At 41.1% G+C, this 125,830-nt stretch overlaps 1 protein-coding gene and 1 pseudogene across 3 annotated transcripts; both read left to right on the forward strand.

The window, feature by feature from the left end:
* The first annotated feature begins 984 nt into the window (after positions 1-984).
* RTTN (rotatin) lies at positions 985-121,373 on the forward strand. 3 transcript variants are annotated; one of them, XM_065932312.1, is made up of 49 exons: positions 985-1,056; positions 1,381-1,568; positions 2,409-2,586; positions 4,790-4,879; positions 6,894-6,987; positions 8,356-8,470; positions 9,406-9,556; positions 13,315-13,480; positions 15,421-15,584; positions 18,076-18,191; positions 23,700-23,870; positions 28,931-29,143; positions 30,365-30,477; positions 32,304-32,430; positions 34,104-34,229; positions 34,793-34,909; positions 35,745-35,884; positions 38,863-39,034; positions 40,576-40,675; positions 42,662-42,750; positions 43,341-43,458; positions 45,034-45,130; positions 45,766-45,834; positions 47,980-48,168; positions 48,819-49,058; positions 50,278-50,422; positions 55,400-55,554; positions 56,917-57,136; positions 64,590-64,718; positions 65,181-65,291; positions 67,194-67,352; positions 68,523-68,594; positions 80,297-80,486; positions 81,940-82,031; positions 91,708-91,801; positions 94,151-94,343; positions 95,868-95,958; positions 99,062-99,215; positions 100,237-100,374; positions 100,688-100,905; positions 101,422-101,527; positions 102,485-102,582; positions 104,293-104,370; positions 107,723-107,849; positions 108,871-109,073; positions 112,224-112,491; positions 118,628-118,731; positions 119,739-119,808; positions 120,890-121,373. In XM_065932312.1, exons 1-49 carry the CDS (start codon positions 1,026-1,028, stop codon positions 120,973-120,975), a joined length of 6,675 nt encoding a protein of 2,224 aa, XP_065788384.1. In that variant the 5' UTR covers positions 985-1,025; the 3' UTR covers positions 120,976-121,373. The 3 variants fall into 3 exon arrangements, with proteins under 3 accessions (XP_065788384.1, XP_065788386.1, XP_065788385.1); XM_065932314.1 differs by having other exon boundaries at positions 68,541-68,594; XM_065932313.1 differs by having other exon boundaries at positions 6,897-6,987.
* On the forward strand, positions 114,545-117,133 carry LOC136167641 (glycine cleavage system H protein, mitochondrial pseudogene; annotated as a pseudogene).
* Positions 121,374-125,830: the final 4,457 nt, after the last annotated feature.

Genomic DNA, 125,830 nt, shown 5'->3' on the forward strand with positions numbered 1-125,830 from the left:
CCAGGAACTTCTCAGATTTTAAGTGCTTCTCCCCTCTTTTGTTTTCCCTTCAAAATAAGAATGGGAATTGGTGCCTCGACATCCCTTTTCCCAGGAGGAACAGGTCCGCGAGGTGAATTGTTCTCTAAAATGCAAATCACTTTACAGATTTCCTTTTGATATCATCGCTTTTGCCATTGCTTAGATTTTTTTTTTTCCTATTGAGATCGAAGTGTAGCAGTCAACTTCAGTGGCATTCAAAAAAGAATCCAAACCCCTCCTCAACCCTTTTCGTTGCACAGCCCCCTTCTCTCCTGTGCAGTCCCTCTCCGCCGCACTCAAGTCTTTTTCCACTTGTTTACTCTGAACCGTGACTTCATGGGTTACATCAACCTGGATGTGTTACATCCCACCGTTAAAGACGTTGGGTTGTTTAGTCACGGGAGGGAGGCAGGTAGGGGTGGGGCGGGGTGGGTAATCCCAACACAAGCCTGCATTCTAAGTGGTAAAGGAGATGGACTTCTCTGGGAGGTGAGAATTCAGACTGGCGGGGTGCTGAGCCAGCCCCTCGCGGAGGCAGGAGGCAGGGAGGGGTTGAGTTTCTGCAGAACCCGCGGCGCCGCAGCCCGCGCGGGCAAGCCGGAACCGCGGGCTGGCTGGAACCCCTGGCAGGCGGGCGCGGGGGTGGGCCCGGAATTCCGGGAAGGGCGCACTGCAGGGTGAAGACTACAACTCCCGAGATGCACGGCGGCACAGCCCGTTCTCTCTCCGCTTGCCCCCTCTTTCTGTCCAGTGCTTATGATGGAGATCGCCGTCTAAGAAGCGCATACTGGTAACCGTGGAGACCGTATACGCTCTCCTGGCAGCGCGGGGGCCGGGGACAGCTCACGGAGTATGCCTCTCACTAGCTGGGTCCTTCGCGCACACGGTGCGGAACCCGCCTTCGGAGTGGCCGGTTTCCTCGGGGGGACGGAAATTGTGGCCGGACGCAGTGGCGCGGCGGTTTAATTCTCCGGCGGCGGCCGAGCGAGTGGAGAAGAGACGAGATGGTCCTGACCGGCCTTATCCGGAAGCTCGGTAACCGTTCGCGTCCCCCCGCGCCCGGACCGCCCAGCTGCGTCGGCCGCCTGCCGAGGATGGCCGGGGCACGTTCGCGGAGGCCTGGCCATCCCGGCGACGGCTTCCCGTGGCGGCCGGCAGCCCCCTGGGGACCCACGTCGGACCCCCGGCGTTCGCGTCGCGGGTGCTCCCGCGGCCTGCGCGTGTAGACGGAACCGGCTAGTTCCTTTGCCTCTTCGGCCCGCTCCAGCCCCCGGCGAGAATCGGGAAAGCGTTGGGGTGCGTCCTCGGCGGGCGGCTCTCGGGGTCGGGAAACAGACGTGTGCTGTGCTGCTTTGACAGGTCACCCGCTGGCCGAGATCCGGGAGCGCGCGCTCAGGAGTATTCTCTGCAAGCTGGAGCACAGCTTGGTCTGCGGCGCGGACCTGGCTCTGCACAGGCTGCTGTTTCTCCACTTGCTGGAATGGTTCAATTTCCCGTCCGTCCCGATGAAGGACGAGGTCCTGGGTCTGCTGAGCAGACTGGTTAAGGTTAGCATCCCTCCGAAGTAAGGACGTGTTCCATAGTCGCTTAGTTGGAGCTTCTGTTGAAAATTATTAATTAAAAAAAAATCACAACTGGAGATGTTGAATTTTAATTCATCAGGATATATGATGTTCCTCCTTTTGTCTTCTGTGTGATGTTGAACCTCACAGTGTCTCATGAGCTCTGAGTTAACACGGTTTCTGAGTTCAGGGATGTTCCCCCCTTTTTCGGGCATCATCTTGGAAGGTTAATATTTGTCATGCCATTTCCCCTTATGGTCTCTTGTTTATTACATATTAAAAATTAGAGGTACTTTTGTATAAAAGAGAACACGTGAAAGATGATGTTACAGATCACCATGATGGACAGCACAAGTGTTGTTTTGTTTTTTTTTCTCCCCATACCTGGTTTTCAGGTTATTTTTCTGTCTTGAGAGTAGTTCATTGTCAGGGTCAAATAGCTGAGTGCTAGTTTAGGGTTTCTAAACTTTAAATCACATGCAGTTGTAGGGGGTGCTTATTACTTTGGCATCCTGTGAGTGGTCGGAGGTAGGAAATGATAGGGCCAGTGTCAGTGGAGAGAAGTAATCCGTGTAATAAATAAATAAAAGTAGGAATTGATAATATGCATTTCTAGTGTTCATTGTCTGGGCTTTTCTCTCGTCAGTGTTACCAAATATTTGATATATGTCTGTATAAATCCATGTCTCATGTACATCATTGCAAGTTTTAAGAAAGGAACATCTGATATACTAAAAATAGTTTCATGTTTTAATTGCTGTAACATAAAGCCTAGAGATTTTGATATTCACAGTTTTTCTGAAGACTCTTCTTTTCTGGTTGCAGTATCCCCCAGCAGTGCAGCATTTGGTTGATCTTGGTGCCGTCGAATTCTTATCTAAACTTCGCCCTAATGTGGAGCCGAATCTGCAGGCAGAAATTGATGGCATTCTGGATGGACTTTTTAGTCTTCCTTCAGAAGTTCCTGAAATGTATTCTTCATCTTACCAGACCAGTCAAACTGGTAACTCTCTGAAATCAATCTGATGAAGTCAATCAGTCAATCATTGTCTTAATATATTGGTTCTAATGGTTAATTCTAAGGAAAGGGACCTTGGTGGTGGTGGTGGTGGGTGCTCAGTCATGTCAGACTCTTTGTGACCCCATGGACTATAGGACACCAGACTCCTCTGTCTATGGGATTCTAAACCTTTCCCCACTCCCCTGTCCCACAGCTTACTTTTCTTATGTTAACTTATATGAATTTGACCATAATTCTCCTCTAACATTATACAAGGAGTTGCCTGTAGGTCATATGGTAAAGAAATTTGCCTGCAGTGCAGAAGACCCAGGTTTAATCCCTGGGTCAGAAGATCCTCTGGAGAAGGAAATGGCAACCCACTCCAGTATTCTTGCCTGGAGAATCTCATGGACAGAGGAGCCTGGTGGGCTACAGTCCATGGGGTCGCCAAGAGTCGGACACAGCTGAGCAACTAACACCACCAACATTATAGAGAGGAGGACAGTTGTGTAATTTTGCTTTTTTGGTTGAAGGGCATAAAAAGATGCCAGTGACTTTCTTTTTGTGAGACTACTTTGACCATTTGTTTTTTAAACAATAACAAGAAATATTCATTGAGCACTCATTACTATGTGCCAGTCATTGTTTTAAATGTTTTATACTTTCATTTTGGGACTGTGTTCTTCATATAGTGGTAATACCTGCCCGGCTCATGATTTTGTTATGGGATACAATGAAAATGAGCTACACATTTAGTGTACCTGCTAAAATCAGAGTCAAGGAAACATGGATTTGTGTCCCAGGTCTGCCACTAGTTGTGTGGTCTTGGCTAAGGGCCTCAGTCCCCCCAGGATTTGTTTTCTCCTCCAGAAATCGGTACAATAAACGAGAACATTCTTACAAGATTTCTGTGAGGCTTAAGTGAGACAGTACTTAGCATAGAGCCCAGCATATATTAAGCCCAGAACCCCTATTTGATGTCCACTAGTTCCTTGCTCATGGAAAGCATTTAAATTGATCTGAAGAAAAGCAAATGCTCTTGAAATTTATGAAAAGTATAAGATTTTCATACTCATGAGTATAAAATTTAAGTAGAAGTATAAAAAAAACGCGTTTTTGCTCATTTAATCTGTTAGACTCGACTTTTCTCTATACCAATGCTCTGCTGTCCCTGCTGTGACCCTCGGTCCCACTTTCAGCAGGAGATAACAATAGCAGCTGCCATTTACTGAATTCTTGTGTGATTGTGATTTTTAACAGTGTATTTTAGGATTTCTTTGTAAGGGATAACAAAGAAAGTGTAATCTTATATCATGAATTTTCAACCTAGTTCGTGCAGGTGGGATTACAGGAATGGTCATGGGCTAATTTGTAGCTCTCCGTATCAGTCTGAGGACCACTGGCATGAGAACTGCAAATGGAAAATTGCATAACTGAGTTTTAGCGTTTTCTTCATTCTCAGTCTCACTACAGCTGAGGTGCTGAATATAATCATGTACGGTAGGGGATCATCAGAGTTACCAAAAGGTAGTGCCTGATTCTTGCTTTGGCAACTTTTATCTTAAAAAGCATGAATGAAAATTGAAGTGATGGGGACTATGTAGATTGAAAGGAGCGAGATGGGCTGAGAAGCAGAGGTGAGCAGCCCTTGAATTAATACCTTGTAGCAAATTCTTTAGAAGGCAATGGCACCCCCACTCCAGTACTCTTACCTGGAAAATCCCATGGATGGAGGAGCCTGGTGGGCTGCAGCCCATGAGGTCACTAAGAGTTGGACACGACTAAACGACTTTACTTTCACTTTTCACTTTCATGCATTGGAGAAGGAAATGGCAACTCACTCCAGTGTTCTTGCCTGGAGAATGCCAGGGGCGGAGGAGCCTGGTGGGCTGCCGTCTATTGGGTCGCTTAGAGTTGGGCACGACTGAAGTAACTTAGCAGCAGCAGCAAATTCTTTATGTACATTGTGTATGTTTTCATTCTAAGGAATAATTGCAATTAATTAACAGTAAAAGTAGAAAATCCCTCAGTTTGAAATTGACTCAGCAGTCACATTTTTTTCCTATTTAGGAGGACAGATTATTCAGAGAAACATAACTGCATTATTTTTCTAATTTTTAAAATGATCCAGAAACTTAAACCATTAATATTTGAAAAGAGCAAGTTTCAATTTCAGTAATGCACCAGTAACACATTTTCTTTTCAGAATTGCTGCAACAACCTGAAATCTTAACAGGATATTTTCCGCAAGACAAAAGTACTTTGCCGCAGATGGAAATACCTTCACGACCTGTAGGTGAGTGTCTGTGGTGAAGTAGATACTGTTGACCTGGGAAATTGAAACGTAAGGTACTTTTCCTCATTGTCCTGAAGACATATCGTGGTCAGACTTAAATGTTTCGGCACCAAACTGTTTATTCCTGTAATTAGATTAGGATAGTCTAAAGGGTCCAACTTTATTGTTCTCGCTGCCTTTGAGGCGCCGTGTGGGTGTGGTAATGGTGGCCGAGGTCCTTGGCGCTTGTTGAGCGGGGGGTCTCTGTCAGGGGCTGGGCTGTGCCCTGTCCTGTCACCTCGTGAATTCTCCAGCTCCCCCAGCAGGACTGGCCATCCGGTGACGTTTGTTTCTCCCTCTGTCTTTATCCCCATGCCCAGTTGACCGGTGAGTTCTGGTTTAGAGCCTCCCGGGAATCTCATCCAGGGCTTCCTGTGTCTGGCCTCTGCTCACTTGCCACCTCCTCAAAGAGACCTTCCTGAGGACTCCAGCCAGGATCACTTTTTCTCTGTCTTTGGTTTTCTCCTTACAAGTATTTGTTTAATTATGTGTTTATTTATGTCTTGTTTGTCTCACTCATTGTAAGCTTAATGTCAGCCACCAGAACTGCTTCCTCCCGTGTGGGTGTGGGCAGCAGTGCCAGAAATGTACCGGGTGTTCAGTCTGTATTTTTGTAACGAATGAGTGGGTCTTCCTGGAGTCCCAGATTGATACTCTTAATGACGCCATTTTCCCAGTGAGGACCTTGAGACTTAGAAAAGGATAAAATCTTTGTGGTAGATGACACAGCTCGGGCACGGTTAAGTGAGCATGAACTTTATGTTTTCTTGCCTGTGGAGTTGAAATGAAAAGTCTGTTTCCAGCAATATTTCTGTGGATGTCAGGTATTCAGTCCCATTCAGTTTGGAAGCCCTCTCTTACAGAAAGATTTTGTAGAAATTCTCAAATTTGAGTCCAGCATAAGCAGGAACAGAAAACTTGCTCAGCTGTTAAAATACTTGACATTTCCTGTCTGTAAAAGTTTTGTTAGGTTTCTTGGGAGCTTAGGTTTGATACGGTAGTTCTTTGTGTTTGTGGCTGAGAGGCTTAACGCAGTGCCATCCGGAGACATCTGAACGGAGTGTCTCCAGGGCTGGGAAGGGTGGGTATTTGAGTGAAGCTGTTGAAAGCATCTGGAAAGATTGAGATGGTGACGCATTTTTGTGTGAGTTGTAGTTTGTGGATTTGCTGGTGTGGTTTCTTTAGACACATCTTTACATCCTTCCCAACTCTTGCTTTTCCCTTAGACGGTAAACCCTGCTTTTATGTTAACACTTTTGAAGGAAGCAACTGTGCTGTGTTTGGGAATTTAATAATACCGTTACCTGAATTTAGCAATCCCATGCTCTTTTCAAAGCATGTGGCAGAAAGACTGTTTGTCGTTTGGAAGGGCTTGTGTGTTGCCACCTTAACTTGTACACTAGGAGATCTGTTTAAAAATAATTTGAAGGAGGGTGGTGTAAAATTGGATTCGGTTTCTCAGATTTCTTTTAATCTTGTTTGAACACTGATATTTGATCTTTAACCTTATGGTTTTCAAGTCATCCTCAAAGAGTAACCGTTAAAATATCAAACACTATTTATGATATCTGAGCTTGACTTACTACATACAGTGTATGATTACATTTATATCGTTTTTAATTTCTACAGTTAGAGATCTCCAAATACCAGTTTCTTTTTTGTTTAAGGTCTCTGTTCTGGTTACCCACGTCGTAGAATAAAAAATTTAATTGATGCTATAAATATCGTTCAATATTGGTTTGTGTTTAATGCCCTTCTTCTAAAAATAATAGGAGTTCTGTTTTAATTGTGAAAAGAGATCTGTTATTTATTCTTTGAGGACACAAATTTGCAGCTGGTCTTTTTGACATACTTCAGGGAACTGTGTGCTGTAATTTTACTTGGGGACTTGTTTTGAAGGCAAAGTGTTCCTCGGGACGTTGTGAATCTGTCCACCTTGCCTCCTTCGCTGCCTTATGTTTTGGTTTTCCATTAGCAGCAAATCCGACTGCGAAGTGTTTGAAGTTTTCTACTTTCCCCTGGCTCCCCCTGACCGCAGCTGACAGACACGTTCTCTCGTCCAACGAAAGGTACTGTGCCCGATGTATGGCAGGTGTTTTGGCTTCTGGTATTTGTAGCCGTGAAGTCTGAGAGTTATTACTATACATTTTCATCAGAAAAATAAAGATTCTAAAAGTGGCTGTGGTTGGTAGTAAAGGGAATATATGAATCATTTTCAGTATTTAAAAAAGCAAGCCAGAAAATTCCCCTTCGCCTTTAATCAGGCTTCACATCAAGTTTCTCTTTTGTGCTTGGAATCCTGTGCACTCTTTGGTGACAAGAGTCATCGCTTATCAACCAGATTAGCTGGCCATTGCTTAGGCCCTTGGAGCAATTAAACATAAAATGCAGTCTTTTTAGTAGACAATATATTTCAAAACATGGACTCTGTTAGGAGAAGGTTGGGGACTTCTGATCTGATTTTATGTAATGGATTTTATTTGGTCATTACTTCTCAAAATAGAGAGATGATATCTAGAAGTTTGGAGAGTGTTTTAAAGTCTAGTTTCACTTTTTGCTAAAATTTCATTTCAGTGAATGCCATACCAAATGCATTGTCTGCCTTGTTTTGGTGAGAGTCTGAAAAATAAAGACCAACTTCTAGAGTTCGGGCCAAATAGGGGGATGCTATTAAGTGATTTCGATGATGGCCCTTCTAGACCGGCAGTGAATTCTCTTGGAACAACATGCTGAAGAGGTTGCATGCAGCTGGGGTTGAGGTGGGGATGGCATTGATCTGTCAGTTCTGAGTTGGTTGCTGAGGAGGAGATGAGGTCTCTAGGGAGCGCGTGTGGGTGGTGAATGGTGGACTAGCTGAACTGAGAGCGGGTTTGGTTTCTTGGGGTGAGAGGTGAACAACCACCATCGTGCTAGGGAGGCAAGTGCTCTTAGAGAAGTTGAGGGGTTCATGAAGTTAAGGGGTCCCATGTGTCCATAGGACAAGAGAGGAGTACCAGCTTGATTCCCCCCAAGTAGGGAAGAGGAGTTAAGGAATCTAATACCTAGAATTTATTTCTCTATCTATTATGATTTCCTCTGTCTTACAAATGAGTGTCTTACATTCATTTAGCAGATTTCATTGATCTCATTTCATGGCGCTGTGATGGTCTCTGGGCATACAGGGGTGGGCACTGTGACGTCCCTTCTCTAGAGGAGGGTCCAGGGGTCTGTGGAGTCGACAGGCAGTAGCCGCAGCACAGATTCTGGGCACGTGAAAGAACACCTGCCCCAGGCTAGCTCATTGGTTAGGGAGGAGAGCTGGGAACGTTTCCCAGGGGACGACGTGTCAGCCGAGACCTGAAGAGTTCTGATAGGGTCATTATGCTGCCTGGTTCCTTAGAATCTGGTGTGGGTATACGCTTTTTAAAAATAAATACTATATTTTGTGTATTTTGCAGCTCTTTAAGAAGTAGTAACCACACTGTAATCTGGAACACCTGTGAACTGTTGAAAGATGTTATCATGCAAGATTTTCCTGCTGAGATATTCCTTCAAAGGCCAAAAATTGTTCAGGTGCGTTTCCTCTGTAATTGTTTTGGATTTCGAAGTAGGGGACTTTTTGCAGTGAAACACAGTGTGCAAAGTAGGCGTCCTTGGAAGGGAAACTTACACTCTCACGTTTAGATGATGAGCCGTCTGGCTTTTCAGACCCGTTATTCAGCTTACCTGGACAGAGGTTGTTCTGATAGGAGGCGGTCTCATTTGACATGCTCAGTCCAGTTTGACCCCCTTGACCTTACCACTGATGAACCACTTGAAGGGGAGAACGGACGTGGGGCACTGAGGCTGGGCGGCCCTGACCAGCCTGATCAGTAGGACTCGCATCGCTCTGAGCGTGTGGGTTCTGATGCGCGGTGCCAGCTGCCGTGGGAACGCAGAGGTGTGCGGTGTGGCTGTCTCGGCGCTGCAGCCTGCCGCATGCGTGTGCAGCAGAGGCGTTGGAGCCTGCGCTGGGCTGCAGCCTGTCCACAGCGTCCGTCAGGCCCGGCATGCTTGCTCCGCCGTCACCAGGCTGAGATGGGTGCTGGTGAGCGGCCGCTGTGATACATGCTGTCCCAGCTCCGAGTGGTAGCAGAGGAATGGCTGTCAGTCCTCAGAATGTGCCAAGTGATTTAGCTGTTTGACATGAAAAAGGCTTGCTGTACTTTAAAAAAATACTCTGTAACAATGTCTTGAGTGGGGACTGTTTCCTTTGTTCTTTGGGATAGGTACTCAACTAACAGCTCAGATATGAGAAACACTGACTGTTCCCCTTAAATTTGATCTTCGACCCATCTTCCACATTACGCTAAGTCATTTTTACCCGTTTCTGCTGCTTCTCTCTTATACATACTTGGCACCTTATCGTGATTCCTTGGATTGTTCATTTAACCTTGCGTGAGCGCCACATCCTTCTTTGAAGTCAAGCACTTTGTTCGGTTGATCGTTTTCACCACTCTTCATTTCAGAGCCTTTTGTCTCTGTTGACACTGGCCTTTGGAGGAGATGGGAAGCATCGTCTGGCCCTACAGTCAGTCTCCTGCTTGCAGCAGCTGTGCGCCTATTTGAGAAACAGACTCAATTTCCACAGAGATCCAAGTTTTTTCTCTAATAAACAAGGTATTTCTGTTTGTTTATTCCTTGCGCACTGGCGGTATTTGTAGATTCTTCCAAGGACTCCCCGTTGTATTTACTGTCAGGCTTACTGTGTGTGTACATTTTCACAGCAGAAACGCCCCATTCCTGAGCGTTTATCAAGTCAGAATCTTTGAAAGCAGCGTGTTAATGACAGAAGCACTCATGAGTCCGTCCTCTTTTTTTTCTTTAAACAGAATGAACTCCTTAACTTTTTTTTTGATTTGTTTGTTTGACTGTGTCTGGTTGTAGTTGTAGCACGCGGGGTCTTCCTGCCTCATGTGGGAACTTGGGACCTTTTGTCGCAGCGCATGGCCTCTGTCGTGGCTCGCGGGCTTAGTACTTGCGACGTACTAGCTCGGTTTTGCCCCGGCATGTAGGATCTTAGTTACCCGACCAGGGAGGGAACCCACGTCGCCTGCATCGCCAGGTGATTCCCGGACCGCCAGGGAAGTCCCCGCATCCTTTTTTTTTGGTACGGGATGGCTGCACGGTGTTTTTCTCCATGCGTGCAGTGGTGACAGGAACTAAGGACTGGGATTGTAAGTCCAGCTGATCATGCTGGGCTTTAGGCATTTTAGCAGGTTATGCATTGTGTTAAGAAATTGTTGGGTTTGAAAAATGCTTGTCTGTATTTTATGGAAACTATTTTAATGCAACTTGTGTAGGCCATGTTTTCTATTGATTTGATAGCAGTGCCAGACTTCTTGGGGAAAGAGTGCCACCTGATGGCCAGCAGGAATTCTGGGCTGGCCTTGCCACAGCCGCGCTTCAGTTCAGGGTTTCTGTGTCCTCACCAGTGTGCGCTGAAAGTCGAATGTTTGATCACAGTGACTTGTCATGCTTCAGAGTTGCGCTCTATTTTGTTGAGAGCATCACTGATCCTGTGCTACTTGAATACATACGCTTTAGTTAGCTTTATTATGGACCTCAGGGGACATGGAGTTTCCTCAGTAACTTTCTTGAGAACTTGCGAGTACCCCATATTTCATCAGAGAAAGAGTTAAATTCAATTTGGTTGGTTAAAGTAGTGGATAAATCGGAGGACTTATTCATCTATTAAATAAATGTTTATCACCTATTCTGTGCCAACCAGTGCTTGCGGGCAGGGGTCCTCAACCTCCGGGTGGTGGACTGGTACCTCTTGTCGGATAAGTGGCAGCAGTACATTAGAAGTAAAGCACACAGTACATGTAGTGTGCTTGAATCATCCCGAAGCCATCCATCCACCTGTGGCCTCCCGTCCCTGGAAAAACTGTCTCCCACAAAACCGGCTCCTGGTGCCACAAAGGTTGGGGACCACAGCTCCAGGGGGCGAAGCACTGAACAGGGCAGGGGAGGCCCCCGCCTGTCTGAGCTCATGCTGTGGAAGGCTGGCACACGCCGCACACACAGGCGCGTTGAGGTAGCAAGTGCCCGAGGGGGATAGGAAGGGCGCTGCAACAGAAGGCGACCCAGGAGACGGGTCACCTGGACGGGATGTCAGGGAGGGCCTCCCAGAGGAGGTGGCCTGGCGGTGGGCAGGAACCTCCACTTGAAGGGCTGCAGGAGAATTCAGGGAGGCCAGAGGCCTCAGGCACGAGGGCGAGCTGCCTGAGGAGCAGAAGTCAGGCTGGAGTGAGTGAGTGCGGTTAATGGGTGCGGGTGCAGGAGGGGAAGGCGGACGGTCTGGGAGGTGGCCTGGGGCAGCGGGTACTGGGACTTGCAGCTCTTGGTACGACTTTGTATTTTCTTTGAAGTGCAGTGAGAAGCTCTTGGAGAGTTGTTTTTGTTCCTCTCTCTGTAAATGTCTTTATTTTACCTAATTCTTTTTAAAAATTACGGTAAAATACACATAGCATAAAATACGCCATTATAAACTTGCAGTTCGGTGCATTAATTTTATTTATGCTGTTGTGCCCTCATCACCATCATATGTTTCCAGGCCTTTTTCATCACCCTAAACGGAGACTCTGTAAGCATAGCAGAATCTCCCTTTCCCCTTCTCTGCAGTCCCAGCAGTCTCTAATCTATTTTCTGTCTAGGTTCTGCATCTAAGTGGGATCCTACAATATTTTTCTGACTTATTTCATTCAGTTTAGTGTTTTCAAGGTTCATCCGTATTGCAGCCTATGTCAGAACTTTACTCACTTTATCGCCTAATCATATTTCATTGTATGTACACACCACATTCTGTTTATTCATTCATTCATCTGTGGATGGATGTAGGGGTTGTTCCCAGCTTCTGACTATTGAGTAATGCTCTGGTGAACATTGGCATATCTGTTAAAGTCCTTGTTTTCAGTTCTTTGGGGTATATACCCAAGAATAGACGTAGTGGGTCTTGTGCTAATTCTGTTTATCTTTTTGTGTGTATGCATGCTCAGTCATGTCCGAGTCTTTGCTACCCTATGGACTGTAGCCAGCTGTGCTCCTCTGTTCGTGGGATTTTCTAGGCAAGCATCCTGGAGTGGGTAGCCATTTCCTTCTCCAGGGGATCTTCAGCCCAGGGATCAAACCTGTCTCCTGCATTAGCAGGCAAATTCTTTACTGATGAGCCCCCTGGGAAGCCCCTTAGCTTTCTGAAGAACCATCAAAATATATTCCACAGTGGCTGTACAATTTTAATTCCCACCAGCAGTATATGAGGTTTCTAGTTTCTCCACAGCCTCTCCAACACTTTTTTCTATTTAATTATAGTTATCCTAGTAGGAGTGAGGTGGTATCTCATTGTGGTTTTTGACTTGTATTTCCCTAAGGCAATGGCACCCCACTCCAGTACTCTTGCCTGGAAAATCCCATGGGCAGAGGAGCCTGGTAGGCTGCAGTCCATGGGGTCATGAAGAGTTGGACATGACTGAGCGACTTCACTTTCACTTTTCACTTTCATGCATGGGAGAAGGAAATGGCAGCCCACTCCAGTGTTCTTGCCTGGAGAATCCCAGGGGTGGGGGAGCCTGGTGGGCTGCCGTCTATGGGGTTGCACAGAGTCAGACACAACTGAAGCAGCTTAGCAGCAGTAGCAGCAGCAGCAGCAGCAATGACAATTAATTAATGACTAGTGATTCTCTAGTGAGTTTTCATGTGCTTATTGGCCATTGATAGATTTTTAGAGAAATGTCCATCAAAGTTTTTTGCTCATTTTTAAGTTGGGATATTTGGCTTTTTTTTTTTATGATGAGTTTTGGGAGTTATTTATATATCCTGGATATTAAATCCTTAGCAGGTGTTTGATTTGCAAATATTTTCTCCCGTTCTGTAGGTTGTTACTTTGTTGATAATGTCCTTTGATGCATGAAAGTTTTAAGTTTTGATGAAGTCCAGTTTATCTCTGTTTTCTTTGGTGGTTTGTGTTTTTGCTGTCTTGTCTAAAAATTCGTTACAAACCCAAGGTCATGAGGATTCACTCCTATGTTTTCTGCTAAAGAGCTTTATGGTTTTAACTCATATTTAGGCTGTTGTTTAATTTTGAGTTAATTTTTGCACATGGTTTGAGGTATGGTCTTTGAGAGGGCTTTAGGCAGGAGAGTAGATGATTTGTCTCTGCTGTTGTAGGTGAATGGTGTTGGCTAGAAGGTTCTGTGTAATCAGGTCAGTTTTATATGAACCTCATGTGCTAAGGGAGTTCTGCAGAAAAGGTTGGCCTTCACTTTTACCTCAGAGAAGCATTTCTACTATTTTCATTTTTTTTTTTTTAATGAGAAAGAGCTCATGGTCAGTCGTTTGTCTCTACCAGGGAGTAATTTTATTCTTTTCTCCCCCAGATGCCGTGTCCCAGAACTCTTCTCTGTCTTACTGTCCTGACGTCAGGGCGGCTCCGCATTCCCAGAACGCGTCTCCCGGAAGCAGCAGCCCCCGGCCCTCCGTGGTGGGGCGCACGGGCCAGCGGCCCCGGGGGGATGGCCAGGACTGGGACGCCGTGTCCTCCAGGTGACCGGGCCGAGGGAGCTTGAGCGCGTGTTTCAGTTTAGAGGGAGGTCGTCTTTCTCTTCTGTCTTATCTTTTGAAGCGTTACCTCAGGTGTCGGCCTTGTGTTAACCAGTGGCTTTCACACTTTTTTGACCATGACCTCCAGTAAGAAATAAGTGTTATACTGCAACCTAGGACTCAGAGCACAGACATATACCCTGTGTATGTGTGTGTGTGTGCCCCTGTGTCCATACTCCAAAACAAAATGTTCACAAAGCTGTTCTCCGATTTTGCCTGTCACACAATGAATTGCATTATTTGTTCATTTCTGTTTCATCAAGAAAATGGTGATTCTGACCCACTGAATTGTTTATGGCAGCCACAGATGGAGTGTGATCTAGTTGAAAAGCATAGTTTTAAAATGTTGGATACATCTTGATAACATTTTAAACCCACTTTTGGATTTCATTTAATTATAATTTAAATGTATTGGTGTTTACTGTTAAATGGAATGATTGGAGAATCAAAATGAAGTCCCCTTCAGGGTGCAGAGTTGATGGTACTCATGGTGTTTTCTTGTTTGTTTGTATAAAGAAACATTTTTACACATTGTTTCCTTAAAGGAGCTGGCAGGGTGTCTATGTGTTATCTCATCCTTAGGCTACAGCATCTTGAAAACTTCTTAGTCTTTTCCTTAGGTTCGTTCTGCTAAATGCTCCCTGAGACCAGCACTTGTGTGTCGGCCTGATTCTTTTCTCCTGACACAACTAGTGTGGCCGCTCCAGGCTAACACTGACTCACGCTTGCCATGTTCCTGGTGTTACCTCAAGGGCTTCACGTGCTTTGTCTCATGTGGTGTCCTCACAAGAGTCCTGTGATACGATTGGGATGATTATTGTCATCATTGTATAGAAAAGCCTGAGGCAGGGAGGGCCGGGAGCCAGGCCCTGGGCCCCAGTTTGCAGGGTTGGGGGCGTGCATGCAGGGTCCAGCAGCGCGACCCGAGCTGTGCGCCTCTGTTTGCAGAGCGGCTGCTGTGGATCAGCGTGGTTTTCCTCCTCAGCTCGTTCTCTGAGCTGTAACTAGTGTGCTGCGTGCTTGTAAGTTTCTACTCCTGAGTGAACTTCCTTCCAGGCCCTTTCAGAGTTAGAGAGAAGCCCAGCTCATTTCCATATTTTGGGATGCTGGGTATGTTTGAATTGAAGGGATGACAATGTGTATTAAATTGTACATGTTCAGTAGCGTCAGCGTGTCTGTGATTCAATTCAGCTGTGGGTAACATCAAAAGTCAACATTTTGGGGTGCTTTGTAAACATGACGTTCAAGCCTTTCTATGGCACTTTGATCCCCACCCCACCCTTTATACCCAAGCTAAAGAATTTTTTTTTTTAATAAAGAAAGCTAAGAAAGATGGGATGTTCCATTTTGGGTACATTTTCAAAATCATACGATGTTGACTGTACTAAATAAAGTAATCCATTTCTCATCATATTTTTTTGGCATTTTCTTGCATTCTTCAGTTGCTAACATTGGCTTACTTAGAACATTTGGTGGAAATCACAGAAAGTCTAGAGAGCCATATGAACTATTTAGTTTTTGCCTTTAGAAGTCATGGAAGAACTTTGGTATGAATCTGTTTGCGTTCCTTGAGAGATGGATGGGTTTTCAGTGCTTATGTCTATTACTGCTACAGGATTATTGACATATTTGGAGAATATCAATTTGAAGAACAAAATATAAATGCATTCTTGGTTTTGCTTACAATTTTGAGCCATCTTTATGGAATTTAATTTCATAAACTTGTCAAGGTTTCTACCAATCTGACCACAGTTGTTCCGTGGAACAATATATTCAAGCCAAGTATGCAGCTTCTTAACATGCCAAGACAGCAGCCATGCAGTAGTCTGTCTGCGGGCGGTTTCCCCAGCCCAGGGTTGTGATTGTCCTTGCTTACTTCACAGTGGAAGCAGCAGCCACGCGCACGTCAGCTCGAGGGTCTCTGCCCCCTCGCCCGTGGACCTGCCGGAGCTGGCCGAGGACGCGCTGGAGCTGCAGCTGCAGCAGCTGAGCCTGCCCCAGCTCTGCCTCTCCCTCCTGGAGGCCACCACGCCTCTCCTGAGAACAGGTCGGTGCTCCTTGGAGCCAGAGCTCGTTCTGTACACTTTGTGTGTGTTCCTATCTGTTTCCTAGGACTCTCATTTTTCTCTCTTTCACCTTCTGTCTTACCATCTTTAAAAATCTGTATTTACTTAGTAAATTCACATTACTTAGTAAGGTCTTTATTGTCTCTCAGTTAAACGTGGATGTCATGGAGCACTGTTCAGATAGAGTATCCCCTTTGACTTCTGGCCTTTTATGGCACAGATGTCCACTTTGTGTGGCTATTTAAAGGTAAGCAATGAAAAAAAACACTGGAGTGAGTTAGAGAAGGTGGACTGGCATGAATAGACCAGAAGAAAAAGCTCCTTGGCTTTTGCTTTTTAGAGATTTTTTGAGTTGCTTCCAGTTGTTCAGTCTTCCCACTCAGTTTTGACTTGAGTGATAAGTGAAAGTGAAAGTCACTTGGTTGCTTCTGACTCTTTGTGACCCCACAGGCTATATAGTCCATGGGATTCTCCAGGCAGGAATACTGAAGTGGGTTGCCATGCTCTCCTCCAAGGGATCTTCCCAACCCAGGGATCGAACCCAGGTCTCCTGCATTGCAGGTGAATTCTTTACCATCTGAGCCACCAGGGAAGCCCAAGAATACTGGAGTGGGTAGCCAGTCCCTTCTTCAGCAGATCTTCCCGACTCAGGAATCAAACTGGGGTCTCCTGCATTGCAGGCGAATTCTTTACTAACTGAGCTATGAGGGAAGTTTGAATGATGGGGACATGTTAAAAACCAAAACAACCCCAACACTGGACCGTACTTTCGCAGTAATACCGTCCTCTTAAGAAACAAAGCAGAATTCATAAAACCCAAACCTTCTGACACTATGCTGGGTAAGTTTGCGCAGATATCTTGCAGTGAACTCTGGGAGGTGGCTGTGATCTTCCTGGAGAAAGAGCGGCGTGGCCAATGTCCAGGGCAGTCCCGCAGTCAGCGAGGTTACCGCGCGTCGAGGCCCTGCTGTGCTCAGCTGCTGGACAGGGTCTGGTGCACATTCGCCCACGTGCTCCCCACACCAGCCTGTTCGGTCCACCCCTCAGTGGTAGTTACTGCTCTTCTCCCTGTTTTACAAGCAGCTGAGGTTTAGAGTGCTCTAGAAACTCACCCAAAGTCAGCGAAGAACAGAGACTTGAACTTCAGTTCTGAGGCCAAAATCCATGCACTTAGCACATTGCAAGGTAAAGGAAGATTTGCAATCTCCTTTGTATTTGTATTCTCTAAGTATATACATTTTAAGTAATTGATAAACTTGTCAAAATATAAACACAAGACACATTTTGCTTTGTTTGGTTTATACTGGCCGAGTGATAAGGGTATCCCATGCTAATGGTTCTGTAAGTTCTGTGGCTATTTTTTGCTTGCCTGGAAGTGATGCGGAAGAGGCAGGAGGTAAGTGTATATTTGGGAACATTAACAGTTTTTATTTTGAGAACAGTATACCTTAACTTCTTACTGATTGGAGAGCTCTGCTTCCGGGAGTGAGGAGAACAGATTAATTCATGTACTAATAAAGTGACATGAAGGAAGATCTGAACTTCTTCAGCATCAAGTGTATATGTTTGTCTGCATGGTGTACTGAGGAGAACAGTTTTAGATTTAGTGGTTTTGCATTTAACCTTTTCTTAATTTGCTGTAGAAAGTCAGATTGATAATTATAAAGCTGTATCATGGTACATAAAATTTTCTAAATGTTCTCTTGGCCTTTGGTAAAGGCACATTATTGCTTAATTTGTAATTGTTCAATGTCATGAGAGATTTCTAAGAGAATTTGCCCCAGCTGTTCTAATGAAGCAATTAATCTGGACCCTCATGATCCAGTAGTTTGTTTTACTCTCATTCATTAGAAATTGACCTTTGTAATGTGGGGCAGGAAAGTCTTGATTGAATACTCACCTCATCCAGAGTTACGGGTGGTGGAATTCCTTTGTTATTCTGTCTGGAGAAGAAGGCTGCTCAGGTGGGTTGACAGCACCCTTTCTTCTGGAATGTTTTTAGACTTTAAGGTGAGTGTAAGTTTCCCAAACTCCTGTGTGGGAAACTAATTCATGACAAAGCTTAAACCTAGTCCTAAGTGGGCAATTTATTAGACCATATCTTCTCAGCTGACCTGTGCCTTGTCACATATTACATGTAAGGTGGATGGTCTCTGAATTTGAAAACTTACTGTACTCTGTCTCACGGTGCTTGTGGTTATATTGTTATTCTCTTCCTGGCTGTCTTTCCTACTTATGAGCACATTTGATTTTTTTGTAGATAAATAGTGTTATGATTGAAACAGAAGGCTAATAGTGACTGTATACTGTGGCTTCCCTAGTCATCTCTCTTTTAACAGTTCTAAAGATATCAAAAAATAAGAAGAGAAATAGGAATTGGGAGCATTAGCTAACCAGAGGATTGAGCAGTATGCTATTCAGCTTTACCTGGAAGTTAACTTTTTTCGTTCTGTCTCCTGTTTGTATTTCCAGGTAGTAGACAGATGATAATACGAGTTCTGGAGTTGCTCGCAGAAGTTGTGGTGCTTATTGGTGAAGCAATTTCAGCACATCTGTGGGATGACAGCAGTCTTTTTGCTATAGATATGGTGAGACTCAAGGTTTTCCTTGCGGCGTGTAATAATATCAGTCTTTTGTTTTACTTTGGTCCTTTCAAACTGGCTTCATTGTCTCATTAGCCTTTGAAATCTTTGTTTTAGGTACAGTAGATCCCAGGCTTATTATGTATAGTGTCTAGAATTGACTATTTCTCCAGAGATTCTAGTTATTTTAATGCGGCTTTTACCATATCATTTTTTACATTTCCCATATATCATAAATCATTTGCTTTTTTATATCTTTTATTTTCAAATTATCATCTGATGAGCTTGCTTTTCTGGGCAGAACTGGTGTTCTGTTTTTCTATTAATGTAAATTTGTAACTTATGCCTCACTTTTCCTTTTTTTTTTCCTTTGTCAGAGAATTGGAAGTAAAATTTATTAGTTGTAAAAATGTATATCGCCTCCTAGAGTTACCATTTTTTCCTCTTTATGTTATTTTGATCTACTTTGATCTATCTACATTTTATTAAACTTTGCTATAGGCTGCCTGAAATCCTTGTGTATAGGCGTTAAAACAGAAAAACTAAATAAAATCCTGATGTTTACTTAATACCAGTATCTATGTGTGAAGAACTCCCCCAGTTTTCTTATATACACAAATCTCTTGAGAAGAAACAGGACTTAAATCTTTTACAATAGGTTTAATAAATTATTTCATGTCCTTCAATTTCCTTGTTTATAAAATAGGGATTATAGTTCTTAATCTTAGTTTTCTGATAGTTCTTAAGGTTCTCCCACTATTTTGTAGTACTTTTAGAAGATTTTCACATATTGAAGATTTTCAACAAGTGAGTTTTTCCTGAGAAGTGTGAAGAATGTTTTATCAGTTGCTTCTTAAAATAGCTTAAATTTCTTGGCCAGAACATTTATCTGTAAAAGTTAGTCATTCACTTTTAACTTTTGGCTGCTGATCTTTTATGATTCAATGAATTATTTTTACTTTAAAGGTTAAATCTGTTGTACAAGAGCCAATTGGTATGTTAGAAATGTTAAATAAAACAGTACTGCTTGAAATTATATTTGATTTACTTATTTAAAGGGAAAAAAATGCTCCCTAGGAAAAAATCTCATTCCTTTGGGTTGCATATTAATAGAATCAGACAATTAAATAGAATTTCTTAATGTCCTTACTTTTGCAAAGTTTAAAAAGAAAACAGAGGTATATTTTTGTTGTGTCATTAAAGGAACAAAATAGTAAAAGTTGAGTAGTTCAGTAATTGAATACCTGAAGATGTGTAATAAGCTCTCTAGAACTTTCCAAATATTGCTAATAACACTCATGAAATTCCATAACTCAGTGTGTATAAGCATAGTCAAAGACATTTTTTTCTCTATAAACTGAATATTTTTATTTCACTTGAAGCAAATAAAATATTTTCACTGAAATTGTTACATTTTGTTAAAATTAAAAGTTTATTGATAAGTGCTTGTAAACGTTAGGAAGACCCGAAGGATGTCACCCCTCCTTTGCCTGTCTAGGAAGTTGTGTTTATTTTTCCTTGTTTGCCTGGTAAGTTAGCCTCACAGAGTGCGGCTCTCCTCCCCGTGCCAGCTGGCTCCAGACTCCTGGGGCTGCTTTTGTTCAACTTTTGCCCTTTTCCTCTCTGTCACTGCCGTCACGCAGTGTCAGGGAAAACAGTCTTTGCGCCTTCTTTATTACTCATTCTTTCTAAATTCCCACCTGACCTGCTGTGAGTTGGTGACTTAGATTTCCCGGTTTGTTAGAATTGCTGGTTGAAGTTCAAGTGAAATTGTAAGGATTGAGAAAGAGTCTAGAGAGAGGGACTTGGTATCCAGTAAGGGCTCAAGAAGGGTAGTTGAACCAGATTGTGAATTTATTAGTTGGCTGACCGGGATCTTTCATTAACATATGCCTTCCCTGCCACCACAGAGACAGGTATTTTAGTCCACTAAACATTCTTCATACTGTTTGCAAAGAGTCGGACACGACTGAGCTACTGAACTGAACTGAAACATTCTTCGATGGCTTCATATATGCTTGAGTGCTGGGGGTGCAAGAAGAATGAGCAGCAATTCTTTTCACTCTTGTGGGAGGGAGAAAAAAACTGACTGTTCCCCATGCTGTACATTTCATCCCCATGACTCGTTTACTTTGAAAGCTGAAGTCTGTACTCACCCGTTTCACTCATTCCCCACTTCCCTGCCCTCTGGCCGCCCCCTGTTAGTTCTCTGTATCTGTGAGTCTGTTTCTGTTTTGTTTGTTCATTTGTGCTTTCTTTTTTTTTTTAGATTCCAAATATAACTGAAATCATACTGTATTTGTTTCTATCTGCCTTATTTCTCGTAGCATGATACCTTCTAGGTCTATCTATGTTGTCACAGCTGGCAAGATGTCATTCTTTTATGGCTGAGTATTTTTCCATCGTGTGTCTGTGTAAGTGTGTGTCTGTCTGTTTGCCCCAGCTTCCTCATCAGTTCCTCTGTCAGGAGTCACTTAGCTTTTTCCCCGTCTTGACTGTTGTAAATGATGCTGTTATGGACATTGGGGTGTGTGAATCTTCCTGATTTGGTGTTTTCATTTTTTTGGACATAAACCCGGCAGTGGGATTGTTGGATCCTGTGGCTGTCCTCTTTTTAGTTTTTTTGAGGAACCTCTTTACTTTCTTCTACATGGCTGCATCAGTTTGCATCCTCACCGGCAGTGTACAAGGGGTCCCTGTGCTCCACACCCTTGTCAACATTTGTGTTTGTGGCCTTTTCTTGGTAGCCGTTCTGATAGGTGTGAGGTGATACCTGACTGTTGTTGTGACTTGCATCTCTGACTAGGAATGTTGAACATCTTCTCAGGTGCCTTTGAAAACACTCCCAAGCCGGCACTCTCAGGGAGGGATTTTGTAAATCATGGGATGAGCTGAGTTGAAATTATGAATGTGATTAGGTGAAGAAAGTAAAGGTTGGTTTTTTTAACCTGGTGACGGGGAGGAGTGAGGCGTGCTGGTTGGCGGCCAAGGGTAGGGCTCTTGAGGAATGCAGATAACCAGAACACAAACGGTGGGGTGGGTGTGCTGGGTGAGAGGCTGGGGGGTCCGCCGGGGTCTGCTTGCAGAAGGCCGTGGTGCTGAGGAGTGCGGCTGTCACACTGAAGGCTGGTGAGCTTGCTTTTAGACACAAGTGCCTGGTGGGACTTGCAGGTGGGACAGTCATTGGCTGCCTGGTGAGAGGGAGAGGGGGAGTGTGAGGCTGGAAGCATTTGGGGGAGTCACTGTGTCAGATGCTTTATAGCATCCAAAACCTGTTAATATTGTGCAGATAGCAGAGAAGTTGTGTTTGCACCATAAATTTTGTTTCATTGGGAATATTTAGAATATTTTACTCATCTGATATTTTAATGCTATAATTTTGTTAAAACTTTAAATATCCTCTGAAAACTGTCTCCCCAGCCCACATCTGCTACCATATAGCTGTTTAAACATCTTTAACGCAGCAAGTTAAAACTACAGGCCAGATAGTATTGTTTTAAAATCCTTTCTTTTCTTAAATGTTAAAAACAAAAACACTTTCTCTTTCTTGGCTTGGAAGAAGTGCTGGAAATAGTGAAAGGTGCAAGATTGATTCTGATAGTACTTCCTTTTTTGCTGTTTTGAAAAGTTGATTTATCATTAGAATTATTAAGGTTATTTGAAACAATTTCACAAAATAAATAGATTTTTACAGAAAGCCCTGCAATACCGAGCACTTAAACATGTTCACTGATTTAAATTGTACATTGTCAAAGTTAGTCTTGAATAACAGAGATATGTTGTTTGTAGGTATTTAAAAGTATTATTTTAATGGAAAAGTAGTGTGTGGAAGAGCTGCCTCTTTATGTAATAAGGCTGTCTCTGTGTTTCTTGTTTTCTCTAGACCAGTGGTTTTTAATATAAGGGCTATTAAGTTTCTTTATTTTAATTTTGTAAGGGTGGTCCTAGTTTTGGTTTAAATTTTTTTATTTTTAGTTTTATTTCTTTGGGCTCAGAGAACATAGTCTTAAATATACATTGACTTTGTTTTTGTGATTAAAAGAGTTAGTTTTAGTCATTGTTCCTTGGAAACTTGAGGAGGTATAGTCTTTGAAATGTTCAAAGTTTATATCTGTTTAATTTATTAAGTTGAAAAAAGATTGAGTTAAAACCTAAAATCCAACTTCAGATTTTGCTTGGTATTTATATTATTCAGACCACAAAGACTCATTCCTGTTGAGTCTTTATTACTCATTTTTTATTACTTTATTACTCTATTACTCATTTCATCAATAGACAATTATCACTTCTATCTAATTCTTTTGTTCTGAATTATTCATTATTTATACTTTATAGATTTTATTCATATTTCAGTACACTAATGTTTTTAATTGAAGTGTAGTTGATTTACATTATTGTTCCGACCTGTGCTACAAGCAGAGTAACTCGGTTATGCACATATATTCTTCCTTTTTTTCCAAGTCTTTTCCATCATGGCTTATCACAGGACAGTCAGTGTGGTCCCCTGTGCTGTGCATCAGGGCCTTGCTGTTTACACATTCTCAATGTCATAGTCTGCACCTCCCAGACCCTCATTTCATCCCCTTCCTTCCTCGCGACCCCGTGACGACCGCAGGTCTGCTCTGTGTGTCTGTGAGTCTGTTTCTGTTTTGTAGGTAGGTTTTATTGGTGCCATATTTTAGATTTATCGAATGATCCATATAACAGGTTTACTTTATATTTAAATAATTTTTCATTTGTTTTCATAGCTTTCCCATGGAAAGTTAAGATGAGAACTGCAGTGTTTTTTTCCTTCCACTGTCTACTGATGCTGTCCTTTTAGCTGCATGTTTATAGATACATGGTGTTATGATTTGCCAGTCTTGTCTAATGTATTTTACCTTTCTCTTCATACTTTATGCATACCTTTCAGTTTAAAAGATACAACTACTATTTGAGTTGTAAGCTATCTAGAAATTTATGATGGTGGAACATTTGCTCTGAATCGGCCTTGTTACCTGAAGAGAGATTATATAGTTTAATATTTCATTGTGTTTTTAATTATTTGGCTCTGCCTGTTTCATGTCTTAAGTAAATTTGGGATCCCTTTGAGGGCAGAGATCATGTCTCTTGAACTAGTGCCTTTTCCCCCACATACTTACCGCTGTGATCAGGAGACAGTAAGTCCAGTAAGCTACTGGATGAAAGTTGCATGTTGTGTTCAAAATTGGAACAGTTAAGCACTAGAAACTAGGAGGAATTTGTGGTTCCTTAAGTTTTTGTATTTTGTTTACTTTTATTTATTATTAGAGTTCATCATGTTAAATTCTTAAAACTTGTAGCTTAAAAAAAAATTTAGGTGTGCTTATTTTTCTGTCCTACCATTAAAAGAATTTCATCATGTATTGTTTATTCTTACCGAGAGGAATACATTTGTGTTATTTGATGATAAAATTTTACGTCCTTCTCCATGACACTTGCATGTTGGCCCCTACAGTTGAGTGTGGTCCCTGACTGGTGTTTAAACGTTTGCAGAAGGAGAAGCTGCTGACGGTGCTGGCGTCCCTCGGAGACACCGTGTGCTACCATAAGAGCAGCGTGAGTCTGGAGCAGCCGGAGGCGCTGGTCGTGCACCACAGGATGGCCTTTGTCAGCGTCTCGCTGTTTGCGGTCCGGCTCCTGCAGACGCTCCTCCCTGTGGAGAAGGTGAGGCGCGCGGTGTGGCTTGCTTGTGGTTTGCCGGGTGTGACGGCCCCTGTTGTAGCTCCTTCTGATCATTTCACGGTGTGCAGAGATTACACTGGAAATGTAGAAGTTGAGAAATGGCTAGTTTTAACATATCTGACTAGTTTTGACAAATCAGTTGATAGAAAAAAGCACTCATTTTGTAAAGTTCTTTTTTTTTTTAAGATGATTTTAAAAAATTCTTGTGACACATGTTTAGAAAAGTGCATTCTTACTAAGCGACTAAGTCGTGTCTGACTCTGCAGCCTCATGGACGGCAGCACGCCAGGCTCCCCATCCTTCACTGTCTCCCAGAGTTTACGCAGATTCATGTCCACTGAGTCGGTGATGCTGTCTGTCATCTCACCCTCTGCTGCCCCCTGCTCCTTCTGCCTTCATTCTAAGTAACTATCTCTGTTTAAAAAGTGACCCCTCCCAAAAACATGAGGTAGAACATGGCCAGCATTCCACCGCCCCCTCCTGTTTATCTCTCCTGCCCCCCGCCATGTTAAAGGTGATTTTAATCAGTGTGACTATTTCTTTTAAATCCCCTTGTTGACTGTACTTTTAATTGGAGGATATATCTCTGCATTTGAATGTTAGTAGTAAAAATATCTCAAATGACTCATATGCAAATGTTGTACAGTGGACTTACTGCAAAAAGAAGGGTGTGGCATCATGCTTAACTGAAGGTATGGGAGAAATTATTGTAGCTAAAGAACTGTTTCTTATATCTTTTATTGTCCTTTGTTATAGGTACTTTCCCTTTTGTTTCCTGGAATCTGCAGAGCACGTTATCTAAACTCCATTTAATAACACATATACAATATATGTAATATATTACCAGGTCATCTGGGAAAATCAAAATAAAACATTAAAATTTAAATATAGTATTTTGCTTTAGAGAAAAGTTAACATCATTTCTGTTGATTTTAATTTTTAACTTTTATTCATTAGTCATTATATTTCTGAAAAGCCTAACACTCTGTTAAAGTGAGAATTTTTCAAGGCATTTGTTGTTGTTTAGTCACTCAGTCATATCTGACTCTTTGTGATCCCATGGACTCCAGCACGCCAGCCTTCCCTGTCCTTCACTATTTTCTGGAGTTTGCTCAAACTCATGTCCATTGAGTCAGTGATGCCTTTCAGCCATCTCATCCTCTTGTTACCCACTTCTCCTCCTGTCCTCAATCTTTCCCAGGATCAGAGTCTTTTCTAGTGAGTCAGGTTCTTTGCATCAGGTGGCCAAAGTATTGGAGCTTCAGCATCAGTCCTTCCAATGAATACTCAGGACTGATCTCCTTTAGGATGGGCTGGTTTGATCTCCTTGACGTCCAAGGGACTCTCAAGAGTCTTTTCCAACACCACAGTTCGAAAGCATCAATTCTTCAGCACTCAGCCTTCTTTATGGTCAACATTCGCATCTGTACATTACTACTGGAAAAGTCATAGCTTTGACTGTATGTACCTTTGTCGGCGAAGTGATGTCTCTGCTTTTTAATACACTGTCTAGGTTTGTCATAACTTTTCTTTCAAGGAGCAAGCATCTTTTAATTTAATAAATTCCAAGGCATAAGCATAATTTGAAGGATTTTAGTCATAAAAAATATAGGTGTCTCACTTTAAATAATATCATCATATAACTGAAAACTTAGTAGTGCTACAATAACTTGTTAAGTATTACCAGACTCAGCATTCTATATGTTGAATATTGTTGGAAAAGTTACTTGTTGTACCATAGAGCTTAATTTTTGCTTTTTTGATTATAAATGTTTTTCATCTGTATGCTTATTTGGGCAGGAATCAATTAAAATAGAAATCAGTAATTTATTTTGTTTGAATAGAATAATGTAAAGCCAACTCTCCATGACTTTTTTTTCTTAAGATACTTACTTTTCTTGTTTCTGAGGGCAAATCAATATTTGCAGTTTTTGGCAGCTCTTTTAAATATATAACTTGGAGCTTCATTAGAGCAGTAAACGGGTCAATGAAGAGATTGTAGTAAAAGTATCGACTGATAGATGGTTGCAATTGCTTTGATTGAGAACTTTAAAGTGAAATGTAAACAAAAATGCTCTTCTTCCATTGCTATTAAATTTGTCCTTTAGTTGATATTAATACAAGGTTTTGCTGCGCTCTGCCTGTTGCTAGCCCACCAGAAATTGAACTTGAATCTGAACTCTGAAACTTTCTACACTGAAAGTAGCTTTTAAATATTTGAGTTGCCACTTACCAAATATGTAATTGGAAGTTGGAAAACGATAGTATGACTCTATGTAAGCATTTCTGAATTTGAAAATTTTGACGGAATGCCCTGGAAGACCTTTTTTGAAGTTGGTAATTGCTGATTTTTAGATGAATTTGGAGAATATCCGCATATAGGTTAAAAGGAGGCATTGGTAATCTTACGAAAAATGCTCTGCTTGGGTAAATCAAATTGCTGGAACAAATGATGTTGACTCTTTTTTACCTAATGGTGGTAATAGCATTCCACTGAAATATCTTCATTTTTAGTCCCACCTCACTGACATGTGACTAATGCCTGGAGGACTACCATCTTCAGTCTGGGGTGTAAACTATGACGGGTCCTCTGGCCCTCGTGAGGATTAAATGTATGCCCTTACCTTGGTGCTCTGAGTTCCTGAGATGAATTTCAGATGTAGGTATGCAGAATGAAAATGTCAGAATTCTTGAGTCATGGGTGAGAAGAGGAAAGAGAGGAAATTAATACTTATTGAGTGGGATATACCACATACTCTACTTGTTTAATCCTCACGTCAGCTATTTTTTTCTGCCTAAAGTCAGAGAAAGCTCTTTTAAACTAGAACATAGCATCTTTGGAGTTGATCCACTAGGATTTACTATCTCAGCGCAGTGCCCAACTCACTCAGTCTTTTTTGCTAATTCCTCTCTGTCTTCCTAACCTCTTAAAGGGGGAGAACCCCAACACTGGCCATGCCCCTCATGAAATGTCATCCCATTTTAAGTTTTTAAATACCATTTATTTGGGGACACCTCCCAAACTTATATTTCCAGACCACATGTGTCGTGTGAACCCCAAACTTCTATGTATATCCTATATCTTTTTGCCTGCTTCACTTGACAGTTTGTATCTCCAGCTTAACAGGTCCCAAGCCTAGTTCTTCGCTTCCCTCCCAAGCGTGTTCTTCCTCTGGTCTTCCCATCTCAGTAAATGACACTTTCATTCTAGTTGGTAGTTGATCATGAGAAAACCTTACAGGCATCCTTGATTCCTGTCTCTGATACACTTAGGTCCAATCCCTGGACAAAGTGTCTTTCTTCTTTTAACATGGGTCCAGAACCTGAGTACTTCTCATCACTCCCACTGCTATTGCCTGAGTTGAAGCTGCCATCCCCTCTTGCCTGGGTTGTTACAGTGACCTCCTCCTTGGTCTCTCAGCTTCCACCATTGCCCTTTTCCACCTGTTCTGTTTCGACTGATCCTAATATTGGCCCGAAACCTTCCAGTACCCGCTCAGAGGACAAGTCCTTTTGATGACCTGCAGCCTTCCCTGATCTGGCTCTACTGCCCCCGGAGGCCATCACCCCACGCTAGCTCCGCTGGCCTCCTTGCTGCCAAAGATGCTCCACATCTGAGCCTTTGTGCTTGCTGCTCCCTCGGCTGTGACTGCTTTTCCCTCAGACATCCACGTGACTCCTGACTCCCAGGTCTCCACTTCGATGTTGCCTTGTCAGAGGCCTTCCTCTGCGCCCCCGCCTGTCACTTCTCAGCCCCTGTCCATCCTTCCTGTTTCCTGTTCTTAGAGTTTTCTCAGCACTCCTAGCCGCACCTGACAAGTGTGGCTTACTCTTTGCTTTCTCCCCTGGACTGTTAACTTCATGAGGGCAGAGGTTCTGTGTCTCTTCCCACTGTGTCCCTAGGAACTGAAATGGTACCCGCACACAGTGGGGGCTCAGTGAGCGTTAGCCAAGGGATCGAATAATTAGTCATGAGGTCATTTAGTTTCTCTCTCTTTTCCATTAGGAGTGTTCTTCATAGAACAAGAGAAATTTCTCTTCACTTTATAATAGCTGCTGTCTTAATAGTTTTTGGGTTTTTTTTTCCCATGCTTAGTAACATAAAATTTTGATTCCTTTACTTTTTGACTTTCATTTGGCAACTTTATTTCATGTAAAAGCATTGTTTAGCTGATTTAGCTCTTAGGCCTTCTGGCAGTTAATGCTTATCCTTAAAATAGGTTATCCATGAAAATATTATGACCAAACCTACAAAAATAAAGGCAGCATAGTACTGAGCTCTTCTCAAATGATTTTCTCTTAATGTTGAATTTTCAGTTCTTTCATTTTCTCAGTTGATGCATAGAATCCTATCACAAAGCTAAAATCACTTAAAAGAAAAAAATCTAAGAGGGTTTTCTTAGTTTTAAATCAATTAAGTTATAAAATGGGCCCCTTGATTTTATACTAATTAAATGTCAATTTTTGTGAGTGTTCTAGAATTGTTTTAAATATTATGTTAAATAAATAAATAAATATTATGTTGAATTTTTCCTTTCCCTTCTAAAACACAAAACCAAATGGAAATTAATTTCTGTTCAAATCAGTGTATAGTTCTCCTTGATTTAGTGTTATTCGATTCAGTGTGTAGTTAATGAGGCCTGGGCTGTGTCCTTGGGCTTACTGCATTTTTTCCTGACCATCTGTGTGCGCCTGCACGGGATGCTTAGAGAGGCCTGGTGTGTCCTCTCCAGCTGCAGTGGCATGGACTAGGTGTGGGCTCTGTGGAGAGCGATGCCAAGGGCTGCTGTGGGGAAGGGGAGGTATCCCGGACCTCAGGTTTTGGAAAGGAGTTGAAATTTGGACTTGGGATATTTTGGGCTTAGAAAAAATTGCATTGAATAAAAGTGTAGAAGTAAATCAAGTCTTGGGGGATAGAATTTTCTTTGGAAAAACACGGACTTTGTGATATAATATTACTAAAAAGAGTTGAACTGCGTTAAGATTATAGTTTACTATATTTATCTAACAATGGTTAAATTTTTTTTTCTTAATTTATCAAGGCAAGCCACTTTTTACCGGAGCCTATGTCAGCAGCATTATTTTTTATTTCTTTGGACATGCCTGTTTCTTTGGAATATCCAAATATTCACGAAGCTGTTGTGGCCTATTTGGAACAGCTGAATTCTGAAAACTACAGTATTTATAAACGAACTGCAGAGGCCGCTTATTCAATTGAGTGTACCTGTAACTTCCTGTCTGATGTTGGGAAGGAGGTAAAAGGTTTTGTTAACGTCTCTTTAAAATTCCTTTGATAAAATGTTTAGAAAATTTAACCTATAGTTTTCAAACTGATGGACATTTAACAACTGAATTCTTTGGGGTAGGATTCATTATTACTCAGTGGCCCAAATATAAGATTAAGGATATGATTTATATAAAATAAAATGAAGATTTGGATTAATGAATGGTGTATTTTCATGAGACCAGTGGTATTTTTTTAAAACAATTATTATCAATATCTTTATTAGATTGAGTTCCTCTTTGAAGTGGTTTACTGTGTCTGAACAGTGTGACAGGTGACATAAACAGAATTATAAGGGCAAATTTAGTGCTTATTTGTAGACATATTTTCCCCTTAATATTTTATAGACCTTTATTTATTTACATAAAGATTAAATAAAATCATGAACAGCATTGTAAGGTAGAAGGTCTACTTTCAGTACCCTTTTATAGTAGTAATTATGTATTTGTTATTTATCCCTTTTAGGATATTATTTAGTATGTTATCTAAATAACATAAATAGCACTTTCTAAATGAAAGTATTAATGAGCCTTAAAATAGACATTGCTTACAATAGTTGTTTACTGTCTGAAATACCAAAATGGGTCCTGAAGATTTTGAAATATTAGGAGCAAAATTCTTACTCCTTTTGGCCCCACAGTGGACTTTTTGCGAACCTCATATTTTAAATTTTCCTTATTTACCAATTATTGTTTATTTTTGTTTTCTTTGCCTTTCATCTTTATGTCACTGTATCTTGTTTCCTCCATGACAGAATTTTGAATTGCTGTTTAGTTGAATTATTCCTGTGGCATTTTGCATGGCCAGTCAATCATACATGTATTGATCGTCCCCTGTTTTCCTCGAACCTGTCAGGATGTTAGAAGGGGGAGGTGGATCTTAAAATACATGGGTCCTGCCTTGAGCTGCAGTTAATAGGGAGACAAGGACACAGTCAAAGAGCCGTCAAAGAACATGCCACTCAGAGGTAAATAGTATGAAGTCTCAGGTGGTGTTGAGTTGGGCATTTTCCCCTCATTTTTCCTCTGAGGCTGACCTTTTCGGTCTGCTTGTGGAGATGGTTGACTTAAGCAAATGTGAACGGTGTCAGGGCCTCTGGATGATCTAATTTCTTGAAGCTGCTTTCATAGCTGTTGAGAATCTTACTATATATGACCTTGACATTTACTGTTGCATTCTGCTTCTTTTTTAGGGAGAGAAGAATCTCTTAGAATTAGTGGAGCTGGCAGATCAAGCCTTACGTAGCTTTTCCTACCATCAGCATTTCCCCCTAATAAAGGAAATCATCTACATTTGTTCAAAAATGTAATTTTTTTCTTAATATGGTTATATTATTATAGGTTTTATGTGTGTGTGTGTAAGTTTAGGGACAATGAAAATGAAACTGGCTTTCAGTCTTGTTATTTTTTAGTTTAAATTGCTTTTATATGTTCTGATTTTTAAACTGGGTGTATAGCTGCATTAGGACAGTTAAATGTTTTCTTCAGGAGTAAACTAGAAATGTCGTGCTTATAATCAACATGAATTATCCTTAGATTTTTATACTTTTTGATGTCTTTCCAAATAAGTGTTTAAATTTGTTAATTTATCTTTTAACATTGTAATTAATAACTCAAATTGAGGGTTTTTTAAATGTAAATTTCATTATTCCTATCTTTTATATAGATTTTTGGAAAGCATAATGCATTGATTAACTTATTTTGGGGTCATTGTAGCAGAGTTTGCTTTATTTGTTTATTTTTTCCATTTATTTTTATTAGTTGGAGGCTAATTACACAGAGTTTGCTTTAAAACCTGGTATTTTCATTGCTTTTGGATAGAGTAAATTCCATGGTGATAAATATCCATTAAATATGGAATCTATTTTTCTATCTCTCTCCTGCTTTGTCAAGTTAATCACCTCACCTAATTACCTGGTGAGAACTACACTGAAGATTGACTCTTAATACATATCAAGTGTACAAGACAGCTTTATTACGGTCCCCAGAACTTACCTGCCCTGTGTAACTGAAACCTTGTGTCCTTTGACCCACATCTCTGCATTTCCCCCAGTCCCTGGCAACCGCTAGTTCTACATTCTGCTCCTATGAATTGACTTTTGTAGATTCCACAGGTCAGATCGTGCAGTATTTGTTTTTCTGTATCTTGGCCCATGCCACTTAGCGTGTCCTTCAGCTTCATCTGTATTGTCACAAATGATAGGATTTCCTTCCTTTTTCAGGCTGAATGGTATTCCATTATGGGGCTTCCCTGGTGGCTCAGTGGTAAAGAATCCACTCGCCAGTGCAGGAGACACAGTTTCAATCCCTGGGTCAGGAAGGCCCCTTGGAGAAGGAAATGTCAACCCACTCCATTATCCTTGCCTAGAGACCCCATTGACAGAGGAGCCTGGCGGGCTACAGTCCATGGGGTTGCAAAGAGCTGGACGTGACTTAGAGACTAAACAACAACAATATTCCATTGTATATATTTAAACATTGATTGTTTTCATGTATTGGCTGTTGTGAATAATTCTAGAGTGAGCATGGGACTGCAGATAGCTGTTTGAGAAACCAATTTCATTTCCTTTGGTTACATACTTAACAGTGGGACTGTCGGCTCATACAGTAGTTCTTATTTTTAGCTTTTTGAGGAACTTCCGTACTGTTTTCCATAATGGCTGTACCATTTTACATTCTAAATATAGTTTTCTAAAGACATTTTTTTTTGTACTCTTTAAGAGAATATTCTCTTTCTTAAAGCTAGTCATGTGCTAAGTTGCTTTAGGTATGTCTGACTCTTTGCTACCCGCACGCACTGTAGCCCACCAGGCTCCTCTGTGCATAGGATTTCCCAGGCAAGAATACTGGAGTGGGTTGCCATTTCCTTCTCCAGGGGATCTTCCCAACCCAGGGATTGAACTCTCACCTCCCATGTCTCCTGCATTGGCAGGTGGATTCTTCTACCACTGAACCACCTGGGAAGCCCGACTTGTTTTAAGGCTACTTGGCTCAATATTAATTCTAGGTTGGTTGAATAAGACTCCAGGTGGAGGAATTGGAATGGGAAGAAATCCCATTCACTGTGCTCTTCAGTGTCATGTTTGGTAACTGACTTGCCTTAGACGTCTTGGATGTTTACCTTCCTACCAGCTGGAAGTCCGCGCAGGCCAGTCCTTTACTACAAGGAGAAAGTCAGAGGGTGTTTCTGCGGATGTTGTCTCACCCTTTGCTACAAGTGAAAGTTGAAACCTACCACTGCTGTCTGGAAATTGTTAAGGTAGGTTGTTTTGGTTTTGTCTTTTTTTGTTGGGGGGGAAGCATTAACAGTGGATTCTCTTATTATAACACTAAAACTAAGAATTATTACCATACAATTAGATGGTAATTATTCACCTCTAAAAAATTTATATTATTATATAAATATAAAAAATTTATATTACGCTATGTGTGTGTGTGCGTGTGCTAAGTTACTTCAGTCGTGTCTGACTCTCTGCGACCCTATGGACCGTAGCCTGCCAGGCTCCTCTGTCCTTGGGGTTCTCCAGGCAAGAATACTGGAGTGGATTACTGTGCCCTTCTTTAGGGGATCTTCCTGACCCAAGGATTGAACCCATGTCTCTTAAGTCTCCTGCATTGGCAGGCGGGTTCTTTACCACTAGCGCCTCCTGGGAAGCCCCCAAAATTATTAGTCAACTCTAAAAAATTTATACTATTAAATTCTGTAACTGCTAACTTCTTAAGTCTAGCATCCGAATTGCTTTATTAGAAGTTTTATTAAGAATTACATTTATGTTGTTATTTAATGATGGAAAAATTGTGAGGGAAAGTTGACTTCTATCAGGTATTCAAAGTGATTTCTATGTGCAGGAAAAGTTTTAGGTTATAACAGCTTAAGTTTTATAGTTTCAGATCTGTTTTCTTAGTAATATTTTTTCTTTTTTTTCTTTCAAAACAAATATTTCCTATGTTTTTAAATTATAAAATATTTTAGGATAGAGTAGTATATAAATGTTAACTATTTTGATATTGAAAAGAACACTATTTAGGACAATATAAAAAAAATATATGTTCCCATGTATTCTTGAAAATGTCTTCTTGTATTCAATACTTGTATAAGTACTATCTAGGTATAATGTTTACATTTTGCCATTTTTACTTATGATCATTTTTTATTCAGAGAAATAAAAATATTAGTTACAACTGAGGCTTCTTTCCTTTCTCCTGCCACCAATATAACCATTTTTAAAAATTGGTGTTTATCCTTCCCATCCATGTGCTTTACGTACATATTTTACATATATGATTTATAAATCATATATATTATTGTTTCTGCCTTTTTAAAGTATATAATTTCATGCTATACACATGTTTTTATGGCCTGTTCTTTTCATTTAATCTACCTAGTTCATTCATCTTAACTGCTCTTTACTTTGAATGTATTTTCTTCTATTTATTGTTAAGTATTTAGGTTTGGTCTACTTTTTACTGGAATTAAGTTTTTCAGCATTTTCAATGACAGTCTGTAACTGATAGTGCATGTTTGGAAATGTCTTGCTTTCACCTTACTCCTGAATGATTGATTAGCTGATTATAGAATTGTAGATTGACTGCTGTTTTTTCTTAGTGCTTTTCCAATGCTGCTTTGCTCTTATTAGGCTCTCTCATTGTTGAGAAGTGTGCTGTCAGTTAAATTACAGTTTTTTTGTACTTGCTTTTAAGATCTTTTCCTTATCTCTGGTGTTCTTCAGTTTTGTTGCAGTATAACTTTGTAATAGGTATGTCATGCAGACTCAAAACTTGTCAAGAGAATCTTTATCTCCTACCAGTTAAAAGAAAAGTTTTAACGACTTAAGTTCTAAAATTGGATTTGAATTATAAAGAGAAGAAAGAGGAATCCTTTGGAAAAATCAGTGTCACTGATTTTTAAAAACTTTTTGTATTATTTTGCAGGAATGTTTAGGCATCCACAATATCAGTAAACCTGTGTCTTCCCTTTGTAATGGAATTCATTTTCTACTTCACCCAAAAGTTCTGTATGAAATCTCTGCATTTGGCATTCAAGAGCCCAAAAATGAGGTATGGCAACCTTCCTCTTAACCTCTTCCTTTTAACCTTCCTCTTAACAAAGAGGAAGTGTCAGTACAAAAGACTAATTCTGTAGCTATTCAGCTAAATCAAGGTAATTTTATAATGTAACATTATAGTACAGTATAAGACAGTAGGATGAGAAAGTAAAAAGAAACTTGTCTTTGATGTGTGGGTTCAGTTAAATTGTTGTTTAAAAATGTTAATAAAGAAAATGAGACTCAAAATACAGGATATCCTTGTTCTCAGAGAACTCAGATCAAACTGTAAGTTTTTCATGTAAGGTATAGGGATGATGTAGTAGTTATAGTAAGAGTATTTCCATAAGGAACATTTTTATTCAATGGAAAAGTGCACTTTAAAGATGAAGAGGGAAACCATTAAAGGGGGAAAGACTGGTTGAGAACAGAATGTAAGACGATGCTGTGGAAATAGGACCTCTGAAGGAAGAGGTGCTGGCTGTAGCAGCTTCCCAGACCTCGCGTGGAGTGTCACAGGTACGTGAGATGACGTGGCGGCCACCTCCCTGGACTGCTATCCGTGTTGTTGGGCAGGTGAGCGCCGCGGCCAAGGCCATCCTGCTGCACCTGCTGCAGGGCCGACTGCGGGTGACGGCGCCGACCTGGAGCAAGTTCATCGAGGCCCTGTGCCCCGTCATCGCCGTGCTGCAGGTACTCTGCGCTCACCCGCCCGGGCGCCATTCCCGGGCAGCGAGCGGGATTGAAACACACGCTGGGGGGAGACGGAGAGACGCTGGGCCGCTGTGCGGTCTGCCCGCGGGCGCTGTGTGTCTGGGTGGGAGGTTAGGAAGTGAGACACCGGCATTCAGCACCGACTGTGGAAAATAGAGCTCAGCCTCATGCAAAGGCTTATAGGCAAAGCGAGCCGTGCTTTTCAAGCAGACTTCATAGAGTGACCCTGGCTTCGTGGATTCTACCTGTTCATATATGGATTAGCAAGATAGGTTGATTGCTGAGCTCTCAGAGACCCAGCTTTGCTAGCAGCCCTTCTGGGCTCAGTTAAAGGAGTGAGCGGCGTGCAGGACCCCCTCCCTTGGATGAGAAGGTGGGGAAGATGGGAAAGGCCCACCCGCACAGGAGCAGTGCTTCAGAAGACAGAGCTGGGCCCTGGCCACTGCAAGACCGCTCGCCCCTGCCGGCGCTCCCGCTGTGTGCGTGGGGTGGGGGGTGCAGGGGGCAGCTCTGAAGATCTGTAGGGGCCCCATCCAGGGCAGCCTCACAGCTAGACTCCTGGAGAAAAATGAGCGCGTGTCAGGAGGGTTGGCACATTTTGCTGAAGTTATCCAGTATTATTTTTTAAATACAGTTGGATGTAGGCTTCTTACCTCATGTTGGTTATTTTGAAAAGTCCTTATTCAGCTGAGTTGAAGGAAATTTGTGAGTTGCCTGACAGGTCAACACAGTTTCTTATTTTCAAGGTAAAGAATGAAGCGGCATGTTATGCATACAGTCAAATCGTAACTTGCCTCTTGATGAAATCCGTTAGGGCTATGCCGACACTGAAGACCCTCTGGGGAGCTGCATCCTTCACCTCAGCAGAGAGAGTGCGGAGACCGATGAAGGGGTGCTCCCCTGTGCCGCCCGGCTGAAGTCCATACTGCGGCTCTTGCTGGTGAAGAAGCCCTCGTAAGTAGAGCAGGTCCTCTGAGTGTGCGGGGCCTCGGGAGCGTTCTGGGAAGTGAGTGAGTCCGTGTGGGACCAGACACGGTCAGGGAGAGTGCTTCTCCTATCAGAGGGCCCTGTGGGCGGTCTTGTGGACGCTTTCCTCGGTGCCCCCTCCTCCTCCAGCCTCGCCGCCAGGCCCGCCTGTGTTGTGGCCGCTGCCCTCACTGCGGGTCACAGCACTGCTGCAGGCGGGGTGGAGCCGGGCAGAGAAGCGGATGGCAGGAACCATAGAGCATTCGCACTGTCTTCTCTCTCTAGAGATTGTTAGTCTCCTGGAGTGAAACTTCTCCAATGAAATATTTTTCATTAAAAATTAAAAATTTTCATTAAAAATTTAAGTTTTTCATGAAAGTGTCGTGGACCAGTTGCCTCACATACCAGGGTCTGTTGTTGCTACTTAGCCGCTCAGACATGTCTGACTGCAACCCCACGGACTGTGTCTTGCCAGGCTTCCCTGTCCATCACCAGCTCCTGGATTTCCGCGTGTGGGTGTATTTTCATCTTGTTTAGCTTGTCCTCTTACCAGGGAAACTGAAGCAGTGTCCTATCCTCCACCATTCGTGTGTCATTTTAACTAAAAGGAGAGGAGGATTGTCTTTCTCCCTTCTGTCAGTGCAGCATGAATCTGTTACTCTCTTGGTGTAGCAGGGGTTAGATTTTCCCTCACCGAGAAGAGAAAAAACACAAGTCCAGATGGATAAGCAGTGACGGAGAAAGGACCGGCGGGAAAGGCCGGGGGACACAGACGGACGTTCTCTTGACGATGGGTAATTTTGTTTCCCCCTTACCTAGTCAGGATGATACAGTGGCTTCTTGGTAAACAGGCAGTCAGACGAAAAACTAAGGAAGTAGGTGAAATAAAGTAGAAAGATAAGAGAATGGAAGGAGGAAAATCAGGAGACTAAGAGCACATGCCTTGTGCAGAGAGGAAGCTGTGGGTGATGCCGGAGCGGCTGGGGCAGACGCGGTTAGTGTGCATGTGTGCCTCGGGATCGGGCTTCTGTAAATGCTCCCGAGACCCTGGGCAGTGTCTTTATTACTCCTGTGCTCATTTAGTACTCCCTTCCTCAAATTTGGTGATTTAGCAAAACATGTTTATTTCCGGATCGCCTTTCCCGGCCCAGCGTCTCCAGGTAAACAGAAACGCTGTTCTCAGGCAGGACAACCTAGGGACTTAGAGATCCCCTCCCAGGAGCCAAGGGCACGGGTGAGGTAACTCTCAGTTACACAGAGCTGAAAGCAGTGTAAATCAGTGCGTAATTGTTTTCATTATTTGACTAATCCTCTCTCATCTCACCAGACCATAAACTCCATTAGGCAGGAACGCTGTCCACTGACTAATCTTTACATCCTCAGACCTTCACTGACCACCTTGGGCATAAACATGCTCAAAATATATTCATTGAAAGAAACAAGTCTAGGGAAATAGTCAGATTCTGGTGCTCTTGCTAAACCTAAGAAAATGCGGTTTATCTCCCAGAGGAAGAGATGCATAAATCCATGTTTGACATGTTCCCCTCTAGCCTTTTCCCTGGGGGTGGTGGCTGCCCCTGCACCGGTGACCCCAGACTCTAATGCAGAGCATGGGCACAAAGGAAGAGCGTCATGTGGCTGACACAGCAGAGGGGAGAGGGAGCTTTGCCTGACTTCCCACACCATCTTGGAGCAAATGTTTGCCCTTCAAAGATGGTACCTACTAGTAATACACTAAATTCCTGCTTTCTGTCAATTTGGGAAGCACTTGGGGACCGTGGTCGGCTGTAACCTGGCGGCATTCAACACAGACACAACACGGGCCTTCTAGAACTGGGTGTGTAGCTTAGAAGGGAGATCGTGTCAGTCATACTTGGTTACTAATTGTTACAAAGCAAGACCAGTGACGGGGGCTTCAGGGGGACGGGAAATGGGGTTGCTGTGGTAGGGAGGCCTGCGCGGGTGTGCAGGTTTTCACTGCAGTCTCACACGTGGAACCTGAAACCTGGAGCTCGATCACCACTTACAAGGCCCCAATGTTCCTGTAGTTCAAGGACCTGTCTCAGGATCTCCCAGCTCATTGCTGCTCGTCCACTTCCTGGTTTTTCTAGTTTTCCATTTCATTGTCTAATAGTGTGCAGCGGTCAGTCTTTTCTTGAAATGTCCCACCTTCCCACTCAACTGGCTTTAAAGCTAATCAAGTCCAGATAAAATAGAGTTTTGATGGGAGCTCGAAGTATTTGCATTTTCATATTTGAGGGGATCTATTTCACTTCGAGTATCTTACTTTAGCTATTAACATGATTACTCTCCTGGAGGTTTGACCTGTTGTCTGGACTCTGTTCCTACGTTTGTGATAGTTTTCATGATTGATTGAGGTAGATCACTCGACATGGAGGCAGGAGTCAGGAATTTTAATTTGGAGATGAGGCAATATTGATTGTGAAGTTTGCAGTCATGTAAGTCTGCATCTTCACTTGTAATTAGCAATTATTCTTTATTTCTGCTGCCTATTTATAAATTTAAAATGCAAGAATAATTGTAGATATACAGTAACTATTTTAATAGAAAAAGTAAAATGTCATCCATAATGTCAGTATAGTAGAAAATGAAAAAGTCAAAGTGTTAGTCAGTCAGTTGTGTCTGCTCTTTGCGACCCCATGGACTGTAGCCTGCCAGGCTCCTCTATCCACGGAATTCTCCAGGCAAGAATCCTGGAGTGAGTATCCATTTCCTTCTCCAGGGGATCTTCCCAACCCAGGGATCAAACCCAGGTCTCCAGCATTGCAGGCGGACTCTTTACCGTCTGAGCCACAGGGGAGCATAAGCATGGCAGATGATTGTGTGATTTGTAATAATTCTTTGTGATTATGGGCCTTTATAATTTCTATACTTTGTTTCTTTTTTTAGCTGTTTATATTCAGTTTATGTTACAAAATGCTGACTTACAGACTTTGTTTCTGCAGGGTCCGGGTGCTGGCCTTAAAGCTCTTAGCATCTCACCTTTCAAGGGAAGAGGGTGCTGATACCAAGCGCCCTTCAATAGATGCCAGAGTTCTCTCCAGAGTTACTAATTTATTTATTGTGAAAAAACCTATTGAACTCAAATTGGATGACCGAAGAGAACTGATGATTAAGGTGACTCTAGCTTTCAAGTTTACTCATTTGTTTATAACTGTGTGATCTATTTTGTGTTACATTCTTTATTCCATTATACACCAGATAGGGAGAGAAATGGTAGCTTCACATGTGAAGTTGAAGTTGTGTCCTGGCTTTTTCTGGCTTCTGGATACATTTGTTTATTGAACAGATATTTCTTTACTGCCCACTGTATGCCAAACATCATGTCCCTTTTCATTGAGAATATGGACTGGAAAGGCAAGTTCATAAGTATCTTAAACACAACATAAGGCTAATCTTGAGGAAAGACATTCTGTGATGACTTAAAAACAAATGTCACTGACATAAAAACTATTCTTTTTCTTCTCTTGGAAATGTTCAAAAAAGATAATATTCCTGTGATAAAATTTTTCAGCCTTTTCATCACAGGAAAAGTATATAGAAGGCCAAGACAGTTTCTCTTAAATGTTACAGTGGTTCTGAGATAGTTTTGTTCATCTCTTTTTCTGAATCTTTGGCTTTTCCCCTCTCTTCAGAGGTTTAGCCTTCATCTGTCTGCCCAGGGCTGCACTCGAATCATGGTGGACTCGCGGGATCAGTAACAGCTCGCTGTCCGTTATCTTCATTGGTTCATTCCCGGGTTTCATGGCTTCTCCTGTGACTCCAAGTGTGCAGTCTGGTGGTTTTTATTTAAGTTTAGACCAGCCCTCGCGGCCCCGGCAGTGCTGTAGAGCCACACGTAATACAGTGGATTTTTAAAATGGGGAAACACGGTCCGCGTTCTCCTAACCTGAGTGTTCGGGGCCATGTGATGACCCTGACAGGTGGTTGGAGCACCTTCCATGGGCCTTAGACCAGGTCCTCTTGGCACCATCCTGCATACTGAACCCCTGGTGTCGTTCCTGGCCCTGTGTGTGGTGTGGAGGAGGGAGTGGGTCCTGGAACTGTCTTTCCCGAGTCCACGTCAGGGCTGCAGATGGCAGTGGGTGGGAGGAAGGAAGAGTGGTCTGTTTTCTTTTCTATCCCCGATTCCTGTTGTGTTTTGCGTCCTCAGACTGTGTCCTGGCAGGAAGTGACGTTCGGGGACTGGTATGGGGCAGGGGCTGGTTGGAGAGCTGGGCAGCCCGCCCCAGAGAGCTCTCTGCTCCAGGGTGCTTGAGAGGGGAAGGGGAGCGGGCGGGGGAGAGAAACCACACAACAGAGCAGAGCATCTGGGGTCACTGTTCTCAGCTAGTCGGCTTCCACCTGGAGTGATGTTGTGTAACTTCAATATTTTCTGTGAAATTGTTAAAAGTGGCTGCTAATGGGTTGTGAACGACTTCCTGGCAAAAATGTACATTAAGAGGAGAGGCTTATTTGACATGATGACTCTCTGTTTTAGATCCTAACTCCCTCCCTGACTTAGCACATCTTTCTTCCAAATATAAATACGTCGATTACTTAAATAAGTTGGCTTTTGAGCTTTTGTTTTTATGGTATGAACTTTTAGAATGCTGTAGAATTTTACTGGAGAACTGGAAATAGATGAAAAAATAATTTTTTTTCTTTTTGGTTTTCAGTTGGAGACTGTTGAGAAGGTGTATGAAATCTTTATCTCAGATGATATTGATCTTGTTTTGAGAAAGTCAGCTGCAGAGCAGTTAGTGGTGATTATGCAAGGTAATGTCTTTTAAGGAACATGCTGCTGAGAATGGAACTTCAGATTGCTGCATACAGTGGTGCCAGGGGTTGGCAAACTGTGGTTGGTAGGCCATCTGGCCTGTGCCCTGTTTTTCTTTTGCAGTCTTCAAGTTAAGGCTGATGTTTACGTTTTTAACAAATATGCAACAAAGGCCATATGTGGCCCACAAAGCCTGATATATTTACTATCTATTCTTTATAGAAAAAGTTTGCTGACCTCTGGTCTAGATTATCATTATGTGACCTGTGGTATGTCATTTGATAAGATTATCTTCCTTTTAAAATGTTGTTTTAATTCGAACAGTAAATTGCATCTTCCTTTTTCTCAGTTTACCTAGTACATGGTGTTCTATTTGTTCCCTCTTGCTTAAAGAAATAAGTCAAATTGTACTTTGTGGGTAGGTAAGATAAAAATAATGCACTGTAACTATGTACTTTCTTTAAAGGTTTATTTTTTAAAAGAAGTAGCAGAATGTACTCTTAGCTTTGTTTGTAGTGTTGTTATTCTTAGTTTTTAGTTTTTTCCTATGTGTGATGTGTGTAATTTATCATTAATGTTTGAGAGAAGTACCTTTGCATTTACATAAAAGTATTTTTTTTCAACTTGAAAGGTGGGATATGATGAATGTTACCATCCTGATTGGGATGAGAGAGTAACATGGAAAGGCATATTCAACATATTTGTGGTTTTAATAACAGTAGTAGAAACTATAGAAAATCAAGCTCAAACAAATGTGGAGCGCCTCAGCCAAGAAGATTAAAAGAAGCTTTTAGAGAGTATTCTTTTAGTATTGTCTAATATTTCAAAAAGAAAGCTCATAATTTGGTATGCACTGTATTGGAGGGTAGTGGAAACTGCCTTTTTAAAGTGGCAGTTGAAGATAGTTACAGTGATAGCTACTAATTCAATATCAACTTTATGTTTGCATGTTTTTCTTAATGAGAATATAGGAGGACAAATTAAGAAAATTTGTCTGCAAGTTATGAAATACTCATATGTAACTTAGAAGCAACGAGAGTTTTTGGTCCTAATGATGTCTCTAGTACCTGTGTGTGTATGTCTTAGTCTTTTAGGGCTTCTGTAATAGAATACCACAGACTGGGTGACTTAGAAACAGCAGACATTTATTCTCACAGTTATGGAGGCTGAAAGTCCAAGGTTATGGTGCCGTACATTCAGTGTCTGGGGAGGGCCCATTTCTTGGTTCATAGTTGGCTGTCTTCCTCCTGTGTCCTTAAATGGAGAAAGGGCAACAAAGCTCTCCTCTTTCTATCAGGACACTGATCTCATTCACAAAGCCTCCACCCTCATGATTGATGACCTCCCAGAAGCCCCACCTCCTTGAACCACCACTTTGGAGACTGGGTTTCACTCACAGATGCGCTCTGTGGGGACACAGACACCCAGAGCGTGCCAGTGTGTGCACACACATATCTGCACGAATATGTTTATTGAAACAGAGTTCATGTTCTTTAGAAATACGTAGAGTATGTTACAGACCCTTTCTTTTATATTTGCTATTAACAGTTTGAGATTAAAGAACTTGTGTTAATAGAAAAATTATGTTGCAAGCGATATTTACACATTAGCTTGTGGAGAATCTAAATGATTTGAAATGATGGATTTGGAAAAGAGAAGAAATGCCAATGAAAGAACCTAAAATAATTTTCCATGTACAAATTAAAGGATTCATTTGTATACTTAAAATTCTGGTACTTTTCAGAATCTGAACTAGTTCATTTAATGATTCTTTTTAAATAGTTTCTTTACATTATAGAAGATGTGCTTGTTACTTAAAAGTTTTCAAATTGTTGAGATGTGTATAAAGTAAAAAGTTTAAGCTGTCATCCTCTAATTTTCAACTATTTCTAACAGTTTGAAAGTTGTGTAGATGTCTGTTCTGTATTTTTAAGACTATAGAAAATGTTCTTTAATTTTTAGTAACTCTTTTTTTTTATCTACAGATATTAAAATGCATGCTGTGGTGAAAAAATTGTGCTTAGTTGACAAGATAATTGAGTATTTAAGTGAATGTGTGGGTCAGGATGGTGAGGTAAGACATATTTTTACAGACTGCTGTTTTTATTAATTAAATTTGAAATGAATTCACCTGGATTTGGATGAGTTCCTGGAGTGTCAGTTTTGAGTAACACCCACGACCTGTTCATTTTTCTTTTTTAATTTCTTAGAAGTGAGGTCTCTAAAGGAAAAGTAACCTTAAAATTCCTATTCCATGTATAAGCATGGAATAGCATGCTTATAGCTAATAGCATCCACTAAAACTTACTTTTAGTGGAAAACACTTCTTAATGTTTGCATTTTAGTTTCACATAATTTTGGTGAAAAAGCCTGAATTTAGAATAAGATAATGCTATATTTTGGAGCTTCCCAGGTGGCACAGCTGGAAAGAATCTGCCTGTAATGCCGGTTTGATCCCTGTGTCGGGAAGATCCCCTAGAGGAGGAAATGGCAACCCACTCCAGTTTCTTGCCTGGAGAATCCCATGGACAGAGGAGCCTGACGGGCTCCAGTCCATGGGGTCACAAAGAGTCAGACATGACTGAGCACACACGTATGCAAAGTATATTTAGTCTCGTCGTAGAACTGATGACCATAGAGAACTGTGTTTCCCCCGCCGGCCAGGTGGTGGAGTGTCTGGTGCAGCCGAGCCTCACGCTCCTGAGGAAGGTGCTCTGCGCTGACCCGGTCCTGCGAGTTTCTCTCTCCCAGCAGACTTCTCTCCTGACCCTGCTCTTCAGAGGTACATAAATTCTGATAGCAAGGAGCTCAGTCTTAAGCTTTAAGTGTTTATTCTTTAACTGTAGGTGATATTTACTTTCCACTTTACTAACAGAATATCAAAGTGGGTATGCTACTAAAAAACCCATCGCAGTGGAAAATGTTTAACACGTCTGTGGAAATTTTCTTACAATCCTGTTTCAGAGTAGGCCTTACAGGCAGGAGGACTGCAGCCTCTGACGGCCCCTGCGTGGTGAGGTGGCTGTCGGGGGTGCTCAGTCAGTTCTGCCTGCAGAGCGAGGGGCTACAGCTGCCGTCACCACTGCCTTCTTCCCAGCATCTGTTTCCGCTCTGTTTTTGTGTGTGTGTGTGTGCCTTTAGATCTGACGCTTTGCTGTGATAACCACTTACATTCTTAAACTGGCCTAGAGGGTATATAAACCCAGTCTGTGGGGATTGGGAACTAGACCATCCTGAGTGGCTCTGAGCATCAATGTATTATATTACATTTTATAAAGTGTGATTTTTTTTTAACCCCTTTCAGTTTGGTTATAATTGAGTAACGTATTTAGATGGGAAAACTTCATGTAATTTTCGTCTCTTTTTAAATTTTTCTTGCCTTTTCTGACTGTTCTCAGTAGAGAGCTTGGCAACATTATATGCTGTTTTCTTTCTTAGAAGTGTAGGCCCCTGCTTTTAAATACTCTACAAGAAATGTCTTGATTGGATGTCTCAGTATGCTTAACCTTATCAGTTATTAAGAGGTAAATGATACTTATGTTCAAAATATCCTTAGAATATAGTTATTTTATTTTAGCATTTTCTTGTCTTCTAATGATTCCTGCTTTCCAAGTTAATAGGACACAGTTTAAATAATATTGATAAAGCTTCTAACCAGGTAAAGTTCTAGAGACTCAGAGTGTTCAGCCTCATATATTTTGAGTAGTGTGTAAAATTTTAACGTTTTTTTTTTTTTAATAGATTGATGTGGAAGACTAGCAGTTATGCATCTGTACTTTTCCTTCATCTCGTTAATAATTATCTTCCTATTAACCTCATTCAGCAAAACTTAATTCCAGTTTACCATTTCTTTATGATTTTAACTACTCAAGCAGTCAACTAATTATGAGTGCCTATTAGATTCAAAGGTGTTTTCTAAGCTAACATAATCTGTACCCTTTTTAATACTTTTTCTATCTCATTGATGTTTCCAATCATTACTTAATTAGTCTGAGAATAAACAATAATATCTGTCATTAATGAATTTAGTTTCAGGGCAAAATTAGTTTTTTACCTAGGTACTCAACAAGGAGAATTAGTTACTCAGCAGACATCCGTTGACTGCATACTCTGCTAGACCAGGAGTGTTTGACCCTCCCAAATGTACTGCATCAGAACCTCTGCTAACAAACCCTACAAAAATTTGCATAGATTTGAAAGGTTGAGAGCCACTGTTTTAGTAATGTCAGTTTATCTGGGTTAGCATTGCATTTCTCTGAGAGTGGCATCTCTTCTCTTTGAGTTAAGATATTTTAAATTTGAGGTTCATTCTTTCTTGAGGTGAAAACATAAAGTTATGCTTCTTTTTAATTCTCAGTTTCCTTGATATTTCATGAAGATTGTACCATTGTGACTGAAGTTGGAGCTTTGTTTTGTCTTCTGTTATTTGATGAAGTATCAAGAATGGATATGTGGTGAGCTATAAGAGTTTTAAATGAATTCTGCTCTGATATATCTGTGTAAGGTTTCTGATGCAATCTTGCAGCAATACATGGAAATTTCTGACTTAGGAAGCTTACGCTTTCCATGGTAGATATATGTGGTATGATTTTTGGTTTGGGTAGGCAGTATTGGTAGGTGCGTTGGCTCAAAAAGTCACCCTGAACTTTACTTTTGAACATCACTAAAAATTTAATAATTACTATAGTAAATTTTATCATAAATGCATTTTTTAGTATATACTCTCAATTTTGTCTTTTTTTCTTGAATATTTAATTTAAAAAACCTTGGGGACAATGTTTAGGATGGTAGCATCTGATTAACACTGACCTTGAGCAGGATTACTGGGAGGGAGACACGGAGGCCACCTGCCAGGATAGCACTTGCATCGTCTGAATCATTTCTTACATGGACTTCTTAAAGAAAAGCACTGTTTGATCTTTATAAGTAAATTGGGGTGTGGCGCCGTGTTGTAACTGGACTAAATGACAGAATCAGCTGCAGCTGCTGATCTGAGCGTCGGTTGAGGAGGGGACGCAGGTTGTGTTTGTTCGACATAATGACAGTCCACTCAGTTGTTCTTTGCTTTTATGTTTCTTCTGTGAAATAGGTCTGATAGTCCTTCCTGCAAACCATCCTCACCATCAGTCTTCAGTTTGCCTGTTTCAGTTTCTAGAAGGTAAAGAATTTCTTTCTTCGATTTTCTCGAAGGTAAAATACCGGTACTGAAAGGGAAATAAAAATCTGTGATTTGCTAAAGTTTTCATCTAGCTTTGCATCACATGCCTTGTAGCGCTTTTGTGTTTCCTTCACAGGGGGGCTTCTGAAGGCTCAGTAAGTGTGCATCCCCCTGTCACCAGATACTTGGTTTGGTGGTGTTCACATCTGCAAGAAACTTGAGAGGAAGATGCAGTGAACACTTGCATATACTGCAGTCTAGTTTCAGCAACTGTTAAGACGTGGGCCTTCGTTCCTTCCTCCCTCTCTCCCTCTCTTTCAATACATTTATTTATTTTTATGTAATCTTTTTCCCCAACCGGTTTAAAGATAAGTTTCAGACACAATTTTACTTCCCTTCTAATTATTCCAATGTGTACCTCCTTAAATTAAGACGTTATCTTATATAACCACTGTACCATGAATGGTCACGTTTAAGAAAATGAAAAGTAATTCTGTAATTTGATTTAGTTTCTCTAATTATATCCAAAATATCCTTTATGGATTTTTTTTTTTTAAAGCAAGATCCAGTCAGGTCATGAATTACATTTGGTATTCATCTTTCTTTAGACTTTTTAAAAAGTAAGTTGTTTTTATAGAAGTGTACACAAAGTTTACAAATCATAAATTTTTCTAGATAAATACATGAATGTATCTAACACATAAAGTACAGAATATCACTAGCATGCCAGAAACCATTTTCATGCTTCTTCCTTACTTCCAGTGCCCACAAAGGAAATTCTGCTTTCATTTCTGTTGTTGTACGTTGTTCTTGCACTTTATAAAGTATATCTGTGTCTTTGGCTTCTTTTGATCAACTTGGGGAGATTTGTCTGTGTCATGGCATGAAGCACTATTAGGTTTATTTTCATTGCTGTATAGTGTTCTGTGTGAGAGTATGCAGCCATATAGTTTACATTCTACCCCTGATGGATGCTGGGTTGTTTTCTGTTTGGGGCTACTATGAATAAATGACTGCTAAGAATTTTCTTGAACATATATAGGTCAGAGGGTATTTACGCATTTAGCTTTAGTAGTTGCTCCTAAACAGTATTCCAAAGTGAGGCACTGGAACCACCAAAGTGATTTAGCCTTCTGGCCCCAGTGTAGCAGCCCCTGCCGCTCCACACCGCATATATTAATATAACGTCCGGATTCCCCCCCAGGCACATCCATGGTTCACCTTTGATTTACCTGTTTCAGACCTTCCATTAGCCATTTCTCTGAGGAGCCCTGGTTACTCCTAAGGAAAATTCCAATCTTTAAAATTTACCTTTGCTTAAATTATGCAGTCTCATTTGTAAACAGAATCCTTACTTTAGCCTCTTTTATTGAGATGCTTGAAGTGAAGAAGCACGCTAAAGTTCCTCTTAGAAATCCTACCCAAGTGTGTTTACCTGACAGTTACATATATGTGGATTAGGAATTTGGGGTTTATTTTATTAGCAAAATTATTCTTTTAACATTTGAGATGCTAGACATTGCTGTACTGCTAAACACTGTTAAATTAACTTTAAGAGATGCTGCTGTTGAATATTTCTTAGATCTGAAAATATTTCCGGGTTCTCTTGGTAACAGAGTGATTGAGCTTATTGATGATGCCACTGTGTTCTCAAGTGAAAATAGTTAAGTTGTGATTCTGTCACTTGTTGACTGCTGTGAACACAGGCAATTCATTTAGCCTCTGTAAGTCTCATTTTGATCATCTGTAAAATGGATATGCTACTGCCATGCCGTGTAACTGAATAAAAGGTAACGTACATTGTTAGCATACAGTGGACATTTGTGCTTCAGATGAACACCATGTATGTGTCGTTCACTGTAGCCATGGGCCTTGATCTCAGGGGCTGTCAATTCCCTCTACAGACAACTCTGATACAACAAGGACTGTGGTAAATCCTCAGGAAGTGTTTAATCAAGTGTTTTGGGAAGTTTGGAGGGGGGCAGAAGGATAAAGTGTGACAACTGCTCAAAATCGGGGCCATGAGAGAGGTCTTCGTGTTATTGTGAAGTGGGAGGCATAGAACTAACTCTCTTTGTGGGTCACCCTTTTGCGTGGCATTTAAGAGTTTAAAAGTTCTTTACCATTTATATTCCTTTTCTTCAGGTATCATCTACCAGTGCATGTACTTGGCCACCACGCCGTGAGTCCTTACTCCATGGTTTTGCCGTTATCTGCTGACTATTTGGCCTTGAAGCCGGTATCAGATATGCTGAGGATGGCTTGGAACCTGTCGTGGTATCACGGGAGTGACAGTGTGTTGAAGCAAGTGAACTCCGAAGCTGAATTCCAGGAGTAAGTGTGACACATGTAGAAAAGCATTCACATTTCATTAATTTAATTAGGCCTTATTTTTCCTTTAGTTCAAGTAGCTTTTTTACTTACGGTCATCTGCTTTTTCACTGAAGATAATAATTTTTACTCTGTTTTATAGGTTGTATGTATTCATTTCTTTTAAAAAACTATCACACAAAGAAATTTAAACACATTGTTCTCTGCTGTTTTAGAGGTTGTATAAAGTTGGGTTAGTTAATAAATTAATTCACTAGGAAAAGTGCTCTGGGTCAGTGTGAAAGCTTCCTAAGTCTATGTGCATTTGTTATTATTACTGTGATGGTGATGACTTTTAAATATATTGAAAATTAGTGTTTTCTTTTGGATGAAAATTATTTTATATTTCTCTAAGCAGGAAAATGTCAATATAAACATCCTCAAGCTACTGTCAGTTCAGTTCAGTCTCTCAGTCGTGTCTGACTCTTTGCGACCCCATGAACCGCAGCACTATAAAACCCTAATGTTGATAGATACACATAAGATTTTTCTTTGGCTATGAGTCACCCTTTAATTAAAAGGAAACAAAGATAAAACAGAATTTGGGGGAGCTAGTTGATAGTAAAAATAATTGTGAGCTTTTATTTAAATAGCTTCTGTTGCTCTTTGTTTAGATTTTTAGATACACTGAAGTTATCCACCGAGGACACCCTTACTCTGAAGATGACCCACACACCCAGTGGACTCAAGGACTGTCTCCGCTCCATCGTTCAGGCCGCAGGCCACAGGGAAGTGAGGGCCGCCCTCACAAGGATGAGTTTTTATCTCCTAAATGACAGACTGTCTTTCAAGGGTGGCACTGGCCCGTGTGGAGTTACCCTGAAGTCCTTGTCTTGGCACAGCACACTAAGCAGGTCAGTGTCAGCTCACGGTGCCAGGCCAGAGACCTGGACTGGACCATGTGTGGGTTCCTCTCCATGCATTTAAGATAAGAGCTTGTGTTCTTACTGTTGGTATCGTGAGAGAGAAATGTGTTTTTTAGAAAGAAAAACTTAAGGATTTTTAAGTTATCTGTAACACAAATCTAATAACAGCAAAAGAGAACATTTGAACATAATTACTGCAGTTTGGAGTTACAAATAAATTGTTACAATTTTTTATAGACATTAAAGTTATTCTACTTAGGTCCTATCATAGAAAATCTTAGTTTATCTTACAAAAGTAAGTGATTAGGATAAGACGGGGTAAACTGAATGCTTATCCTGTCCATGTTATAAATGAACTATCAGGGAATTGATTAAAGCATTGGTAACCCTGGCTGTTTTGTTTGCTTTTGCCTTTGTTTTGTTCTTAAGTAAATTATCTCATTGATATTTTTATTCTAAATTTCATGAAGTTGATAACCATGTGGAGGTACTTTGGTAGTTATTGGAAAACCCTGGCCTGTAAATTTAACACGTTTAACTGATAGCAGATGGCTGCATTTGAAACAAGACGGATAAACAGCTGTTACCAGCAATTTTACATTTCAGTCTTCATAGGACTTTAGTATAAAATGTATAACTTTCAACAGAAAGTGTGCAGTTTTCAAAATGCAAGGTTATATGAGTTTCTAAGATGTGGACGCTCGTTTAGTGTAGCTCTCACAATTTGGATATCTTATTCGCCTTTTCCAGTGGTGTGTTGGAGCGAGCTTGGACCGCCTTGTTAGAGAGCTATTGGTTAAATTCTCTGAATTTTTGCAAGTTAGTTGTTAAACACAACCACTCTTAAAAATTATATCTTGTAAACTTACAGTCAAATTATATGAAAGATAAAGGGAACAATTATGCAGAGTCATTGCTTCCTAATTATTTTACGACATTTCAGTGTTATCTGTGTTCTCGAAGCTGTTTATATGGATCTGTCTGTGTCACGGGATGCCATGTGACGGTGAGCTGCAGGCCTCCCCCCACAGTTGGGTGGGCCCTTGGTGGACAGCAGGCAGACACGGCCGGGCATCTACACTGTAGAGGTTGGCAAGCACAGCAAGTCAGCCTCCCCCTCACTGCTCAGCCGCTGCTTAAATGGTTATCTGCACACCACTTACTTTAAAGGGCTAGAAACCATGGTTATGGTTTTCTTTTATTGTAGGTTTTTGCACGTTCTTCCTGCTTGCATTGAAGATGAGAAGCTATTAATAGATATCATACATTTTCTCAATAAGTTATTGAAGGAACAAAGGAAAAATGTACCCGTAGAACTTCTAAACTGGCTTCTAGAATTACTTCTTAGACAAGTAAGTGCTGTTAAGGAATTTGAGTTTTAGGTTTGACAGATGATGTATTTATAAAGATTATTAGTACTGTGTATGGAAATATGGAGAAGTATAATTTTTACATAGCTCATATTTAGCAAAGTAGTCCTTATGTGTAATCGATGGCTTTTAGCAGTATGCCTTCCTAACATGACTGAGTTTAAGTTAAAAGTCTGTGGACTGAATGGGACCTTCAGTCTTGGTGTTCAACAAAACCTGATCTCTGTGTGAACTTTCAGCTTGCAACCATATTTTTCAGTGAGGTTCTTAGATCGGAGAAGTTCAGATAGGCCTGTGAAGAGGCAGGGAGCCAAAGCCTGGAGGCAGAGGGACAGTGCTGGGCAGGTTGGAAAGAATGAGTCAGACTGTTCAGACTTCAATGTTAAGTTTACCGTAGTATTTACCCTTCCAGCCCTTACTACTCTCTACTTTTTGTAGATAAATGTGTTTTAAGAAACCTGCCGAGAACCCAGGAAGCTAGCTTACTTTTTATAGCTGGTCTATGTGTTTTGTTTTTACAGATACTGTCTGGATTTACTTAAGCTACTAAAGACAAACCTTTGCACAATCACAAGAAAAACACAGTAAAATTAGGAAAAAGGGCCTAAACTTTAACCGAAGATAGTAGACTTTATAAAACAAAAATGTTTCATTATATGTTAATGCATTGCAAAACTCATTTAAAGACTCGATTCTGTATAAAAATGCAAGGTGCTCATATAATGTAAGTTAGAAATTCTAGTTGAGAATGCTTTTAAAAGTAGTTATAGATTTAAAAGGTATGTATATGAATGTTTATGTGTGTAAAGATTGTTTCGATGTTGACTGTTGTCTACCTTACTGTGATTGGTGTGAAGGAGGACTGTTTTGCTCACAACTCCATACCCGGCATCTGCCATGGTGCCGTGCCCACAGTGAGCTCTCAGTTCAATCCTCAGTCATGACTGACTCTCTGCGACCCCATGGACCGCAGCACGCCAGGCCTCCCTGTCCATCACAAACTCCCGGAGTTTACTCACACTCATGTCCTTTGAGTCAGTGATGCCATCCAGCCATCCCATCCTCTGTCGTCCCCTTCTCCTCCTGCCTTCAAGTGTTCCCAGCATCAGGGTCTTTTCCAATGAGTCAATTCTTTGCATGAGGTGGCCAAAGTATTGGAGTTTCAGCTTCAGCATCAGTCCTTCCAATGAATATTCAGGACTGATTTCCTTTAGAATGAACTGGTTGGATCTCCTTACAGTCGAAGGGACTCTCAAGAGTCTTCTCCAATACCACAGTTCAAAAGCATCAATTCTTTGGCACTCAGTTTTCTTTATGGTCCAACTCTCTCATCCATACGTGACTACTGGAAAAACCATAGCTTTGACTAGGCGGACCTTTGCTGGCAAAGTAATGTCTCTGCTTTTTAATATTCAGAATGGTTGTCTGTGGAGGCTTTACAAATAGCTGTGAAAAGAGGAGACATGAAAGGCAAAGGAGAAAAGGAAAGATATACTCATTTGAATGCAGAGTTCCAAAGAATAGCAAGGAGAGATAAGAAAGGTTTCCTCAGTGATCAATGCAAAGAAGTAGAGGAAAACAGTAGAATGAGAAAGACTAGAGATCTCTTCAAGAAAATTAGAGATACCAAGGGAACATTTCATGCAAAGATGGGCACAATAAAGGACAGAAATGATACGAACCTAACAGAAGCAGAAGATATTATTAAGAAGAGATGGCAGAAATACAGGGAAGAATTATACAAAAAAGATTTTCATGACCTAGATAACCACAACGATGTGATCACTCGCATAGAGCCAGACAACCTGGAATGCGAAGTCAAGTGAGCATTCAGTAAACATTTATTAACTCACTAGTAACCATGTGATATTAAAGAAGCTGGGTAGTTAATTACAAGAAACACACATTACCCTCATTTCATAAGATGTTACAATACAACATAAATGGAAACTGTGGGCCATAATACGTATGTAAGTATATTTATAGAATAATAACTCCTAGAACTATAATTGCTGGAGTCATTTACAAATTGCAGAGACATGTGTATATGTGTTTCTGTTGAGTTTGTTTTAAATAGATAACCCTTATTTTGAATGATATGAAGATATTTACATGATTGAAGCTCTTTTGTTTCCTTTTCTGTGAATTGTCCCTTGATGCCTTTGTTAAGTTTTGCCCCACAATTGGGTTTTTTGTCTCCTCTAGCACATGTGTGCTCACACACACACACTCTCCCCCTTTGTCTTTCCTTTTTGGTGACAGAAGAGCCCTTCATAGATTAGATTAGCCCTTTATTTGTGATATGGGTTACAAACTTTTTTTTTTCATAAGTCTTTTGACCTTACTGTATTTTGGAGTTATTTTCCTATTTTAGGCACCCCTTTCATCTCCTAGCTTTTGTTAGTTGTTTCTACTTTTCATCTTTCATAGTACTTAAACTGTGCTCCATGACCATAATTTCTGCATTTAGGCATAGTCTACAGGGGTGTGTGTGGTGTGTGTATATATATGTATGTGAGAGAGCGAGAGAGAAGAATCTGACCTCTCACCCCTTGACCATTACTACCCCCGGCCGAGCCATCTAGTATAAAGGCATGGTAAACTGAGGAAAATACTTTTAATGTAAATGAGAGACACAGTACGTGAACCATGAACTTCCAGATGTTCAAGCTGGATTTCGAACAGGCAGAGGAACCAGAGATCAAATTGCCAACATCCGCTGGATCATTGAGAAAGCAAGAGAGTTCCAGAAAAATTTCTACTTCTGCTTTATTGACTGTGCCAAAGCCTTTGACTCTGTGGACCACAACAAACTGTGGAAAATTCTGAAAGAGGTGGGAATACCAGACCACCTGACCTGCCTCTTGAGAAATCTGTATGCAGGTCGGGAAGCAACAGTTAGAACTGGACATGGAACAACAGACCGGTTCCAAATTGGGAAAGGAGTACGTCAAGGCTGTATATTGCCACCCTGCTTATTTAACTTATATGTGGAGTACATCATGAGAAATGCTGGGCTGGATGAAGCACAAGCTGGAATCAAGATTGCCGGGAGAAATACCAATAACCTCAGATATGCAGATGACACCACCCTTATGGCAGAAAGTGAAGAGGAACTGAAAAGCCTCTTGATGAAAGTGAAAGAGGAGAGTGAAAAAGTTGGCTCAAAGCTCAACATCCAGAAAACTAAGATCATGGCATCTGGTCCCATCCCTTCATGGCAAATAGATGTAGAAATAGTGGAAACAGTGGCAGACTATTTTTTTTGGGCTCCAAAATCACTGCTGATGGTGACTGCAGCCATGAAATTAAAAGATGCTTGCTCCTTGAAAGAAAAGCTATGACCAATGTAGAGAGCATATTAAAAAGCAGAGACATTCCTTTGCCAACAAAGGTCCATCTAACCCAAGCTGTGGTTTTTCTAGTAGTCATGTATGGATGTGAGAGTTGGACTATAAAGAAAGCTGAGTGCCAAAGAGTTGATGCTTTTGAACTATGGTGTTAGAGAAGACTCTTGAGAGTCCCTTGGACTGCAGGGAGATCCAACCAGTCCATGCTAAAGGAGATCACTCCTGAGTGTTCATTGGAAGGACTGATGCTGAAGCTGAAACTCTAATACTTTGGCCACCTGATGTGAAGAGCTGACTCATTGGAAAAGACCGGATGCTGGGAACAGCTGGAGGCAGGAGGAGAAAGGGACAACAGAGGATGAGATGGCTGAATGGCATCACCAACTGATTGCACTCAAGTTTGAGTAAACTCCGGGAGCTGGCAATGAGCACGGAGGCCTGGCATGCTGCCTCCATGGGGTCCCAGAGTCGGACACAAGCGAGCGACTGACCTGGCCTGACTGAGAGACGACATGCTCTCTCCCCGAGTTCTGAGTTTGAGTTCCTCATGAGATAATTGTCCTTCCAGAGGACATAGACCTATTGTTCAAAGTTTACGTTTCTATTACTTTCCCAAGGATGATTTTGAACTACTGAATTTGCTTTTATTTTCTCTTATCCTTTAATTACTAAAAAATTAAGGAAGCATTTGGAGGCAAAAATTGCCTGAAAAATTCCTGAATATTTTTAATCAAGTAAACAGGAAAACCTAATGTCATAGTTCTTTTAACTTTTAAGTCTGCTTAAATATTTTAGAGATTAGATATTAAGATATTATTAAAATAATTTCTATAAAGCTTTTCCTCTGAATTAGTTTTTTGATAACTTGAGTTTTGATCTGTACACTTTTTTATAACTTCATAATATTTTTGCTCATTTTAAGAAAAGAATAACCTTTAAAACAATCTCCTTCTTTGGTTAGAGTTCTTGTACACTGGGAATTGTGGTGGCTTTGGTTTCTGAAAATAGCAAATATATTCTGGGCTTTAGTTTTAGAATCTTTTCTTGAAAATCTGTACAATAGTTGAATGTTTGTAAATAAGGCTGTACATAGTATATAACAATAGAAAAATTAAAATATATTTGCCTAAATTGTGTAAGTATAGTCAATTAAAACTTTTCAGTGATTATGAATTTTGTAGTATGTCATGAGTGGTGATATATATTCCATAATTTATTCATAGTTTTGAAATTAAAATGAAATTTATTCAGAGTGGTAGATGATGATACTGTAATGTTAATGCAGTTTTAGAAAAGGATTTTTGGTATTTGTTTGACTTTGTGTGGTATTAAAGCTGCTTAGAAAACTTTTCTCTTGTCTTCTCATATATTATCATGACTAGTGTAATAAATAATAATAATACTTTTAACCATGAACACAGTAACTTAAGGAGAATATACTCTCTAATATCATGCTACAACGGTTAAATTATTAAGTGTTATGTTAAATCAATAAGTCTTAGTTTCTCCAGAACATGATTAACAACAACAACAAAAAACAACCTTTTGGGGGAAGAGCATATAGCTCAATTAGAGAGTAAATACATGTTTTACAAACTTCATTTTTTAGAGTCCAAATCCACTATTGGACCTGCTGGTTCTGACGGAGTCCCAGACGCGAGAGGAAATGGATGATGTCCGCACTGCGGTCAGGCAGCAGCTCCAGAAAGAGCTGATTGCTCTCTTTAGTACCTTGCTGCTCAGTTTTGAGGCCGTTACTGACAGGTACCATTGGGATCATTGGAGGTTTGGGGACATTTATGTAGAACCTAGTTTTCTTTTGATTTCCGAAGAGTCTTTTCACTTGTTTCAAATTAAGAGGAGGAAAGATTTCAGTAAAAATCAGTTGTGGTGGACTGTTTTTATTTCAGTCCTGATTGTAATTTCACATATACAACACGCGCGCGCACACTATTTTGTTGTCTCTAGGCTTAGTTCTTGGGGCTTCTCTGGTGGCTAAGATAGTAAAGAATCCGTCTGCAATGCAGGAGACCCAGGAAGATCTGGAGAAGGGAATGGCAACCCACTCTAGTCTTCTTGCCTAGAGAATTGCACGGACAGAGGAGCCTGGTGGGCTGTCGTCCACAGAGTTGCAGAGTTGGACACACAAACACAAGAGTCGGACACGATGAAGGGACTAACACTTTCACTTAGTTCTTAGTTCTCTTCTAGTTTTCTACACATCTGACTGAGCAGTCATACCCATTTCTATGACTTCACAAATTTTTGCATTGATGATTTTCAAGTGTATGTCTGTAACTCTGACTTAAAAGTTTTAAACTCATAATTTTAACAATAATTTTAAATTCATAGTTTTAATTTTAAAGTATTCAGTTGAGTGGGTTTTAATATATATATATATATATACACAGTGTGCAACTGTCACTGGTTAGTTCCAGAACATTTTCATTACCCCAAAGCAGTCTGTCGCCATTCACCCTTACCCAGACCCCTAGTAACCATTAATTAATCTTCTTTCTCTATGAATTTGTGTATTCTGGACATTTCATATAACCGGAGTCAAGCAATATATGACCTTTTTTATGTCTGGCTCTTTTCATTTAGCATCATGTTTTCAAGGTCTGTCCACGTTGTAGCAGATGGCGGTGACTAAATGATAGTCCATGGACAGATGTGCCACGTTCTGCTTATCTGTTCACCTGCTGGGGGACTTTGAGTCCTCCTTTCACTGTGGTGAATTGTGGTGTTACGATCATTCATCTACAAATTTCTGTGTTAATGTGTGTTTTCAGTTCTGAGTGTATACCTAGGACTGGAATTGTGGGTTCATGTGGTAACTCTGGGTTAACTTTTAATTTCATTATCAGTTGTCAACACTGGTACCCATTTATGCATTTTTCAGTGTAATTGTTATTTATGTTTTACATTATATATTCTGGATGGTATATTCACTGTGTTTTCCTTGGAAAGACTTGTTTTAAGAGGGAATATTTAGTGCCATTTCCACTAGTTCCTACTTTTATGATACAGTGAATTGTTAGTAACCCTCTACCACCAGTAAGAAAGCCCATTAAACCCATTACATTTGTTCTGTGGTTGATTTTTTTCCCTCCTTCATGTACACAGAAAATGCTTGGAGCTTTTTTACGTTTTCCAAACACAGCTGGCCCTGAAACTACTCCAGTGTCTGCGAGTCACGGACGCTCCTCACTTCTATGGCCTGCCGTCCCTTGAGAGGACATTGCGGGGGATGGCCCACCTCACGGCATGTCTGGGGTGGAGCGCACACTCTCCTCTCACAAAGCCACTCGACATTTGCGGGAAGTACTTGTCAGGTCTCCTCGAAGTAAGTAAAAATAGCCACTGACTGTAAACAGCAGTAATACAACCCTAGATCAAAGCTGTTCACTGTTTATTGATCACTCAGTGTGTGCCAGGCGCAGTATGAAGCGCATTGTGAGTGCTGCTGTATTTAATGTCGATTATTACTGTTTATGTTGTTGGTCAGTCTCGGTTGTGTCCGACTCTCTGCGACCCCATAAGGTGCAGCATGCCAAGCTCCCCTGACCTTCACTGTCTCCTGGAGTATTGTTTATGACTCATCATGGTTAAATGTTTTAATGATTTTTATTAGCAAATGTGTAACTAAGGTTACTTTTATGAATAAACTCATTTTTAAGAAAAGTAAGGCTTACACTTAATTAAGCCCCTTTATTTGGGTAACTTGTTTATATGTGTCTATTAACCCTTTTGTAAATCATACTTCAGATGATACTATCTAGGATTTGTTTCCAAAAGTACATCTTACTTTTTTTTTTAAATTTCAAAATTTTAAACACTCCCAGCTGTCCTATAAAATTTAATGTGACTATAATGTAAAATTTATTAGTCACTTTAGTGAACTATTTTTTTGAGTAATTATAAATACTGAAAAGGAGCAAAGTATCAGTATATTAATTAGTTATTTCATATTCATGGAGTGGGAAACAGCAACCCATTCCGGTATTCTAGCCTGAAAAATTCCATGGACAGAGGAGCCTGGTGGGCTACAGTCATCAGGTCACGGAGAGTTGGACATGACTAAGCATACATACACACACGCACAAACACACACATCTCGTATTTAAAGGTGTCTTTGGTCAGAAATATATGCAATTCTGGAACAAATATATTAAGTAAATACTTACCATGTTTTTTAAAAAGTCAACTCCTCCAATGCTTTTAATGTAATTCAGTCTACAAGTATTCATTGGAAGGACTGATGCTGAAGCTGAAACTCCAATACTTTGGCTGCCTGTTGCGAAGAACTAACTCTTTTGAAAATATCCTGATGCTGGGAAAGATTGAGGGCAGGAGGAGAGGGGATGACAGAGGATGAGATGGTTGGATGGCATCACTGATTCAATGGATATGAATTTGACTAAACTCCGGGAGTTGGTGATGGACGGGGAGGCCTGGCGTGCTGCGGTTCATGGGGTCGCAAGGAGTCGGACATGATTGAGCGACTGAACTAAACTGACTTACAAGTATCTAATTTATAGCTTTATTTATAATGCAATGTATAAATACTCCTTTATCAACCTTTTGGAACACATCGCCTCTATGAGGTGATTCTGTCAGTTACAAATCAGGAATATGTGAGGACCTGCTACAGCAGTAACTGAAGAAATATTTTCCTGTTTATTTTTAGAAACCATCAGAAGTGCTTTTTGTTTGTAAAAGCTGTGTAAGAGGAGAGACTTCAGATCACATCTGTGTTTCAAACACCCAAATTAAAATGAGCTTTCTATGTTATTGAAGAACAAAAAGATTTAGTTCTAGCTAAAAAGTCAAGGCAAAAAGAAAATAATATCACTCTAAGCTCAGTTGTATTTGGGGTAGTGAAAAATCAGCACAGCTAAGGAACAGACAAAAAGTATGATCCTAGTTTTATGAAAACCTTATTAACAAAGCTTTGGAATAAACACAGGAATGCATTTTATCTTCATGTCAGTATAACATCTTGGGAAGAAAATCTTTATATTAAATGACAGGACAGTAATACATATTTAATCTTATTTGCGTTCTTCTGCTTACTTCAGTAGCTAAACAAGTTTCTTTTTTTTTTTTTTTTTTTTACTACTGACTATGATCCTTCCATAGTTTACTGTCATCCACACAGTCAAAGGCCTTGGCATAGTCAATAAAGCAGAAATAGAACTCTCTTGCTTTTTCGATGATCCAGCGGATGTTGGTGATTTGATCTCTGGTTCCTCTGCCTTTTCTAAAACCATCTTGAACATCTGGAAGTTCACGGTTCACGTATTGCTGAAGCCTGGCTTGGAGAATTTTGCGCATTACTTTGCTAGCGTGTGAGATGAGTGCAGTTGTGCAGTAGTTTGAGCATTCTTTGGCATTGCCTTTCTTTGGGATTGAAATGGAAACTGACCTTTTTCAGTCCTGTGGCCACTGCTGAGTTTTCCAAATTTGCTGGCATATTGAATGCAGCACTTTCACAGCATCATCTTTCAGGATTTGAAATAGCTCAACTGGAATTCCATCACATCCACTAGCTTTGTTCATAGTGATGCTTCCTAAGGCCCACTTGACTTCACATTCCAGGATGTCTGGCTCTAGGTGAGTGTGAGTGATCACACCATTGTGATTATCTGGGCTGTGAAGATCTTTTTTGTACAGTTCTTCTGTGTATTCTTGCCACCTCTTCTTAATACCTTTTACTTCTGTTAGGTCCCTACCATTCTGTCCTTTATTGACCCGTCTTTGCATGAAATGTTCCCTTGGTATCGCTAATCTTTTAGAAGAGATCTCTAGTCTTTCCCATTCTGTTGTTTTCCTCTATTTCTTTGCATGGATCGCTGAGGAAGGCTTTATCTCTCCTTGCTATTTTTTGGAACTCTGCATTCAAGTGGGTATATCTTTCCTTTTCCTTTGCTTTTCACTTCTCTTCTTTTCACAGCTATTTGTAAGGCCTCCTCAGACAGCCCTTTTGCTTTTTTGCATTTCTTTTCCAGGGGTATGGTCTGATCTCTATCTCCTGTACAGTGTCACGAACCTCAGGCCATAGTTCATCAGGCACACTGCCTATCAGATCTAGTCCCTTAAATCTATTTTTCACTTCCACTGTATAATCATAAGGGATTTGATTTAGGTCATACCTCAATGATCTAGTCGTTTTCCGTACTTTCTTCAGTTTAAGTGTGAATTTGGCAGTAGGGAGTTCATGATCTGAGGCACAGTCAGCTCCCAGTCTTGTTTTTGCTGACTGTGTAGAGCTTATCCATCTTTGGCTGCAAAGAATATAATCAATCTGATTTCGGTGTTGACTATTTGGTGATGTTCATGTGTAGAGTCTTCTCTTGTGTTGTTGGAAGAGGGTGTTTGCTATGACCAGTGCGTTCCCTTGGCAAAACTCTATTAGCCTTTAACCTGCTTCATTCCGTACTCCAAGGCCAAATATGCCTGTTACTCCAGCTGTTTCTTGACTTCCTACCTTTGCATTCCAGTCCCCTGTAATGAAAAGGACATCTTTTTTGCGTGTTATTTCTAAAAGGTCTTGTAGGTCTTCATAGAACTGTTCAACTTCAGCTTCTTCAGCGTTACTGGTTGGGGCGTAGACTTGGATTATCGTGATAGTGAATGGTTTGCTTTGGAAATGAACAGAGATCATTCTGTCATTTTTGAGATTGCATCTAAGTACCGCATTTTGGACTCTTTTGTTGACCATGATGGCTACTCCATTTCTTCTAAGGGATTCCTGCCCACAATAGTAGATATAATGGTCATCTGAGTTAAATTCACCCATTCCAGTCCATCTTAGTTCGCTGATTCCTAGAATGTCGACATTCACTCTTGCCATCTCCTGTTTGACCATTTCCAATTTGCTTTGATTCTTGGGCCTAACATTCCAGGTTCCTATGCAATATTGCTCTTTACAGCATCGGACCTTGCTTCTATCACCAGTCACATTCACAACTGGGTATTTTTTTTGCTTTGGCTCCATCCCTTCTTTCATATGCAGGTCAGGAAGCAACAGTTAGAACTGGACATGGAACAACAGACTGGTTCCAAATAGGAAAAGGAGTACGTCAAGGCTGTATATTGTCACCCTGCTTATTTAACTTATATGCAGAGTACATCATGAGAAACGCTGAGCTGCAAGAAGCACAAGCTGGAATCAAGATTGTTGGGAGAAATATCAATAACCTCACTTATGCAGATGACACCACCCTTATGGCAGAAAGTGAAGAGGAACTAAAAAGCCTCTTGATGAAAGTGAAAGAGGAGAGTGAAAAAGTTGGCTTAAAGCTCAACATCCAGAAAACTAAGATCATGGCATCTGGTCCCATCACTTCATGGGAAACAGATGGGGAAACCATGGAAACAGTGTCAGACTTTATTTTGGGGGGCTCCAAAATCACTGCAGATAGTGATTGCAGCCATGAAATTAAAATTTTCCTTGGAAGGAAAATTATGACCAACCTAGACAGCGTATTAAAAAGCAGAGACATTACTTTGCCAACAAAGGTCCATCTAGTCAAGGCTATGGTTTTTCCAGTGGTCATGTATGGATATGAGAGTTGGACTGTGAAGAAAGCTGAGCGCCGAAGAATTGATGCTTTTGAACTGTGGTGTTGGAAAAGACTCTTGAGAGTCCCTTGGACTGTAAGGAGATCTAGCCAGTCCATTGTAAAGGAGATCAATCCTGGGTTTTCATTGGAAGGACTGATGCTGAGGCTGAAACTCCAGTACTTTGACCACCTGATGCGAAGAGCTGACTCATTGGAAAAGACCCTGATGCTGGGAGGGATTGGGGGCAGGAGAAGGGGATGACAGAGGATGAGATGGCTGGATGGCATCACCGACTCGATGGACATGAGTTTGAGTAAACTCCAGGAGTTTGTGATGGACAGGGAGGCCTGGCATGCTGCGATTCATGGGGTCGCAAAGAGTCAGAGATGACTGAGCAACTGAACTGAACTGAAAAATAGTTAGCATTCTTTTTTTTTTTTTTTCATATGGTAATGTAAGTTTCTATGTTACTCTTTCCATACATCTTACTCTGTCCTCCCCTCTCCCCACGTCCATAGGTCTATTCTTTGTTTGTTTCTCCACTGGTGCCCTATAGATAAATTGTTCTGTACCGTTTTTCTAGATTCCATGTATATGTGTTAGAATACAATACTTAGCTTTCTCTTTCTCACTTACTTCACTCAATATAATAGACTCTGGGTTCATCCACCTCATTAGAACTGACTCAAATGCGTTCCTTTTTAATGGTGAGTGATATTCCAGTGTATATGTACCACAACTTCTTTATCCATTCATCTGTTGATGGACATCTAGATAGCTTCCATGTTCTAGCTATTGTAAATAGTGCTGCAATGAAGTGGGATACATGTATCTTTTTCACTTTTGGTTTCCTCAGGGCATTTGCCTAGGAGTAGGATTGCTGGGTCATATGGTGATTTTATTCCTAGTTTTTTAAGGAATCTCCATATTGTCTTCCATGGTGGCTGTATCAGTTTACATTCCCACCAACAGTGCAAGAGCGGTCCCTTTTCTCCACTCCCTCTCCAACATTTATTGTTTGTTGACTTTTTGATGATGACCATTCTGACTGGTGTGAGGTGCTGTCTCATTGTAGTTTTGATTTGCATTTCTCTAATAATGAGCGATGTTAAACATCTTTTCATGTGTTTGTTAGCCGTCTGTATGTCTTCTATGGAGAAATGTCTGTTTGGGTCTTTTTCCCACTTTTTCATTGTTGTTGTTTGTTTTTCTGGTATTGAGTTGTATGAGCTCTTATGTATTTTGGAAATTAATCCTTTGTCCAGTTGTTTCATTTGCTATTATTTTCTCCCATTCTGAGGGTTGTCTTTTCACCTTGCTTATAGTTTCCTTTGCTGTGCAAAAGCTTTTAAGTTTAATCAGGTCCCACTTGTTTACTTTTGTGTTTATTTTCATTACTCTAGGAGGTGGGTCATAGAGAATCTTGCTTTGATTTATGTCATCAAGTGTTCTGCTTATGTTTTTCTCTGTGAGCTTTATAGTTTCTGGTCTTAGATTTAGGTCTTTAATCCATTTTGAGTTTATCTTTGTATATGGTGTTAGGAAGTGTTCTAATTTCGTTCTTTTACATGTAGCTGTCCAGTTTTCCCAGCACCATTTATTGAACAGGCTGTCTTTGCCCCATTGTATATTCTTGCCTCCTTTGTCAAAAATAAGATACTCATAAGTGCATGGGTTTATTTCTGGGCTTTCTATCTTTTCCATTGGTTTATATTTCTGTTTTGTGCCAGTACTACAGTCTTGATGACTGTAGCTTTGTAATATAATCTGAAGTCAGGAAAGTTGATTCCTCCAGATCCGTTCTTTCTCAAGACTGCTTTGACTATTTGGGGTTTTTTGTATTTCCGTATGAATTGTGAAATTCTTTCATTTTAGCATTCTTTTTTAAATTAAAATTTTGTGAATTGTGTAGTGATCTTTTGTCACTTTGAATTTTTTGTTGTTTGCTTGAATTGAAAGCTGTGAGGATTGTTATTCAGTGTCAGTAATTGTTTATTGAACCCCTGTGTGTGGGACATTATATGATGTACATAGACATATTTCAGAGGAATCTGTAACATATTTTCAAGGATTTTCTAAATCAGATGGAAGGACTTTTTCCTCAAATGGCTGTCCCCTAACTCCCTATGTTCATTCTGGTTCAGCTTCTCAGATAAGGGTCTGTTGTTGTTCAGTTGCTAAATCATGTCCAGCTCTTTGTAACTCCAGGGCCTGCAGCCCGCCAGGCTCCTCTGTCTTCCACTGTCTCCTGAAGTTTGTTCAGAGTCATGTCCATTGAGTTGGTGATGCCATCCAACCATCTCATCCTCTGTTGTCCCCTTCTCCTTTTGCTTCAATCTTTCCCAGTATCAGGGTCTTTTCCAATGAGTCGGCTCTTCGCCTCAGGTGGCCAAAGTATTGGAGTGTCATCATCAGTCCTTCCAATGAATATTTAGGACTGATTTCCTTTAGGCTTGACTGGGTTGATCTCCTTGCAGTCCAAGGGACTCTCAAGAGTCTTCTCCAGAACCATAGTTCCAAAGCATCAATTCTTCAGTGCTCAGCTTTCTTTATAGTCCAACTCTCACATCAGTACATAACTACTGGAAAAACCATAGCTTTGACTATACAGACCTTTGCCCAGAAAAGGGCAGATAGCTTTAAATAAGAAACATTTCTTTTGTTGTTATTGGTGGAAATATGTTAAATCCCTCAGATATGTGGGAGATGAAAAGCTGACAGCCAATGATTTAAACAACTAATATATATTTAGATATGGAACAGAAATCTAAGATGGCTTATGAATGGAGAAACTGTCTGTTTACATTTGAACCATAATTCTAGAAACCTAGCCTAACTCTGGTGGTTAGTAAGAGTTCTGTATAGCTAGCATTGTCTAAGTATACTTTTCAACAAGATATTTATAAACTGAACTCTTACTTCAAAAGGATATTATAATATTTGAAATGTTATAAGCATATTTTAAATCACAGAATCTCCTAGGTGTATACTACACATGCTTTGTTAGAATTTTGAAGAAAAAAAAGTTTGTATGAAGAATGTTTACTTGTGATGCAATACATATAATGAAATTTTACCTTCTGAACCATTTTTAAGTGTATAAACTGAGAATCTGCCAATGTATGAATACTTTACGTGGTTAGGGTCCAGCTCAGATGAGTCAGTAGAAAGGTATGCATTTAGCCTCGAAGAGTAAAGCTGCCCCTGAATTGTGTGCGTTTGCTCTTCAGGTCATCACATCCTTCTACGTGGAGCGCGGAGGAAATGCGATGTCCTTCATGGGAAAAGGGGTCACAAAGAGCACCGTTCTCTGCCTGCTGCACTTGTCGCACGAGATGATGGCCCAGGCCCAGAGCTCGGTGAGCGCACTCGCAGCCGCCTGTCCTCCCACGGTTGCCAGGAAGGGAGTGTGCTGTGTCTGATGTTTCAGGCCTGTCTGTTTACTCGAGAAATGTCTTTTCATGTCTCCTTTTTAGGAGACAAAAATGGTTTTTAACTAAGCAGTTTCTTAGAAGCTGTATTTTATACAAATCTGAATTTTGCTTTTTTATTTTACTTGAAATCTACATGCACTGTAGAACTGCATTTTTGTCTAAATTACTGGGAAAATAGCAGTTCTGAAGAAAAAAGGGACATGTGTAACTTCTTAAGGAGGAGCTGAGATTTTTGTTTGCCGTATGTTGGCTAAATAATGAATTAAAGCCAAGTCTTTAGTATAAAATTTTTACTTTGTTTTGCTTTTTAAAATTCAGATATTTTAAACTCTGTTTTTTTCCTTAGAAACTTACCTGGTGTGTTTCTGTTCCCTTTTTCCATTCTAGGACTGGATGTCACTTTGGTTCTTGCCTTTGGGGAGTCAGAGTGAAGACCATGCTCCCACTCAGCAGGGATTGGCTTGGCTGATTCCATTGTGGGTTGACCGAGACCCAGAGGTCAGTGTGAAGGAGAATCGAGTCTATTATGTGTGGATTAGAGAACAGATGAAGCAAAAAGCCACATGTATATACATGTTCATATTTTCTAAATGAGATTATTTTAGTGACTAGACCTTAAGCTGTATTTACCTATCTTGAGCAGGTTGGGCTGCATAATAAAACACCATAGACTGGTTGGCTTGATCAAAGATACTTATTTTCTCACACGTCTGGAGGTGGGAAGTTGGAGATCTAGGTGCCCACCCACATGGTCAGGCCTGGCAAGGACTCTTTCTGGCTTTCATGTGGCTCCCTTTTCACTTCATGCTTATAGGACCTTTTCTCTCTTCCCCTTCTTACAAGGCCACCAGTTCTGTCAGATTAGGACCCAGTCCTCATGGCCTCATTTAACCTTAGTCATCCCCTGAAAAGCCCTATCCTTAGATACTCTGGGAGTTAGGGCTTCCACATATGAAATTTGGGGGTACATAATTCAGTTCATGGCACCCCCATATTCAGCCAAATTCAGAGTGCAGATTAAAAATAGAAAGAGGAAGTATTATAAAATCTATCAGTCAGATTTATAAAGAACAGTGAAAAAATTATTGGAGAAGTCCAGCCATTTTTGAACAGTTTAGAGGAATAGTGGCCAAGTGACATTCGAGTATCATTTAATAGAATTATAACACTACACTGCAGTGTTTTATATTAATGAGTTTTCCTGTTTGGCCATTTGTCTACTGATCTTATTTTTTTAAACCACTTTATTGAGGTATGGTTGCCATACAAAATTCTCTACATATTTGATGTGTGCAATTTCATGAATTTGGAGATAAAAACACACCCGTGAAATATACCTCACCAAAATCAATGCCATAAACCAGTCCTCCACCTCCAAAAGTTTCATTTTGTCTTCTTTGCTGTTTTTGTGATTAGAATACTTACCGTAAGATCTACCTCTTAGCAAATTTTTGAGTATATATTAATGTCCTGTGCTTACTTACTCAGTCTTGTCTGACTGTGTGTGACCCCGTGGACTGTAGCACGCCAGCTCTTCTGTCCATGAGGACTCTCCAGGCAAGAATACTGGAGTGGGTTGCCATGCCCTCCTCCAGGGGATCTTTCCAACCCGGGAATCACACCCAGGTCTCCCGCACTGCAGGGAGGCTCTTTACCACTCGAGCCATCAGGGAAGCCCGTAATATTAAAGATATATAGTGTTAACAGCTAGAAGTACATTCTTTAGCCACATTGAACTTGGGCTTGTTTCTTCGCTGTGTTATGACTGCATTGCTTTTTGTTACCCTGTGGTTATCACAGGGAAGCTCTATTTTGTAATCAGAATTTGGAAGTTCACCAGAATACATAGCTAGAGCCGCAGGAGTACTGGGGCAAACATATTATATCTTATCCATCTTACTTGAAACATTTTTCTTTTAAAATAATTTTGGAAAAAATACTAAATGCGTTATAAAAAGATAATTCAGTTATTTCTTTTTGAAAAGAAATTTCAAAGAAATTTAAACTGTTTATTTGAAAGAAACACTGAAAAATTAAGGAAGGTGGAACAAAATAATAGTATCCTCTTAAAAATGGGAAATAAACAAGAATCATGTTCATAAAAGATATGTAAGTACTGTATGCTTTCTCTCGAAAAAGGCTTTTACACTGTGGGTTTTTTTAGTCTTCTTATTTATACCTGGTTTTGACTTTTTGTGATATTTGCTTTTATTATTTATATTAGGTATAGAAGTTTTATTCATCCATAGATTTATAGGACAGTATTCTTTGTGTCTTATAATTTAGGATTTGCCAAGACAATGTCATAAGAATATGGTATTTTCTTTACCAGAGAAATTAAGAATTCATGTTATGAAATCAGGTTTTTTTATTTCACAACATTTTCTCTAATTTGACCAGGTGAGGTTCACTTCATTGGGATTAGGATCAGCACTAACCACCCTTGAAACTGGCTGTGTGGCCTTGGCAAACAGTTGTCAAAACATTTCTGGTGGGCTCTGGGGAACAGTGGTGAACATTCTTCTGGACCAGTCGGAATGCAGCATGGTGCGCCGGGAGGTAGGCTTGTCTGTGTAGTTCTTCCTTCTTGTTTCCCTTGGAAATCTGTTGTGAATGTTCTTGTAAACCATACTCCCTGTTCACTGCGGTGGACTGACTGCTGACCTTTGTCTCTTCTGCTTACAGAAAACCCAAATGACATGAGAGCAGAATGGTATTGATTCACAGTAAAAGCTGGATTCCTTTGCTCTGAAAGATCGAAGCAGAATTGAGTCTGTTTTAATACGGACTCTTCTACTTTATTATACGTTAAAAAGTAGTTCACAGGAAAAAAATTATCTCAGTATTCAAGTTTATAAAGCTTTACTTAAGATAAGGAGCTGTAAAAATACTCATAGCATGTAAAGAGGAAAAGTCAATGCTATTTTAATTCTCTCCAGACAGTTTGTGATTTTCTTTACTGCTGCTTTTATCAGAGATGATTGACACAGACCATTTTAGAAACAGTAATCTGATAGTGCTTAGAGACTTGTAAAGAAAATATATGCTCCCAGGCCCACCATTAGCCATTTTCCAGTTCCAAAATCCAAAGGCTGTAGTTTTCTTGTTAACTTGTTTCTTGATAGTAATGCTTAAACGTATAGCTTCTTCTTGATTTACCAACTGTTAATATTTATCTGTTGGCCTCCAGTGAAGAGTGTTGAAAATTTCCCTCCCTCCGATCCCCTGTTACTCTGGATGTTCTCCTTTTATAACATAATCTTTCACTGAATAGGTAATCAGTGTTCATATTAGTGTGATTATTTAACTTGGCTGTCTTCAGGACCTAGGTCAAGTTGGATTTTTGTAGTTTGTGTTTCTAATTTGCCATTTCTTAGTGAGAGGAACTTGTATGAGATAGGTAGAAAGAGAGGAGGAGAGAGGTGTGTGCATATGATCTGAAAGAGAGTAATAGAAACAGGAAATATATTTCTTAAATGCTGCCCGAATAGTTTATGTTTTACATATCATTTTTTGGAAAGACAACATTCTGATATAGGAAAAAATATCTTTCCTGATGAAGTAGTTTCTCCCACTATTATGGCAGTTGGGGAGTTCTCACGATGATCTCTTAGCATGTTCAGCTGACCAGGGATATGCTTTTTTTTGTTATTAAATTATAGTATATTGGTTATTTCAGACATGACAACAAGATGGCAGTATTGACATTTTTTTTCCCTTTAATTTCAGGCTGCATTTATTTTTCAGAATCTCCTTGTAATTCCAATGCCTTCAGTAATTATAAAGGATTATACTTGGCAGGTAGGTGCCTTTAAACAGTTATCAGCCTTCTAGATCTTTGAAATTAATTGATGATAGAGTTTCAGCATATATATTTTTATATTTGTATATATTTCCTTAGTGATGAAACTTCGTACAAGCCAACAGGATCCCTTAAAAGAGAATATAGAGATCTTTTTATGCTTGATCATATTTACCAGTTTCGATGGTGTTAAAAATAATTTTAAGCAGAAATAATAATCATTAGCATGGAGTTTACTGTGTTCTAGGCACTCTTCTAGAAGCATTATAAATATCAACTTGTATAATGGTTTGAGTTGCAAACCATTATTCTCCTCATTTTGTAGAATAAGAAAATTTAGCACAAAGAGTTTAAGTCGTTTGCCGTACATCACACCCTTTTGCTTTCAGTTCAGCCAGTTTCTCTTTCCCACTGACTATATTGTTTCTCTGATAATAAGCAGATTTGTTTGTAGTTAAATACACATTGATCTTAGCATCTTCTTTTCTGGGTTAGTACACAGTGTCATAACGTAACCTTTCTTTGGTTTCTGTTGGATTAATTTTCTGTTTCATGTTCTAAATGTTAAGTCAGTAAATAGTTTTAGCCGACTTTTTATAGCCTGCTGCTTTTTAGATGTTTGGAAGATAGAAAAGTGCTCTCTGTGGGGAGATGGGACATCCTCTCTGCCCTGGGCCTTATCCACATGTCCTCCTCCCATATATGTGTGTATGCATCACATTGTGGCATCTCACACCCCAGGGTCTTGGATAAGATCTCAGATTCCTTTTTCAGTTTTCATTAGAATACATCTTCAGGGGAGTCACTGAATCTAGGTGAGGTGTATTGAGGGCAGCTTTATGGGCATTCAGGTGGTTGTTAAGGCCTGGATCTCCTTTAACTCTTGGAAAATTCATTTTTCCAGACTTTACAAACCTCGTAACGCTGCCAATTATTGAAAATCCCAGGCAGCTTTTGCCCTGGCTCCTCTTGTTTGTTTAACAGACCTTCTGATAATGGTTGTTATTTATAGTCCATGTTGTAGTAAACCCATAAGAGAAAAACTAGAAAAGAATATATAGGATTAATATTTATATTAATAGTGCAGTGATTTTAATGCCTTTTATCCGGTAACCAGTTTTAAAAATGTGTTGTTTTTGGCTCAAATGCATAGAATCTCTACTCTCATTGTTAACCTAGTGACACTTTTATACTATAACCTTATTGATGTTCTGCCAGTGAATTTTTTAAAAAATAATTGAAATAAATGCAAAGGCAAGCATAAGAAGTTTTCTTGGTTCTGTTAAATAGAACAGACCCGTGTTCTGTATTATAAGATAGAACCATGTGTAGAAGTTCACATTTTTTTTTCCTAATTAGTTAAATAGTCTGCAGTTCCTTTCTGATGCTGCTGATGTGCTCACTGCAGCTTTGTGGTTCTGCTATGCTCCGGTTCTTCATCACAGAACTAGTTTTCTATTAAAAAGTTGAAAACAGTGGTTTACATATTCTTTCAGTCTTCTGCTTTGCCTGTGTTGGCTAGAATCAAAGATATTTTGGGAGCTACTCTAAAATAGTACTTGATGATGAAACTTCTACTAGTCTTAAGCAAAATTAGAAAAGTAAGCCTAATTTTCGGGGGGGGGGGGCATTTTTAATGTATGCTCACTTCCTTCCTGTCTTTTTTTTTTTTATCTGTTTTGGTTATTAGTTTTTGTTTTTAAGAGTCCTCAGTTGGCAGTATAAGTAGTTGGTAATCTAGCATTTGTCCCCCAGTTGTAATAAGTCTGTGCTGTGCTAAGTCGCTTCAGTCAAGTCTGACTCTCTGCGACTCCATGGACTGTAGCCCTCCAGGCTCCTCTGCCCTTGGGATTCTTCAGGCAAGAATACTGGAGTGGGTTGCCATGGCCTCCTGCAGGGGTATTTGTCCCTCAGTTTTTAAAAGTTTACTGGTGCTTTAAATCTCAACGTGGAAACAACTGCTCTAGTAAGGGAGAATGATGATCTTACATGTAGACAATGGAATTTTATAATCTCCAAGAAGCGTGACCTCCACCGTTTCACTGCAGCCAAGAAGGAAGATGCTCCTTTTTCAGTGCTTTAAAATTACAACTGTCTTTGGTAGAATGATGAATAATAATCTTATTCAACAAGATGTTTCATTTACTTGTCTTGATGTGTATTTTGAAGTGTTATGGGGGGATGTAGCAGGAAGTAGCACTAATATCTAGATGCTCATGGTTTCCAATAAGGGGTCACTGCTTCGGTGCCCTCTCAGTGGACGTACCTAGACTGTCTGCATGTGTTCATGTCTGTTGTATAGAGATGGCCGCCTCATTTATAGTTGTAGTATGTACTGTTTTCATATTTAATGGGAGAATTATCAGTGCATATTTTCATTTTCTACTGTGTTCATCATAAATCATTATGGGTATTGATTTCACAAAACAGTAAATGCTTGGTGTCAGAGAAACAATTTCATTTTAACTGAATTCTTAACATATAGTTAGGAATTTCTTATGTAATTAAGGTCATTTTTTTCAATTTATACGTTACATTATAGCATTTTACAAGTTTATATACAGCAAAATAATTCCTTTTTCTTCTTGAAAACCTTCTTATATGTTATTTTGCTTTGCTTTAGTTCCTTTTGAGTCATAGCTAGTGGGTATGTTAGTACCATGACATATTGAAGTAAGAGGTTTAATTTTAGTCGTATCCTTAAAGAGAAGAGTTAAGGAGAAACTCATCTTAATGTAATTCTACCTTTAACTTGTAATTCTACCTTTAACTCTTACTTCATCTTCCTGGATAGTAAGTTTTTTTTCTTTTTTTCTTTGGCTTTTATTTATTTATTTATTTTTCCATTTATTTTTAAGAGTTGGAGGCTGATTACTTTACAGTATTGTAGTGGTTTTTGCCATACATTGACATGAATCAGCCATGGATTTACATGTATTCCCCATCCCGATCCCCCCTCCCACCTCCCTCTCTACCCGATCCCTCTGGGTCTTCCCAGTGCACCAGCCCCAAGCACTTGTCTCATGCATCCAACCTGGACAGGGGATCTGTTTCACCCTCAATAATATGCATGTTTCGATTCTGTTCTCTCACAATATCCCACCCTCGCCTTCTCCCACAGAGTCCAAAAGTCTGTTCTGTACATCTGTGTCTCTTTCTCTGTTTTGCATATGGGGTTATCGTTACCGTCTTTCTAAATTCCATATACATGCGTTAGTATACTGTATTGGTCTTTATCTTTCTGGCTTACTTCATTCTGTATAATGGGCTCCAGTTTCATCCATCTCATTAGAACTGATTCAAATGAATTCTTTTTCATGGCTGAGTAATATTCCATGGTGTATATGTACCACAGCTTTCTTATCCATTCGTCTCCTGATGGGTATCTAGGTTGCTTCCATGTCCTGGCTATTATAAACAGTGCTGTGATGAACATTGGGGTGCACGTGTCTCTTTCAGATCTGGTTTCCTCAGTGTGTATGCCCAGAAGTGGGATTGCTGGGTCATATGGCAGTTCTATTTCCAGTTTCTTAAGAAATCTCCACACTGTTCTCCATAGTGTCTGTACTAGTTTGCATTCCCACCAACAGTGTAAGAGGGTTCCCTTTTCTCCACACCCTCTCCAGCATTTATTGCTTGTAGACTTTTGGATAGCAGCCATCCTGACTGGCGTGTAATGGTGCCTCGTTGTGGTTTTGATTTGCATTTCTCTGATAATGAGTGATGTTGAGCATCTTTTCATGTGTTTGTTAGCCATCTGTATGTCTTCTTTGGAGAAATGTCTGTTTAGATCTTTGGCCCATTTTTTGATTGGGTCATTTATTTTTCTGGAATTGAGCTGCAGGAGTTGCTTGTATATTTTTGAGATTAATCCTTTGTTGCTTCGTTTGCTATTATTTTCTCTCAATCTGAGGGCTGTCTTTTCACCTTGCTTATAGTTTCCTTTGTTGTGCAAAAGCTTTTAAGTTTCATTAGGTCCCATTTGTTTATTTTTGCTTTTATTTCCAATCTTCTGGGAGATGGGTCATAGAGGATCTTGCTGTGATTTATGCTGGAGAGTGTTTTGCCTATGTTCTCCTCTAGGAGTTTTATAGTTTCTGGTCACATTTGGATCTTTAATCCATTTTGAGTTTATTTTTTTGTGCGGTGTTAGAGTGTTCTAGTTTCATTCTTTTACAGGTGATTGACCAGTTTTCCCAGCACCACTTGTTAAAGAGGTTGTCTTTTTTCCATTGTATATTCTTGCCTCCTTTGTTGAAGATAAGGTGTCCATAGGTTCGTGGATTTATTTCTGGGCTTTCTGTTCTGTTCTATTGATCTATATTTCTGTCTTTGTGCCAGTACCATACTGTCTTGATGACTGTGGCTTTGTAGTAGAGCCTGAAGTCAGGCAGGTTGATTCCTCCAGTTCCATTCTTCTTTCTCAAGATTACTTTGGCTATTCGAGGCTTTTTGTATTTCCATACAAATTGTGAAATTGATCTAGTTTTGTGAGAAATACCGTTGGTAGCTTGATAGGGATTGCATTGAGTCTATAGATTGCTTTGGGTAGTATAGCCATTTTGACAATATTGATTCTTCCAGTCCATGAACACTATATGTTTCTCTATCTGTTTGTGTCCTCTTTGATTTCTTTCATCAGTGTTTTATAGTTTTCTATGTATAGGTCTTTTGTTTCTTTAGGTAGATACACTCCTCTAAGTATTTTATTCTTTTTGTTGCAATGGTGAATGTGTTGTTTCCTTCATTTCTCTTTCTGTTTTCTCACTGTTAGTGTATAGGAATGCAAGGGATTTCTGTGTGTTAATTTTATATCCTGCAACTTTACTATATTCGTTGGTTAACTCTAGTAATTTTCTGGTAGAGTCTTCAGGGTTTTATATTTAGAGGATCATGTCATCTGCAAACAGTGAGAGTTTCACTTCTTCTTTTCCTATCTGGATTCCGTTTACTTCTTTTTCTGCTCTGATTGCTGTGGCCAAAACTTCCAACACTATGTTGAATAGTAGTGGTGAGAGTGGGCACCCTTGTCTTGTTCCTGATTTCAGGGGAAATGCTTTCAATTTTTCACCATTGAGGGTATTGCTTGCTGTGGGTTTGTCATATATAGCTTTTATTATGTTGCGGTATGTTCCTTCTATTCCTGCTTTCTGGAGAGTTTTAATCATAAATGGATGTTGAATTTTGTCAAAGGCTTTTTCTGCATCTATTGAGATAATCATATGGTTTTTATCTTTCAGTTTGCTAATGTGGTGTATTACATTGATTGATTTGCAGGTATTAAAGAATCCTTGCATTCCTGGGATAAAGCCTACTTGGTCGTGATGTATGATTTTTTTAATATGTTGTTGGATATGTTTTCTAGAATTTTGTTAAGGATTTTTGCATCTATGTTCATCAGTGATATTGACCTGTAGTTTTCTTTTTTTGTGTCATCTTTGTCTGGTTTTGGAATTAGGGTGGTGGTGGCCTCATAGAATGTGTCTGGAAGTTTACCTTCTTCTGCAATTTTCTGGAAGAGTTTGAGTAAGATAGGTGTTAGCTCTTCTCTAAATTTTTGGTAGAATTCAGTTGTGAAGCCATCTGGTCCTGGGCTTTTGTTTGCTGGAAGATTTCTGATTACAGTTTAGATTTCCTTGCTTGTGATGGGTCTGTTAAGATCTTCTGTTTCTTCCTGGTTCAGTTTTGGAAGGTTATACTTTTCTAAGAATTTGTCCATTTCTTCCAAATTGTCCATTTTATTGGCATAGAACTGCTGGTAGTAGTCTCTTATGATCCTTTGTATTTCAGTGTTGTCTGTTGTGATCTCTCCATTTTCATTTCTAATTTTTTTAACTTGGTTCTTCTGCCTTTGTTTCTTAATGAGTCTTGCTAACAGTTTGTCAATTTTGTTTATTTTTTCAAAAAACCAGCTTTTAGCTTTGTTGATTTTTGCTATGGTCTCTTTTGTTTCTTTTGCCTTTATTTCTGCCCTAATTTTAAAGATTTCTTTCCTTCTGCTAACCCTGGGGTTCTTCATTTCTTCCTTCTCTAGTTGCTTTAGGTGTAGAGTTAGGTTATTTATTTCACTTTTTTCTTGTTTCTTGAGGTAAGCCTGTAATGCTATGAACCTTCCCCTTAGCACTGCTTTTACAGTGTCCCATAGGTTTTGGGTTGTTGTGTTTTCATTTTCTTTTGTTTCTATGCATATTTTGATTTCTTTTTTGATTTCTTCTATGATTTGTTCATTATTCAAGAAGCATGTTATTTAGTCTCCATATGTTTGAATTTTTAATAATTTTTTTCCTGTAATTGAGATCTAATCTTACTGCATTGTGGTCAGAAAAGACGACTGGAATGATTTCAGTTTTTTTGAATTTACCAAGGCTAGATTTATGGCCCAGGATGTGATCTATTCTGGAGAAGGGTCCGTGTGCATTTGAGAAAAAGGTGAAATTGATTGTTTTGGGGTGAAATGTCCTATAGATATCATTAGGTCTACCTGGTCCATTGTGTCATTTAAAGTTTCTGTTTCCTTGTTAATTTTCTGTTTAGTTGATCTATCCATAGTTGTGAGTGGAGTATTAAAGTCTCCCACTATTATTGTGTTACTGTTAATTTCCTCTTTCCTACTCGTTAGCGTTTGCCTTACATATTGCGGTGCTCCTATGTTGGGTGCATATACATTTATAACTGTTATATCTTCTTCTTGGATTGATCCTTTGATCATTATGTAGTGTTCTTCTTTGTCTCTTTTCACAGCCTTTATTTTAAAGTCTATTTTATCTGATATGAGTATTGCAACTTCTGCTTTCTTTTGGTCTCCTTTTGCGTGAAATATTTTTTTCCAGCCCTTCACTTTTAGTCTGTAGGTGTCCCTTGTTTTGAGGTGGGTCTCTTGTAGACAGCATATATAGGGGTCTTGTTTTTTTATCCATTCAGCCAGTCTTTGTCTTTTGGTTGGGCATTCAACCCATTTACATTTAAGGTAATTATTGATAGGTATGGTCCTGTTGCCATTTACTTTCTTGTTTTGGGTTCACATTTATACAACCTTTCTGTGTTTCCTGTCTAGAGAAGATCCTTTAGCATTTGTTGAAGAGCTGGTTTGGTGGTGCTGAATTCTCTCAGCTTTTGAATTCTCCTTCATATCTGAATGAGATCCTTGCTGGCTATAGTAATATAGGTTGTAGATTATTCTTTTTCATTACTTTAAGTATGTCCTGCCATTCCTTTCTGGCCTGAAGGGTTTCTACTGATAGATCAGCTGTTATCCTTATGGGGATCCCTTTGTGTGTTATTTGTTGTTTCTCCCTTGCTGCTTTTAATATTTGTTCTTTGTGTTTGATCTTTGTTAATTTGATTAATATGTGTCTTTGGGGTTCTTCGCCTTGGGTTTATCCTGTTTGGGACTCTCTGGGTTTCTTGGACCTGTGTAACTATTTCCTTCCCAATTTTAGGGAAGTTTTCAGCTATTATCTCCTTGAGTATTTTCTCATGGCCTTTCTTTTTGTCTTCTTCTTCTGGGACTCCTATGATTTGAATGTTGGGGCGTTTCACATTGTCCCAGAGGTCCCTGAGGGTTGTCCTCATTTCTTTTGAATCTTTTTTCCTGTCTGCTTCTTTTATTTCCACCATTTTATCTTCACTTATCCTATCTTCTGTCTCTGTTATTCTACTGTTGGTTCCCTCCAGAGTGTTTTAGATCTCATTTATTGCATTATTCATTTTTAATTGACTCTTTTTTATTTCTTCTAGGTCCTTGTTAAGCATTTCGTGCATCTTCTCAATCCTTGTCTCCAGGCTATTTATCTGTAACTCCATTTTGTTTTCAAGATTTTGGATCATTTTTGTTATCATTATTCTAAATTCTTTTTCAGGTAGATTCCCTATCTCCTCCTCTTTTGTTTGACTTGGTGGACATTTTTCATGTTCCTTTACCTGTTGGGTATTTCTCTGCCTTTTCATCTTGTTTAGATTGCTGTGTCTGGAGTGGGCTTTCTATATTCTGGAGGTCTGTGATTCCTTTTTATTGTAGAGGTTTCTCCCAGTGGGTGGGGTTGGACGATTGGCTTGTCAAGGTTTCCTGGTTAGGGAAGCTTGTGTCGGTGTTCTGGTGTGTGGAACTTGATTTCTTCTCTCTGGAGTGCAATGGAGTGCCCAGTGATGAGTTTTGAGATGTGTCTATGTGTTAGGTGTGACCTTGGGCAGCCTGTATGTTGATGTTCAGGTCTATGTTCCTGCGTTGCTGGAGAATTTGCGTGGTATGTCTTGCTCTGGAACTTATTGGCTCTTGGGTGGTGGTTGGTTTCAGTGTAGGTTTGGAGGCTTTTGGATGATCTCTTATTACTTAATGTTCCCTGTAGTCAGGAGTTCTCTGGTGTTCTCAGGTTTTGGGCTTAAGTCTCCTGCCTCTGGATTTCAGTTTTATTCTTCCAGTAGTCTCAAGACCTCTCCAACTATACAGCACTGATAATAAAACTTCTCCATTAATGGTGAAAAGATTCTCCCCCATTAGGGACACCCAGAGAGGTTCACAGAGTTACGTGAAGAAGAGGAGAGGGAGGAGGGAGATAGAGATGAGCAGGAGGAGAAAAAGGGGGACTCAAGAGGAGAGAGACAGATCTACGCAGTTCTCTGTTCCCAAAGTGTTCTCTGTAGCCCAGACACCCACAGAGATTCACAGAATTGGATTGGGAAGAGAAGAGGGAGGGAGGAAATAGAGGTGATCTGAGGGAGAAAACGAAGTGTCAAAAGTGGGAGAGAGTAATCAATGCACTCCTGAGTAAAAATGGGTACTGAATATTGGATTCTTAAATGTCCAAAATTGATATCAAATACTGAAAAACAAAGAGTAAAAATCTAGAGTAGAGGTTAGACTCTTAAAAATACAATATTAAAAACAAAAACAAAAAGACAAAAAATTTTAGAAATATATATGAAGTTCAGTTTAAAAATAGGGCCTCTTCCTTTTTTTTTTTTTTCTTTGCAGGGTTATAGTGAAATGAAAATGAAAATTAAGGAGTAATAGAGGAGTCAGAGTGGACTTTAAAAGAAAAAAAGAGAAAAAAAATAAAAAAAGAAAAATTTTTTCTAATAAAAAATAGTAAAAATATATGAAAATGAAAAAGAAAGTTAAAGAGTAATGGAGCAGTAATAGGGAATTTTAAAAGAAAAGAGAAAAAATAAAATAGAAAAATATATATATATTTTTTTAATTAAAAAAAAAGGTGAAAATATATCTAGGAATTTCTCTGGAACTGTTGCAATCAGTATGGATTCAGTTCAGTTTCAGATAGCTCTTCATTCCAGCTTACACTTCTTGGTATCTATAGGCCCCTTCCGGTATAGTTGGTGTTATCTACAGGGATTTTAATCTGTTGCACCGGTCCCTTCTAAAGTGGTTTCCTTTGTTTACTTGGCTTCTGTTTGCCGGTCTCTTCAGTGTCTTATTTCCGCCCTGACACAGGCGGGCGGAGGTGGTCTCTTGTTCAGGTTCGCTGGTTCAGTCGTGCTGCGGGGACGGAGGGGCGCTGCAGACAAATGTCACTGGCGTGTGTGGGGAGCACTCGCAGTGTTCCGGCCACACTGGGTTTGCCCCCGCTCACGGGTGTGTGCCCTCCCCGTCTACACTGCTCAGGCTCCTGGCTGCTCTATAGGAAGCGGGCCCTGCATTGCGTGCGGTTCCAGTTTTCCGGTATTCCACAAAAACGCTGACTGGATTGGGCCTGCGTTTTGTGCCTTCCCCGCCGGAGCAGCTCAGGCAGCCAGGAGCCTGACGGGCGCACTCTCCCCGGGTGCAGCGCGCCTTCTCCCCTCCGTGGGCCCAGCCTCAGTTTCCGCGCACGCGAGTGGGGTGCGTGCACCTTGTGTCTATTCTTGGGAGCTGGCCTCCAGCCACGACCCTCCCGGCAGATGTCAACCATCCAGAATCTCAGGAAACTGGTTAGAAACTGGGAGCCTGTTTGCAGTTTGGTAGGGGATACCGTCTCTGGGGCCGAGTTTGCCCCTTTCCCCTCCCCCCTGCCTCCTGCCCCTGGCGGGGAATGAGCCAGTCCGCAGCCAGCTAGCTCTTCCCTGGGATCGCTCAGTTCTTCCTTTGTTCTGCAAACGGGCCGGCAGTGTGTTAATTTTCTCTCTCTTGCTATCCCACAGTTTAAGTTGCTATCTCACGTTAGCTCCCTCGGATTGCCCTCAGGGCCTTCAGGCCAGGTCCTTACTCTAAGCAATGCCGCCGGCTCCTCTCCGTTCCGCCCCCACTTGCTGGTGGCGGATGCGGACATCTGGGGTACTTTTCTGCTGGGAGTTGCTTTTAGGCATGTAATCTGTGGGTTTTATTTATTTTTCCTCCCAGTTAGGTTGTCCTCCGAGATTCGAAAACTTACCCCAGACCCTCAGGTGAGAGGGTTTCCTGGTGTTTGGAAACTTCCTCTATTTCGACTCTCTTCCCGGACGGGTCTCAGTCCCTAGGTCTTTTGTCTCTCTTTTTATCTTTTATATTTTGTCCTACCTCCTTTCGAAGATGATGGGCTGCTTTTCTGGGCGCCTGATGTCTTCTGCTCGTGGTCAGAAGTTGTTTTGTGAAGTTTGCTCAGATGTTCTTTCGATGAATTTGTAGGGGAGAAAGTGGTCTCCCCATACTATTCCTCTGCCATCTTGGCTCCTCCTGGATAGTAAGTTTTAAACGTTTATCTTACCTTGGTGATCAGGGGGCATGAGAAGTGGGGCATATATGCAAATTTCATAGTTAATGCTATATTTGCAGACCTTTCCTGTTGGCACTTAGCTTTTTATTTTTTGTTTTTATTTCTGTCTCTCTTATGTTCTGTTTTAAAAGTCTGAACTATATTATCATTTTCAGAAAAATAGAAATAGCTATGAAACTCAATTCAGTTCAGTTCAGTTGCTCAGTCGTGTCCGACTGTTTGCGACCCCATAGACTGCAGCGTGCCAGGCCTCCCTTTCCACCTAGTGATGTGATAATTTGCATACTTTAAACTGATCCTTGGCATACTTTTCACTGATTGCTTGGTTTTTGCCATTTTGATATTCCAGGAAACGTCATGAGTGGCACCTCAAAAAATTATTTGGAAAAAAGAGTGCAAAGAGATTAAAACTATGCAATGGTAGATTCTTCTCAGCCTTCTGCTGGAAAATGTATATGTGTGTGTTTGTGCATATGCATGTGTTTGTGTTAGCGTGCACACATGTGAAATGCCCTTGGAAGAAGGGTTCATTCAGTGGAAAATAAAGTGACAAACAGATTTTACTGTGGATATTAATGAGCATTTTCACTTTATCTAGCTTACTGATAGGCACAAAAATTATTTTGAATAAAATAACTTGGATCACTTTGTTTCAGATATTTTAATACAAATCATTTCATTATTTTGTGTGGGTTGCAACATACTACTTTTACTGTATTTGTGGCTGAGGTGCATAATTACTTGACTAAAGCTGTACCATTTCATAGAAGCGTTTTAATCTAAGTGACCCCTCAAGAAAGACTAGATCAGCTTTCTGCCTTTAGTGGATTTTTTGACAGCAGAGAGCTGGATTAACTTCCCAGGTCACGGTCAGGCTGGTGTACCTGTGGAAGGACAGAGAGAAGTGAAGGAGTGTGGTAACATTTGTTTCCTTAAGGGGACTGTGGGGAGACAGTGGGTCTTTTTGACGAAATTATGTAGTGAATTCCTGTCTCTCTCTCCCTCTTTTCCTATAGGGCCCATGTGTCCATGATGAGGACTCTGGCCTGTCTCTCATAGGAAAACCTGCCCTCCAGGCTCTTTTATACCACTGCCATTTTTATGAACATTTGAATCATATGGTAAAACATTGTTACCTGGGACGGCATGCATTTGATTTCAATTGTTCAGCTCCTAGTGGACCTTCTGAAGGCAATGATTTAAATGGTAAGGGTATTATGTTTATATTTTTAATAAAATATATTTCTTAAATTGTTTAAAACCTTTGTGTTGGTTACAAAATGTTTGAAAAGCAATGAAAAATACACAGGAAAGCATTCATATCTAGTTCTACTACCCAGAGGTTGCCAGCGTTGCATTTAGGATGTATATTTTCCTCTAGCCTTCTTTTCCTGTATAGCTTTTGTTTGTTTTATATAATTGTGTTCATATCTTATGTACATTTTTGTATTTCCTCCTTTCACTAAACATTGCCTAAGCATTTTTCTGTGTTATAAATTCTTCATGAAAACCATTTTTGACATCTTATTAATGTTTCATAAGTTATTTCATGCCCTTCAGTAAAATTTTATAGTTTTTTCCTCTATGTCTTAAATTTTTTTTTGGAAGGCTCTTTTCAGGCAATCAACAATGAGACTTTTCCTACTAAATTTTCTAATTTGTTTTGCTAGTATTTTGAAAACCTGTTTTGGCATATTACTCATTTATCAAAATATTTGCTGAAATCTTTTAATTTCTATTTGTTTGTAGATTCTCTTGGATTTACTAAGTATAAGATCTTAGTGCCTATAAATAATTGTGTCTCATAAAAAGAAATAGCAATTTAATAATAATAAATAATTTAATAATGATAAAATAGTTTTAAATATAAATAGTAAAAATTTTAAAAATTTAAATTTTAAAATAATGTTAAAAAACCTTGACATAATTTCCCACAGAAAAGTTTTAAGAGTAGAACAAGGAATTCCCAGATATTAACATTTTACTGTATTTGCCCTCCCATGTGTATGTATGTACATGTAAGAAAAATTTATTTATTTATATGCATATATATATTTTTTCTGAGCCATTTAGGAGTAAATTGTAAACATGAAATTTCTTTATCCTGAAATACTTAAGTGTACGTTTCTAACTCACTTTTCTGCTCACTTCTTGGAGGAATTAAGAAGAGAATGACATTTGATGAAGTTTCTGAACATTCTAAACAAATGTCCCTGTGGCAAGCTACCCCTTTAATTGTTTGGATTTTCTGTACTGGTGTCACTGGATGCATGGCCCTGGAACCAGCAGCATTGACATCTGCTCCCATCTTGTTAGAAATGCAAATTTATGCCCCCCCCCCCCACCTTGATTTGCGGAAAGGAATCACTGGGAATAGGACTCAGGAAACCTCTCTATTAAGCTCTCTTTGATTTTTCTACACTTTGAAGTTTGGGAACTGGTGCTCTCCATAAATTATGTTAGATTAAGCTATAAAGCATAGTAAACTAATTGCTATTTTTTAATGAAACATGCTGTATATATTAATTACGGATGATAAAAATTAGGTATAAATACTCTTTTCTTTAGTTCTGGACTGGTTTCATGTAAGGACTACTCTTCCTGTTAATTGTTAAGATGCCCAGAGATTGTTTATATTACAGTTTTCCTGTTATCACAGGTTTAGATGACTCGTTCAAGTTCTGGAGGGCTCCATCTCGAATGTCCAGTCAAGATCGAGATCCAAGCTCTCTCTCTACGTCGGAAACAATGGTACTTCCAAAGAACGCAGAAGTGCTGCATTTTGAATTTCTGCAAAAATTTGCATTTACATAGTGGAGGGACAAGGATGGATGTGAAGAATCAGGTTATGATCACTATGGCAACTGGGATTTAGTTGAAGTGCTGTCTGTCTAGAACTAGGTTCTACCTGGCTCAAATAAGTGTACTGAATATAATTTTAGATGAACTTTCAACCTATTTTCTACCTTTTTTTTTAATAGAAGTTCAAAATTTTTTAAATATTTATCAGTAGTAGCAGAAGAAAGGGCTTCCCGGGTAGTGCAGTGGTAAAGAACCGCCTGCCAGTATTACAAGAGATGTAAGAGATGTGGGTTTGATCCTGGGTTGGAAAGATGCCCTGGAGAAGGACATGGCAGCCCACTCCAGTACTCTTGCCTGGAGAATCCCATGGACAGAGGAGCCTGACAGGCTGTAGTCCACGGGGTCGCACAGAGTTGGACACGACTGAGCACACAATAGCCGAAGAAAACAAACCCCATGTGATTAGCAGTGCTTGATTACCCTGACATTTTGCTTAAGGACCAGACAGTTTTAAGAATGTTGACCCATTCAGGCGATTCCAGTGTGGTACTGATGACTTTAAACACGTTTCTAAATACTTGCATCAGATAGAAGCTTGTCTTTTTTTTTTTTTTTTTTTTAAGAAGCTTGTCTTAATTATCTCAAATGCTTGATATTTATGTACACCTGCCTGCCTTTCTTCCTTTTTATTTGTAAGTTGCTTTGTTCTAAAAAGTTTGAGACACTAAGTATTTCTAAATAATAACATACTAGGTTTCATTTGTTTTGGAAGCATACAAAGTCATTCTCAACTGGAAGACATTGCAGTGTATTTTTGGAACAATCACTGGGTAGTAGAACCAATTAGGAAGGCAAAGGTTTGACTCCACTGCTTCCAGGAGCAAAAATAATATGAGAATTAAATAATTATACAGGCATTAATGAGATTCACCTCCCACAGTTTCTGAAGAGAGTGGTACTTTTTGCTAAGTTTTAAGAGTCTCCTTCCCTCCCCCGCCTCCAGACTCAGAAGAGTTTATGTTTAGTGCTAAATTGAACCTTTATTTAGAAAAATAGAATAATTATGCCAATTCCAGTAGGAGTGATGCTCTCCTTTGCAAGCTAGAAATAGTATGTATCTTTGTCTCACTAAGAGACATAATGATATGACTCAGTGCTAAAGGGAACTTAGTAATTGGCTATTTAAATAGTTCATAGGACGACAGTGTTAATTACGTGCTTAAAAATAGTAATTCTTAGGTTTACCCTTCTTGTTTAAAGGGCTATGGGCTAACTTTGAAATCTGTACTTACTTCAGTTCTTTGTTTATAGAAGGTATGTAGTAAATAGTAATTGCTCTAAGTAACTTTGAGTTATCTTAGCTGCTTGGTAGATAGCCAAGTTGTATTTTTTCTATACAAGGAGACTTACAAAACCCAAAAGCAAGTCAAGCATTTATATTTCTTTATTTTATAATAATATATAAATCTTACAGATTAAGATACTAGTTTTTCTGAGAAACACTTTGTAAATATGTCACTTATTATAGTAATTAAAATAGAAGCACCTCTACTAATCCAGGACAGGGAAGCCTGGCATGCTGCAGTCCATGGAGTCACAAAGAATCGGACATGACTGAGTGACTGAACAGAACTATTTATGCGTCTTTAACTTGTTTATGTGAGGATATCACATAGACTTTGAGAAGTATATACCAATAAAATCTGTTGTTAAGAATTCTTTTGTATGCTACTGCTGCTGCTGCTAAGTCGCTTCAGTCGTGTCCCACTCTGTGCGACCCCATAAATGGCAGCCCACCAGGCTCCCCCGTTCCTGGGATTCTCCAGGCAAGAACACTGGAGTGGGCTGCCATTTCCTTCTTCAATGCATGAAAGTGAAAAGTGAAAGTGAAGTCAGTCAGTCATGTCCAACTCTTAGCGACTGCGGCCTACCAGGCTCCTCCATCCATGGGATTTTCCAGGCAAGAGTGCTGGAGTGGGTCGCCATTGCCTTCTCCGATTCTTGTGTATAATCCTATGTTTACTTCTCAAAAGACTACCTGTTAGAATTTTTACAGTCAGCTTGCTCTTTCTTTTTTGGTTTCCAAGCAGAAGAGTTTTGGTGTTGGTAACTTATTCACCAAATTGCTGACTTTTATTCACAAAAATTAGTCTAATTACTCCAGTAATATGAATTGTCTTGTTCTCCTTATTATATGAGAGGTACTATATCTTTTTTTTCCAGCAGGAGACAAATGTGGAGAGTTGTTATTCATTATGTCAGTATTACTTTAAACCTAAGCAGTCAGTACCCAGACCAACTAATACTTCCTCAGATATAAGAAAATGTTGAAATTACAAATTAAGGTATCAGTTAAATGGATGCAAATCTTGCTAATAAATGTCTCTGGTTATTTAAATCATAGTTTTGTATGTCTTCCAGAATTGAGAAAAGATACAACTTGTTGATCGGTTTGTTCTCCCACTTTGTCTTTCCAAGGAGAGCATTACCTTTCAGTGTGGGTCCTGCCATTCAGCGCACTGTGCCTGGGCCATTGCCTTCCTTGTGGCCTTGATGCCACATTAGGTACTGGAATGGTGTTATCTAATGAGTATTGGTGTAGTTGACTGCAGATTGTATGTTTTGTGAATTACAGATAGAGTAAGGAGTGTCACTCTTACCTTGGGGGTGTTGCCCTATAAATAAAGCTTTTTTAGAGATGGCCTTCCCCAGGGCAGGGGTGGGAGTGGGGGGGTCAGGCATCACCTGTTTTTCCTCCTGAAATCACATTTCTATTTCTCAGAGATATTCAAACTAGATGGGTGTTTATGCCTTGGAAATACCAGTGTGTATCAACAGCTTTAACACCAAAGTTTGGTCTTTTCTGTGATCTTGAGCAGAATTATGTCTGCTTTATCAGTTTTCAAAGTAAAGGACATGTGGGTCATTTCCTTTTGAGCTTTTCTTTGTGAAATATGTGATTCTTTCAAACTTTTCAGTTCACTAATTTAAGGAAAGCTGATTTTATTTTAACATTTATAGAGAAATTTTACTCATGGGTCCTCATACCCTTTAAAAAACTGAAAACCATTTTTACTATCGCTATTTTACAAAAGAAGAGATGAAGGCATGGAATGAGTAACTGTCTTGTGCAGGGTTCCAGCATTGCTGACTGGCCGAGCGTTACTTGAATCCAGAAGTACATTTGGCCTTTGTGCCCAGGTTGTTGGCCGTGATGTCATGCCCCTTCACCGCAAGGCAAATGTGACTGGTGCCGAAATAGATGCGACAGAGAGTGTGCAGTGAGCTTAGATGAAAAGAAATGATGAAATAGGGGGTGATTTTGTGTGAGAAGTGACAATTGAAATGTGCTTTAAAGGATCAACACCTTTTTTATATTATGTACACATTTACAAGGAGCTAAAAAGATATTCAAATATGTCTTAGAATTCAGTGCCCACATGAGATTTGAAAGTCTAGTTGAGACATAAAGCATAATTAGAAAATAACTGGATACCAACTGTGTGGTGCTGGAAGCATTAGATATTCAGAAAATGCATGGAGTTGTTTGGAGTGTGGGAGAAAGGCTTAAGTTTGATTACTGGTATGACCAGATGGGATTAACCAGGAGACCTGAGTCTGGGTTTATGGATTTAAAGAGAGAATCTGTAATAGCTGTAAGATGTAAAGATAGGCAATGTTGTGAAGTAATTAGCCTCCAACTAATAAAAATAAATGAAAAAAAAAAGATGTAAAGATAGTTCAGCAGAGTGAAATGTCATGAAACATTATAATTGATATTAAAGAAATATGAACTGACATTTGTTTGATGGTAGTTAAAAGTTATTTTATAGACCGGGATGACAAATAACACATTCACATACCGATGTGTATTATTAAATATGATCAAATGAATGTCCTTTGGAGATTATTTTTAAGCAAGCAAGACTTGAGGACAGTAGAGAGCATGTCAGCTTAATACATTTTTATTTTTATCTATTAAAATAGTAATCCTCGGTGACTCAGATGGTAAAGAATATGCCTGCAATGCAGAAGACCTGGGTTCGATCCCTAGGTTGGGAAGATGCCCTGGAGAAGAGAATGGCAACCCACTTGAATATTCTTGCCTGGGGCATTCCAGGGACAGAGGAGCCTGGCTTGTTATAGTCCATGGGGTTGCAGAGAGTCAGACACGATTGAACAACTAACACTTTCATGCTAATATAACAGATTTTAAAAGTGCAGATTGTTTAGTAGAAATATAAATAACCCCAGTCAGTTTTTAAAACACAGTATATTGGTCTAGAAAGACATTCTTATGTTTTATCAACCAAATGGGGTGGGATAAGTTAGAATGTAACTATTAGATACTTTCTGAAATCATATTTTTCAAAATTTGTTTGTCCCTTCCTCGGCCAATACTGAGGAAGAGCCCAGTGTTTATGAAGGCCTGTTTGTTGCATTCTTCTAATGAGCCAGGTATTTAGTGGGTCCTCAGAGGCTTTCTTTTCCTGCAGTGAGTGTAATCTTCATTTTCATCAGTAGAGAGGACTACTTGAGTGTTTGTCAGTTGAAGTAATGTTCAGTGAAAAGATAGAGGATTTCAGCTCCTCGTTCTCTAAAATTTTCCCCCTATGGCCAAGGGAGCTCGTGGCTGGAACCATGCTTGTTTGGCGGTCCCGTGTGGCTGTGAAGTCAGTCTGAGTGTGTGATTGTTGCTTCACAGACTGAAACTTACGTGATGTCCATTGACAGGAACTTTTTTTTTTTTTTAAAAACACATCTCTTAAAAAAAAAAATAAAAAAATAAAAACACATCTCTTATAGCCAGTTATAGGCAGATATAATTTTAAAATGTCTTTAGGTTTTCCCCTCCTCCTATGTGGATCTAATGTTATATGAAATAAGACATTTAATACATGCTTATTTGTGAATGGTTTATCGAGACTGAGATTTATCTAGCCTCCATCTGTAGATGACTGTCTGCTCAGCTTACAACTTTTGGCTGCAGCTTTCTGTCACTTGGCTGTTACTACTGTAATGTCATACTTCAAGTGGCGAGAGGTGATTGAGGTCAGAAGTTGAAAGAGGGATTTTAAAAACTATTAATTTCTTGTGCCATTTTCTACAAATTCTTGTTCTTTTTACTATCAGAAACTGCAAATGAAAATAACCTTAGGTTTTGCTTTCATCCTGTCAGATCAAGTCTAAGGTACCCTACATTAAGGATTAGGACAAATAGAGAATCAATGTACAGATACCTTGAGCTATTACAGTGTCTGGGTCTGTGGTAGGTTGTTTCATAAGTTCTGTTGAGAACTTATTTGCATGCATGCATGGACCTGGAGCTGACACAGGTATGGGACGTTTATGCTGTCTCAGAAAAAAGAAACTGATGGGAGGATACAGTAATTTTTACATAGGAGGTGTTTGACAGTTTGGACTTTTTCAGCTTTAGAGTTTTTCAGTTCAGTTCAGTCGCTCAGTCGTGTCTTACTCTTTGCAACCCCATGAGTCACAGCACACCAGGCCTCCCTGTCCATCAGCAACTCCTAGAGTCCACCCACACCCATGTCCATTGAGTCGGTGATGCCATCCAATCATCTCATCCTCTGTCGTTCCCTTCTCCTCCTGCCCTCAGTCTTTCCCAGCGTCCGGGTTTTTTCCGGTGAGTCAACTCTTCTCATGAGGTGGTCAAAGTAATGGAGTTTCAGCTTCAGCATCAGTCCTTCCAATGAACACCCAGGACTGATCTCCTTTAGGATGGACTGGTTGGATCTCCTTGCAGTCCAAGGGACTCTCAAGAGTCTTCTCCAACACCACAGTTCAAAAGCATCAATTCTTCAGCACTCAGCTTTCTTTATAGTCCGACTCTCACATCCATACATGACCACTGGAAAAACCATAGCCTTGACTACACAGACCTAGTTGACAAAAAAAAAGTCTCTGCTTTTTAAGTTGCTGTCTAGGTTGGTCATAACTTTCCTTCCAAGGAGGAAGCGTGTTTTAATTTCATGGCTGCAGTCACCATCTGCAGTGATTTTGGAGCCCAGAAAAATAAAGTCAGCCACTGATTCCACTGTTTGCCCATCTGTTTGCTATGAAGTGTTGGGACCAGATACCATGATCTTAGTTTTCTGAATGTTGAGCTTTGAGCCAACTTTTTCACTCTCCTCTTTCACTTTCACCAAGATGCTCTTTAGTTATGCTTCACTTTCTGCCATAAGGGTGGTGTCATCTGCATATCAGAGGTTATTGATATTTCTCCTGGCAATCTTATTTCAGCTTGTGCTTCCTCCAGTGCAGCATTTCTCATGATGTACTCTGCATAAAAGTTAAATGAACAAGGTGACAATATATAGCCTTGACATATTCCTTTTCCTATTTGGAACCAGTCTGTTGTTCCATGTCCAGTTCTAACTGTTGCTTCCTGACCTGCATAGAGGTTTCTTAAGAGGCAGGTCAGGTGGTCTGGTATTCCCATATCTTTCAGAATTTTCCACAGTTTATTGTGATCCACACAGTCAAAGGCTTTGGCATCGTCAATAAAGCAGAAATAGATGTTTTTCTGGAACTCTCTTGCTTTTTCAATGATACAGTGGATATTGGCAATTTGATCTCTGGTTTCTCTGTCTTTTCTAAAACCAGCTTGAACATCTGGAAGTTCTTGGTTCATGTATTGCTGAAGCCTGGCTTGGAGAATTTTGAGCATTACTTTCCTAGCGTGTGAGATCAGTGCAATTGTGTGACAGTTTGAGCATTCTTTGGCATTGCCTTTCTTTATGATTGGAATGAAAATTGACCTTTTCCGATCCTGTGGCCACTGCTGAATTTTCCAAATTTGCTGACATATTGAATGCAGCACTTTCACAGCATCATCTTTTAAGATTTGAAATAGCTCAACTGGAATTCCATCACATCCACTAGCTTTGTTCATAGTGATGCTTCCTAAGGCCCACTTGACTTCACATTCCAGGATGTCTGGCTCTAGGTGAGTGTGAGTGATCACACCATTGTGATTATCTGGGTCATGAAGATCTTTTTTGTACAGTTCTTCTGTGTATTCTTGCCACCTCTTCTTAATATCTTCTGCTTCTGTTGGGTCCCTACCATTTCTGTCCTTTATATAGCCAATCTTTGCATGAAATTTTCCCTTGGTATCTCTAATTTTCTTGAAGAGATCTCTAGTCTTTCCCATTCTGTTGTTTTCCTCTATTTCTTTGGACTGATCGCTGAGGTAGGCTTTCTTATCTCTCCTTGCTATTCTTTGGAACTCTGCATTCAAGTGGGAATACCTTTCCTTTTCTTCTTTGTTTTTCATTTCTCTTCTTTTCACAGCTATTTGTAAGGCCTCCTCAGACAGCCATGTTGCTTTTTTGCATTTCTTTTTCTTGGGGATCCTGATCCCTGTCTCCTGTACAATGTCATGAACCTCAGTCCATAGTTCATCAGATACTCTATCAGATCTAGTCCCTTAAATCTATTTCTCACTTCCACTGTACACTCATAAGGGATTTGATTTAGGTCATACCTGAATGGTCTAGTGGTTTTCCCCACTTTCTTCAATTTAAGTCTGAATTTGGCAATAAGGAGTTCATCATCTGAGCCACAGTCAGCTCCCGGTCTTGTTTTTGCTGACTATATAGAGCTTCTCCATCTTTGGCTGCAAAGAATATAATCGGTCTGATTTCAGTGTGACCATCTGGTGATGTCCATGTGTAGAGTCTTCTCTTGTGTTGTTGGAAGAGGCTGTTTGCTATGACCAGTGCGTTCTCTTGGCAAAATTCTGTTAGCCTTCACCCTGCTTCATTCTGTACTTCAAGGCCAAATTTGTCTGTTACTCCAGGTGTTTCTAGACTTCCTACTTTTGCATTCCAGTCCCCTATAATGAAAAGGACATCTTTTTTGCGTGTTATTTCTAAAAGGTCTTGTAGGTCTTCATAGAACCGTTCAATTTCAGCTTCCTCAGAATTACTGTTTGGGGCTTGGACTTGAATTACCATGATATTGAATGGTTTGCTTTGGAAATGAACAGAGATCATTCTGTCATTTTTGAGATTGCCTCCGAGTCCTGCATTTCGGACTCTCTTGTTGACCATGATGGCTACTCCATTTCTTCTCAGGGATTCCTGCCCACAGTAGTAGATATAATGGTCATCTGAGTTAAATTCACCATTCCAGTCCATCTTAGTTCGCTGATTCCTAGAATGTCGACATTCACTCTTGCCATCTCCTGTTTGACCACTTCCAATTTGCCTTGATTCATGGAACTAATATTCCAGATTCCCATGCAATATTGCTCTTTACAGCGTCAAACCTTGCTTCTATTACCAGTCTCATTCACAACTGGGTGTTGTTTTTTCTTTGGCTCCATCCCCTTCATTCTTTCTGGAGTTATTTCTCCACTGATCTCCGGTAACATATTGGGCACCTACCGACCTGGGGAGTTCATCTTTCAGTGTCCTATCTTTTTGCTTTTTCTTACTGTTTATGGGGTTCTCAAGGCAATAATACTGAAGTGGTTTGCCATTCCCTCCTGTAGTGAACCACATTCTCTCAGAACTCTCCACCATGACCGTCTTGTGTGGCCCCACATGGCATGGCTTAGTTTCATTGAGTTAGACAAGGCTGTGGTCCGTGTGATCAGACTGGCTAGTTTTCTGTGATTGTGGTTTCAGTGTGCCTGCCCTCTGATTCCCTCTCTCAGTGCCTACCGTCTTACTTGGGTTTCTCTTACCTTGGACGGGGGGCATCTCTTCACAGTGCTCCAGCAAAGCGCAGCTGCTGCTCCTTACCTTGGACATGGGGTATCTCCTCTAGGCTGAGGCTCCTAACCTTGGATGTGGGGTAGCTCCTCTCGGCCACTCCTGTGCCGTCACATCTGCCCCTCCTGCATGTGAAATTTTGTTTTCTACAGAATTTCTATCATGTTTAATGTTTCCAGAAGATGTTTATGATGTACAGTATAGTTATGAAGTACAGTACAGTACAGTACCAGCATAGTTCTTAATTTTTAAAAACAGTTCATTTGTTACACGGGAAGAGATAGAGAAGAATCTTTTAATACTTCTGCTAATTCTTTTATAGACACTATTAAAATTTGTGTGTGCCATTTGAAACTAAAAAGACTCTTTACTTATGAATTAAGAAGTGCAAATTAAAGACACAACAAATCATAGTTAAAGTAGAATGCTTCTTAGTCTCTCAACATTTGCGCATTAAGTGGGAATGGGCTTTGTGTGCATGTTCCGGTAATCTTCTCGACCTAGGGTTGAACCCACGTCTCCTGCATCTCTCCTATATTGCAGGCAGATTCTTTACTGCTGCACCACTGGGTAAGACTGGGAATGGGCTCTATCAGGACCTTAAAATCCTACATGCGCTTCAAATCAAAACTTTGCTCCTTTGAGTTAGCTGACTTACATGAACTGTAACAGGTCTAAGAAGCAGAAAATGCCATTCCAAAAACTGTTACAACTCTCAAGACATGGAGTGCTTTTCAGTTATACTAGCTAGTGTGCTTTTGTGATGAACCTTTTTGTGTGAGGATTTCTTGTGTGTATGTTGCTGGTGTTTCATTTTCCAGTTGGTGATGTTAACCAGTGAGTACTCCACGTGTTAAGTAATTGTCTTTGCTGATCCCTAGGTGGCAACTTCGTCGGGCAGTGCTGAATTTCAGTCCCTCGTTCTCTCCGCGGCGCCTCACCCTGAAGTCACACACGACCAGCTGGTGGCTCAAGGTATCCTTTTAGGAAGGCATTCTACTTTCAGAAAGAAGAGTGACAAGTTGGTCCTGACAGATATTTTGAAAGTAAATTTCTGGATAAAAGGACCAAATTAAGTCACAGAACAAACTGTCCAGATAAGAACAAAATGAAATGTCACAGAACATAATAGAATAAGTACATCAGAAATTAACGAACAAATACTCTTAACTAATAAATGGGAATTTGGCCATCAAGTAAATACTCTGATTGCCATATGATTCCTTATTAGATAATAATAGATATTTGGTATTTGAATCAAGGAACTGATAGATGTTAATTAGCTTCATTTTTTTTCCCTTCTTTCGGGAACACACCTCAGTTTGCCACTTGAAAAGTGAATCCACTTGAAAGTGATGAGAAGTGGGTTCACAAGGATTTTTCAAAGCCTATGCTTTCGTTTTAAAGCACACAAAATATTTTGAGTCCTTATTTTATAAGAAGGTCGTGCTGGGTAGCCTAGGATTTATTTTTATTAATGACAGTGTGTATAGTTTATTCTTTTGGGGACTGTTGCCAGCTCTGTCTGCTTCACACTTTATATGTTTGTATAGATTACTGCTCGCTTTTGTTTCTTCTAAGACAGTAGATAGGCCGTTATTCAGTAGCGTTAAATCCCTAATCTGTAATGAATATACTACCTAAAAAGAAGGTAATTTTAAACACTGAAATATGAGCATCTGCATGGAAAATGCTTTCTAAAACTTCAGAAATATTTGCCTAAGTAAGACTTTACTCTGAATTTTCCTTACAGTGTTTGTTCCAGAACTTCCTGAACAGTGTCCCAATTTGGTTTTTAGTAATTTATGTTAACAACATATAAAAATGTGTAATTTTAGAACGTGCTCATCTGATCCTCTTAAGAACAAAAGAAGCAAACTCAGGTTGTTTTCAGTAGCTTAAGACACAGAGCCTGAAATGAAGTTTAATAACGAATCTCATGAACATTTATTTCTAAGAGTATGTTGAGTTACTGTTTTTTAAACAGCTTTACTGAGATATAATTCACATTCATACAGTTCACTCATTGTAAGTGTACAATTCCTTGGTTTTTAGTGTATTCACACAGTTGTGCAAACATCACCACAGTCAGTTGTAGAACCCTTTTATCACCCAGAACAAAACTTGTTCCTGCTAGCAGTCACTCCTGATTTCCTCTGCTCTCCCCAGCCTGCCGCAAGCACTAGTATGCTTTCCCTGTTTATGGACTTGCCAGTTTGGGATGTTTCATATAAATGGAATCTTATTTAGGGTTCAGGGTGAGGGTATCTCAGGAATTTTTTTTGTACTTTTGTGTAAGTTTGGTTTATTCAAAATAGAATGTTTCCTTAAAATAGAAATAAGAAGTAAAAGTCATGAGGGAGTCTTGAGGCAGATTAAATTGTCTTGTTAACAGTCCCTTGCCGAGTCTTCTAGGAAAGTTCAATACTCTCGTATCTTCAGTTCTAAAATCCAGAATTTCTGAAAGTGAAACGTTTTCTCAGAACCTAGGTGGCAGTAAGCCTTAGCTGTGCCCGAATACGTTTGGTTACAAAATCTGACCAGTTCTAGTTGGAAGTCGTGCTTGCTTATATATTTGTCCTCCTTGTTGTGATTACGTGTCTGCTGCGCTGCAGAAAGATTTGTTTCCTTGTGGGGCCTTGCCCAGGATCCCACTGGGATTGTTAATTGTGTAGGGTGGTGGTGGTTCTTGTTCAGTCATTATGTCGTGTCTGACTCTTTGAGACCCTGTGGACTGTAGCCCACCGGGTTCCTCTGCCCATGGAATTTCCCAGGCAGGAACACTGGAGTGGATGCCAGTTCCTTCTCCAGGGGATCTTCCTGACCCCGGGATGGAACCCGTGTCTCCTGCATTGGCAGGTGGATTCTTTACCACTGAGCCCGAGGATACATGTACCTTATTACTTTTCTAAAATCTAAAAATATTTTGAGTGCTGAAACCCTTCTGGCCCTTAGTTTAAAAAACAAAAAGAATTGCGGTGCATCTGTTTGTTACCTAGTGTCCAAGTGCGTGAGACACAGAACTGTGCCCTGCCTTTCTCGTCCTGGGGTACATTGTCACCCGAGGTGTCCCTCAGACACATGCGTGTACATGCACACGTGCGTGCTCACACACGCGCACGCAAACACACGCTGAAGGAGCTGGATGTCTGACACGCTGGCCTCAGGCTTGAGGTGTGCCAAGCAGCTAGGGGAGTTCCCCAGCAGACTGTCTCTCTTTAGCACTCGTAGGAACTTTCATCTGATTATCAGAACTTGTGAATTTTGTATGTAACCACAAGCTAAACACAATGGTGATAATTTTCACACCTATCTCAATAATAGGTCAGCGTGAAGCTGCGTCTCCACGGCTTCCTCCTGATTCACCCCTCTCTGCTCCTCTGCCCAGGCAGTGTGTGTCTGTCACCCCGCCCCTCCTCTCTGCGATGTGCAGTCTCCTAGACAGTCTCTTGGTGACCACTCCAGGAGACACTGCCAGCGCTTTCCGACGAACCCGTCTCATTGAGCAGCTCTGTAGGTAAGCAGGGAGACTGAAGGTTTTTGCTTTTGCCAGATTTGTCTGGGCAGTTTTTATTTTCAATCTGTTAGAGCCTTTGTGTTGCTTTGTTTCACTAACTGTTAAACTTCCCTTACCCCATCCTGGTATTTTAAAACTCAAAAGTTTGTCCTCTACCACACTCAAGGAATATGATAACAAGTCTTCTTCATTGTTCAGAATGGAAGTGAAGGAGTTCTGGGCTTCATCTCCCTAGTGGTCATATCAGAATAAGATCATTGGGTTGAAAAGTCATTTTTAAAATACATTTGGAATTGTTTAGTTATGGGAGGCTGAAAGTTTTAATAGAAAGTAGTCTGATAAACTTTAAGGAAATCATGATTTGGTTCTTTGATGTATCTAATATTAATTGGCATCTAACTGGACTTTTTCTGATTTTCTGATTGGCTGTATGGTATAGTTAAAAAGGCCAAGGAGATTGGATTCAGTCCAACTTAGGGCCTGATTATGGTTCATTCTCTCACTAGTGTTGCTGCCTTGGGAAGGGCACTTTAATCTCTGATGCGTCATTAATAATACTAGTTAATGGGATGACTATTAGGATTAAAAAGAGGTGTTGTCTACAATAGTCTCTTATCTTGAGTAAAGTGTTCCTTCCCTCGGGACATCCTGCTTATTCCAGCCATGTGTACCCACCTCCTGTTCCCCACTTGCTCATTTGCATTTCTGTTTCTGCTCTTTGAACATCCACTCTCTGAATTGTCTTCCTTTTCTTCACCAAATCACAGCGCTTTCTCTTTCTTTTTGGAATAAGGGCAGTCTCAAGAGGAAGAAGTCTGCTGTGCTTCACTTACTCAGTGGTGTCCGTTTCTTTACTCTGCCCTTTATAGTAGGCAGCAAGATGAGACTGTGGTCTGTTTACATTTCTTGTCCTACTAGAGTTGGAAAACGAAACTGCTAGGTGATTGTCTTTCCTTCTTAAATGTTTCCTATCTCAAAAATGGTTAAAATGGAGTGTTAGGAATATTTTTGCTTCTGGAGAGTCTGTTAAGAGTCTTTTGTGACGTTGAGGGCACAGAGGTATTAAAGAATCTTATAGGAAACGCTTATATTTCCATCCTTGCTCTTTCTGACTTAAATTTTTTTGCTGTTTTTTTTTTCTTTCTTTTTTTTGGTTTTTACTTTCTAAGTCAGAACTTACTTCCTCAAAAGTGTTTTTCCTGTTTTAAATAGGGACATAAGCACCAAGATCTTTCTCTTGTCTTTTCCTTCTGAAAGGACTTTATTATATTCTGCTTATAATAGGTTTCACTATATATTTTCCTTAGAATTCTTGGTTTCCGGCATTTACCTGATGATATCTTTTCCCATGTTCTGAAATATTTTAGGGAAACTTTTTATAAACACTTATTTCCTTCATTTCATAAAAAGTCCCTTTTCTTGAGTTCTGTTCATGGTCATATCCAAATTGTAAATTCGGATTTGTTTGTCTTCAGTAATGAGCATCTCGATGGTCTGAAGGGTGCTTCCTCTCTTCCTTCACAGCATCACAGATGCCACCTTCCTAGAGACAAGCGTCCAGGAGCTCCGGGCCCTGCTGCCCACGTCTCTTCCTGCTGAACACACTCAGGCTCAGGTGAGCACCCACGTCTCCCCCTCACCTCGTCTGTATGTGCGTTTCAGTAGCCTTAAGTGCCAGAAACAGAAATTCTGATGAGGACATACCACAGGAGAGGAGTGAGAGTCTCTTAGGGTGTACATGCTATGATGAGGTTGTTTGAAATAGGTTACGTAATATTCCAACCATAGACGTCTCTGGTAGCAAAGAGCAGTGAGAGGTTTGAGGTCCTAGATTCTACGCCTGGTTCCATCATTAACCAGCTGGACATGTTTCATCAAGGATCTGGGTACCTTTGAACACTGTATTAGACAAAGGGGAATGTTCTTGTGTAGCCCACCTTCCCCCTCTGTGATTTTAGGATATCTCTGTTATTTCTACCTAAATTAAAGTTGTAGAAATACTTAGTGAGTAAATTCTGTGTATTTTCAAAGCTCAGTTTAATTAGGATAAATTTATGTTTGTTCCTTCACAGATATTTAGTTAAGTTGTTGCTAACAGAAATGGTATCTTAAGATCAGATTTTTAAGAAGGGCCACAAGATTTATTTGGGGTGAGAGTTAATAAAAGTGGGCCAGAGCAGTATCTCTTGCTCTGCGGTGTCTTCTTTGAGCTTTCTGCGTAAGGCAGACCCCCTCCTACAAAGCTGGGTAGCACTGCACATCATCTTCCAAACACTGGTCCAGTGCAGTGTTTCCACTTGTGAGTGTGCTTTTTTGTGTGTTGGCCATCGCCCCTGATTTTCTGTCTGTCCATCCAGCACGTCTTTACTGGGGGCCTACCTAGCAGTAGGATCTTCCCTAAATGAATAAAATAGAGAACCTTCCCATCAAGTGGGGAGTGTAGACAGTGATCGAATACATACATGCCTGATGATGTCTGAGATAGACACCTGAGAGTAAAAACTAAAGCAGGAACAGGGAGTAGCGTCAGAGCTGGCAGCGCAGGGCTTTTCTGCGTCGGGTGCTCGGGGAGGGGTGCTCAGACAGTGACACGGGGCCTGCAGTGAGTGAGGAAGCCAGTCCGTGGGGCCTCGCGGGGCCCCTGAGAGTCGCCGTGTTCAGGAACCAGCATGGAGCGGCTGGTGCAGAGTCTGCGAGGCGGAGATGAGGCCAGAGGGTCCAGGACTCCGTGAAGGTGGAAGTGCCGTTAGGGCCTGTTTTATAAAGGAAACGAGGAGCCCAGTGGCGAGCAGCTTGCCCAGGACGACTCCCACAGTGAGAGAGGCAGGGCCAGGCTTCCAGCCGTGCAGGCTGCTTCCGGAACCCGCAGTCTTACTCCTGCAGTGCGTGGCCTGTGTGGGCTGACCGCCTCTTGCCTGTTCATCCTGACATAGGTTGGCTCATTCATCCCAGCAGACCCTGAGCAGTGCCCCGCTATACGGTGCTGTGGGCGCTAGTGGTGCCTCTGTGAACGGCGCAGGGGCCCTGCCCACAGAGCCTGGGTGCTCGGGACGGGAGACAGTGAGCAGCGAATAGCAGTTACGGGCTTTATCAGGCGGTGGTGAATGGTGTGGAAAGAATCAGGAGGATGGGTGATACCTCAGCAAAAGCCTCATCGAGGTGAGATGTGAGCAGAGCTGAGGAGACAGGCTGTGGGTGGGGAGGCAGAGCGTGTGGCAGAACTCTGCGGGGAACAGAGGCATGAGGTGCTGAAGCTGGGGGTCTCTTGGTCTGGCTTTTTTTTTTGTTTTTGAAGAAAGAATTTCAAACATTAAAAAAAAAAGATAGTTGCTTTATGAACTATCATAGTGGTAGCTGACTGAATCTTCGATATGGTAGTTCACGGGAGAATCTGACAGCTCAGGCGTTCTCGCTCTGGCTTCCTGCTGGCTCTCCCCTCCCCTGGACTGTCTGGTCATGGTCACACCACAAGTGCAGAGGGCAGACTCACTGTAACTGCAGTGGTGTGGCATAGCAAGGGGTCAGGAAATGCTTCACAGCGATAAGGAAATTAAATGTCACCAGCTGCTTGCATTTCACCCGATAGGAAAAACGTAGAGCCACCTGTACTTTTGTGTAAAATGTGTCCACAGATTAGATAAAGAGAGTACCTTTCATCCAGAGAAGTAGGACAGAAGAACTCTTTGGAAGCAGTCTGACACCATTCACCATAGAGGCACTTCATGTTGTTTAGTCGCCAAGTTATATCTGCATCTTTTGCAACCCCATGGACTATCACCTGCCAGGCTCCTCTGTCCGTGGGATTTTCCAGGCAAGAATACTGGAGTGGGTTGCCGTTTCCTTCCCCAGGGGATCTTCCCGACCCAGGGAGCAAACCTGTGTCTCCTGCATCGGCAGGTGGATTCTTTACGCCTCAACAAATGGCTGGCAGCCCCTGACTCTGAGAATAATGTGGGAGGAAAAACTGGGAGTGTGTGTGTGTGCACACGTGTACAGAAAGAGGCACCAGAATGTATCTGTGAAGTTCATCTCTATGGGTTGTCGCGTTGCTTGGGCATGGTAGAGAGATGTCATCAGAGTTTGTTCTTTAATTATTACATGTCCAGAGAATTTTTTTTTTTAAGTATTTTTGCCCATTAATACTTCTTACAGTATTTGTATCAACCAACATTCCAGAGGTGGTTTTATTGGTAATTTTAGGGAGGATTTAATTGTTCTTTTCAAACTAAGAATAGTATTTTTATGCTGAAGGATAGTTGAGGGCAAACATTGGACATGTTTTCATTTTATTTGTAGCAATCACTAGGCTGTTAGGCTGACTTCTCCCACCCCTCAATTGTACACCTTGAAGAATATGTTATAATCTTTCTTTACAAAATTGTAGAGCTTTGGACTGCCTTTTTTGCTTCTTCCACAGTTTAGCTACTTGAAAACCATAAAGGCTTTCTCTCTCTAAATAGAATTCAGAATTTGGCTTTGAAAATGATGTTTTGTTTGGTATAATTATAGTTGACACTGTTAATGTGACCGTTAATGACATGCTTGTGAGAAAAATAATGCTTTGTCTGCAGTGTGTTAATTTTAGGTCTTTTAAAATTATGATGAATATTTTATGACTTTTTTTATTAACTTGTATTATAAAGAAGTGACACTTCATCACTGAGATGAGCTTTTCATATGATATGCTTTATTTTTACTGTATCTCCTCTTTGGAGCAGGTGTCCTTTCTCCTAGAATACCTGTCCTCCTTATCCCAGCTTCTGCAGTCATGTTTATTGGTGGATCCTGACCTTGTGATTCAGGATGAGCTTCTGAAACCTCTTATCCCTAACATCATCCGAGTTCTCACCCTATGCACCAAAGATATATTAGGTGAGCTTTATTTATTTATTTATCTTAAAATTTATTTATTTATTTTAATTGGAGGCTAATTGCTTTACAATATTGTAGTGGTTTTGCCATACACTGACATGAATAAGCCATAGGTGTACATGTATTCCCCATCCTGAACCCCCCTCTCACCTTCCTCCTCTGTGAGCTTTATTTTTATTTAAATTTTTTTGTTGTCGTTGTTTAGAAGTAAAGTAAATAATGTAATTTTGCACCAGGTATTCAGATCAAGGTCACATTTTGGGTTGTTCTTTGCTAGTGTTTTTGGAAGACTTTTCTTAAAGTGTCTTACAGGTTGGATATTTTAAGTGGCTACAGGAGACTGTTTGAGGCAAGTACGCAGTGTAATGAAGGACCATTCACCAATGCTGTCATTTTAAATAAGGGTAAAGTTCTTTATGTAATGTTAGAAAGTACAGTGAGTGTTAGATGTTAATTATTCTTATAAGCTATAACTAAATAACAAGTATGAGTCCAGAATATAATATCAGAAATTTCCAAAGGTCTGCAATTCTTAAAAAATATACTCTAATGAAATGTTGAATATAGACCTTACTAGTGGGGAAAACTAAAGCAACATAGCTTCTTTCTCAAAATTAAAATATGATAGTTGTCTGAAAGAGTTTATAATGAAGTAATCATTGATTTGGTAATTCTCTTTGCCCATTAGCTCATTCTTGTTTAGTCCTTTGCGTTTGTGGCTTTGCAGGTTTTGGGTCTGGTAGGTGAAGTGGCTTACGACGCCCAGCAAAGGCAGTCTGCAGTCTCATCAGCACTGCGTTACCCCAGTGCTGGGGGAGCAGTAGTTACTTAGGTGCAGGTTTGACAAGTGGCAGTGATGTCCGCATGAGCTAACAAGGTTACACCATGCATTCTCTAAGAGAATAGGGTGAGACCCCCCCCGCCCCAGGGAGCAAGAGGTGATTTTTACGTTACTTTTCAAAAGGCTCTTTTTCTTCTTTGTGTTAGTAAGTCGAAACATTTTGATTGATGTTTTTTACAGATGTAGAGTTAACGTCAGCTTTTTATCAGACGTGGACTCATCTGTTCAACCTTCTGGCCACACTGTTGAGGCGAGCTGGCCCTGCCTCTTTCCCATCTGTTACCATGAGTCTGGCCCGGTCCTGGGCAGCGGTGATCGGTAAGGAGATGGTCTTGCTGGGCTCGGGGTGGTTTTGCTCATAAAATTAAGATAATCCCTTATTTACACACACTCACACATTCTTATAAACAGGAACCTGTATAAAAAGAACAAAATGAAAATGAAATCAATTCCTTGATCAGTAGGTTGTCTTGGTACTATTTAATTTACCTTTAAACACTGCAGTTATTGTTGTGCTAATAAACTTCATTAGCATTAAAACACCTATAAACTTTGTTGCTCAAATAAATTTGACTCACTTCTTTAATTTTGAAGATGTTTCCAGTCATTCATACATGAAATTATCTTTCAGATACATTCTGCAGGTGTGCACGTTTGTCTGCCACAAGCCCCACTCTGTATACCGCCAGCCTGCAGTTCCTTTCTATTCTCTTGACCGAAGAAGCAAAAAGGCGTCTCCAAGATAAGGATAAAACAAGCTTATGCCACAGTCCAACAGTGGTTTCACTTCTTGACAAAACCCAGGAAAGTCAGAATTCTCTGGAACGACTTACTGAAGTAATTCTTCAGGTTAGTGGTTCTTGATTTTTTTAAATTTGGTTTAGTTTTTAAATAATTGATTTTCAGTCTTGGTTTTCTAAGAATTTTATTCAATCATTCGAATTAAAAAGCAATGCTTATTACAACCATTTAAATAACAGAAGAAAGGAGGAATTTGATAATCGTTCTCCAGTTCTTCTGTTTTCTAAGGGGCCTTTTAAATAAATTACATGTATGTACATGTATTCCCCTGTGAATTTGATTAAGTGCTTAAACTTGCTGTATGTTAATACTCAGCATAGCTTTTTTCTTTAGAGGTGAGTCTTTGAGAATGATTTTCAGTCTTCTCCATATTATAGATTTTTTTATTCAGTCTCGTCCACACAGAACATTGTCAAATCTTAAAGATTTATTAAATTCTAGTGGATTTCATGAAGTAGTTGAAAACTAATGATAGCTCTTAAGTAGAATCCACCTTTTCATTCATAAGTGTTTTGCTACAGCTTAAGTTTTTCTCGAAGGCAGTTTGATTTGCATTCTTTGCAGTGCTATGAAGGAAAAACCTCCAAAGATGTCCTGAAGAGGGTCGCTGTGAACGCACTGATGTCACTTCTGGCCGTCAGCAGAAGAGCACAGAGACATGCGCTGAAGGGTGAGCCACCTGACGCCTCAGCTGTTTTTAACTTGTATATTTTACCGCCTGTTTATTTTAGGTGTGAAGAACTTAAAATCGTAGTGTCACTGAAAAGAAGTTTTTTTCCCCCATACAGAAACATAGTAAACATACTTTGCTATTTTAAAAAATTTTCTGTGAAGCATTCCATAGTTTTATTTGCAAAGCAGAAATAGGGACACGGATGTAGAGAGCAAACATGTGGAAACCACAGGAGGCAGGGGGTGGGGAGAGCTGGGAGACGGGCTGACACGCGGACCCCGCCGCGTCCAAGCAGACGGCTGGGGAGGGCCTGCTGCACTGCACAGGGGCGCCCCTCGGCCCCCGGTGGGGCCTGAGCGGGGAGGGGGCCAGACGTGCGTTTCTGTCAGAGCACAAGATGACACATGTGGGCTACTCTGTGTGCAGTGAGTCTTTCTCTAGAGTCTATTAAATCTTAGAGAAGTTCTTTAACGTAACATACCACTCAGTTTCGTAATAATCACATGTTAACCACAAGCACATGTTGCACACACAAAGAAAACATGTAGTTTCAATAGGAATAATAACCACCTTAGATGATCCTATATTTTCATATAAATTTCCCTCTGGGGTGTTGTAATTTCTCATCCAGATTCAGGGAACCACAGGTGTTTGAGATGAAAGAGAATATCAAGTCCACTGATTTCAGTTGTAACTTTGCTACTGAAACTCCACACGCCTCCAACATAAATGAGATGTGTGAAGAGTAGTACTAAGTTGAAAACAAGTGGGTTTTAGCATTTTAGTTCTCCTGTGTTTTTTCCCTCTGGTTCATTAATGTCTCACTGAAAATGTGAAAATAGAATTGGTTAGACGCAGAAAATATCATTTTTTGAGAAATTTGATTGTTGAATATAGTTTTTACTTGTTTGGAAATATAGTAACTTTCTGACTCTTCTGGACCTTGTCTTCCAGCCCATCTCGTAGACAGCTGCGTGGGGCAGATGAAGCACATTCATGCTCAGCTGAACCTGGGTGCTCTGAAGCCGGGGAGGGCAGCGCTGAAGAAAAAGGTCAGTGAGTTCTCAGACTCTGGGAGGCAGGGGTCACCATCTCTCAAGTCCTTGTGCTCATAAATGACACCCATGTTTGGTTGAAGTGAGTGTTTTAGAGGAAAGGTACAGCCACATAAATTAATGGGATTTCTACATTAGCAGGTTTGCGTTGGGATTTATTTGTATGTGTGTGCACCTTATTTCTCACTTGAAGATCTTTAAGTGAGATTTATATATGATATGTTGTTGTTTTAAGCCTTTTGGAATGTGTAAGATACATTTTTATTCTACAGAAAGAATATCTTTCTCTCATAGGTTCTCTAGAAATAGAATAACTTAGTAAGTGTTTTCTATATGGCAGGCACTGTGCTGAACACTTCATATTTACTCTCCACTGCTCACTCATGACAGTAATCACAGAACCAGTAATGGGTAAAGCCCGTGTTTGCCCCGGGTCTGGGCAGTTGCGGAGCTGTTGTTCCTAATGTCAGTTCATTTCCTTCTCAGTGAGTTCTTAGCGTCTCTTTTTAGCACTGAGTCTGCTGGACTCGTGACAGGCTGCATGTTCACTGTCAACTTGATGTAACATAGGTTTTTAAGGAAACTGTATTTTATATCACAGTAACTTTGGTTTATAACACTGTATCAGTTTCATCTATACTGCATGACCTCTGTTTCTGTGCACACTATACCTACTCATCACCAAAAGTTTAGCTTCCATCCATCACCAAACAGCCGACTCCCTCCACCACTTTGCCCTCCGCCTCATCCCCTCCTTCCTGGTCACCACTCCTTTGCTCTCTGTGTCTATGTGGATTTTTGTTTTTTTGATTCTGATTTGGTTTGTTCATTTATTTTTTTGTTTGTTTTTTAAAATATTCCACATATGAGTCTAATCATGTAGCACTTGTCTTTCTCTGTCTGACTTATTTAACTTAGCATAATACCCTCAAAATTCATCCCTGTTGTTGCGAATTGCAAGATTTTTCTGTGGCTGACTAATATTCCATTGTATATATACACCGCATTTTTTTAATCCATCATCTGTCAGTAGTCCTTTAGATTATTTCCATTATCTCAACTATTGAAAATAACAGTTTTTATATAATAGCAGTGGTTAATAATAATAACTATGGTTAAAAAGATCTGACAAAAAGCTTTTCCTCTGACAAAAGCTTACTGAGGAAGTGAATATGTGTGTGTATTTATAAACATATCTGCATAATATATCTAAGACCATTATTACAGCAGTCTGTATGATGACTTACTTCTATTTCATCTAATAACAAACCAAGAAGAAGCCTTATTTAATCATTTTATTGGTCTAGGTGCTTATATGTTGTCAGTTTCTTTTCTTGCATCTCTCCTTTTTTCTCTTGTGTAAAGGCCCTTTACTTCATCATTGAGAAAGTCAGCCAATACCTGATACGATTGAAAACCAGCCAGTACGTGCTTTACTTTATTGAGATGAAATATGGAGCTTGTCGTATATCTCAGTCCCTCTGTGCCTGATAGAACAGAAGTAGCTTTTTTGTGGTTGGTGCGCTTCTCGAGACATGGTCATCTTTCAGAGATCGTTAGCCTGTCAGTCCGCCCAAGCCGTGGTGGTCAGGCCTGGAAAGAGCATAGCTGTGGTGCCGCGTGACCCAAGGGAGAAGGAACTATTGTATGCAAAAGTGGAAGATGCCATTGTTGTTCACATCTTTCAACTGCTTTTTGTTTAAACAGGAGGATGGTTTTATTAAAGAATTAAGCATTGCCATGCAGCTCCTAAGAAACTGTCTTTATCAGAATGAAGAATGCAAAGTAAGTAGAGCTCCTTCTCAGTTTTGAAAGCAGCGTTGTTGTGAAACAGTTTAAATTTCATGTGAGATAATTGGGAAACTGAAAAGCTCTTTGAAGTTTCCTTAGACGCACGGTTGATTGGTTCATACGCTCAGTGTTGATTTCAGAAAAGAACGCACCTAATCTTACCGTTGCTCGTCAGCCCTGATTGACATTTCTTGTTCATGTCAGCATTTTAACTTTATCCCTGAAACTTTGACTTCAGGCAGCTAAAGCAAACTTGAGTCTCTTTTTACCTACTGTTAGCCATTTCATTTTTTTTTTAAATTTAATTTTAACTAAGATGGCATGAATGACTGTGTATGTCTTCTAGGCAGGATTTTTTTCTGCCTAGGCAGTTGTTAGGCAGTTGCCTAGGCACCCGTCCACGAGGAGGTGTCCATACGCACAGGAAAGATGAGGATGTCTCCTGCTTTGGAGGAGAGATGGTATTGCTATGTTGATGTCAGGGAGGTTCTTCAGTCCCAGCTCTGCTGTTCTCGGGGCCCCTGGCACATCCCTTCTGTCGGGACCCTCAAGATGTTTTGCTCCGTCTGTGAGCATTGGTGCTGTCTTTTTACACAGCCATTGGTGCTCTTACATAGAACACAGTGTCTGGAACACTTTGATTTGCTTTGTCACAGTGATGTGACACTTCTGAAGCACTAACCTCCACACAGAATTATTGTGGAAAATGAGTAAGTCAAAGATAACTTATGGAAGTTTTCTTTTTTAAAAAAATTTTCCCACGTCTTTTTAAACTTTTTATTTTGTTTTGGGGCATAGCTGATTAACAATGTTGTGATAATTTCAGATGAACAGGGAAGGGACTCAGCCATATGTATAAATGTATCCAATTCTCCCCCAAACTCCCCTCCCATCCAGGCTGCCATATCACTTTGAGCAGAGTTCCATGTTCTATGCAGTATTACCTCTTTCGTTATTTTACCTGTGATAAAACTGGAAAAAGTATACTATATCTTAGGAAATGAATGTTTGGAGCACATATTCCTTAAACCATATAAAATAATTTACTTAGGACACATGCCTAACAGTTTACATTTCAAAACAATTTCATGGGAGTTAAGTATTGGTGTGTCTCATTAGTGATGTCATTTACTCAGTGTGATGGTGTCCTTGCAGCTGGATGCAGTTAGCGTTCATGCGTGACATCCCCCTCAGGCAGCACTCCAGCACACTTCCCAGGTGGCCTCTGCCTGTAGATTCATGAGATGCTGGCCTGGGTTCCGGGTATAAAGGTAGTGCTCACACTTGTAACACATTAGCCAGCTATGAAAGCGTAATCTCTCAACAGGTCAAAGCATGTGTGCATTTCCAAGTTGCTTAATAACGAATAAATCCAAAGAAGAATATTCACATGACTCTTGAGGATAAACATAGTTCTGTGGGACAGAGAGCCTTAATTTCTTTTCCTGTTCCAGCTTACCTGAGGGGTGTCACACACTCCCAGTACTAAGTTTTGGTCACTTTTATGATGACCCAGCAAGTCATCCACGCCCAGGCCACCCTGGTGTCGGTAAACGTGTGACAATGAGGAGCTTTCATACTGGGATGAGCCCAGGGCTGGTGAGGGTTAGGGGTGGGGATGGTGCTGGTCAGACAGGATGTGGTGAGACCTTAGTCATGGCGAGGAGAACGGGGAGGGAGGAGCGGACTTGAGGATCCGAGGGATGAAGAGATGTAGAATGACTTCCAGGCTCAAGTTTAACGCAGACGTGAGTCGCAGAGCAGAATGTAGGCGTGAGTGATGCTCACGTGGGGTCCGCCCGTCTCAGTGCGGGGTCTGTGGGACATCAGGGTGGAGCACGGCCGGCAGTCAGTGGGTCATGTGGGCCTGGGGCTCTGAGGAGCAGCACAGACTGGGGCGTCTTAGGAGTTAGCGCTGGATAGAGGTGTTTGTATCCGTGTCTGTTTTTGAAATTTCCCAGTAGAGTATGTAGTGAAAGCCTAGGTCATATCCTCAGGAAATGCAACTATTTAAAAATGAGACTGTGTAGGGAATGCTGGAGAGTTTGGAGGTAATCAAGGATAGAGGGGCTGCATGAAAATTAAGAAAAAAGCGCCTTTAATAGATGCCACAGTGCCTGAGGGTTTGGCAGCTACAAAGGTAGGAACAGTTTTACCAGCATCATCAGATCAGAAAAGAAATTGAAGATTAAATAATGGCTGGGAAATGACAGCACGGAGCTTGGTTATGAAAAGCATCATTTGTAATTGAGAATATGTAGCTGTAAAGGAAGCTAGCCTTTATGTTGACTTCTTCTAACAGGTAGCGCTTAAGTATAGCCAAACGTGAGCAAATCGAGGACTAGTTATTAAAGAGAGGAAGAAACGACCTCCTAGATGAACTCAGAGCCCTGAGGAGGCAGCGGTCTCTGTCTAGGACACAGATGGACAGATCAGTGCTGCCAGAAGGACTCTGGGTCCTCCCTACCAGGAGGGAAGGAGCAATGGGACGAGACCCAGATGTGCTGTGTGGAGTTGAGGAGGAGCTCATCCCTGCCCGGCTCTGTCTTCTCCGAGAGACAGCAAATGTGGTTGTCCACTGTGGTCATGGGGCTGCCTCCAGGCTCGTGGAGAGTGGGGAGCAAGGGTAACAGCGTTGGGAACAACTCGCCTCTCTCTTCCTGCGTGAAGTTGTGAGGGCATTGTACAAATGCCCACGTGTGTATGCATGCGTCGGTCTACAAACTGCCTAGTCAGTCTCTTCATGAAGAAATTGCTGCTTGCTGCGAATAGTTATATTTTAACCATAATACTGTCCCAGTGATCTTCATAAGAAAATCTAAGTTCCTTAAGAATTATTGAGATAGCACAATATTTTGACTGAATTTTGCCATATTCAACTGATTTAAAAGCAGTGATCTGATCTACCTGGCCACGCACACTAGGTACGTATATGCACACAGGGAAAGAGCGGGCAGGGAGGACTCGGAGTTGGTCAGCATGTTTCCTTAACCAGAGAATCCCTTTTCCTAACTGTATCACAGCATTTGCAAGGGCTCATTCAGTGCTGCAAGATGTCACTGTTTTGCTTGGTGTACGTGTTCAGAAGCTGGTTTTCTACATTTCTTACCTAAGTTGTATGTCCTGGTCACCCCAATATTGGAGGGACTTCCTGAGACTGTGGGGCTCATGGTCACGGCAGTCCTGGCTGCAGGGTGCTGAACCTACCCATGAGATTCTGTTCTCCAGTCAGAACAAAGTGAATTCTGTTTTTGTCTCCTGTGTTGGTGAAGATGTTTTGGCTTTGATTTTTGTTTATATTTTCACTGTTCAGACTAACGCCGCCTTGCCTCTTTTCCCGCCCCAGGAGGCGGCTCTGGACGCCCACCTGGTCCCTGTCCTGCACGCGCTCTGGCCTTGGCTCTTGATGGATGACTCACTGATGCAGGTTGCGCTGCAGCTGCTGTGTGTCTACACTGCGAATTTCCCAAATGGTAAATTGAGCCCAATGATGCCTTTCAGCTATGTACTAAAGTACTAGTGTTGTTAAGATGGAAAAATGAATATACATTTCGAAATGTTTCTTCCACTTATTTCAAGGGTGTATTGGTTAGAGGTATGCTTTCCTGTAGGGATTAAAGAGTGAATGGTTGTTTTAAGTATCTATTTGATAAGATAGAAGAATCATCAGACAGCTCAGGGCTTAGAGGGAGAAACTGTCCTGATGATACAGCAGGAGAACAGTGGATATAATAGGAGAATTGGGAGAGGGAAAAGTGTGATGGAAGACCTTAAAAACCAAGTAAAGGTTAAGCTTTTATAGATTCTAGAGCAGGAGGCTGGTGTGATGACAGGTGGTCCTGGGGTCGGGTGGCTTTCACTCACGCCTCTGACAGGCGTTTTATTGAGCGCCTCCCATGGGCCCTGTTGTTAGTGGCCGGCAGCTGAGAGTGAGAAAGGCGGGTAGGCGCCGACTTGGGAAGGGAGGCGAAACTGAAAACACTCTCTGAGCAGAAGAAAGGGGGGCCTGCAGGCAGTATGCACTTCCTGTGTACACTCAGGGGCATGGAGTTGAGGTTTAAGCCAGCAAGTCTGGGGTTCGCCTGCTTTTTCTAGCAAATTCAGCAGCTCAGCAGTTGGCTTTTCCAAATATCAGAAGACAAAAGGGAGCATAACTGGGGACAGTACACAGCCCGTGTCGTCACTGCTGTGCCGAGGGTGGCTTACTCCTGAGTCTGACCTCGGCCTCTGCTCTGGAGCCACCCGTCCTCGTGGCATTTGTCCTCCAGCCCCCGGATTATCGTGTTCCTCGATTTTTCCTTCTGTAAAACGGAGGCAGTAGCCATGGTGCTTTCGGTGCTTTATTGAGGTCGCCAGCCCCTCAGCCCGTCAGGTCACCAGCACCGGCCTTTGGGTTAACGGCCGCGTCCTTAAACACGCGCACGAGCTCCCCACGCAGGTAGTTGAGCCAAAGCTCAAAGCTGAGCCATCTTGTGACGGCTGCTGTTTCTGAAGGTTGCAGCTCCCTCTGCTGGTCGAGTTCCGGACAGCATCCTGTTCAAGCCGCGCACCGAGGGGCCCCCGGCAGCTCCCTGATGCTGTGTATCCTGAAGATGGCTGCCCAGGTGCCTCCAGAGAACACGGCCGTTCAGCAGACAGTGTTCATGATTCTTTCAAACCTGGCCTTGTCTCATGACTGTAAAGGGGTAATTCAGAAAGTGAGTATTACACTCGCCTTCCTGTCATAGAAAAGAGACTCCGTAAAATACCTCTACCACCCAGGACATATGTGAAAAGTCTAGAATTCAGTTTTTAGGGGAACTTATGATTTCAAGCATTTTATTTTAAAGAATTGTAAAGAGATTGTTGGGTTCACTATGTTTATTGATACATGAAAAGTGACGGAAACTAGAATATGATCGTATCGTTTCCTTTTAATTTATCTTCTTAGCTTTTGGATTGTATTTTCTCTCTCTCAGAAATGCTAGTTTTAGAAAGGCAGCTGTATTACATCTGTCTGAGGTCATAAGAGTAGTATGTGCTGTGTTTAGTCACTCTGTAATGTCTGACTCTTTGTGATCCCTTGAACTGTAGCCCACCAGGCTCCTCTGTCCATGGGGATTCTCCAGGCAGGAATACTGGAGTGCGTTACCATGCCCACCTCCAGGGGATCTCCCCAACCCAGGGATCAAACTCCGGTCTCCCGCATTTCAGGCGGATTCTTTACTCTCTGAGCCCCCAAGGAAGCCCAAAAGTAATATATTGGTCTCTAAACAGACCAGATTGAGAAGTGATGGTTTCAGTTCAATTTACATTATCAAATGAATTTTGAAATTGCAACGCTCTTTCCCCAAGTTAGACCTAACTTCATTATGACACAGGTGATTTTTCAATCGTCTGGGACTCCTGTGCCAAAACTTGAATTCTTATTGCTGGTTTTAACTTAGGGTACTTTAAAGGAGGCTGACTGGTTTAAACAAAGTCTACTACACATGTTCAGTTAGACTGTATTTAGATGTATATAAACAGAATCCCTGGTTTGGAAGATCCCTGCCAAGACAAATTGAAAAAGTTGACAGTTATCATAAGAATTGAGCCCCCTCTTCCTCTGTTGTATCATCACCCCAACCACCCCCCTCAAAAAAAAAAAAAAATACACTTTGAGTACAGTCGCTAAATAAAGAAAGTCTTACCAAAGAAAGATCTTTTCTCAGTGATATGTTGTGCTAACTCAGCATTGGTTCATGAGTCTCATTGATCATTTTCAAGAATTTTGCAGTCCAGCTGACATCATCGTGGTATCTTGAAATCAGCCATGGTGGGAATGTTCCCTCCATGGAAATCAAGGACCTACTGCTTCAACCTCAGCTGTTTATTTACTAGCACATGGCTGGATATCTGGTCATGTGTATACGTGTGACTATCCTGGACTGAATTTTTGTGGTTGCCATCCTTCCACATGTGTGAGAGCACAGCCTGGCGGTGGGGAGACAGTGCTTTCTGCCACTTCCTTATGGAGAGCATGTTGGAAGGAAGCGAAGTAAGGATTTCCAAGTGGAACGTAAGCTCTATTCTTGGATCTGGCGTGTGACTGAACTGGTGCTTATTCTCTTTAAAAAGCTTCACTCAAAAAATGTTTAGGTTAAACAAAATGCTTTCTAAAGTATTTCAACTCCCAATCTCTGATCTGGCTGCTGAACTTCAGCATACTCTGATACCGGTGCGATCAGGCTCTGCTCCAGGTAGAGATCAGTCAGGTTTTTTCCCTCTGCTGCTCTGTCACGACAAGCCCTAGACACTTGGTTACACCTCCCGTAACTCTTCTGTAATTATCAGAAAGCATCCCGAGTGCTGTTATGTAATTGAGATTCTGAAACCTCTGTGTTGTGTCTACCGTGGCATGTCTCTCCACACCCTCACCAGGGTGGGTGTCATCTGCAAAGGTCTGTGTGTGCACGCTTGGTCTCTCAGTCGTTCTGACTCCTTGCGACCCCATGGACTGCAGCCCTCCAGGCTCCTCTGTCCATGCAATTCTCTAGGCAAGAATAACAGAGTGGGTTGCCATTTCCAACTCTAGGGGATGTTCCTGACCCAGGGATTAAACCTGCATCTCTAGTGTCTCCTGCATTGGCTGGCAGATTCTTTACAGGTCTTTAGTCCCAGCAAAAAGAGCGAATGCCCTGAGCTTATTTATGATTAAAACTCTGCCATGTATTTTTATCACTGTTGTCAGCTCCAGGTCTCCAAGGCCACAGCAGAGCCTGGCTGAATGGGAAAGGCAAGGGTGAATCTAAACAGCCTTCGTTTGGGTGAGAGGGAGCAGACGTGAGTGATGGCTGCAGGACAGAACGGGGTGTGGTTTGACCGTTCCCTTGGTGCTTGGGTAGGGTGGCTAAGGCTCCTGTAGCTCGTTTTGTTCTTGCACTCAGAGTCCTTTTACATAAAAGTGCTAAGTTTATTTTATAGATTCACGCCAAAATCTTGATGTAGGTGTAGGGGAACCCAAGAAATAAGCCCAAGTAGATTGTTAAACAGGAAGAGAGATGGGTATGCTGGAGAGTTGTGAAAGCTAATGTTCCTGTTTCTGAACCCTGATCAGAATGCTCGTCTGACTGGTTCCCGTGCTGTCCCAGGCTGCTTCTTGATGACACTTTTATGCTTTCTTTCCTGTTGCGTATAGATTATTCTAGGCAGTAAGTTACTGTCTTTCACATAGTCCAGGGTTTGGTGTGGTTTATGGGAGGGGCTTTATTTGGAGGTTGAAATGACTCTTACAGTTAAGTAATGGAGCTTTTTCATCTCAGTTTACAAGAGTGACACGTAGCCATAACAAATCGTCAGTGATGATAAGCGGCTGGGGTAAAGTGGATATGAGATAAACCCACAGATTAAAAAGCAACAACACTTGTAGCTATAAAGATTCAAATAGCCTTGGTACTACTAGAGTTATAGACTGGTGTCCAGACTGACTGAAGTTTTGTTTCTCTTGCTCTGATAGCTCTCAATGAGTAGCAAAGTTGCCAGAAGGCAGACAGAATGAGAAAAACCCAAGAAGCCTGAAACAGTCCCCAAACTGACTGATCAATCCTAAATAACTGAGTTGACTAGTTGCTTTATCCATTGTCAGGGATTGATTAGTAGGAATTAAAATTTGAGCACTATTTTGTCCTCCTTTACTTTTTCAGTTCTATTTGGAAACAGTGTCGATGGATTATTGGGAAGGTATTGGGAGGAAGGAGAAATTAAAATTTCTGAAATTTAAAGGAAAACAGGAACAGAATGCTAGTTAATTGATCTCTGTGGGACTCTGAAAGTAATGCAAAGACTCAGGGAGAAAGTAAAGTAACATCCTCCCCATTTATCCACAGAGTAACTTCTTGCAGAACTTTCTGTCTCTGACGTTGCCGAAAGGGGGAAACAAACATTTGAGTAACCTGAGCGTGCTCTGGCTGAAGCTGCTCCTGAACATGTCCTTCGAAGAGGACGGGCAGCAGGTGATCCTGCGGCTGGACGGCTGTCTAGACCTGCTCACGGAGATGAGCAGATTCAAGCACAAGAGCAGCCTCTGCATCCCCCTTCTTATTTTCCATAACATCTGCTTCAGTCCTGCCAACAAGCCCAAGATCCTGGCTAATGGTGAGTCTTCCTGTGCACCGCATGAATCCACCGATACACGTGCGTATCCACACGGCGTTCCGTTCAGGTTAAAGCAGAGTAGTTTTATACACAATCTGCCTGCCTGGTGTTCATTCAGCACCAGCCATGTTCAGGGCACTGCCAGAGGCAGAGGCTGTAGGAGCGGATAGGGCTTGAGTCCTGCCCGGCGCTCACGGGTCACCCCACAAGGGCCATGCGGGGCGTAGGAGGCAGCAGCTGGGCGAGTTAGGGCCCCTCTCCTTCCCCCCTCTCTCCTCCTGGTCCTCTGACTCTTGCGCCTTTGGGCAGGCACGGCCCCGCCCTTGGAGCATTTCCAGACCAGCCTGCCTGCGTGGTTGGTGATCCCCACGCCCGCCTCCTGCTTCCCCCACCTTCTCTCTCTCTGCCCCCTTCCCCCATTTTATTTTCCTCCGGAGCATCACCATCAGCTGATACGCTGTGTTCAGTGTACATCCGTGCATTCCTCCTCTGCCCACACTAGAGCAGAAGGTCTCACAGCTCAGGAGGTTGCTGTCTCTTTCGCTGCATGTACCCGGGCAGCTACGATCATGCCTGTCATAAGCAGGCCCCCGGGAGGCACGTGAGATGGAGAGAGAGAGCAGGCCGCAGAGTTGAGGACCCGGGAGCGCAGGGTGACAGGAGCCCCACAGCGGCCTCACTCCCTGCCCTCGGGACAGACGGGGGCGAGGATCGGTGAGGACTCAGAGATTTTGAAACAGAGGGAGAAATGGAACGCTCTGTTTCTGCAGCCATGCGCTGTCCCTGTGAGGAGCGTGTGAATTTCAGGCTTTATAAAGAGACATCTTACCATGAGAAAAAGTAGAGGGGAGGTGGACTCTAGACTCCACATATCTGGCGCTGGCCGCCAGGCCCTCGGGTGCTGCTTCTCTGGGTCCAGTTTCTTCATCTGCAAAAGAACCCCTCCTTTCCTGGCTTTAGTAGGATCAGTTTTAACACATAAAGTGTCCAGCCCTGTCTGTGGAACATGGTAGGTGCTCCAGATGTTTTAATTCTCTTTTCTTGGCATGTCTTCCACTTAATCTTTTCTTAGAAATGTTTTTCTACGAAACACGGAATTTCCCAAATGGAAAGCTGCTTATATTACTGTGTATAGTCATGATTCTATTTTTCTGATGATAATTATTGAATTGTTAGAAATTCAGGGAACAATTTTAGAAGCTCAGCCAGCCTTTAACTTACCTGAATTAACTGTCACCTCCTTTCCCTGGGAGGGGTCGAGGAGGGGGCTCAGGGGCTTTGTTTCCAGGTTTCTACCCTCCTTCACTGTGTCCCCCTCTGTCCTCATGTTGCTGAAACGAGGGTAACAGTAGGACCCTACCTCATGGTAGGCACTGAGAGGCACCTGGGAGGCACCTGTCCCCGTCCGCGGTCTCCTGTTAGCATCAGCTTTCTCAGGAGAAGTTTCTCCTTTGGGGACCAAAGACTGTTTCTTCTTTGCAGTTTTATTGTTGAGAGGGTCAGGAAGAAGTCAGGCTGTAGGGAGCTGAAGGAGAGAAGCCTGCATCTTCCATTTCTGGATCACTCAGGATTTATTTTTAAGCATTCCTTGCATCAGCAGTGTTCTCTCCACCATGAGCTTGAAGAAGGGGCCTCCCCAGCCCCACGGACGTGAGATGAGGGCCTCCAAGGTGGCTGGGAGGCAGTGACTCTGCAGTTTCTCCATGGATGTGTCCCAGGCGCGGCCTCCATTTCCACCAGGGGATCCAGAGGAAGGAAGGAGCTTGGCCAAGTTAGGCGGCTGGGAGATCTCCCCAGCAAGGCCGCGTGACTGACAGCAGCCGCCAGCATCCGGTTTCGGTTTAGGCGGTCTGGAGTGGAGTGGGCAGTGGGGCTCGGCTCTGCTTTGAACAGATCCCGAGGGCGCCTTGTTTCTGGTCATGTCCGGCCAGGTCTCCTCCGAACAAAACAAAAACGTGCCAGATAAAATATGTTAAAATTCGCCTTAAAAAAATCAAATAACTGAAGATAGTGGGAAACTTCCAGGTCAATTTTGATCTAGCCTGTGCCCAGGATGGTAAGAAGTCTGGAGAAGTTTCTTCCGCTCCAAGGACATTGGCAAGCTCGTGTGCTCGGGCTTTGGTCCAGGAGTACTGAACCAGAAGGGGACGGTCCTCGGGGACAGACTCTCTCAAGTCTTACGGGCCATCCTGCAGATATTAAGCTGGAATCTCAGATAACTAACCTCTTGGAAAAAGGTGAAAGTGAAAGTCGCTCAGTCGAGTCCGACTTTTTGTGACCACATGGACTATACAGTCCATGGAATTCTCCAGGCCAGAATACTGGAGTTGGTAACATTTCCCTTCTCCAGGGGAATCTTCCTAACCCAGGGAGGGATCAAACCCACATCTCCCGCATTGCAGGCGGATTCTTTACCAGCTGAGCCACAAGGGAAGAAGGTGAATCAGAATTAAATTGGTGCCCTGAGCCTCATCCAGGCAGCAATAAAGAAAAACAGGTGCCACGCAGACCCCCCCTCATAGCTCTTCAGCCCAGAGACGCATAGACAGGTGGCCCGTGACCTTGGTGGGAGCTGCGCCTCAGTGGAACTGCCCTCTTATGGGGAGGACAGGTTCATCCTGGGCCTCAGGGAACCTCCACAAACAGTCTTTCAGAAGCATCAGCCGATTCACAGTTAAAGATGACCAGGCATGTCAGGAAAACGGCAGCGTGAAAGAGCAACAGCAGGAGCATAACACCAGCTTACCTGCCTGGACCTCAGATGTAGGGATTGTGAAACACAGATTTGCAAACAACTTTAATGATGCCACGTTTAGATAAGCAAACACAAGCTTGGAAGTATTTGCAGGGAATAAGAAACTGAAAAATTGAAAGATGTGAAAAAAGAAGCAAACAGAACTTCACTGTTGAGTATGATAATATCAGCCCCTTACAGGTGTTTAAATGTAAATTAATTAAGATACGCAATTCATTTATCACACTAGCTGCAGGTGGCTATTGGCTATCTTACTAGACTGCAGACATATAAGTATTTCCATCCTAGTGGGAAGTTCTTTGGACCGGAGACTGTTACAGAACCTCAATAGCCAAAATTAAAAACTCAGTATACATGTCTGGCAGCAAGTTGGGTGTAGTGGAGGAGAAAATTTAAGCATTCAAGGACAGGATAGATCAGGAAACAATATCCAGAATGTAGCACAGAGAGCTGAAAAAGGTGAAAAAAGATTAAAAGAATAAAGGGTTATGGAAAAAAAAAGCTCAGTGACAGAGTGGATACACTGGGCAGTCTGATTGCATGTGCATTCAAATCCTCGCAGAAAAGGGGAAGAGAGAGAAAGTGTTAGAGGCAGCTATCACTAAACATTTCAAGAACTGTTTTCATCAGACACTATTCTACAGATTCAGGAGACTCAGATAATTCCAAGCAGATAAATAAAAATCACATCTCTTCCCTTGAGATTATTTATATGTTTCTGTGAGAGTTCACTTCGTACCTCTTGGTTAAACTTAAAAATGTTTTATATGTTTTTTTGTGTGTGTGCATGTTACATTTCACAGTAAAATGTGATTTTTTTTTTTAATCTACTTCCATTATCAGAGGGGGCACTACATGAATTGTCCTATATATGTACTTTCTTTAAAAAATGTAAGAGATAGTAACTGGTCAGAGGAGTTGTATCAGCTTATTTAGACCACGGGTTATATGTTTTGGGGGTTTGCTGCGAAGTGTGAAAATGTCCCTGGCTGGTACTCAGATGGGGAACGCAGAACTCACCCTCCCATCTGATGCTGTTCCCTAAGGGTCTGCCCCGCATCCCCTCCCATGATGAATTTCACCAGAGCGCTGTCTTTGTAGGCTGGCTCTGGGAGGTTATGGTGCAGGAGAGGCAGAGCGCGCAGAGCCCGTGGTCAAGCAGGAGGGGTGGGTGGCGGGAGGCGGCAGCACCCACAGAGCCTTCCGCCCCGTCTGTCCCCTGGCTGCACAGAGTTCACTTTATGGAGCAGCTTTTTATTTATTTTTTCCTAGAGAAGATTTTACATTTCTTAAAATGTCTTTAAAAATTCTAGGCCCCGCTCCGCCCCGCCGGCCGGGGTGCTCTAGGTGCCGCGCCGAGCCCCTCTGCACCCGTGCGAACGTGGCGCTGCAAGCGGTGCGGAGCGTGCGGGCTGCGGTCGGCAGTCTGCGCGCCATCTCGGCACCCAGCGCGCCCTGCTCGCCGCTGCCAAGGGGACTGCGGGCGGGTGCGGTCCGGGCACTGCGCACCGGCCCTGCTCTGCTGTCGGTGCGGAAATTCACAGAAAAACACGAACGGGTAACAACAGAAAACGGTGTTGGAACAGTGGGAATCAGCAATTTTGCTCAGGAAGCTTTGGGAGATGTTGTTTACTGTAGTCTGCCTGACGTTGGGACAAAGTTGAACAAACAAGAGGAGTTTGGTGCTTTGGAAAGTGTGAAAGCTGCTAGTGAACTCTATTCCCCTCTATCAGGAGAAGTAACTGAAATTAATACAGCTCTAGCAGAAAATCCAGGACTTGTGAAGATGGTTGGCTGATCAAGATGACATTCAGTAACCCTTCAGAACTAGATGAACTAATGAGTGAAGCAGCATATGAAAAATACATAAAATCTATTGAGGAATGAAAATGGAACCCCTAAATAAACTACTTTGAAACAACTTAATCTAGCATAGTTGTCTTAAATTAGTGGTTGATAGATATTTAAAAAGCAACTTTTAGCAAAAGAAGCTACTTGTAACAATGTTTCCTGAAGAAAATATCCCTTAACTTTCTAATGCCTTCAAATAAACACTGTGTATCTTTTCCACAGCATCCTTTGATTTTTAGGCTAGGCTCCAGTTATAATATTCAGAATTCCTGAAATTATCTCTGATAAAACTAATTATAAAAATTATGTAATTCAAGGATAACATGGTTATCTTATACCTTATATGACATTGTAACTTGCTTACAGCTATCCTTGGATTTGGGTCAAAATGATCTTCCCACTAGAAATAACTGCCAGTGGAGAAAAGTTTGTTAGTTGTATAGTGTCCAGTGAAGAATATTACTGTCTTAATTTTGCAATATACTGTGTTTGCTGGTGCTATTTTTATACAGTGAAGCAACAGCCTTGCAGGAGAATAAACAATTTAATAATAAAATATTCAACTTCTTAAAAAAAAAGTCTTTAAAAATTCTAGATAGGATCACTTAATTAGCATTCTTGTTTGCTTTCATTATGGGATCTTTCATCCAGCTAGTGTTCATGGAGCCCCTACAGTAAACTTGCTCTGTGAATATTCGCCAGTGAGCAGATTCTACACAGACTCTGCCCTCAGCATGCACAGGGAGAGAGTTCCCAATAAGAAGTGTTTCACCCCTAAGAATGCATTATGTCTTGGAAATCACTCATTTTAGAGGGAAAATAATTTGATCGAGTTAAGTAATAAAATGGGTTTCTGTATTGCTCTGAAACTCTTGGACAGTCTTCTTGGGGCTAGACATCTTTACTTTAAAGGAGGAGGCTGCTGTAGATAATCTGTAAGTCTTGACTCCATACTCTGGCTAGCTTTGCTCCAAGAGGGTGTATCTTATATGTTATGTCTTTAAATAACCTCATACACACACACACACACACACACACACACACACACACACACACACACAAATACCTTTGAAATGCTTAGTCCTTTCTTGAAAGGCTTAGCTAATATGGTATTTCTTGATTATTTTTAATAGTAGCCCATGCTATTGATATGTTCGTATAATGTCTTTATAATTTTTTGTAAAAGCAAGTTCTGTTTTCCTCCATGTGAAAATGTCAGCTGTGATTGAATAGCTCATTAATAAGCTCATTGTGTAATTGCTTATTTCTGCCCTGTCGTTGTCTTTAAAGGAGTGTGGCTTTGTTGAATTAGGGCCAAAAAAGTTAAGCATCCACTGCTTCTGTGGTTCTGCACCTGTTCTAAAAACAGTTTATTTTGGGGTTGTCCTCCCACATACCACGTGATGTAAAAGACTGTTTTTGCCAACTTCGTATGTATTGGATGGGGGAAGCGTGGGTATCTTTGACTGGTCTGAGATGTGAATGCTGCTGTCTGCGCCTGACCCTTTTTTTAAATGTGTTTATTGTTAGAGAAAGTCGTAGGTGTGCTCGCTGCCTGTCTGGAAAGTGAGAATCCAAACGCTCAGAGGATTGGAGCAGCCGCACTGTGGGCTCTCATTCACAATTACCAGAAGGTCAGTTGTTAAAATCATTGTCCCCGGGGGGCAAAATCCAAGCTTCTCGAGATGTCTCGGAACGTCAGAGGAGTGTCAGCAAGGAAAAAATGGAAGTCAAAGGCAGTGTTGCCTTTGTGCGTTCACACCATTACTAAACCGTTGGTTGGACTCTTTCATGTTATCATTTCCATAGGAGGGGTCTCAGTCCAAGTGTCTCTCTTGAGTGAATTCTCCCTTGTTAATAGAACTAGATTTGCCACATTCGTGCAGCGTTAGTATGAATCGTTTTTTCTAAAAGATGTGTCCAGGAGAAATGCATCTTGACATCCAGTCAGACAGTGAATTTTTATCCAGTTGTGGGATTCGCTTTTCTCCCGGACATGTCATCGCTGAGTTTTGAAGTCCGCGCGCTTGTCACAGGGCCAGCCCCGTGAGAGTGGCAGGCAGGTTCTCTGGCCTCAGCTCTCCTGATGGCAGGCACCTCACTCCTCAGAGAGATACCTGCGCGTCCCTGGCGGCTAGATGGTGTCCCCAGGTGGTGCTCGGGCAGCCGGCCAGCCCCGCGCAGGGCCCGCCCTCCCTGCCGGCTGGGTCAGCGCACGGGGGACAGAGGCCACTCCTGTCCCCGGCTCCCCTGGCGCCCAGGGCCCAGCACACGCTCGGGAGCTTTGGAGCCCCTCAGGAAATACTTGAGCAACTGACCAGCTGCTCATATTCCATATTGTTGACCTGAAATCTGAGGCTTGAGGGAATAATGAAACACTGAAGCTAAGATTGCATAGCTGAAAACAGCAAATGGAGGCTGGGGGAGAGGTGGGGGAGCGAGAGGAAAGGAAGCGCGCGGGAGGCAGAGGAAGAGCCCGGATGGACGGGGAGGGCGTGGGGACAGCGGGCCGGGCCGGGCTCTCGGCGGCTCCCTTCTCTTCTGCAGCGCCTCCAGGGGCGCGGCGTTAGTACTGTGCCGTCCTCATTCTTAAGCACGCGGGACTAAACCTGATTGATGGATGGCTCTGTATTATCTCTAGGCAAAAACAACTTTGAAAAATCCATCAATAAAGAGAAGAGTGGAAGAAGCATATTCCTTAGCGAAGAAAAGTAAGTTTTATTACTAAGCAGATTATAGTTAAACTTGAAATCTATACAGACTTCCCTGATTAATAAAGTATTTGGACAGTTCACAGCAAAGTGGCAGTTTCCTACACGGATGTTTTACACTGACATCTGAGGGGCTTTTTTGTGAAAGCATTCTGAGGATGCAAACTTCTTTGTGAAGGCATTGGAAAGTGGGCCAGTATTTGGTCCATGCTTTTCACTGTAAATATTTTTTTTCAGTAATAAAATGCTGTAGTGGATGGGAATATTTGAGACAGTAGTTTCTCAAGACATGTCAGTGGTCTTTCTCTCGGTCATTTTTTTTCTTGTACCAAATTTCTTTCTGCCAAATGGCTACCACTGCTCCAGTGTGTTCTCAGGTGATAAGAGTTGGGCCCAATTAAAATTGACCTTGAACAGAAAACCTTGATCCAACCTCAGGGAGCTGAATTACAGTCTTCCAAGAATAGATCCCATTGTCCCTACACCCACTCAGCCCTGTGATGTGATCATGGTATGAGGCAGGGTTTTCCTCTCAAAGGGCATTTTTCATTTTAAGTGACACCAGTTTTCAACAAGCTTTATTCTCTAAACCTTTTTTCTGTTAAGACACTGAACTGTCTTTCCTGTTTGTTCTGTGTCTATTGGTTATTAATTTGTGTTTTTATAAAGTGTGATTTTTTTTTTTTTTGCAAGTGGTTCGGTTGTGGGGTTTTGGTTTTTTTCCTAGCTGTGACTGCGAGTTTCTGTTGGTAGTGAATAACTGAGTTTTTGTGTTAGGGATGGTACATAAAAAAGCAAGACATTCATGTGGGCTTATAGGTAATAGTGTCCATTATGGGGGTATATTATTTTTGATTTATATTCTTTGGTTAAACCATTAAGTAAAGTTAAACTTCACAGTATCTTAATGTTTAAAATATATTTTAAATATTAAATTTAAAAATATTCTTATAGTGTTATCACATTAAGAGTTGAGATGGAACTGGAAGCCACACACAGTCCTGTCCACATGTGTTAGTGAGTGTGTCTGCTGCCCAGGGCAGTGCTGAAGTGTAATAAACTTGCTCTTCTGTGCCCGCAGCTTTCTCAGACTCAGAAGAAACCCCTCTCAGTGCCTATTATTTGAAATGTCTTGAAAACCTTGTGCAGCAGCTTAACTCTTCTTGAACGCCCTGAGGTGCTCTGCCCCGAAGCAGGCAGCTGCTGGAGGTGAGCCAGCCTGGAAGCAAGTTGTGTGTAGACCGGTCCCCGCAGACATGCTGAGCCTCCGCAACAAGAGACGTAGCGAGTCCTGGGAACACAAGCATTTTTACCTTTTTCTATGCAGTGTGTTTTGTAAAAATCTTATTTATCAGTTATTTAATAAAATATTTTTAGTAACTGAAAATTGACTAATAATTTCTGTGTGCAGGTTTTTATCAGTCCCATGAATATAAATTTTAGGAATGGGAAGAAGACATTGTGTTCTGATTTCCTTTTTTAAAAAAAATTTTATGTAAAATTTGGCTCATGTCAATACAAATCCTTATTTTTCAAAACATACACATCAGTGAGGGGATATTTGTAGTAAATGTGTTTAGTTTGGTGAGTAGCTTCTTCTTGCAATTTTTAGTGATATTAACTCCTTTCCATATGATTTATAAATGTGTTATATTTTATTATTTTCACCTTTCAACTTCTGAAATGCTGTATAGTAAAAAAAAAAAAAAAAAAAGGAAGAAGTGGAATGTATGGTCATTTACACCTGGATTCAAATTCTGTCTCAGCTCAGAACATCATGAAGAAAAAGAATGTGAAAAATCTAAAAGGACCAACTCTGTCATAACTCATAAGCAACATGTAGTTCTGAACTCAGAACTTAAGGTCAGGAGTTCCTTAGTGGTCCACCAGTTAGGACTTAGCACTTCCAACCACTGTGGCCTGGGTTTAGTTCCTGGTTGGGGAACTAAGATCCTGCAAGCCACATGCAGGGGAAAAAAAAAGAACTTCAGATGTAATCATTTTCAGCAGTTTTCCTGTCACTTTTGAAATTAAGAAGAGAAAATCTTGTCCAAGAAAAGAAAAAAAACAGAAATACATATATGTATGTTTGTATATACACATCTTTGTTTGTATACACAGATACACCTCACATGTATGTGATTTGATGATGATGGTTTAATCATTCAAATCATGTCCAACTCTTGCGACCCCATGGATTGTAGCCTCCCAGGTTCTTCTGTCCATGGGAATTCTCCAGGCAAGAATACTGGAGTGGCTTGCCATTTCTTTCTGCATACACACTCCATTTATTTAGGAAAATTTTCTAATTAAATTATGGTTAACAGGAAAAAAAACTTTTTTTTATTAAGTGCTGTTAGCAAATTGCTATCATTAATAAGATAAACTATGTAATGTTATTTAAGCTGGAAGCATGGGGACAAAATATATATTAAATACTGAGATAGAAACAGATAAATTTGTAGTGTCTGAAAATTATTGATTAGAGATCTGAGAAATAGATCTCGGAAGTTCAGAAGTTTCCAGGCAGCCCAAATTAATCTGAAGCAATGGACATGGCGGTATTCTGAAAAATTATAAGAGCAGGAACCTTAGGAATTATTTCTTCCTTTTTGCCTGGTTTCTTACATTTATGCCATTTCTGGGGTACTACCTTCTAAGTCCTCACTGATGAATGATAAAATGGGTTTTTTTGTAGCTTCCTTTAAAGAACTTCCTCCAGTGTGTCAGGCACTATTCTCAGAATGTTTATCATTTAATCTGTTTTCCTCTAAAACACTGCCGTTGTTCCTAGGTTGGAGGTGAGTGAGTGGAGTGGCTTGGTGGTTTGTCTGTGGCTGACGGACAAAGCAGGTGAGGTTGGAGCCCAGGATAACTGCTGACTAGCCTGGGGGTTCCAGCCACTGTGCTCTACTCTCCCCGCTTCTTTCCGCCTCATTGATATCCCTGTCTTTGTGTTTGGATCTTATAGATAACTTCCATTTTTCCTACAGAAGTTGGGTTTCTTCAGGGAAGTCATCACTTCCTTTATGGTTCATTGGTTGATTGAGTCACATCTCAGGGTTTGCTTTGCCTCATGTACTTGGAATCAGAGAGAACTATAATTGATTGTATTCTCTTAGACTTCCCTGGTAAAGCATCTGTCTGCAATGTGGGAGACCTGGGTTCCATCCCTTGGTAGGGAAGATCTCCTGGAGAAGGAAATGGCAACCCACTCCAGTACTCTTGCCTGGAAAATCCCATGGATGGAGGAACCTGGTAGGCTACAGTCCAGGGGGTCACAGAGTTGGACCCGACTGGGTGACTTCACTTTCACTTTTCAGCAGTTCAGGGTAGTATGGGGGGATTTGTGACCCCGCAGGGACGTTATAGATGGGCCGCCACCCTGGAAAGTGGGAGGGGGTCCTGGCTTCAGGAGAACGCATCCGAGGTGTGAACCTGGTGGGCATGTGGTGTTCCAGGGCCCTGGTGGCCTGCCCGCCTGTCCTTGTCTCTTCAGCTTGTGTCCAGCCAACCCGTGGGGAAGCTGTTGAGCAGACCGTCCCTGAGGTCACTGGCCCGCTGTTTCGGCAGCTGCCGTGGCTCTACCTTGAGGACCCAGCAGCATCAGAGTCCCCAGGATGCCTTGAAATGCAGATTCCTGGGCCAGCTGAACCATAGTCTTAGGCCTGTGTCTGGAACGATTAGCAAACTTGCCAGGTGATCTTGATCCTCATCACAACTTGAGAACCACTGATTAATCCCTCAGCTTTACAGAAAACTGCCTAGAACATGGAAATGCTCTAACATCACTCAGTCACTTAGTGAGGAAATTGGGGCTTGAGTTTGGTTCTCTTGCTTACTAGCCAGATGTTCTTCCCATCACACGTCCCTCATTTCAGCAGAGGTCCAGTACACGACAGGCCGGTTTTGAAAACAAAGGAAACAAGTTGAATAATTAACTGACCTAGTTGGAGCCCTTCCTCACTCTTCCAAAAATTGCTTTCAGAAGTGAATAACTGGATGTTCTTTTCTTTGGTATTCTGTAAATAAGGGAGTGAAAGATGGAATTTGCAGGTTTAATTGCAGGTCACCAGTGTCCTTTTGGAGTGCTGAATGCACTCATCATCCATAGTAATTTTCCATCGTCAGTCTGTGGCCTCCATCTCTTGAGATCTGCCTGACCCCTCATGTTTCCCATATCTGGCAGATTGATGGAAAAGAATAACAGTTGGCACCCCTGCTCTTGGCACGTGAGGTGTGCCCACGGTTCTTTCAGCAAACGAGAGAGCGTGGTGCAGTGGTTCAGGGTCTTGGGCTCTGAGGTCTAGGGCCCCGGGGCCAGCCTGGCCTCACCCCACATGGCTGTGGGACCTGGGACAGCCTGCCACTTCTGCTGTCCCTGGGGGTACGGACACCCGCCTTGTGAAGTCAGGGAGAGGACCGAGTGCCTGGTCCTCCCTGTCCGTACATGGTTGTCTCTTGGACGTTATCAGTGATTGATTATTCTTATGGTCTCGACTATCTTTCATTAAAACATCAACACTTTTGTGTCCTTGCAACACTTCTGTCCCTTTCCAGATATGCTGGAAAGTGAGTTTTACTCAGAACTACATTCCCCAAAGATCATCCGTTTGGTGGAGGCTCATGTCCACAGTCCTATGGTCACTAATGGCAGACACTGAGCAAGTCATCAGGGAGAGCTAAGTCTTGTAAAGCATTGCACAGAGGCGCTTTATACACCTGGGTAACTTGATGCTTTTTCTTCTTTGACTCATCAAGTTGTCTTGATTGAATGTCAGTTGGTAAAATATTGCTCTTTCTCCATTTGAATTGTGAAAATGGAAAACACAGGAAATTATAACCGTAGCAGCCAAAAGAAAATCTTAGCCTAAAGAACCATCAGTTTAGGAGCTGATTTTTCCTCTTGCTACTTGTTGTTGACCTCATGATCCAAGCAGTTAGGGAAATGGATGACAGAAGGCCATTGTTTTGGGGAGTTAGGAGACTTCGTTTCAGGGGATTTAGAGTTTATTCTTAAGTTAAAAGTTATTCATCCCAAAAGGTTCCTTTTAAAACTCAAGTAACAAGTCACCTGGTTCCAAGTGAGATGGGTATCCTGAGCTGAGGATGGTAGGCCTTGAGGCTCAGAATGTATGGAAGACCAAGCCAAGACCTGGGTCCTGAGGCTTGGTAGTGAGATGCGAAGAGCTCTGCGTGATCCCGTTTCAGATGTTCTCAACAACTTTCCATCTTCGTGTTTTGTTCACTCCTGCCTTTGGGAAGTCTGCCTGAGAAAAGAAATCTGCTCTTTTAAAACATTCCATATGGTGATGTTCAATAAATTTCTCTTTAATCCAAGAGAAATGTATGTGTGAATGTAGACTGCAAGGAAAATTCTTTCATGCATTTCTCCATTTCCAACAATGTCACTTGCCTTGTGGCTTGCCTGTGGCTGTGCCGTTGGAGGAGCATCTGCGTCCGGTCCCATTTGTTCATGAAGGCAGCGAGGCTCGGTGATCTGGTAGCAGATTGCCAGCGTTCTGGGCGCATTCTGGAAACATGACTTCCTCAGAACCTCTGTTAGAACATTCTTCCCTTGGCTTGCCCTGGAAAGAAACAGATTATAAAGTGGAAAACTGTTTTTAATCATTTTCTGATGATATTTGTAAAGCTTGAGTTGCAGAGAATCAGTTTATGGATATGGTACCTCTTATAAAAGCTTACCTCTTCTATCTGTTAGGGAAAGCCATGATTGCTTTCTGCAGAGTATAAAGTCCAAAATGATAATGGCTTCAGTAAGAGAAGAGTTTTATTTTCTTGTTCTTTTTGTTTGTTTTTTGTTCCCACATCCAGGAAGCCTCCCTCACCCCACTCCTGCCACTGGAAGGCAGTCCTCGGGTACCAGCGTCCCCAGTCTCGAGTGCCCATTCTTCTTTGGTGCATTCTTCCTCCAGCTAGTTATCCTGTGGACATTCGGAAGGAAAGACCTCCCCCAGCTGTCTGTTGCCCTTTGAGGAGCCTTGTCAACTCCCTTTTTATC

This window comes from Muntiacus reevesi, chromosome 4, assembly GCF_963930625.1.
Source record: "Muntiacus reevesi chromosome 4, mMunRee1.1, whole genome shotgun sequence".
In the NCBI taxonomy this organism is placed as follows: Eukaryota; Metazoa; Chordata; class Mammalia; order Artiodactyla; family Cervidae; genus Muntiacus; species Muntiacus reevesi.

Bases quoted from the DNA above. Each gene is read 5' to 3' on its own strand.
- RTTN (XM_065932312.1), top strand. From the start codon at position 1,026: ATGGTCCTGACCGGCCTTATCCGGAAGCTCG. The intron at 18,192-23,699 runs GTGAGACTCAAG...AAACGTTTGCAG, and splicing joins GTCTTTTTGCTATAGATATG to AAGGAGAAGCTGCTGACGGT. The intron at 68,595-80,296 runs GTAGGTGCCTTT...CTTTTCCTATAG, and splicing joins TAAAGGATTATACTTGGCAG to GGCCCATGTGTCCATGATGA.